The sequence below is a fragment of the Lithobates pipiens genome, unplaced genomic scaffold, assembly GCF_037356315.1.
Source record: "Lithobates pipiens isolate NorthernLeopardFrog02 unplaced genomic scaffold, aLitPip1_a1.2 Scaffold_16, whole genome shotgun sequence".
In the NCBI taxonomy this organism is placed as follows: Eukaryota; Metazoa; Chordata; class Amphibia; order Anura; family Ranidae; genus Lithobates; species Lithobates pipiens.
Genome location: NW_027507748.1, coordinates 223058562 through 223202740, shown reverse-complemented (window position 1 = coordinate 223202740; position 144179 = coordinate 223058562). Strand labels below are relative to the sequence as shown.

The 144179-nt window shown below is 42.4% G+C and overlaps 3 protein-coding genes and 1 long non-coding RNA gene across 4 annotated transcripts; 1 reads left to right on the top strand and 3 right to left on the bottom strand.

Annotated features, from left to right (window-relative positions):
* Window positions 1-3371: 3371 nt before the first annotated feature.
* Window positions 3372-55970, bottom strand: PLCXD2 (phosphatidylinositol specific phospholipase C X domain containing 2). Its single transcript, XM_077481118.1, has 4 exons — window positions 55661-55970; window positions 26528-26985; window positions 10158-10399; window positions 3372-8317 (listed from the first exon to the last, which is right to left on the bottom strand). The coding sequence occupies exons 1-4, from the start codon at window positions 55743-55745 to the stop codon at window positions 8161-8163; spliced, it is 942 nt and encodes a 313-aa protein (XP_077337244.1). The 5' UTR covers window positions 55746-55970; the 3' UTR covers window positions 3372-8160.
* A 14753-nt stretch (window positions 55971-70723) lies between these two features.
* On the bottom strand, window positions 70724-85417 carry ABHD10 (abhydrolase domain containing 10, depalmitoylase). The gene is made up of 5 exons (XM_077481117.1): window positions 85263-85417; window positions 79259-79442; window positions 75788-75899; window positions 74580-74717; window positions 70724-71398 (listed from the first exon to the last, which is right to left on the bottom strand). Exons 1-5 carry the CDS (start codon window positions 85360-85362, stop codon window positions 71057-71059), a joined length of 876 nt encoding a protein of 291 aa, XP_077337243.1. The 5' UTR covers window positions 85363-85417; the 3' UTR covers window positions 70724-71056.
* Window positions 85418-101754: 16337 nt separating this feature from the next.
* Window positions 101755-102520, top strand: LOC143984306 (uncharacterized). The gene is made up of 3 exons (XR_013274785.1): window positions 101755-101945; window positions 102261-102336; window positions 102442-102520. It is a non-coding gene; the product is annotated as an uncharacterized LOC143984306 (long non-coding RNA).
* Window positions 102521-109591: 7071 nt separating this feature from the next.
* On the bottom strand, window positions 109592-127909 carry AUNIP (aurora kinase A and ninein interacting protein). Its single transcript, XM_077481115.1, has 4 exons — window positions 127741-127909; window positions 125043-125190; window positions 113788-113883; window positions 109592-111961 (listed from the first exon to the last, which is right to left on the bottom strand). Exons 1-4 carry the CDS (start codon window positions 127831-127833, stop codon window positions 111429-111431), a joined length of 870 nt encoding a protein of 289 aa, XP_077337241.1. The 5' UTR covers window positions 127834-127909; the 3' UTR covers window positions 109592-111428.
* Between the last annotated feature and the right edge of the window lie 16270 nt (window positions 127910-144179).

Here is a 144179-nt window from a genome sequence, read left to right as displayed (position 1 = left end):
ACACATTTTTGATAGGATGTGGGGATGAGGCCCTTGTCTCTGCCTTCAAAAAGAGATGTGGGGATCTGTGAGGGGACAGGCTTATTTGAATCAGAAATCCCTCTTTAGAAAAAGGACTCCAGATATGCCACCCCCCCCCCCCCGTTACCCATTTAAAAAACAAATATAAATCAATTATTTAAAACACCCACCCAAAAATGCTTTTTTTTATAAATAAATATGTCCCCAACTTAAATCCTAATTTACATTGTCCTTCGATGTAGAACCCCATCATTTACAATGATCTGCTGCGTGATTACCCACCATGCATGACAATGTTGCCCTGCCTCTAAGAGATTACTGGGCAGCTGCTGAATGTAAGAAACCACCAAGCTAAGAATGATGGGTGCCATTATTGACCAAATATAATCATGACCATATTTGGTCAATGGCTTCACCCCAGATTCCCAACCTGTTTATGCAACTAGACTAGTGGCAGGTAAACATCATTGGGCAAGACTTGTCGGCAGGTCAACATATTTACTTATTGGAGATTCCTTAATTCTCTAATATGCTGTTAAACTACATCCCCACTAATGCTATTGCGTTTTTCAGATAATGGACTATTCCCCTGTAGATTGGCTTAATTTTATCCAAACTTCACTCACAAAACTTCTTCATATGATAAAATTGAGATGCACCTGGGATGAATATTAAATAATTTCGACCCGGAATGAAATTTGGCTACATGCTGCCAAATGTACTTCAAACACCATGACTCTCGAGAAGTCCTTCAAGGTCCTCGTGAACTCAACTCCTTGCGAGAATTGCAAAATATGTTACAGCCTTTCCCAAGAAAGACTTGACCTGCTTGGCTGTGCAGAAGCTCTGGATCTTCCACAAAACCCACGGGAGGACCTTTTAAGTAAAAGAAGCATAGGGGTTGATTTACTAAAACTGGAGAGTACAAAACTTGGTGCAGCTCTGCACAGAAACCAATCAGCTTCCAGGTTTTCTTGTCAAAGCTTAAATGAACAAGCTGAAGTTAGAAGCTGATTGGCTTTTATGCAGATCTACACCAGATTTTGCAGGTTCCAGTTTTGGTAAATAAACACCATAGTCTAGTTTAGCTTTACACTTCAACATAGTCACCTTTATATTCCTAGCTACAAGGCAAACAATAGCTCATTAGAAAAAATCCACCCCTAAATTACAATAGGTCAAAAAGAGCAAAGAATTATTGAAAAAATCACAACTATTCTAAATGATTTCTACACAAAATATTTTCTGGTTTGGTCACTTTGAATTGGCTACTTACATTCCTTGGGTCTAAATCAAAACCTTTTAGGTGTCTAGAACATGGGAACTTCCCTTTCCCGCCTTCCTCCTCCCCTACTTTTAGATGTCGCAGTCCCCATTCTCTCATGATACATCACCATCCCCAAATTACTGTTTTCCATAACTAAAATGTTGATGTCTCCAATTAACCACAATGACCATTGTAATCTCTGTTGTACCATTTCTCCACTTGTTAATTGCTGCTTGTTGCTAAATGACAGATTTGTAAACAACCACTAGTAGGAGGATCACATGAGCAAACTGACCGGATATGACCAAATTGCAAACAGGTTGGGATGATTAGAGCAACCCATACCCGAACCTCATTAGGTCGACACTGTCTATGGCTGTAATGACACATGGAATGGTTACCCACAGTTAGGGACGGATGTGCATCCATGGACACTAGCCTAACCGCAGGTAATTGCTCCCTGCGATTAAAGGCAATAGCTGCAGACAGTGTCAGCCTATCATTGATTTGTACAAGCTGCCTGTCCATGGTTGATGGGAAACACCTGGCCTTAACAGTTGCAGAAATTTGCTGATCTGGGCAGTGTATAGCCCTATTCGCATGTGTGCATGAGTCCTATAACACAGATGTTCTCTCAGTTATGTTGAACAAGATATATGAGACGCCTATTATACTGCAGGGCCTTACACATTTTTATTGTTAAGAAATATTTTACTAAATTGCAAAATATAAAACATTTTAAAGGTTTTTAGTGTAGGTTGCTTTTATTTGTGGTTGTGTGCACCTGTAAGTATCACAAAAGCACACAATATTAAATGTATGCTTGTTTTTGGGGGTTTCTTCAAATTGCCAAATCAAATAAAACTTCACCTACAGATTTAGAAATGTGTTTTTTTTTTCACATTCCTAAATTCTATGAGACGTTTCTGCAGTGCAAGAAGAGAAAGTAATAAGTCTGGCTTGAAACCTAGATAGGAAAATGTGAAGCCCCATACACACCATGAGTTTTTCTGCTGAGTTTTTCCTTCAGGTTTAAAAAAACCATGTAGTGCAAGGGCCTGCCTGATTGCATACAAATTGAAACTCCTAAGGTTTGACCTCATATTATATGGTTTTGGTAAATCTGAAGAAAAAACTCAGCAGAAAATCTGATAGTGTGTATGGGGCTTAAGAGTTAGGGAAATACAATTAGCGCATTTGGACACATTGGGCTTCATGTTGTGATCAAGAAGAAACCAATCACCATCACATGAGGAAGCTCCTCTTCACCACCCTCCAGGAATAAAATTGAGCCATCAGGCACTGCAGGAGTATAGAATTGCATACAGACATTTTGAAATAATCAAAACCTGAGGACTTAGAAGGCAGCCTTGTGGCATCACACATAAATGTATGAGATACTGTATCTTCTGACCGGTTAAAGTTCACTAACCAATTAACCACTCATACTGTAGTCAGTGATTGTAGTCAATAAAGATATAAATTCTGATAACTGGCGTTAGCTAATGAGATTTCTGGTTGCTGTAGGTTGCTGTTGTTTGTAAGTTGTTATTGCTTTGTGCTGCCATATTTTATGCCAATTGGAATTATCTGGTTTGTGGGATAACGTTGCATTATAGAGGCTAGAGAGGTTTGTTTTTGCAAATTGCAATTAAACATGCAGCTCACTAAATCTGTCTCGCTGTACTATAGTTTGTTCCCAAAGACCTAATCGACAGAAGGCATTGTTGCTCTATCTTACAATGACAACAACATTTATCCCCAAGAACAGAACTCTTTGACACAGAAATTAAAAAACATAAGATACTGAAAATGCTGATTTCAACTGTTATTTGGCAATCACAGCATTACTGTAAAAACACAACTGATTTTGATTTTGTTTCTTAGTTTTCTACATACAGAATTATAGTCTAGTGTCATAGGTGACAGACTAATGTAAACCTTACCTTCACCTATCAGATTTTACATATTTAAAATGGTCAATGACAGAAAACAAAAACAATAACATGAACCAGGCATCAAGCAGTACAGAAAATCACATACACATATATATATCACATATACAAAAATCACACACCAAGTCTTTAGTAAATAAAATATGTTTTTTTTTATTGTATTTAGAGTTATTTTTTTATTATAAACTTTAAATAGCAAGGCATGTACAACTATACTAGTTTATTTACATACACAAAATATCCAAGATATATAAGCAGAAAGACCCATTCTTATGAATATCACAATTAACAAATGTTCTTCTATTTTGCTACAAGTTCACAGAGGCATCCCCAGTATAGGCTCCTAGCATTACCATTGAACAGCCTTTTATAGGATTAATTATCTGAAATTATACAACCCACCTAGCAAATGGGAAGTTAAAGGGAAGCAAAGGGTCTTTACTGACTGAAACAACCAGATACGTAGCCTTCATTTTCTAACTTCACTGGGAAACTGATAGTAGACAATTTGATGGCTGTTCTAAAAACTTCCCTGAAGCTTTTGTTTTAACAAATTCAACCCCATGGTTCAGGTCAGCTTATTTGCAAAATTTCAAAATAAAGTAACACTCTGACTTTGTAATTTACTCAACTAGAAGCCGAAGTCAAGCAAAAGAAGGCAAAGCATACAGAGAATCTTTAGTCATTTGAGTTAATACAAATTGCCTTTTTACCAAACACTTCAAGGCATAAATCCTAGCAGTGTGTAATTTGACAGTGCCAAATACTCATGTATGTTGTTAAATTAATAGATTAAAAATAAAAAGCAATGTAAACACTAACTCTTTAGGAGAAGTGTCAGCAGCATAGAGTAGCAGAGTATACTTTTTATTTTATCAACCTCCTTCCAAAGTACCAACCTCTCCACCTTGGTGCCTAGGAGCAGGACTGAACATTGACATATTGGCATGCTTCTGCTCCAGCTTTCAAAAAGTTAACATAGGCACTTTAGGGCAGGGGTAGGCAACCTCGGCCCTCCATCTGTGGTGAAGCTACAAATCCCATCATGCCTCTGCCTCTGGGAGTCATGCCTATGATTGTCAGGGTCTTGCAATGTCTCATGGGACTTGTGGTTTCAAAACAGCTGGAGGGCCAAGTTTGGCTACCCCTGCTTTAGGGGATCCGAAGAGCTGGAATATGCACGGGCACTCTATGCTTCCTTCTCACTTCTGAAAAAATAAACTTAATATTTTGTTATATTTTGCTACAGATTCACTCTAATATACTTTGTGGTGGTGGTTGTAATAAACATACATTTGTGCATATGTACATATGCAAAAACATATGGACAGCATGACAATCATAAGCTTTAACAATTCATAAGAGAACTTTCCATGGAAAGTAGCTCAAAGTGGTCTTATTGTGGCCTTGTATCTTACCTTGTGGTTCAGCAAGGCAATTGTGGTGGAATTGTTTGGCTGATATAGCTAATTTCTCTGCTAGCTCTAATATAAAAGAACTAAACAAACTACCCTCAGGCCTCCAAAGACTGGTCGAGAATTGTTTCTTGGATTTTGTCTGACATGTAGATTCCACAGTGTCCAGAACGATCTGTCCTGAGAATGAAGAAACTGTCCATCTTGAAGCACGTTCCCTACCACCATAGCCCCTGTATGGTTTAAATGCCTCCCAAATATCAAAATCAAGGAAGTTTGGATGCTGACACCAGAATTCTAGAATTTCCCTGCAACCACGGGCGGGGAATCCCTCCCGCAAAGCTATTATGTTCTCCCATGTGGGGTGGATAGGGGAGCCGCTCCGGCCGGGATTATTTACAGTGATTATTGCTAGCGGCTATATATAGTCACTGCCAATAATTGCATGAAAAATCCAACAGGCTGGTTGTGCCCAAGTTGATTGATCAATAGACTTGGGTACAATCAGCCTGCCCACATCTTGGCCAGTCACTGCTAAACTGGCAGAGATTCCAATTGTCTATGGCCGGCTTAAGAATTAATAGACACTAAAATTTACAACCAACTTTCTAGTGTCCAAAATATTTCTCAATAATCTTTGTGGTTGACTTCTGTTTACAGCAATTGAAGATGATGTAGTTTTACATTCCAATTCCAGCCTGATCATTGGAACCAACAGTGTGTTACTATAGGAAAACCCTACAAAACTGGTTGCATGGAAGCACCAATCATACAACCGTACGCTACTTCAGGCTAAATCTTTTAAGTGCAGAGTTTATTTGGAATGATTCTCTTCACTGATTTAAATAACCCATCATGCTTATTATTGTCTTGCTGTGCATCTGTTCAGCAAACTGCGTTATTCTTGGCCTTTTATGATGGGACAGAACTGTAAACTATGACATTATAAGAGAAAATAGAAAACACTTGTCCCCATGCATTTATCTTAGGTCAGAGTTTGGCACCAGCTGTGACATTTAAAAGTCTAACACTTTGTGGGGGACTTTTGTCATGCCAAATCTCAGCATATGTGTGACATGCCCTTCGATATTTAATATGTGAAAAGACTTTTAGGAAACTGAAATACATTGTTTACTTGACACTTCACACAAATTTGACTTTCCTTAAAAAATACTAAATTACATTTTACTGTATGGCATGGTTTTGGATCAGCATGTGAATATTAGGCATTTAAAAAAAATCCACATGCATTCATTATTCTTTACTGTTTCATAAAGAATTGTTTAATTAAAGTGTAAAGTCAAAATATTTTTGTTTTAGTTTGGGATAGAAAAGTGAATGGTTAATATCTATCCCTTTGTTTTCTGTGTCCCTTTAAAGAGATTTTCCTCCACTCCCAGTGTTGTGGATAGGGCTGCCACCTGTCTGGGATTCACCCGGACAGTCCGGGTTTTGAATCATGTGTGCGGGCTAAAGTCCACCTGAAACCCGGACACATTGGTCAGACAGGAACGTGGCTTGGAACAGGGCTTAACAGGAGGGTGAGGGAGTACTATGTGTGCCACATTACTATTCTCTTTGGAGTGCCCAAAGGTGTCTCAAGTGTGTTACAATCCTATAGTGTATACTAAAACAACAAAAAAAATTCTGTGCGCTGTTAAAGTATGGCTTGAAGAAAAAGTGGCAACTCTAGTCATAGACACAGCAAAAACGAAAGGAGATCTCTCCAAAGCAAGGGGAAGCAGAACAGATTATCTATTGGAATTTTCTTCCCTAATTCCTGTTCCATTGGCAACTCAAAAACATCTGCCCGGCTGTGGCACTAAACACTCCCCCTGCCTCTCTGTTTGTGGTGTCTCTATTGTCCATCTGGCTGGAAATGAGTCATTCATGCATGCGTGCTCGCACTGTGCATCAACTGAAACACACAGCACCTGGCAAGCCATGCCTTTCTCCATCCTGCCAGCTTCTGAGAGACAGCTGCATGAGCCAGTTGGTTTTACTATCCTAACCTCCCCTCTACAACCTGGAAGTTTAGCTGAACAATGCCAATCGTAGAGGTCCTAAAGATGACAACATAACAATGAAAGATGTTAAACATGTTGAACAATCAACATTTTTTTATGTTGTGCAGACATTTTGAGGTGCAGTAACCATACTGGCCCTGCTTAGGCAGCCCAGGCTTAAAAGGATTCAAGAAGTCTGACACCTGAACAGGTGGTCTGGTTGTATGTAGATTTGGGGTGGGGCGGGGCATGATCAAAGCCATTTTCAGTGACTGTAGGCATAGCAGATGTACACATTATATGGCTGTAATTTCCACTTGGTGTCATTTTCGCTCCATAAAAGGAGAATATATTTATTATATATATTTTGTCTAATATTTATTTTCTACTAACAGAGTATCACGTCCTATACTTAATTTATGTAGCAGCAGCTGATTCCCTATGGCGAACCTTGGCATCCCAGATGTTTTGGAACTACATGTCCCATGATGCTTATGCACTCTGCAGTGTGGTTGCGCATCATGGGATATGTTGTTCCAAAACATCTGGGGTGCCAAGGATCCTCATCACTATCCTATGATGATCATCCTATGGTTACTTCTCCGATATTGCACACAAATGTGTCATTTGGCATCTCCACTATCTCTTGAATGTGCTCTATATCCGAAAGGTTGAACTGATAAAAGAGTCAGTTGTTATTTTACTAGATAAAAATGACAGAGGTATGGAATGACAGAGGTATGGATAATTCAAATAGTTATAGCTGTTGCAGAAAATGATAACAGCATGTGAGCATGGCTGGGTTGGTTTAGGAAACATAAAATCAGGTAGGATATTCTTGACATCACAGTGGGAGTGGAGAGGCATGGCTTCTTTCTCAGTGCTTAGTTGCCAGCCCCTACACATTGTGATTGAGAAGGGAGCATATGGAAGTCTTTATCTCTACTGAAATCTTGGAATAATTCTTTCATATGTCAATGGAGTATAAATTCTTGGTAGCTTCCTGGAAAATTTGTTGCACTATTGTTTTTTGGCTGATAGTGTCCTCACCTTTTAACATTTTCCCCACATTTGGGTGATTCAGTAGCAAGCATTCTGGTGAAAAAAAACATGTAAATATCTTATATTTTTATATCAATCATACAGCACAATTGGACTTATTTATAAGACATTGTGAAGGTCAGCAGTATCACCCATAGCATTTAATCCAATTTCATCTTTTACCACTCTGTAGTGTTTAGCCTATTGAAAGCTGACATCTAATTAACTGGCATGTATGTTACTCTATTAACTCATAAATGAGAAAAGGAGCTTCTAGTAATCAATATCTGAAGATGATCTTTATATAACAAACATGGAAAATTAAAATGCAAGAAAGAGGTAGATGTATTTCAAATACCAGGAACAGCAATAGTAAGAATATTATCTTGACTCCTGTTATATTCCATTTTCCTTCCTCTCCACACACACGGTAAATACAGAGCTGATGTTTTTTGCTAACTGTCGTCTTTTTTGTTTCTTAGTAGAAGATAGTTTAGTCCAATTACTGTCTCTGCAAAGTCAACCAGTTCTACAAAATCTGATGTAATTATATTAACACCCATGGCACCTGGCCTCTGCATCTTCACCCAGTTCAATATCATTGGAAGATTCCTAGGGGAAAAAAAAGACATAGTGACACAACGTAATACATACAAATTGTGTAACTGTCATATTCTGTATGTTCAAAAGGCATGGCTTTGTGCATGCTATGTTGTGATATGGGTTATGGGTCCTGTTATGGTTATGGGGACCTACAAGAGTCCTGAATTGATTACCTTTACTCTAGTCAATACTATATGGTACCTAGATTACAAAAGCGGTTCAACCGAATTACAACTTCTTTGGCAAGTAAGAAATTCCCTATATTTAAATATTTTTCATATGTTTGTCTGGCATTTAACTTTAAAGTCTAAGTCCACCAGAACCAACTAATTATGTATTGGGTGAACAAAGTACAGTACAGGATGGATTTTTTATTTACGTCTGCATCCCCCTAGTGCCTTTACAATGGGGTATCCTCTCTTATGGATTATGAAGACCAGACACACCAGAAACAATCTGAAAGGATTGGGGGGATACAATATATAGCTTGCTTAGGTAAGCAGTCATTGCTCAGAATCACCACTAAATGTAAAGATCTTGTTTTACTTTAATGTTCCTGTTGAAATAATGCTGTTGTAAAGCAATACAAGCACTAATGATGTGCAGTTAATCGCAACACAATTTTTGGTCAAGGTAGATTTTACCATTAATAATGAAGAACTTGCAGGGATTTTACAGCACAATAAAAATATTTTTTTGGTGCCCTGATGTATATAAGCATATATAGTACTCAATGCCTTTGGATATATGTTCCACCATTATGTGCTGCTTGTTAGAGAGGTGCCAGTTGTGTACTGTTAGAAGAGTCATCCAGCTTAATCCAGTGTTTTTCATGATGTGGCGCTCAAAGAAAGCTGGTTGTCATTTCCCTGGACTGAACATGTGCCAAACAGTAGGACATCACTGGGGAGTATTCTCTGTTTATGATTACCACTTTGTCCAGTCACTACAGTGCTACAACCAGTAATAATCAGGGCCTTGCATTGACTTTGCATAGTGGAAACCTTAAAGCACTGCACCAACAACAAAGCACTGGATATGTGTGGTAAATAAAGGCCAAACAGGTCTCCAAAGGCAGAGACTTGAAAAAAAGTTGTTACCTCTGTGACCCGTGTTCCTACATTGCTGTGATTTACAAAGTTTCCCCAAGAAGCTTGAGGATCCCAAATCTCAAGAGTATACACTCATCTGCAGTGCAGGGTTGCATTCTTGTGAGATTTGAGTGCCTGGGGGTTACTAGATGGCTGCAAGAGAAAAGAGCAACATCACTAGCACCCAGTACCGGGATGTCATCCAGCGCCTAGGGCAAAGATGCCAAACTGCGCCCCCTCCCCATTCACGATGTACAAGCTTAGAAGATCCTACACCCAGCAGTCATCCACTAGTTAAAATCACTGCCTCTGCTCACTTCATTGGTCAGCCTTGCAATAGAAGGAAGGTGCCTTCATCCCTACAGTAAACCATCGTGCCCATGGCAACCGCTCCTCCTGCCCACCTCTTGTCACTGTCCTGCTAGCACCTAGGCGAATGAGCCAGAAGGTGGGATCTGAGGGAAGTTTTCATCTTTCACTGCAATATTTCTTAAAAATATGTTTTAGGCTAGTAACTTTATATGGAGGAGGGCTAATTAATAGAGATTACATAAATATTAGTGAAATGTCGGTCTAATTGATAATGCTTAGTGAATTTGAAATAACCAGCTTTTGAAATGCATGTTTTGCTTTTGGATACATAAAATTCCTCATAAAATTGTATTAAACAATTTGTTTCATATTTATATTATTTAATAAATAAGCAAATATAAATGATATTGGTTTACCCAGTGCAATTGTTTGTATTTAACATTTACCTGTGGACAAGAGTATTTTTTAATCCAGCTTTCAGTCCTCTTACAATGGTTTTAACTTGCGGGGTTAGAATAGCTTGCGATACATGGAAAGTCCCTCGCTTAGACCGTTCTCCAAGAGTTGTTTCTAGAAACTGAAGCAGCTTGTGAACGTTGGTTGTGTTTGCCCAGGGTGCTGGCATTTTATTTCCTGCCCATAAATAGGAGTACTCGTTCCATAAATTGTAGTGGTAGAAAACCAAAACCTTGAAAAAACAAAATGAAAACATTTGAAAAAACATCCACATTTATGCATATTTAACAGAAAATGTACAGTATACAGTGCCTTGCAAAAGTATTTTAACTTGCCATTTTTCATGTTTTGTTGCCTCACAACCTGGAATTAACATGAATTGTTTGAGGATTTGCATCATTTAATTTACAGAATATGTCCACAACTTTGAAGATGTTTTTTATTATTTGTGAAGCAAACAACAAATAGGACAAAATAACACAGAAAAAAATCAATGTACATAACTATCCACCCTCCTAAAGTCAATTCTTTGTAGAGCCACCTTTTCAGCTATCACAGCTCCAAGTTGCTTTGGATAAGTCTCTATAAGCTTGCCACATCATACCACTTGGATTTTTTCCCATTCCTCCTTGCAAAATGGTTTCAGCTCCTTTAAGTTGGATAGTTTGCACTTGTGAACTGCAATCTTTAAGTCTGACCACAGATTTTCTATTGGATTGAGGTCTGGGCTTTGACTAGGCCATTCCAACACATTTACATGTAATCCCTTAAGTGTTGCTTTAGCAGTGTGTTTGGGGTCATTGTCCTGCTGGAAGGTGAACCTCTTTCCTAGCCTCAAATCACAAACAGAGTGGTACAGGTTTTTCTCAAGAATATCCCTGTAATTTGCACCATCCATCTTTCCCTCAACGCCGACCAGTTTCCCAGTCCCGACTGCTGAAAAACACCCCCACAGCATGATGCTGCCAATACCATGTTTCACTGTGGGGGTGGTAATCTTTGGGTCATGTGATGTGTTGGATTTGTGCCAGACATAGCGTTTTCTTTGATGGCCATTTGATGGTCTAATCAATGGCTTTCTTCAGGCCACTCTGCCATAAAGCCCAATTCTATGGAGTGTATGGCTTATTGTCATCCTATGTACAGATACTCCAATCTCTGCTGTGGAACTTTGTAGCTCCTTCAGGGTTACCTCTGTGCTGCCTCTCTGATTAATGCCCTCCTTACCCGGTCCATGAGTTTTGGTGTGCGGCCGTCTCTTGGTAGGTTTGCTGTTGTGCCATGTTCTTTCCATTTGGTTATGATAGACTTGATGGTGCTCCTAGAGATCATCAAAGATTTGGATATTTTTTTATAACCCAACCCTGACTTGTACTTCTCAACAACATTGTCCCTTATTGTTTGGAGAGTTCCATGGTCTTTGTGGCAATGTTAGGTCGGTGGTGCCTCTTGCTTAAGTGTTGCAGCCTCTGGGGCCTTTCAAAAAGGTGTGTATACAGTGGTGTGAAAAAGTGTTTGCCCCCTTCCTCATTTCCTGTTCCTTTGCATGTTTGTCACACTTAAGTGTTTCGGAACATCAAACCAATTTAAACAATAGTCAAGGACAACACAAGTAAACACAAAATGCAATTTGTAAATGAAGGTGTTTATTATTAAAGGTGAAAAAAAATCCAAACCATCATGGCCCTGTGTGAAAAAGTGATTGCCCCCTAAACCTAATAACTGGTTGGGCCACCCTTAGCAGCAACAACTGCAACCAAGCGTTTGCGATAACGTGCAATGAGGCTTTTACAGCGTCCTGGAGGAATTTTGGCCCACTCATCTTTGCAGAATTGTCCTAATTCAGTTACATTAGAGGGTTTTCGAGCATGAACGGCCTTTTTAAGGTCATACCACAACATCTCAATAGGATTCAGGTCAGGACTTTGGCTAGGCCACTCCAAAGTCTTCATTTTGTTTTTCTTCAGCCATTCGGTGGTGGACTTGCTGGTGTGTTTAGGATCATTGTCCTGCTGCAGAACCCAAGTTCGTTTCAGCTTGAGTACACGAACAGATGGTCAGACATTCTCCTTCAGGATCTCTTGGTAGACAGCAGAATTCATAGTTCCTTTTATCACGGCAAGTCTTCCAGGTCCTGAAGCAGCAAAACAGCCCCCGACCATCACACTACCACCACCATATTTTACTGTTGGTATAATGTTCTTTTCCTGAAATGCAGTGTTCCTTCTACGCCAGATATACTTGGACACACACCTTCTAAAGAGTTCCACTTTTGTCTCATCGGTCCACAGAATGTTGTCCCAAAAGTCTTGGGGATCATCAAGATGTGTTGTGGAGAAATTGAGACGAGCTTTGATGTTCTTTTTGCTCAGCAGTGGTTTTCTCCTTGGAACTCTGCCATGCAGGCCATTTTTGCCCAGTCTTTTCCTGATGGTGGAGGCATGAACGCTGACCTTAACTGAGGCAAGTGAGGCCTGCAGTTCCTTGGACGTTGTTGTGGGGTCTTTTGTGACCTCTTGGATGAGTCGTCGCTGCGCTCTTGGGGTAATTTTGGGCGGCCGGCCACTCCTGGGAAGGTTCACCACTGTTCCATGTCTTCGCCATTTGTGGATAATGGCTCTCACTGTGGTTCGCTGGATTCCCAAAGCTTTGGAAATGGCTTTATAACCCTTTCCAGACTGATAGATCTCAATTACTTTCTTTCTCAATTGTTCCTGAATTTCTTTGGGTCTCGGCATGATGTATAGCTTTTAAGGATCTTCTGGTGGACCTTACTGTGTCAAGCAGCTTCTATTTAAGTGATGCCTTGATTGTGAACAGGTGTGGCAATAATCAGGCCTGGGTGTGGCTAGAGAAATTGAACTCAGGTGTGGACAACCACAGTTATAGTATGTTTTAACAAGGGGGGCAATCACTTTTTCACACATTGCCATGATGGTTTGGATTTTTTTTCACCTTTAATAATAAACACCTTCATTTACAAATTGCATTTTGTGTTTACTTGTGTTGTCCTTGACTATTGTTTAAATTGGTTTGATGTTCCGAAACACTTAAGTGTGACAAACATGCAAAGGAACAGGAAATGAGGAAGGGGGCAAACACTTTTTCACACCACTGTATGTAGGCAGATCATGTGACACTTAGATTGCACACAGGTGTAATTTGACTTCACCAACTATTGTTGACTATTGTGTTCTGATCCATCACATATAATTCAGATAAAAAAAAAAACATTGAACTTAAGGCTGTAATGTAACAAAATAGGTAAAAAGCCAAGGGGGGGGGGGCGGTTAATACTTTTGCAAGGCACTGTATATTATTAGGTGAGAAAGCAAAGGATGAAAAGCTAAGAGGTATAGGGTGAAAGTGTTTCCTAGTGTAGTGCTTTCCTAAGCGTACCCCTAAGTGGGCCAGAGTAGTAAGATGATGCTGTGTCAGAGGAGAAAGATGGTAGTAGCATGGCTAAGCAACTCCATCATCTTTTATTGGCTATTAAGAAGACACGTACTGGAGGGAGAAGAAGAAGAAGATGCTGACTAGGAACAAATGTATCAAGTGTGGTCAGGAGAGTCTTCTCATGGTTTGCCACAATTGCCAGGCCATAGCCTTGTCCATTTGCCCATGTGTTATCACAAAAGCTGGTGTATTGTTATAGTTGCTTGTGAATTGCTTCAACTACCTATGTATATGTACTGCCACAGTTAATTACTATTGCACCATGGCAACTGGTACGCCACATTTTCATTTTGTGGCTAACACCATATGCTAATCACACATGCCACCTAGCAGTTAAACATGTTTGAATACCACGTTATGTGCTACCATTCATCTCTGCCCCACACAAAACTGTTTAAAGATGCCCGGGTATGCACATAGGCTCCCCGCGTTTAATTAAAATCAAAACTACAGGGTCTACACAATTCTATTTTATTATCTTATTGTCCCATACCATCATTGAGTACAGGTGTAGATTTCTGCAAGCTGAACAATACAGATTTTAAGCTACAGGCTAAACAGAAAAAAAAACAGATATCTCCTTCCATGCTTATAGAGTGGATGGATGAGGCCTATGGGCTATTGTATCCTGACAGCTGGCACCACCACCAGTCAGAAACTAAAAAGTGACTTTAGCTGAATAGATACAGGCACTGTTAGGCCATTCATTTTCCACCAATTCCTTCAACAAAAGTCAACTGCAAAAACAACTTTTATCAATAACAGCATTGCCAACATCCCACTGAGTGAATGTCAGCCAATTCATGCGTGTATGGCTAACTTAAGAGAGAAAGACTTCTTAGCTGTTTCTTAACATACAATGACTTGATGTGAAAAATAATGTGCTGGCACTCAAAAGGGGGTTTATTATGCAAGTTAGACCCCTTTCACGCTGAGGCGTTTTGCAGGTGCTATAGCGTTAAAAATAGCGCCTGCAAAGCGCCCTGAAACAGCTGCTCCATTCACTCCAATGTGAAAGCCCAAGGACTTTCACACTGGAGTGGTGCACTAGCAGGGCATTAGAAAAAGTCCTGCCAGCAGCTTCTTTGGAGCGCATTAGGAACAGTGAACTCCTAAAGCGCCCCTGCCCATTGAAATCAATGGGCAGCGCCGCCGAGCCTCCGGCAAAGCGCCACTGTAGCAGCACTTTGCGGGCGGTTTTAACCCCTTTAGCAGCTGAATAGCACCGCAAAAATGACTGTAAAGCGCCGCTAAAAATAGCAGCGTATTACCGCCGATGCCCGGGGCGGTTCAGTGTGAAAGGGCTCTAACTAACAGAATAAGGCCCAATAATTGGTCAGCCTGTCATTTAGAAAATGATTTGTAATCAATTCTGTGTGTCTTTGCAGCCTTTGCACTTGTAGTCAAAGACAGATGGAATTAATAATCTTGCTAACATATTTGACAGATTTAGCATTGCAATAGATTTGCATGTAAAGCATGTAAAGAGCAAAGAATTCTCTTGTGGTATGTTGACAATTGGCACAGTGGTAGCAGAACACTGAGGAATGTATGCATCAAGCCATGTCTTATTGTTCTGGATTTGTAATGTCTCCACTGCAGAATTTCTCTCAAAGAGAAAAATGTACCCTGGTCATGCAGGCAAATGTGTTTGTGGAACAAGGAACCTATGCACATAACCTTTTTGTTCAAAATACCTTATTGTAGTTTCTATTGGGGAGTGGGGATTTGACTGGAATGGAATCAGCACCATAACAGTAAGTACGCAAATGTATTTTCCCCTAAATTGTGCTCAAAGTGTATGTATGGCCAAAACTTTTTGTAGCTTTGGGTATAGGAGGAAAGAGTTAAAATCCTTATCAGATTTATATAACAGTCTCTGTCCCTGCTGGGTAGATACACCCTCTTATTTGGTCCTGGTAACCATTGTCACCAAAACAAAAAATGAGGGAAAATTAAAATCTTTAGAGTTGTCACTGGAACAAGTGGTCATAAAGCTTCCGATGGGGGCAATAAGTGAAAGAAAATCTCCCTGAGTGTGGAGGAGAAGTGTAGAATGTAGTGTGTAGTGCTTATTTTTCTGAACATGCAAAGTTTCTTATGCACTTTCTGAGCACCTAGTTTGGAGCAAGCATGCAGATCAGGACTTAATTCAGACTTTCCCGTTCTAGTAACTTCAGTCATGGCTAGACAGCTAACACTTGAGAGAGGTCACAAATGGCAGTATCCTTTAAGCCTGACCTTCTCTATTATTAGCCCAAGTCTTGGCCCTTTATATATATCATTCTGTTACGGAGAGATTGTCTTGTCAATGTAGCTAAGATTGCCTGCATATTCAGGAGACACTCTGCAGCACTTGCTACAGTGAGACTGTACCCTAGTGCTCAGTCTGGACTTCATGTCATCACATCCTGAAAACAGAGTTTCCAGGACATAAAAGTGAAGCAAAGCATCTTTTTAAATGTAGTCGAAAGAGCCAGGGTTTTGCACTAAAGTCGGGTTGTGTTGGACTACAAGTACCAGAAGGCTGTAGAAGAGAGAACAGGATGCTGGGGGAGGTGAAATAAAGCCTGTGTGGGGATAGGATCACATCCACGGCAGATCCAGCTGGATGGTGGCATGGAGCGACGTGGGGTCAAGTGCTGGCCCCTGAGCTAGACTCTGCAGAGGCCTGCTGTGGGGCCCTCACACCACTTTTCAACCTAGTCGGTCGCTGGGATTGGTGAGCGGGGACTTGCCCATTCATTCTATACCAAAGGACACTGCATGCAGACTCTGTTGCCTTATTCACTCTGCCAAGCTTGCAAGGGGTCCTTGTCACACTTTAATCCACACTGAGAGAATCTAGTCTGCCAAGATTACAAGATTGTACACATCTTAAAGAGCTAGCTGAAGACAAAAGCCTTCCTCTACAAAAGGACTACAGAATATCCTCCCGCCCCCAGAAAGCATAAGAACATCTGGTGTCTACCTAGGCCCTTACAGTAACCAATGACTTTATTTGTTAGAGACTAGGTATAAAAACTTTAAAGTATTTTGTTTAGTGTGAATTGAGAGTTTACACATTACTGGGACTGTGGTGTCAGGGGATTACAAGGGAGGGGTTTGACGGAAGCATAGTCACTCCTCTAACCTTTTTGGGCCTGTAACCATAGACTCTATACAGGGTTAAGTCTGGCTGGTTATATGTTCTTGGAGCATTCTAATTGCTTATTTCCTAAATGGGTTTGCCATCAGCTCATTGATTGTGACTCACCTATCGTATGTTACAAACTATTTGTTGTTTAATTCATTGGCATAATTCTATCAATAAATACAACTGGTATACTTTACATGTGTCTGTGCCTTTATATTCTTGTGCCTTTAAATTCTTTTCTATTTACCAAAAATGTTAGAACCCAGAGTGTCAGAGGTGTCAGAGGATTTGCAAGGTCAAGGCAAACAATGGGGTAAACAATCTTTGAGCAGCCCCCGCCGGGTGGCTCATGCGGTATACTCCTCATAGGTTGTTTGAGCAAGTTGTGTGAAGAGCCAAGAGATGAAGAATGGCCACCACCTGAGGCAGAGAGTAGGGTGGCCAAATGGAGTTTTACACCCTGGCATTGGGTGGGCTGAAAAAAAGGTCCGCCAGTTAGTGGGGAAGGCTGTACTGGTGCATAAGGACCACCCTGTGGATATGAGAGCCGAGCCTGATGTTGACTGCACCTATGCCCTGTTGGAGTGGCAGGTGAGTATACCGGTCAGGTTTCAGAACGATGTTGTGAGTTTGGCCACAGAGTTGTATGTCCAATAGCATTACTGTCAGCAGGAGATCCCGAGGAAGAGTGCTCTCAGTTCAGGTCAGTAGGCCCAGCTTCTAAAGACGCTGATGTCCCAGCTATTGGCATGCCACCTGCCTCTTTCTACTCTGACATTGGCAAACTAGTCAAAAGCCTGGTAAAGAACAGTACCATTTCAGCCCATCAAGGGTACAGAAAGCTACAGTTCTTCTCAGGGCTTATTCCAAATGCTGGAGGAGAAGAAAGGTTTGAGAGTTGAATTGATCAAGCCTTACAAGCAGTAGAAGAGTGGAGTGTGCGAGAAGTGGTGAAGAGACAAATGATAGGTAAGAGTCTCAGGAGCCTTGCGGCAGATGTCATACAGAGTCTGCAGAGGAAAAAGCTGGATTGTGTGGACATGGTTTACATTGAGGCCCTTTTTGCCGTTTTGATGTATAAGTTTGCCTGATCTGATGTACAAGTTTGAGCACACCCACCAATACAGGGGAGAAAGACTGATTATTTTGTCATCGTGGACCGGATTCTACATCAGGTCATTCTGAAGAAGGGGATCGACCATTGGGATGCTGACAAAGTCATGCTTGAAAGAATTTTGCAGGGTGCCAGGCTCAACCACCCAATTGTATTATGATTTCTACTCAAAGGAACGCAGGTGGTCCTCACCTATCCTGAAATCATGAAACTGGTCAGAGAGAAAGAAGGGAAGGTAGAGACATTGACACCCTGGCAGTAGTATGCCCTAGGCCCCTGGGAGCTGAACAGGATTCTATGCTAATTGGAACTAACACTGAATTGGTAAGAAGATAGTCCCACTGATAGGAGAAGATGGCTCAGTACCCAACAGGATACATTCTAAACTGCACCGGGCCTTAAAATGGGTAGCCCAAGAACAGAGTGCCATGTAGAGGAGGTCGGAAGACTGGAGATTGGCAGCCAAGGGAAAGGTGTTACAACCTGGGGTGGTTGTTTGCATGAAGGCAACTGTCAAGCTAATTTGGAGTCAACCGGGCCCCTTTGTCATGCTGGAAACAGATACACAAGCAGGAGTTGTTGAAGAGGAGGGGTCCTTGAGCTTGTATCCACCAAGGCTTTATCCTGGAATGGAAGGAAGGTACCGATCAGCAATGTTACAGACTATCCTATCATGATAGGGGCTCACATGTTGGTGGGACGAGTGAGTGTGACTACTCCTTTGACACCAGCTGAAATGGCAGAAAGGAAAGACTATCAGAAACTAAGAAGTGAGATTTTGTCCTGCTCAGAAACACTACCTCCTTAATGGCAGAGAAGGGTAAAACTGTCCAAATAGGAGAAGAGCTTTTCCCGGGATGACTTTGATGTGGGGTGCACTAAGAGCGTCCAGCACCGGATTAAGTTGCAGGAAGACAAGCTATTCTGAGAAAGGGCCCCCTATTGTGGTGGTGCGAAAGAAGAATGGGATGTTGCGGATGTGTATTGACTATCGGACCCTGAATAGGAGGACCATCCCCGATCAATACACTAACCCCGCTTTGGGGACGCCCTACAGTGTCTTTCTGGGACAAAATGTTCAGTGTGCCAGACTTGAAGAGTGAGTACTAGCAGATACCAATGAACCCCCCTGGATGAGGCAAGATTGAAAAAGTCTTTGGAAGACTTCACAAAGAGGGGTTGAAGTTGTCTCTGGAGAAGTGTCAATTCTACAGGACTTTGGTCACCTACCTGGGTCATGTTGTCTCAGCAGAAGGTATATCCACTGATCTCAAGAAGATTGAGACTGTCACTATGTAGCCTAGACCCAGGATGGTGACTGTGATCTTTCCTGGGATTCTGTTTCTATTATCGAAGATTCATGGTGAACTTTGGTGAGCAAAGATTGCTTGGCCTCTTAATGAGTTGTTGCAATCGGAAGAGGGCAAGCCAAACATCCAGAGACATGGAGCTCCATGAATCCATACAAGATCAATGGACCTTTCACTGCAAGGAGGCTTTCCAGTGCCTTCAGGCGCCTCAAGAGAAGCCTTACTGAAGCACCTGTGCTGGCATATGCTGACCCCGCTAATCCCTATGGACTCCATGTAGACACCAGCCAAGAGGGGCTGGGGGGAGGGGGTTTCTATACAAGAAACAAGATGGCGGGCCTATAGCCTACATGAGTCACAGTTTGACCCCATCTGAAAAAAAATTATCCAGTCCATGAATTGGAATTCCTGACCCTGAAGTGGGCAGTTGTGGACAAGCTGAAGGACTATCTGTACTCATTTGTGGCGAAGACTGACAATAATCACTTACTGTATCTACTGTCCTCAGCCAATATGGATGCCACAGGACATAAGTGGCTGGCCGTCTTGTCAGTTTTCCAGTTCAATCTAAAGTATTGGCCGGGGCTGGAAATCGAGATGCAGGTGCCCTTTCTCACAGACCGTATCGACTTGCTGAAGATACAGGAGACTGACATACATGACTGCTAAAGGCTTGCAGGGTTAAGTCCTGCTGGTTATATTATCTTGGAGGGTTCTAATTGCTTATTTCCTAATTGAATTTGCTATCAACGCATTGATTGTAACTCACCTATCGTATGTTACAGTACAAACTCTGTTGTTGAATTCATTGCCATAAGTCTATCAGTAAACAAATCCAAATGGTCCACTTTACGTGTGTCTTGCTATTAACCAAAAATGTCAGAACCTAGAGTGTCAGAGGTGTTGGAGGGCTTGCAAGGTCAAGGCAATGAGTGGGGGACAGAATCTTTGAGCGCCCCCCACAGTTGTAGTGTACATAAACATTGCTAGGATCTCAGTGACTTCCTGAACACACAATCATTCTATTATCATAGACAACAATGGATTTTAGTTATGGTCCACAATCCAATGGCATCAAGTTTATCATTGTATACCTTGGCAGGACGTTTGATGTGTATCAGTAGCAACAGAGCTCTCAATGTCCCTCTGCCCCTCTTTCTTTCTCAGTTGTCCCTCTTTTTTATTTGATAGGCCCCTATAAAATGTATTATTTAAATATCAAAATGCTTTAGTAAACCTTTTATCCAACTGCAGGAATATTGAATTTGTTATTTTGAAAATTCGGTATTAAGGAAAAGTAGTTGTGAAGGTATGAGCGATGAAGTTGTGAAGGTATGGTAACAAGGTGAATGTTTAATCAGTTTTACATTCTGGGAACTTGTGGTAAAGCTTGAAGGTAACAGCTATTGGATTTAATTATTTCAATCAACCCATCTATTCGGTTAAAGACAAAAAACTACTTAAGATTATGTTGCACCCTATTCTGCTAGATTCCTACCTTTTCATTTAAACAAATACTGATTTTATATTGGGTGTGTACTAAATTCATCAACTTGAATGTTAACTAGACCTTTTTCTCCACTTCTCCAGATGCTCCAGAATCCTGGAGATGCCAGTTCATCTCTCTAATTAGTGACAAAAAGGAGTTCTACGGTTTCACAGACTGATAGGATTGACTCTGTGTACCTTGCTATGGATTTAGGCTGCACAAGCTGTTCGATTTAAGAGTTAATTAGTAGCAGTCCTCGTGACAGATCAAGGAACGTGTTGCTAGAGGTGAGGAAAGCTGACAAACTGTATAAATGCAAACTAGTAATACATATGATATGAAAGTGTCACTGTGAGCAAATGACTGATGCTAATCCAGCAATAATTGCTGCAGGGATCATGTGTGAAAATATATTTGTCTAGAACACTGAAGCAGTTTAGTGATGGTGACTTAAACATATGCAATCCAAAGTAACACAAAATGAGCTGAAACGAACAGAAAAGTATCATCATACTGCATATATTTTTCGAGCACGAAGATGAGCTATCATACAATCTGAATACAATCCCAATGATAGTACATGCTAATTAGCACTTAACCTATTGTAACAGCCTCTTCACATCCCATTAATTGCAAGCAATGTGTTCAGCTGAGCATCCCTTATAATGAATAATTAGAACCTCTGCAAAGGTGTCTGATGCTTAAAAGTACTTGCTATTTATACATAGATCTTTTTCAACATGCTGAAACGTGTGTGTAAGTGAGGACTGACTGTGTGCCCTTCTGTGAATATGTCTTTTGCAATATGGAGAGCGAAGAAGTCCAGGTGAATCCTGGCCATTGCCCCTAGAGTCTACTTACAAAAGCTGAGCTATAGATTCTTACAATGCATGCACCACCTCACTATCCGCTGTCCTCCTTAATTGTTTTCATCCCCCCCAGTTGTCACAAATTCTTTGGACTATGACACTCAGTCACTGTTGCCCAACCTGCTGACTAAGCTAGAACCCCCATGTCTGTAGCATCGGGTTGTGTCCTTCATTACTGTAGCTTTGCCACTCCTCCACTGTATCCCAGTCAGTTCAGCAAGTTTTCCACTGTGTGCCAATCTTCACTCACAGTACAGTATTTTTCCACATAGCCCATATTTATGCGGCTCAGATAAATAGTTCTCCATTGTACACAGACACCAAAAATCAGCCACTACTCAAACAATTCCTATGGCTCATAGATTCATCCTTTGCACCTAGATCCTGAATACCCTGGCACTTTTTCACTGGGCGGTAATAAAAATTAGGCAGAGCTAAACTGTGCCGGAATCCCCTTTGCTTAGCCACTATTCCACTGCACCCAATCTTCACATCCTAGCCAGACCACCAAAGTGCCAAGATTCCTGCAGCTCTGCCACTTTTCTACCATGTCCCTATCCTGGCAGCTTCGCCATTTTCCACTGTGTTCTGATTTATGAAACTTATGCACTCTTCTATTGAACCCCAATTTGGCCAGTTCAGCCACACCCCCAGAGAACCCCAAGCTCCGCAGCTTAGCCACTTCTCCAGTGTGCTCCAATCCCTACAGCTCAGTTTTTCAATATACTTACAAGCTCAGCCAGTTCTCCAACATGCCCTTTCACAATTTGTTTCCCACACTGCTAATATTCTTTATCATTTACCTGCTTGTCTGTTAAGGCCTTTGTAGCCCACTCTATTCATGTTATTGTTGGATTCAGTTATCTACTTTTTTGGGTATATTATATTCTTTACAATAGCTCCTATTTTTACTCACACCAATCCTTGCTTTATTCTTAATGGACCCCTTCTTTTTGAAAAGGAGGACGTTTGGCAATCTGTAATTTTAATTTTGTTTGGGCCCCCTGCCTTTATATCCCTTTGTACAGTCAGTTGTCATTTTCCTCCATTATCTATCTATACCCCCATCCACAATCAGCTTCTTCACTCTCTTCCTCTCATAGTGCTCAGTCCTCTTCCATTTGCCTCTTCTCCCAGTGGTCTATGATCATCTGCTAGATCACTCTTACTCCACCTCTTCTACCCCATTCACCCTTACTACAATTAGCTTCCACTCTGTCTCCCCACCATGATCAGTTTAGATGGCACATCTGACCTAAAATATATACAATATATTACTAATATGTCTCAACTAAAGTATTGTCTGAAAGGGCAGTTAAGAATACCAGTTTATAAATCACTTGGAGGTCAAATCTCATATTATACATATTATACAATCTTCTGGTACAATTTGTCTTTAGATTTACCAAAACCATATAATATGAGGTCAGACCTAAACAATTTCAAAATGCATGCAATCAGGCAGGCACTACATAGTTGAAGGTTATTCTAAAGAAAATTGAACAATAACAAGTGTATAATGTGCAGCCAGCTTTAGAGTGGGTTGATAGTGGGTAAATACTTCCTAATTACCTTAGTAGACATAACACTAAAGGTCTTTTCGCATGGATGGTCAGGGGGGTGGTAAAACAGGCCCGGTTTGACTGCCTACCTGCCATTGCCTTGGCTGCAGCAATTTTAACTTGGCTTTCAGATTTTGACAGGTGACACCACCTGTCAAACACAATCATCAATGTCAATGGGAACATATCGATACTGTTAGGCCGCGTACACACGGGCGGATTGTCTGCCCAACTAAGTTCGTCAGACAATCCGACAGACGGTCCGTCCAAATTTTGAATGAACGGACTTGACCACACACGATGAACAGACAGTCCGCTGAAAACTTGCGCGATGACGTGTACAGCACGTACGACGGGACTAGAAAAACGACGTCCAATACACTGCAATGCAACCTTCGGCCGTGTAAATCCTTTCTGAGCATGCGCCATACTTAGTCCGTCCAACTTGCCTACACACGAGCGGACTGTCCGCTGAAACCAAGTTTGGACGGACAAAACCAAGTTTGGACGGACAAAATTACGGAAATTCCGAAAGACAAAGTCCGTCAGACTGTCCGCTGAAAAAGTCCGCTGAAGCCCACACACGAGCGGATTGTCCGCTGAAACACGGTTCAGCGGACTAAGTTGGGCAGACAATCCGCCCGTGTGTACGCGGCCTTAGCCAAACAATTGGTTTGAGGCAATCAAGTGCCTTTTATATACTTCTCTACTCCTTTCTGCCTTTAAAGTCCAAGGCGGCGGCTCCCATGGCACTAGTTGCATATTCTCTCTGTCTTATTTTAAAATGTGCTTTTTCCATATCTTTTAGTTTTTGTTTAACTAGTGTCAAAAATGTCATTTTCTGGAGGTGTGGCAATCCTATCGGTAATCCCTGGCTCATTGACAGTTCTTTGGCCACTGCTATTTACAGTTCTTCCTACACAGCCTGGTGCTACTCATCAAGCCAGCGACAAGGTTATCTGTACGGGAGTGCGCATAGTAACAGGTTGAACATGTACAGATCTCTCGCTTTTTCTTCTCCGACAGCAGCTGTGCAGAATCCATTAACAAGATCTGCTGGGTGCTGCTGACATGGCAAACAAAATGCTAAATGTACATACCATTTACACCATAAAAAAAAGGGAAAAAATATATCAATTGTACAGTAATATCCTTCAACAATTACTTAATTAGTCAATTAGTCGGGGGGGGGGGGGGTTATTTACTAAAGGAAAATCCACTTTGCACTGCAAGTGTACTTGGAAGTAAAGTCGCTGTAGATCCGAGGGGGACATGCAAGGAAAATAAAAAACAGCATTTTAGCTTGCACATGATTGGATGATAAAATCAGCAGAGCTTCCACTCATTTCAGATCTACCCCTTAGATTTAGAGCGACTGCACTTCCAAGAGCACTTTCAGTGCACTTGCAGTGAAAAGTGGATTTGCCTTTCGTAAATAACCCCCAGGTTCTCTTTAAAGTAAAGTGTCTGACATAGATCTAAAAGTATCTATTCGCCCTTTACCTTCAATAAAGATTTGGAACTGTATACCACTTCCAAAGGGTACAGTCAATTTTAATGTTCAGCACAAGCACAATAATTCCACCCAGAACCTCCATCTAATGTGTTTTGCCCCCTACTGAGGCTTAATCATAGAACAAGGGGGAGGAAAAGAGGCCTTTACACTTGCGGTTGGGGCATGGTAAAAACACACAGCTGAGCTGCATTGCTAAGGCACTGAACAGGGGGTGTACACATGAAAATTACCCCCCCTGTTACACTCAGCAGGTAGTACCGCCCACGGAAAACAATGCATTTGTCTGAATGGGGCTGTGCCACGACTGCCCCACAACTGGCAAAGTAGTGCGGATTTTCAGGAGTCAAATTAGGCAGTGAGCAGGCAACATAATGCCTTCTCACCTTATGTTAAACACTCTCTGAAGAGTGATCCACCGCGGAACGCTCTTAAGAGGGCACGCAAGTGTAAACGAGTCCATATATACACTCTCAATGTTGAGTATCACTTAGTGCTTAAAGTTATATTAACCTGTCATTGATACCAATAAAACTATACGTTGTATTCCAATTATTACCAAACATTCCATTATAACCATGTCAAAATTAACATATTTATTACAAAAACACAAAAATGAAAAAAAAAAGCAGTCTATTTACATTGCAAAATTAATACCGTATATACTCGAGTATAGGCCGACCCGAATATAAGCCGAGGCCCCCAATTTACCCCCAAAAAAACTGGCAAACTTATTGACTCGTGTATAAGCCGAGGGTAAGACATGCCTGTCCATCCCTGTGTGTGTGTCCGTCCATCCCTGTGTGTCCGTCCATCCCTGTGTGTCCGTCCATCCCTGTGTGTCCGTCCATCCATCCCTGTGTGTGTGTGTGTCCATCCATCCATCCATCCCTGTGTGTGTGTGTCTCCATCCATCCATCCATCCATCCCTGTGTGTGTGTGTATCCATCCGTGTGTGTGTGTGTGTGTGTGTGTGTGTGTGTGTGTGTGTGTGTGTGTGTGTGTGTGTGTGTCCAGCCTACCTGTGTCCCGAGCCTTTGTCCCGAGCCTCCGTCCCGTGCCTTGCCTCCTTGCCTCCGTGCCTCGCCGCCGTGCCTTGCCTCCGTCCCGTCCCGTCCCGTCCCGTGCCGTGCCTTGCCTTGCCTCCGTCCCGTGCCCTCTTCGTCGGCGCCTCGGCGGCCATTGTAAAATTCAAAAGCTGCGCCGCCGCCTTCGCCTGTGATAGGCGGAACACTGAATTTCCCAGCAGCCTGTGTTCCGCCTATCACGTACATCGTATCATCCTCGTCCGTAGTACGAGGATGATACGATGTCCGTGATAGGCGGAACACAGGCTGCTGGGAAATTCAGTGTTCCGCCTATCACAGGCGAAGGCGGAGCCGGAGGCGCGGCTTTTGAATCCTAGAATGGCCGCTGTCTGTCTGCTCGACACGCTGATCGAGCGGGCAGACAGCGATGACTCGAGTATAAGCCGAGGGGGGCACTTTCAGCCTCAAAAAAGAGGCTGAAAATCTCGGCTTATACTCGAGTATATACGGTAGTATGCAGGACATTTCAAATGTTTCACAAATTCTCATATTTCTTTACCTTTTTTAAAAATGCTTTTCCATATAAAATATATTCAATATTTTACTATAATCTTTTTATCAGGATTCAAAATGTTAGAAGGAGGAACTTGGGTGGACTTTGCTTGTGTTAAACAATAAAGTTGATTTTTTACCTTGGAAAGTGGGTGTGTGGTTCCAGAACATTGCTGAATTTAGTGTTGGTGGAAAGGACCCCGGAAGGGAGAGCACCTAAGAGCTGGAGCGCAGAAGTCCTAGGAGTGGCTTCATCTTTAGTGAGTGCCCTCACCCTTACTGTTAATCAACAAGTGCATAGTAATTTAGTAAAATGATTCTGATGAAATACCTGGTAATTTTTTTCCCAGAGGTACTGCAATGTTATATTTTCAACGCATTCAGCTGTACAGAGTTTACTTCCAAACACTTCTTGCAGCATATTGACAAGATACAAATGGTGCTCGTGTTCCATGGCATAGAAGTGATTGAAGTCCAGCAATACAATCTCTTTGCTGTGATTGTTCAGAAAAGTGTTTATTTCCGTCAGTCCATCCCATACCCGTATTCCATATAGGCCATGTATAAAGTAGATCTCTCTTCCCTCTTCTGGCTTAGAAGACACACGTAGATCAAAATAGCGAATACCTGACTCTAGCTGTTCTTTAAAAGTCAAATTCTGTGTAACAGACCATTTCTTCATCAGCTTTTTCACCAGCGAGATTTTTGCTAAGCGCTTGATTGACGCTGCCTGATCTGGTCCAACTGGAGATTTCTCATCGACCCAAAAGCTGAACGAATCATGTGATCCTAAAATATAAAACATGTCAAACTGTATATAAATATCTTTGTGCAATAATCAGATTAATCATGCGGTTGAGCTGTTAAGTGTAAGATATCAAGACGACACAGTAACTAAATAGAGCATCTCACTTTTTCTAATGCTGATTTGCAGGCCCTTCACTTTACCTGATCGCTGGCAAAAAACCTTTACTCAACTAAATTGTGACATCCAGGACTGAGTCTACTATCTTGTTCTGTTTACAGGTGGAGTCCTTTTTTAGGTGCCTGCATTAAATGGACATTTTCTATTGGCTTTCCAGTGCTGGGCTCCTTTCAGGATCAAGACAAAAGCATGCAGGTCATACAAGGGGACCACTGAAAAATGTCCCGACTTTGGCATTACTGATGTCCCGGCAACCAGAAATGGCAGTGGTGAGGGACCTATACGGCAAATTTAGGTGGTCGCTTTACAAGGTCATTTAAAAAACTGCCTGCACAAGTTAGATTTTGCCAGAGATTGCTCCTAATTCAGACAGATAAAAATGTGTCACAATACGACCTGAACGACAACAACATACAGGGATATACAAGCTAATACTGACATATAATCACATAAATAGGTTGGACTTGACGGACATGTCTTTTTTCAAGCTCATCTACTCTACTATGTAACTATATAACACAATATTAGTTTAACCATTTCACCTCCGGATGATTTATCCCCCCTTCCTGACCAGGCCATTTTTTGCGATATGGCACTGCGTTACTTTAACTGATAATTGCCTGGTCATGCGTCACTGTACCCCAAAAAATCGGCGTTCCTTTTCCCCCACAAATAGAGCTTTCTTTTATTGGTATTTGATCACCTCTGCGGTCAATATTTTTGCTTTCTGCTAAAAAACATATCAAATAATTTAAAAAAAATCTAATTTCATCATCAATTTAGACCAATATTCTGCTATATATTTTTGGTATAAAAAAAAAGCGTATAGTGAATAGTTTGGGCAAAAATTATAGTGTCTAAAAACTATGGGATATATTTATGGATTTTTAAAACATTTTTTTTACTAGTAATCGTCAGCAATCAGCAACTTTTAGCGGGACTGCAATATTGCGGCGGACAAATCAGTTACCTAACTGACACTTTTGACCCTTTTTTGGGGACCAGTGACATTATTACAGTGATCAGTGCTAAAAATATTCACTATCACTAATGACACTGGCAGGGAAGTGGTTAACATCAGGGGCAATCAAACGGTTAAATGTGTACCAAGCTGGTAATCCAGTGTAGTGGGGGAGGTGCTTTTGCAAGTGGAAGGCATCGATCAATGTTCCTGCTTTACAAGAACACAGGATCCATGTCTTATTTCCTGACAGAACAGCAATCTACCTAGTTTACATAGGCAGACTGCCATTGTGCCTGTGTACTTAACAATCAGCGGGTGCCCTTACCCATATGTAAAATATGCTGGACGGCTAAATCTACAGACAAATATTGCAACGAAAATTCCTCTGAAGGAATGAGGGAATTTAAACTAATGCTGGCCATACATTACTATACGAAAATCGTCCGAAATTCGGCCATTAGTTAATGGGCACAAAATCGATAATCGATTGGACGTTTTTGAGACGAAAAAACGAAGGACAAGTTTGAAAATTTTCTGCCGAACGAACGATAAATTGAAAGGTTAATGTGTTTCCCGTCCGACCTGTCTGCACTAGGTATATGTAAAAAAACTAACATAAAATGTATTTATTTATGTCCACTGAACGATTTATCGGTCATTACATGATGGCAGCATCATTTGCGCTCGCGGCTGAATTTTCGTTTTTCGAAATTGAGTTTGCCTGATTTTTCGTATAGTGTATGGCCAGCATAAGTATGGGTGATGAATGAGGAGCCGACAGATTATAGATTAAACTAAATTTATTAGAAAAATGTACCTCTGACCACACCAATGGGGCTAACCCTCCACATGCTAAATGGTGAAGACACAAAAGGCCCGATGACAAACCCCTTGGCTAACTCATCCTACAATAAATCATCTACTAACCGGGCATTGGTGGCAGCAGATAATGAACTGGCACATTCAACCGACTGTAAAGGTAGGGTGATAAGGCCTCAGAAAAGCCTTCAACCAGAAACTGCCTTAGAGCAGGGATGGGTGGTGTAATCAACCAGAAATCTAACCTGGGGATATTACCTTGGCTTAGTCATGAGGAACTGGACGCCTTGATGGGACAGGCGGACTTGGGGTGTGCCCTGAAACAATTGGCACAAATATGGAGGAGTCTGCACTGGTTGTAATTGCAGACCGTGTAGTTAAAATTGTTACACAGCTGAGCCTTGCCTAATAAATGAATGGGTCTGCCCAGTTTATCAAACTGTCCAGAAGGTCCTGTGGAAGAGACTTTTGACTAGCAAAATGTCTACAAAACAGCTCGGTGTCAATGCTGCTCCAAACTGAATCTGTGCCCAAGTGGCAACAACTTAACCCGAAAAAGAAAAATGATAATCGTAGAAACTAAAATGGTGAGTGGTGCTAAAAGAAAATAAAAAAACAGCGTGTGAGTCACACTAATGATCATGACCCCCTATGTTAGCGGCACTGGCAATTAAAAACAAACACTCAGGGCTTGATACCTACAGATCGTGGTAGGCAGGAATAGGAATGTACATAACATGCAACGTATAACGTATGATGTACAGGTGAGAAGATTGCAAATGTTACAATCGTTAAAAACGAAACCTCAACCTGCATGGATCTGTAGACGTGACAGATCCTGGTATGTATTGCCCCTAGCTATGACCCCTGGACGAAAAGACACACAGAACACACCTTGCCGTTCCTGAATGAAAATGTAGAATCCACCAGAAACAACACCATGACGAATGTACTGAATCAAATGATGGAAAATACAAGCTGAAAAAAGCAACGACATACTGACCATATGAAAACCACCTGACCAGAGTGAACGTGAGCTCTGTGGTGGGAGAATGAAAGGTGCTCTTGAGGTAAAAAGTCGTGAACAATCGTTTAAAAAATATATATATATTATAAGGGGTAGGATGAACCAAGCTGTGTGTCCCCTGATCCGTCTGTGAAATGTGACATGGTGCCAAATGTACAGGACCGTGGCAGCCCAAGAGGGCTAACATGGCCACCAAGCTGTGGAACTGACAGACTCAGCAACCTGGGAGATGGCTAACCAAGTCGTGCGTACCTTGCCCTGGCCATGACATGTGACATGGTGCTGAAACGTGCTTAAAATTACAGCCAAAAGAGTGTTAAAAAACCGTGGCCACCAGGCTGTGGAACTATAATGCCGCGTACTCACCACTGGACTTTTCGAGGGATTAGGTCCGGCGGTCATTCCGACGGACTTTCCGAATGAATGGACTTGGCCACACACAATCACACCAAAGTCCGACGGATTCGAACATGATGATGTACGACTGAACTAGAATAAGGAAGTTCATAGCCAGTAGCCAATAGCTGCCCTAGCGTCGTTTTTTGTCCGTCGGACTAGCATACACATGAAGGGATTTCTCGGTCCGGCGGAAAAATTTAAAACATGTTCTATTTCTAAAGTCCGCCGGATTTTTGGCAAGCAAAGGTCAGATGGAGCCCACACAAGATCGAATTGTCCGATGAACTCGTTCCGTTGGACCTTTGCTGTCAAAAAGTCTGGTCGTGCGTACGCATTAGTTTCAGTCACCCGCCATGGTAAGCTAGTGAGATTCCTGACCTGCGGCCCCTGATGCAGGCAAGACTGGCAACTTAACCCAGTACAACCCCATGTTCTGGCTCAGTGGAACACCCTGCCCGTGGGTTACAGGTAGCAAAGAAACCCTAAGACCGTGTTGCAGCAGACATGACACAGAGCCCGTGATCCTCTGAACGGTGATCATCTGCATGCCTCCTCGCCCTCCTCCTGACACCCGGTCCCGAACCTACCTTTAACCAGACCGCTGCAATTTTACACACCCACGTAATGACACTTGATCACCGCACTGCTGAAGAGAGAGCAGGAGATGAGAGGAGCATCCTCCTTGAAGTAAAGCCCACCGGCCAGTACACAGGAAAGCCGTCACCTGTGATCCTGAATTAAAGCCGAGAGTGAGACCGGAGCTAAGCACGCTGACCCGGCCTCCAGGAAACACATACAAGCCCCCAGACACATCGGAGCAGCTCGTCCACGCTGATCAGCCAAAGACGCCGTTACCCAAAACCAGGAATGATGCATTGACTGCTCTCCTGAACCCAGAAATGCTAGCCGACGAGTATGTAGGGGAGGAGGGGGGATTATAAGGCCCCGACTCCTCCTACAAATACAGGCTAGCCAATTGCCAGCCTTCTAACATACATAATTCTGTGCAGAGCGGCCATCCTGTAGCAGTAAATGTGTTATGGGGCGGTCGGAAAGTGGTTAAACGATAATATATAGAACTGCCTGAAACCAATCTGCAGATAAAACAAAGCTGGTTGGATGGCAAGAAATCTCCTGCACACTTTTTCTTTCTTCAACTCCAGAAAGGACACACAGACCTGACACTTTTAGAGGAGAATCATTACAAAAATGCTTTATACATAAAAGAGAACACTCATCTAATGGATATTTTGAGTCCTTATGATCATAAAAGTATTGCTTCCACTTCCATTTCTACCACTGACACCAATGGTCCCCACTTTTTAGCTACCTGTAAGGGGGAATTCTTGGCAAAGGCCACCAGTGTAATCAGGTCCCTCTACCAATGAACACCAATGTAAGTTGGTAATTCTCCCACTGATGGGTTGGACCCAAAAAGCAAACATTTATGATATTCCAATTTACCAATTCTTAGCTCCTGTACACATGGTCGGAGATTTCGACAACCAAATCCGTCGGATTTTCTCCGTCGGATCTTGTCCGAAACTGTTGCATACACACGGTCGGACTAATCCGATCTTTCAGAATGTGATGACGTAATTTCATTACGATGGGACTACATTCAGGCTAGTAGCCAATAGCTTTGATGTAGGAATTTGATCTGAGCATGCGTGGCAAAATTCGCTACACATGATCGGAGTATGAAGATGAGTATTCCGACGGATTCTCCGACCGTGTGTACAAGGGCTTAGAAGTGGGGGCTGCATTTGTTTTCTTTTTTAGGCTTTCCTCTATTTTCATCTGGTGATCCTGCCAGTAAAGTCTGTTATTTTCCTACAGAACAAGCTGTCCTGCAAATGAAGCTGTCCATATATTATTATATATAACAGCAAGGAAAATAAAGGGTAGAACAGAGGGAGCTACTGTTCATCAAGGAATGAGACTTTAGTATTTTTTCACAGAAACAATGATTTTGCCTCTGGTTTGATCCGTTGGTCAGAACAATCAAAAAGGGCGTAGCAGTCTTTTTATTTACAGCTCAGTTATTTGTATAAAAAAAAAAAGGAACATATCCATTAAGATGCACTAGGTTAACACCCTGTAATTATCTGAACGGTATTAGATTACCTAAAGTCAAAATGTTATCAGCTAGTGAACTGTTTGTACACTGTCCATATGCTGAAAACAAAATCTCAATTCAATCAGCATCAAGTGGCGATTAGGAGAACATTGTAGGCTAATCCTCTAGATGGAGCGCAGCAGAATAAGGAGCTATCAAATACCAGGCTTTTACAATCATATTGGAAACAACCAGAGCAGCTTTAAAGGAAACTGAGGATGCACAGGGCTTGCCATTTCTGACCTGCTACTGAACAAAGAAGATCCTTGGCTGTCCTATGATATTCATTTGATGGCTTCAGTATTTGAATCATAAAGCTAGAACAAATTTTGCAGAACAGGAACTCTGATGCCCGGTACACACGACCGGTTTTCCCGTCGGAATAAACTCTGAAGGTTTTTCCGACGGAGTTCTGACGGAATTCTGCTCAAGCTGTCTTGCATACACACGGTCACACCAAAGTCCGACCGTCAAGAATGTGGTGACGTACAACACATACAACGGGACTAGAAAATGGAAGTTCAATAGCCAGTAGCTTCTGTCTCGTACTTGCTTCAGAGCATGTGTCATTTTTGGTACGTCGGAACAGCATAGAATTTGTTCCATCGGAAAAATATACATGTTCTCTTCCTAGGTCCAGCAGAATTTTCAACCTAAAAAGTCAGATGGGGCATACACACGGTCAAAATATACGATGAAAAGCTCCCGTCTGACTTTTTTTGTCTGAAATTATGACCATGTATACGGGGCATGACTTGCATACCACAGCCTGTCAGTGTGCCTCAAGAGGTTGCAACGAAGAGATGCCAGAGCACGAAACGCATTAACCTTGCCCTGTTATGTTCTACCCCACTATATGATGATTTTAATGTGAAGTGTACAATAAAGTCTGAGAAGAGAGCAGCTAATCAGTACCCTTGATCTTAGAAGCTCTGACTTTCCTAATGTGACTGCCTCTTCCAGGTCAATGACTCAGAAAGTGCTGCAGCCATATGTAAAGCCCAACTTTCAGTTCTCCTGAAGCATATCCGAGTCTCCTACAACTCTATCTCATTCTGTACTTGAATTTCAGAGACAAGCTATCGGAAAGGTTTGGCATTTTGGACTCATGTGTTATTCATATTATACCTTATTTCTAATTCTAAGACTTCAAAGAAAAGAAACACAGTTTATGGTTCATGTTGGATTATTACCCTGGTGCAAGCTTATTCTTGTACCCTATTGGGAGGGTAGTATAGCTAAATCTTTTATCATATTTACCTCTTGTTACTCTTTAACCACTTGCCGACCAGCTGGCGCCGATATACATTGGCAAAGTGGCATGGTTGTGCAAAACGACATACCCGTACGTCACTCCGACATCGGCGGGTAGCAGGCTCGCACCCACCGCAGGAGCGTGCCCGCAAGTCCCACAGACTCGATGTCCACTGGTGGCCCGCGATCATGGCATGGACAGGCAGAACGGGGAGATGTAAACAAGGCATTTCCCTGTTCTGCCTAGCAACATGACAGGAATCTACTGCTCCCAGTGATCTCTGTTATGTTCCAGTGAGCCCATCCCCCCAGTTAGAACACACTGAGGGAACACACTTAACCCCTTGATCGCCCCCTAGCTTTTAACCCCTTCCCTGCCAGTGACATTTACACAGTTTTTCATAGCACTGATCGCTGTATAAATGACAATGGTCCCAAAATAGTGTCAAAAGTGTCCGATCTGTCCACCGCAATGTCGCAGTCACGATAAAAATTGTAGATCGTCACCATTACTAATGAAAAAAAAATTATAATAAAAATGCCATAAATCTATCCCCTATTTTGTAGACGTGCATACCAATCTATCTATGCTTATTTACGATTTTATTTTTGCAAAAATATGTAGAAGAATACATATTGGCCTAAACTGAGGAAGACATTTTTTTTTTTTATATTTTTTTGGAAAATTTATTATAGCAAAAAGTAAAAAATATTGCTTTTTTTTTCAAAATTGTTGCTCTTTTTTTGTTTATAGCGCAAAAAGTAAAAACCACAGAGGTAATCAAATAAAACCAAAAGAAAGCTCAATTTGTGTAAAAAAAAAAATTAACTTAAATTTTGTTTGGGTACAACGTCCCACAACTGTGTAATTGTCAAAGCGATGCAGTGCCGTATCGCAAACAAGTCAGGAAGGGGGTAAATCCTTCCAGGGCCATAGTGGTTAATGCCCTGAACAATGCTTTCCTCACTATAAAATATAACATTTGAATACCTTTTATATAACTTATTTAACCACTTGGGATCCGTGCTATTGCCAAATGACGGCATTAGCGCGGACCTACTTTTCCGGGACTACGTCTATTGACGTCGTCCCGTGCACGAGCGGCCTGCGCGCCCCCTGAGGGGCGCGCGCGGCGCGCTCTGTGATCGGCGAGTCCATGAGACCCGCCTGATCACCGATCCGTGGAAGGGGTCGATCCCGACCCCTTATCACGTGATCAGCTGTCAGCCAATGACAGCTGATCATGTGATAGAATGGAGACGGTAATCGGCTATTATTCCTCCTCGCACTGACAGCGCGAGGAGAAAAAAAAAAAGCCGATCACCGGCGGCCGTGATCGGGACATCAGTCCCGATCACGGCCAGCAATACAAGCCACCACCTGCCCCCTGCCAGTGCCCACCTGCCCGCTGAAGTGCCATCCTGAATAAAAGTAAGTGCCCCCCGTCAGTGCCACGCAGCAGTGCCCATAGTGCCCACAGTGCCACCCACAGTGCCCACAATCTGCCTCAAAGGTGCTGCACCCCAGTGCCGCCCATCAGTGCCCAACAGTGCCACCTATCAGAGCCACCTATCAGTGTCACCTATCAGTGCCCATCAGTCCCATCTATCAGTGGTACCTATCAGTGCCCATCCGTGCCACCCATCCGTGCCACCCATCCGTGCCATCTTATCTGTGCCCATCTGTGCCCATCAGTGCCGCCTTATCTGTGCCTATTAGTGCCGTCTTAACTATGCCTATCAGTGCCCACCAGTGCAGCCTATCAGTGCCCACCAATGCAGCCTATCAGTGCCCACCAATGCAGCCCATCAGTGCCCACCAATGCAGCCCATCAGTGCCCACCAATGCAGCCCATCAGTGCCCACCAATGCAGCCCATCAGTGCCCACCAATGCAGCCCATCAATGCCCACCAATGCAGCCTATCAGTGCCGCCTAATCAGCGCAATTCAATGAAGGAGAAAAATGACCCGTTTGCAAAATTTTATAACAAACTATTAAAACATGATTTTTTTTTGCATCTTTTTTTGTTTGTTTAGCAAAAAATAAAACTCCGAGCTGTAACTAAATACCACCAAAAGAAAGCTCTATTTGTGGGAAGAAAATGATAAAAATTTCATTTGGGTACAGTGTTGTATGCCCGCGCAATTGTCATTCAAAGTGCATCAGCGCTGAAAGCTGAAAATTGGTCTGGGACTGAGGGGGGTTTAAGTGCCCAGTAAGCAAGTGGTTAAAGAGGAAGTAAACCCTGATGAGTTTACTTCTTCTTTGTCTCCCTGCAAAGGTAAAGCATAATGGGCTACTATGCATCGCATAGTAGCCCATTATGTGTCACTTACCTGACACAGGAGCCAGCGATGTCACTGCTGTCCTCTGTAGCACGGAGCGTCCATCTTCTTCTGGGTATCGCTGCTCCGGCCACTCACAGCGCACGGGAGCCGCCACTAACGGCATATCGCCATTAGCAGTGGCACGCTGCTAACGCCGATAATGCACCTGCGTCGCTGTCTACGGAGCCTGTGCCGTAGATAGCAGTGCCTGTCTTTTAGTAAATATCTCCTAAACCATAGAGGTTTAAGAGATATTTCTTGGACCTACAGGTAAGCCTTAATCTAGGCTTACCTGTAGGTCAAAGTGGTTTGTAAGGGTTTACAACCACTTTAAGTGGTTGTCAAGCTTAATTTTTTTTTTTTTATTAAAAATAACAAACATGCCTATACTTACCTGCTCTGCGCAATCTTTTTGTACAGAGCAACCACGATCCTCTTCTTCTGGCGTCCCCCCGGCCATGTTCCAGGCTCCTCCTCTTCATCAGGTGTCACGTGGGCTCACTCCCGTGTCACCCTGCTGCATCCATTGACAGAGACAGCAGGACTCTACCCCACCCTCCACTCCTGTGTCACAGCTTTTGATTGACAGCAGCGGGAGCCAATGGCTCCTGTCGCTATTAATCTGTCCAATGAAGAGAGTAAAAGTGGCTGGAACTGCGCTCGTGCACATCGCTGGATCAGATCAGGTTCAGGTAAGAAAAAGAGGGGGTCTGGGGGGATCTGCAGCACAGATGGTTTTACACCTTAATGCATAGAATTTATTAAGGTGAAAAACCTTAAAGCCCCATACACACTATCAGATTTTCTGACGATTTTTTCCTTCAGATTTACCAAAACCATATAATATGAGGTCAAATCTTAGGAATTTCAACGTGTATGCAATCAGGCAGGCCCTTCTACTACATGGTTTTGGTAAATCTGATACACATACACACAGAGTGTATCACACTTTCGAGGTGGATGAGGGAATCTTCCCCACTGCGCTATTGTATTCTGACAGCGGGACTCCTCTGCTGTCATAATACACTGATCAGCACTGCAACTGATCGAACACAAATTTTCCAACAGTCCGGTTCGAGAGTTGATCACTAGGTCAAATCTTCCTAAACAGGAAAGGCCATAGATGAACTTAAATTCAGCCCATCCTCGCTGAACCAGTCAAATTTCGATCCATCTGTGGCCCGATTAAGGCCGAACTCGGAGTTAAGTAAAAAAAATTACCCTTCCAGTGTCCCCCCCTCCCCCTCCCCACACTGCAAGGATTGAATGCTTGTTTTGTCTAGATTAGAGGAATAAGCAGTTATACTTACCTTATTGCTCATGCCCATAGGCCTCCTCTGCACCATATGACCAGTCCCCAAATGCCATTTCTCTTCCCTGCGCTGTTGGTAGCATGTTTCCTGAAGCCATCATTTACAGTTAAGGGACCAGCAGTCCTGCATTGTACACGAAGATGGTGAGGACCTGCTCACAACTAAAGAAAGTTCTGGCTGCTGTGGAATGTGAGGAATAGAGTAAGTATAGATGCGTTTTCCTCTTGGAGTGTAAAGAAGACCTGCAGTTTGCTCACATAATTTGTAATAAAAACATCTTTGCTATTCTTAAGCTTCCCTCCAACCACTTTGCATATTATTTTCTATATATACTGTGATTATGTACTTGCCAAATATGCTGCAGAAATCTCCCTCCACTGAGTATGGCTGCAGCCATTTTAACTGTGGGCAGCTGAAGCTGCTGCCTGTTCACTTCCTGGATTTACACAGACACACTTCCAGCTTTGCAGCTCTGATTGGCCCTCTTATGACTCTTCCCCCCTCCCTTCCTGGCAAACTCTCACGAGAGTGAGAGCGAAGGCTGTGCATGATGTCTGCATGTCTTATGTCTGTATAAGGTATTTACTGGCAGAACAAAAATATTTTATTATACAAAGTTAAAACAACAAGGGCAGAAGATTTAAATAGATAGAAAGATGAAAAAATGACTGAAGTTCCGCTTTAAAGATCCCTGCAGGAGTAAAAGATTATGTCTTGTCCCTTTTTCCTACAGAGGGTGAGCTTCCTGCTTTTGCTCACAGTGGTTAGGCTAAGTTACTAAGCTAAAGGGAACCTCATTATGAAAAATCAAAGTCCAATTTGAAGACAACGAAGTTATAAGGTAAAATAAAGCAATCCAAAATTGAAAAAAAAAGAAAGTTTTGCCTTGACATATACTTTAATATATATATATATATATATATATATATATATATATATATATATATATATATATATATATATATACACATATTTATGTAGGCAGATGGAAAACGGCACTGGTGAACAGCTTTTTTTGAAAAATAAACACATTATTGTTTCAAAGACTCCCATTTAATTTTGAGACATCAAATCTTTTTAACATTTTTTACCTTTACAAATGGCAGCTGATAAGACAATTTTCGAATAAAAAACACTAATCTGATATACATCATTGAAACATTAGCAGCAACCAAGAAATCATAGAAGCAAAGCAAGTACGCTAGGAAAAGGTCCTTGGATTCAGGTCACTAACAATCTACAGTTAATCTTCTAATTAATGGATTATCTTTTTAGACAAACCTCTTTAACTAATCCAGCCATGAAAGCATGATGTTCCAACACACAAATGGTAAGTAACATTTCAGTAAATATTTTTTTATTGAATTTGTTTACTGGAAAGGGAAACGAGTAACTAGAATTTATGGGCTAAATCAATATGGTTAGTCAAGAAAACCGGTATTTGTTCCGATTCTTCAATCATCTCAGTAGAAATCAAGTGTAAGAATCAATTGGTTATGTTTTGCGCCAGTTTTACTGGCCTAATTTCTGTGGGTCCCTTACCACTGTATGTAATACAATTTACGCTGTGGCTTACAAGCTTTCAGATCTCAATGTGACAAAATACGGCACACCACAACAAGATTTTGGTTTGCCATTTGTACTGCTCTGAGCTGACTTATCTTCAAAATATATTTTTAGGCCCCTTTCACACTGTCCGACCGTTCAGGTCCGCCTGAACGGGTGCTCCATGCTGGTCTATAGAGCACCGGATGTCAGCGGTGACATGTCCGCTGTAATCCGATCCGCCAAAAGCAGACGGATGGCCCTACGTCTGAATCCGTCGCTGCCAGATCGGATCGGGTGAGATCTGATGAAAACGAACATGCTGTCCATTTTCATCCGATCACTCCGTAGAAACCAGCAGCGCTCAACAAGCCCCTCCCCGCTCAGTGAGCAGAGCGGGACCTGTCATCCGCTGGCTCAGCGGAGATCAATGGAGAGATCTACCGCGGAGCCAGCTGACAGAGGCGGACTCCGTGGAAGCGGATCCGCCTCATGGGAATGAGGCCGTAGGATTACATCTGCCCCGATTATGAAATCAGGAAGATCAGGAGGTAGTACAAAACTCAGATTTAGGCAGGCCATATACACAAGACCATGCAGAGGCAGGCTGAATATACTAAGTTAATGGATCAATCAACTTGGGTACAACTAACATGTTGGGTTTTACCTGAGATTATTGCTAGTGGCTGCTATAAATGCTAGCAATAATCACTTTCTTCTGGAGATAGCTTCACCCACTCTCCCCGCTGGGAGAAGACAATGGCACAGCAGGAGGGGTTCCCGCATCAACACTGTCTGTGTTCATGGGGGAATCAAGGAAATTTCTTTCCTGCAACCTGTGGTTGAAAGCTTATGTCCATGGGGGGGGGGGGGGGGGGGGGCATCCTTACCCACACAAGTATTCTGAGGTGTTTTGAAAATCTCTGTGCAAGCACTCCCATATGACATTCATGCAGGTGCATGACGCTAAACGCACATTGTCTACTTTCAGGGCTGTGCACCTGCACCTGCACTAATGTCACATTGGGAGCAGTGTCTGTGTCCATGCAGCTTCTGCAGCCCAACTGACATCAATAGGACTGCTTGCACGAAAAAGAAGGTAAAACTTTTTCATCCCTGTGCGAGTAAACATGGCTCTCCACCGGCATACACTTTAGTACACCCCTTGTGAATTGTGACCCAAGACTTATAAATTGTCATTCAATTTTGAATGTACACACTCAGCTATGTCAGTGTCAACGTCTATGCTCTTAGCAAAAAAAAACAGCCCAAGTATTTTCTTATGGAAGTTGTCCAGAAGCCTTGGTTAGAGCTGTCTGCTAAACACTGAAGGTACTTTATAGACATTCCAAGGATCACCAAATTCTACCAATATCAACACTATTAGATGGTGATTTTACAATGTCTATGAAGCCCATTTTTGGAAATATGAAACTGCAAAGACAGCAACTGATATATGCTAACTTTTTACTCATATGAATTAGGCCCAGCTAGGCTCTACTCAGTAATATAAAGTTGGACACATACATTTGAATATACATAAAATCTTCTTTATGCCAGAGACACACTGGGATCAAGTTTGGATCCACAAATCTATTATTGAAGTGGATCTTCACCCTCCCCCCTTTTTCCCCCACTTACTGGGTGGTCAGTTGTGCACAGTTCAGATACTCACCTATCCAGATGATGCAGTGTTGTCCCACTGAGATCCTCTTGTCTTCTGCCACCACTAGGTTCAACGTTGCCATTTTTCTTTTGACATCATCCCCTCCCGATGATGGGATGCAATACACGCCCCCCTCCTTCTTTATGAATAAAAGGCTATGCCTCCTGGGATATATGAGACATGCATACCCCAGGAGGCACAGCTCACATTATGCACGTCATTTGCCTAGGCGAGTGACGTGACCATTCATGTAGCATGTATGATATACATTTAGGGATGTCCTAACACTACACACTCATTGCTACACCATGGTTTATCTGCATTGTTCCTTTTCATTGTACAAGTCTTTTGGATGAAAACAACACACTAAATGTAAAACCTATCTTTAAGGCGGGGAAATTGCTATCATTTTCTTCTTTACAAACTGAAACTATATATCATATACCGCAGTCTATGCACTTCTACTATACACAACTGCACCATGCAGTTGCGACCCAAAACAAATCGGTAGACTTTTCTCTTTCTCCAACCCCCAGTTTTGGTATGTTGCAATATAGTAATGTACATAAAGGTGTTATAGCTAGCTGTTACACATCATTACTCTCCATCTATTTGGAAGTGTATCCCTGCAAGGCAATGGAACAGTGGCTGATCTGGGGGAATCGAACAGCGCGCAATGGGAGATGGCATTGGAGGCGGTGCATGATAAGTTCCCTAAATATCTTTGTGCCTTTTCTAACTGTACATCTTGTTGAGAGTACATTCTACTCCTCTTAAATTGTTCAAGATGGAACTTCTCCCTGACCCTGCCTGCCCTAAATGTAGCAGTGACCATGGAGATCTTATTCATGAGCTATGGCGCTGTCTAAACTTACATACTGTAGATACTGGGAATCCATACTTTCTACCATTAATGAAGCATTTCGGTGTACTTAACCCACGGACACCAAGTGCTCTTTATTAGGAATGCTAGATGATGTAATCTCAGATGCATTTGTTAAGGAAGCAGTCTCCAGGGCCCTGTTTCAGGAACGCAGAGTCATTTTGCTCCACTGGAAAGGTGATTCCCTTTCTACCCATAGAGAATGGGTAACTCATATGGGCACCACTGATCCCCATGCGTCTGTTTTTAGCGGATAGGATCGTATTTGATGTCATCTGGTTTGCCTGGAAAACTGACCTAGACGGTCCGCCCGTGTGAAGGTGCCCAAAGACAGAGAGGTTAATTTACTAAAACTGGAGAGTGCAGAATCTGGTGCAGCTCTGCAAAGTAACCAAGGATCTTCCTTTTTTTTTTTTTTTTTGTGAACGCTTAATTGAACAAGCTGAAGTTAGAAGCTGATTGGCTACCATGTACAGCTGAACCAAATTTTGCACATTCCAGTTTTAGCAATCAACCCCACATTTTAATGCACAAAGTACATGACATTCATTTGGCTGAAAGTATACTAATTGTTCATAGCTGAAGGCTGGACTGCATTACCATATGACTTGTTTTTTAAGCCTTGGAAGCTGATTTCTGGTTGGCTGTAGCCTGCTATTGCATGTAAGTGTACATATTAAATGGCATTATATGGATTTGCACGCTTTACAGGTTAAACTCTTTGGTCTTCTAATTAACATACCAAGACTAATGTTCAAAGGATTGTATTAACTGCTTTAATCTATTGTAGTTCAATGAGCAAAGGGTGTAAATCCTCAAGGCATAAATGTGGATTTTGCTTACATTTATGCAATGCATTTTTTTTATACTAAGTCACAAAGTCGCAATCTGCTTACCAAAAGCATATGTAAACCCAGTCACTAATATCTTATATAGGCTTAAAGTGTATTTCCACCTTTGCAGTCAAGTTTGAGATACCCCCCAGTGCATGTTTGTTACATATTCCCATTTACACAATGTACTCAAAAATAATTTGTACTTCATGGGCAACCTTTAGAACAGATGGCAATGTAAAGATAAGGAACAACGGGGAGTTACTGAGTGCGAATTCTCACTCTATGTCAGGGATATGCAATTAGCGGACCTCCAGCTGTTGCAGAACTACAAGTCCCATGAGGCATAGCAAGACTGACAGCCACAAGCATGACACCCAGAGGCAGAGGCATGATGGGACCTGTAGTTTTGCAACAGCTGGAGGTCCGCTAATTGCCTATCCCTGCTTTATGTGAAACCACTGCACTAATAGGTAAATAGTATACTTCCTTGTTAGAACAGATTCTCAAAATGAAGTATAACATTTCCTTATTAGGGAACACACTCATAAAACCATACAGGCTGTAACTGGTGGTCACTGGTAGGTGAAAGGAGGGATCCTGGGGTTTCTGTTGGGGGGAAGAGGGAGTTTTTTTTTGGTGCACGTGTCTTCGCTGGGGAGATTCACACCACTATTTATCCTTGTGACCACTGTAACCAAGACAAAACATTAGGGAAAATCCCACATATTACAATTTTTATTAAAGCAAGAGAGGGTAATTCTTTCAATGGGAGAACCTATTCCAGTGACAACAGTCTAAACGGGCTCCGATTAGGGGTATGCCCTTGAAATGCGTAAGCTATTATGCACAATTGAGGCAGTGCCTACGTTTACTATAATGCCCCATACACACGAGCGAAATTTACGACAGAAAAAGTCAGACGGGAGCTTTTAATCGTATATTCCGACCCTGTATATGCCCCATCGGGCTTTTTACGTCAAAAATTCTGACGGACCTAGAAAGAGAACATGTTCTATATTTTTCAGACAGAACCAATTCCTATCGGGAAAAACGCTCGTCTGTATGCTGTTCCGATGGACCAAAAAACGTCACATGCTCTGAAGCAAGTACGAGACGGAAGCTATTGGCTACTGGCTATTGAACTTTCTTTTTCTAGTCCCGTTTTACGTGTTATATGTCATCGCGTTCTTGAAGGTCGGAATTTGCTGTGATTGTGTGTACGTAAGACAGCTTGAGCGGAATTCCGTCAGAAAAATCTTCAGAGTTTATTCCAATGGGAAAACCGGTCATGTGTACGGGGCATAAGGGTTCAACATCTGTGCATATCAGCTTGAGAGATTTTTAGCTTTATGGATTTTATGTAGCACAGATGTGCTCTCTATCTTGGTCTACTGTTTAAGGATTTCCCAGTCTGGAAGATCCTCACTGGGAACCGCATTTGCCTTTTCAGTGGATACAGTAGCCCATTTAAATGAATAGGCTGCTGTGCACAAGCAATGTGGCCCCAGGGCAACTGCACAAGTGTAAATCTAGCCTCAGAGACCATTTGACAGGCAATCAGGATGCGTTGTATCGCTTTACCGCCTGCTTTAACCCCTCGAACTCCACATTAGCACACCGCAACTGTGTGCATTGCACGTGGTTCTGGGAAACTTGTAGAGGGGGACAGTAGAGCCACAACTCAACTATGAAGTTTTACTGCCCCTCAAACACTAATATGAGCAAGCCCTAAGACACTCCTGACCTCAACATTTTGTATCCTTTTTACACTTGAGCATTGACGGTTGATTTTAGATTTTATTTGCAGGGATTGAACCCTAACTGTCATTGCAGCAGATTTTCTGATATTGAATAATTGCTACTTGTCTCAACCCATATACATTATATTGTGAAAAGTATTGGGACGCCTGCCTTTACATCAACATGAACTTTAATGGCATCCCAGTCTTAGTCCGTAGGATTCAATATTGAGTTGGCCCACCCTTTGCAGCTATAACAGCTTCAACTCTTCTGGGAATGCTGTCCACAAGGTTTAGGAGTGTGTCTCTGGGAATGTTTGACCATTCTTTAAGAAGCGCATTTGTAAAGTCAGGCACTGATGTTGGATAAGAAGGCCTGGCTTGCAAGGCCCATAAAGACAGGGATGAGCGAGTTTGGGATGGAAGAACTTGACTGGCCTGCATAGAGTCCTGACCTCAACCCCACAGATCAACTTTGGGGTGAATTCGAGTGGAGGCTGCAAGCCAGGCCTTCTCACCCACATCAGTGCCTGACCTCACAAATGCGCTTCTGGAAGAATGGTCAAACATTCCCATAGACACACTCCTAAACCTTGTAGACAGCCTTCCCAGAAGAGTTGAAGCCATTATAGCTGCAAAGGGTGGGCCAACTTAATACAGAAGCCTACGAACTAAAGTGAAAACAGTGCAGCTCTAGAAATGAAATGACGAGTATTGCCATATGACCATACCATGGTATACAAAATAAATTGTGATTAGCATACACAAAAAAACAGTAGTTGTATAGTCCCCTTGGTGATTAACCTCCCTGGCGGTATGATTATGTCAGAAATTTGCGTTTCAAAGTGGTACAAATATTTGGCATGGAAATTTGGCGTTTTATATTGTAGGTCTGTAATTCTTAGGAATAACATAATTAAATCTGTCCAAACCAGAGTCTAATAAACATCCCGGGTATGATAAAGTTTGAAACACAAAATCATAAATTATAATATAATAAATAACTATAAATAATTCTAACAAATAATAATAATAACATTTATTCAATAAAGTAATCAAATCAAAATCACAGAAATTTGCTCAGTTGCAGAATTGTTGCTGTCGTTACTTTCAGTGTTTGATGACAAATCTCCCACAAATCACTATCGCTCAATTATGCAAGTGATTCTAATTCACTATTGGCTGTTTTCTATCTGGTCTAAAACTGCTTTTGACGCAACCGAGAAGGGACACTTTTTGGTTGCTATGGACAATCTCAAGTTTCCAGGCAGAAAGAACAGTATGTATATATATATATATATATATATATATATATATATATATATATATATATATATATATATATATATATATAAAATATAAAACTGCATGCAGGGCACTGGACAAAGCACTAGTGACAAAAGGAAGGTGAAATGATTTAATACAGTAATGGAATCTGTAAGATTACAATGTATTGTATGTGTCTTGTTTTTTGCACTTTTTAAATTTGCCGCCGGGCTCTGTCCCCGTGCATCGCGGCGCTCGCAGGGAACGGAGCCCAGCACACAGTACTTCGGGCGGCGTACACACCCTGTGGACACAGCGGGAGGACATTGTAAGATCCTGGGGACAAAGTAAGCAACTTTCCCAGGATACTGAGATGCAATCCCGAGTTTGGCTCGGGGTTACTGCTTTTGGTAATGCAAATTCAGCCCGAGCCACACATGGGATTCCTGCCAGTTAGGTTAAAATGTTAATCCATTTATATAAGTTGATGGGAAAGAATCCAGGAGTGTAGGACTAAAGGAGTGACCACCGTGTGTGCATCCTCCACCCAGGGGAGAAGATTAAATACGCTTACCAGAAAATAGCATCAATCAGGCATATGATATCAACACTCTGGATCAGGATGGTAATGTCCAAGATGTTAAAAGCCATCTTTTACTATCTTGGACCATCCTGATCCATAATACCAGCTTCCGGGTCAAGGGTTGCCTGAATTGGCTCAGCTGAGGAAGAAGAATTGCACCACTCGCTATCCAGAGCATTGATATCATATGCTTGATTGATGCTACCTTCTGGTAAACATATTTAATCTTCTCCCCTGGGTGCACACACGGCAGTGACTCCTTTAGGGGACTACACAACTAATATTGATTTACTATTCGCACAGTGCACTTCATTTAGCGATACTATCAATTAACCCCCCTGACGATATTCCCGAGTCTGACTCGGGGTGGATTTTTTATACCAAGAGCGGTATCCCCGAGTCAGACTCGGGACTGCATCGCTGGATCCAGGAGGAGGTTTACTTACCTTCTCCCTCGGATCCAGCGTTGTCTCCCCGCTGTACGAGCGAGCCGTGTCTCGCTCGATGCATCACATCGCCGATCTCCGTGCCCTGCGAGCGTTGCGACGCACGGGCACGGAGATCGGCGCCAAATTCAAAAAGTGAAACAAACAGTAAACATACAGTATAATGTAATCTTACAGATTACATTGCTGTATGTAAATATTTCACATCCCCGTTGTCCCTAGTGGTCTGCCCAGTGTCCTGCATGCAGTTTTATATAATAAAAACTGTTCTTTCTGCCTGGAAACTGGAGATTGCCCATAGCAACCAAAACTGTCACTGTACATCAAAAATGATTTTAGACCAGCTAGAAAACAGCGATAATAAATTAGAATCACTCGCAGAATTGAGCGATAGCGATTTGTGGGGAGATCCGTCATCAAATACTGAAAAGTAATGACAGTGACAATTCTGCAACTGAGCAAATTTCTGTGTTTTTGATTTGATTACATTATTGAATAATTTTTATTATTGTTATATTATTATTTGGTACAATTATTTATAATTATTTATTATATTATAATTTATGATTTAATTTTTCAAACTTTATCATACCCGGGATGTCTGCTAGACTCTGGTTTGGACAGATTTAAGAGAGTTATTCCTAAGAATTGCAGGACTACAATATAAAACGCCAAATTTTCATGCAAAATAATGGTACCGCTTTTAGCACCTAAAATCCGAAATAATCGTACCGCCAGGGAGGTTAAAGGATGGTGTTAGAGTTTTTTGTATATGCTAGTCAAAATGTATTTTGTATACCATGGTATGTTGATATGTCAATACTCAACATTTGATTTCTAACGCTGCATTGTTTTCACTTAATTCATGCACGCAATCTTTAAGATTGTAGCTCTGGCTGTTATTGTTTATTTATGTGTATATCGCAGTATTTTATATTAACTCCTTGAACCCTACGGACTAATGCTCCGTACACACGGTCGGACCTTCCAACTGAAAATGTGCGATGGGATCGTGTTGTCGGAAAATCCGATCGTGTGTGGGCTCCCTCGGATTTTTTCTTTCAGAATTTCTGACACACAAAGTTTGAGAGCAGGATATATAATTTTCCGACAACAAAATCCGATCATTTAAATTCCGATCGTGTGTAGACAATTCAGACGAACATGCTCAGAATAAGACGACAGCTATTGGCTACTGGCCGGTTTATAGTCTCATCATACGTGTTCTACGTCACCGTGTTCAGAGCAATTGGATTATCCGACAACTTTGTGTGTATTCTAGACAATTTTGGCCCAAAATCCGTCGGACAATGGATTTTGTCGTCGCAAAGTCCGACCGTATGTACAGGGCATTAGACTGGGATGCCATTAAAGTGTATGTGAATCTGAGAAAATCCAAGAAAATCAATTCTGTGGTGATTCAGCTGCATGTTATTGTACTAATAAATGGTATAAGTGTACTACAGGCATACCCCACTTTTAAGTACACAATGGGGTTTATTTACTAAAGCTGGAAAGTGCAAAATCAGGCTCACTTCTGCATAGAAACCAATGAGCTTCCAGGTTTTATTACCAAAGCTGAGGTTAGAAGCTCATTGGTTTCTATACAGAAGTGAGCCTGATTTTGCGCTTTCCAGATTTAGTAAATAAAACCCATTGTGTACTTAAAAGTGGGGTATGACTGTACTTGCCCCATTATTCCCTGCACACCCAGTGCTTAACAAAAATGGGATGACTCTTGAATCCCACTCACCTACTGACTGGAGTTAGCAAGGGATGGATGGAGAGAATGGAGCATTGTTCTGATCCAGGTTAAATCCTCACGTGACTTAATCTGCTTGTCTTTAGTCTCCATAAGTGCACATCATATTTCCAGGTATGTGTATAAGTGCCATAAATGCATTTCTATATTATAGTCTAAACTGTACAAGACTTTGTATAATTGCCCATTTAAAGATTTTCTTTGAAGCACAGTTTTGAAGCTCTTTAAATATACTAGAATTAGTAACAATGGAATCTGGCAGGGCAGGGTACGTAAGCATATTTTCGATGTAAGGATGCAATTTTATGAATGCAGCTGTTCTACAGAGAATTTACACACCTTTTTACATTTAATTGCTGTAAGACCCGTTTCACACCGAGGCAGTTTTCAGGCATTTTAAGTGCTAGGAATAGCACATGTAAAGTGCCTGAAAACTACCCGCCATGCCGCCTGAGTGCTTACACACTGGCGCAGTGCGCTTTCGGGACATTAGAAAAAGTCCTGCGAGCAACATCTTTGGGACGGTTTGGGAGTGCTGTATATAGCTCTCACAACACCCCTGCCCATTGGAATGAATTGGCAGTGCAACCTGAAAAACGGTTTGGAAGCTCTGCAAAACAGGGACGCTTTTAACCCCTTATTTGGGGTTAAAAGCGGCCCACTAGTGGCCAAAACAGCGCTAAAGCATTGCTAAAATGAGCGGTGCTTTAGCGCTCGCGTGGCTGTGGCCCCAGTGTGAAAGGGGTCTAAATGGGAAAACATATCCAAATCATGACCAGGTAATGCTTTACCAAGCTTTTGAAAGGTAACTAGCAATAGGCCTAATTCACTAAGCTATAATAATTACTATTGGCCAAATTCTATTCTAAGCAGTAAGAGTCAATAAAAGAGCTCAAAATAACAATCATTGTCCTGAAATTAATGATTTGTATGGCAATATAGTATACAGTCATACCCCACTTTTAAGTACACAATGGGGTTTTATTTACTAAAGCTGGAAAGTGCAAAATCAGGCTCACTTCTGTATAGAAACCAATCAGCTTCCAGGTATCTTGTCTTGCATACACACGGTTAGACAAATGTTGGTCAACAATTACGAACGGCAAAAAGTCCGACATCAAATGTTCGATACACACGGTCGGACTTTCAGCCAACAAGCTCACATGCAACATTTGTTATCGGAAAATCCGATCGTGTGTATGGGGCATAACAGTGAATAGGGGTTTTGTTTGGGGAAGTCCATTCACTCCAAAATCAAATGTTAATGCAAATGTTTTTTGACATACATTCGAACAATATTCGTCAAGTCACCAAATGTTCTGAGAATATTTGTACGAAAATTTGTTCAAAAATCGAATGGTGTATGGCCAACTTGCATGCCTACCTTTTTTTTTTATTGCATGAGAATACATTTTGGATTGCACAGATAATTTTACATTACGAATATTGCTTGTGCATGGCGTCACTACTTGCAGAGGAATCATATTCTCTAGTTTACACATTCATTAACCACTTCAACCCCGGAAGAATTTACCCCCTTCCTGACCAGAGCACTTTTTGTGATTCGGCACTGCGTCGCTTTAACTGACAATTGCGTGGCCGTGCGACGTGGTTCCCAAACAAAATTGATGTCCTTTTTTTCCCCACAAATAGAGTTTTCTTCTGGTGGTATTTGATCACCCCTATGTTTTTTATTTTTTTGAGCTACAAACCAAAAAAGCGACAATTTTGAAAAAAACAAATTTTTTACTTTTTGCTATAATAAATATCCCCCAAAAATATTTTAAAAAAAACATTTTTTTTCTCGGTTTAGGCCGATACGTATTCTTCTACATATTTTTGGTAAAAAAAATCGCAATAAGCGATTTTTGATTGGTTTGAGCAAAAGTTATAGCGTTTACAAAATAGGGGATAGTTTTATGGCATTTTTATTAATAATTTTTTTTTTTTAAATGGCAGCGATCAGCGATTTTTATCGTGACTGCAACATTATGGTGGACACATCGGACACATTTTTGGGACCATTGTCATTTATACAGCAATCACTGCTATACAAATGCACTGATTCCTGTGTAAATGACACTGGCAGTGAAGGGGTTAACCAGGAGGTGGCAGTGAAGGGGTTAAGTGTGTCCTAGGGGCGTGTTGCTGACTGTGGGGGGGTGTGGCTGTGCACATCACTGATCTCAGCTCCAATCACAGGGAGCAGAGATCAGTGTCACTTGTTTCTAGGCAGAACGGGGAGATGCATGTTTACTATAGCATCTCCCTGTTCTTCCTCTCCGTGAGGCAATCGCGGGTATCCCTGTGGCGATCGAGACCGCGGGACCCGTGCCCGATTCATGGAGCTTCCTGCGAGCATGCCCCCGCTGCCTCTTAAAGGGCAACGTACAGGTACGTGATTCTGCCTGTACGTGCCCTTCTGCCGACGTATATTGGTGTGAGGCGGACAGGAAGCTGTTCATTTTCACAGGAGAGAGATCTGAGATTAATTATGCTGAGACAGAATGGCTGTTAAGGTAGATACTGCCATGGATACATTTTTACTTCGCTAAATTCAATGTGGCATAGGATCACCCAACAACCAGTCCATTTCATTCAAGCTAAGGGTCATGTCACATTAGTGATCCTGTCACTGCTGACAACTCAGGATTGCATAACTTCCAACATTTTGAGATGGGAATGAGGGACACCTACTAGCAAACATATGTAGGCATAGGACACGCCCCCTGACACACACCCTTATTAATTAATTAACCAAAAAAAGTTTATGAAATCTACAAGGGCTTTTTTTTACCACTAATATTCCTTTATATTGGCTTTTAACATTTACAAATGCAGCAATTTAGAAATTGGATGACAGGTTTAGCGCTGGGAAACAGTTTTTGAAAGATAAAAAGTGCATTTTATATACAACTATATGGATCAGACCACAATGAGGGACAAATGAGAAGGAAAGAGGGACATTGCTCCAAATCAAGGACAGTCCCTCGAAATCAGGGACAGTTGGGAGCTATGGGATTGCCAAGAGAGTGGAATGAACACTCACTTGTTCCTATTGCATTGCTCCCTGGCTTTTGTTCTGTTGCCTTTCTCTTGTTGGCAAGCGACATTCTCCAATGTTTCAGCCATACCATGCAGGTAAGTGCTCTATTTATTGATCTCATTGTTAGTAATTGTTGCCAGAAACATACCTTGTCCTACGTTATAACAAATATAGGCGCACTAATCCAAGAGTCAATTTTTTACCCAATGCAATTAAATTATGTTCTATATTGGAAAAAAGTCCATATAATAAAACTTTAAAAACGTCTATGTAAGATTTCAAATGGAAAAGGGACTCAATCCAGGGGATGCACGCAGGGCTGCCATCAATGTAGAATAGAAACCATATTCTGAGGGTGCAGAAAAAAAACAAGAGGAGAGGCGCCTCTGGGTGTATTCGTTTTAAACTACTACTGCACCCAGAGGCGCCTCTCCTCTTGTTTTTTTCTTGTCCTACGGAAGGTCTGATTTTTGGCCATGCACACATCAATTAACAAGCAATATGGACGATGTTCCACTATTTTTATTGCAAAATATATCAAACCAACTGTCCACCAACAGTTTTTTTTTTTTGATCTTTTGAAACTGTGAAAAAAAATGCAGAATGTTGTTGCTAGGTTGTCTTTGTCTATTGTTAGGCTTATAATCCTTAGCTTCTTGTGGAAGTTAATGAGCTGAGGCCTGTAAATCACCTAACAGCCTCTCTCTCTCTGTAAGTGTGGAGGAAGACCTTAATGCTTTCCTAGAGAACCTCTATAATCCGTAAATGTACTGTATTATTATTATTGTATTCCAATGTTCCTTATCAATAGTAATGTAATATTAATCAGGTTAAAGCAGAACTGTAGCAAAATAAAAAATACATATTTTATACAGTCGGTAAGCTTGCTCCCACATGCGGCAGCCCTTGCTGCCCCTCTGAAACGTGATCCACAGTGAATAGGACGTTTGAAGAGGCGATATGTGACCTTTTTTAACGCCTGTTTTAACCCTTAAAAAAATGCTGAACCATTGCAGCGCAACCACTTTCGTTGCTGGGCTATGTCACATTAGTGATCCTGCTGGCATCTCATCTATAACAGGTTTCGATGCCGCACTATACACTTAAATGGGTTGCTGTGGTACCGTACACTAAATGTGATGTGTAAGCAAGCCCTAACCTGCCAGCTTTTTTTTTTCTGAGTCCCCCCCTTGTTGATCCTGCCATTAGATCTGTTAATCTTCCACGTCCTGTAACATATCATGCTGTCTAACAAAAGTGTCAGTTACAGGGTTGGAACATATTAAACTGGTGGGGTGCTTAAAATGGTCAACTTTTATTCCTATGTCTGAAAGGGATACTAAAGTCTCCTTTTTTTTCTTTAAAAATAATAAAACATGTTATACTCACCTCCTCTGTGCAGTTGGTTTTGCACAGGGCAGCCCAGATCCTCCTCTTCTGTGATCCTGGCCCCTCCCTCCTGTTGATTGTCCCCACAACAAGCAGCTCTGTGTGTCCATTCTGACATGCGCAATTTGGCACCGCCCCCTCTCTCCTTATTGGCTAGCTGACTTTAATTGACAGCAGCTGGAGCCAACAGGGCTGCTGCTATGTTTCAGCCAGAAGGGAGATTCCTGGATGGCTGAGGCACTCGTGCACATCGCTGGATCAGGATGGGGCTCAGTTAAGGGGGGCTGCTGCACACAGAGGGGTTTTTATCTTAATGCCTAGAATGCATTATGATAAAAAAAAATTCTGCCTTTAAAATGACTTGAAACCTTACTAGTCCATGGAATCCAGCATTGTGTTCCATGCAGGTGCAATTTCCCTTGCTCCATTCTGCTCCCCTGAAAAAAGTCCTTGAATCGGCAGGCATCCCAGAAGGCAGTTTGCGAGAACACGGGCATGAGCAGAATAGTTCTCTGGCCACTGCATGTCTTCACATGTGACAGACCCCCCTGCACATATGCAGACCACTGTCATTTATTATCAGGTTGATCTGTCTCACTAACTGCCTCCTAAGATGCCTGTTGTCGACACGCCAGGATGTAGTGGGTGGCTGAACACATAATCCTCACCTAGATGCAGGGCTTTCTTCAGGGGGAACTTGGTGGAACTCAGTTCCACCACCTCTGGCTAAGACCCTTTGGTGCCTTCTCTCCACAATCACTTGTAAACACAGAAGTGTGGTTTCTGTGTTTACAAGTGACAGCTCTACACTCTGTGTGTAATCCCCCCCCCCCCCCCCAACTCTGCACTCCGTATGTAATGCAATCCTAATATTTAATGCCCCTTTAAGACCCTTCTAGTTTGTGAAATATGACCACACCCACTATTTGATGTGATTTGGAGGGTGTGTGTAGGGGGAGGGGTTTTGGGGGGTTGTGGTTGAGACAAAAAGCCCTGCCTAGATGACATCTTAAAAGTGAAGGTGTAAAAAAAAAAAATGAAGTATCTGTGTAAACTACATGTTTATCTAAGACCACCTTTCCATAGGGCCAACTCTACTTGCACAATTTCAGCACAGAAAGTCACCCTGGTAAAGAAGTGGAAAAATAATAGATCTACTGGCGGGACCAACGAGGAATGAAACTATGTTGAACAACCGGTTCAGTTTAACCACATGCCGACCAGTGCACAATATATGTCAGCACAATGGCACGGCTGGGCAAATGGGCGAACAGGTTAATTTGCGGCATTGTGGGCGTGTCCGCCGCAAAATTCTGTGACTATGCCTGCAGGTCCCGCGGACCCTTTGTCTGCTGGGGGCCCGCGATCGTGCCATGGAGTGGCAGAACGGGAAGATGCCTTTTGTAAACAAGGCATTTCCCTGTTCTGCCTAGTGACAAGACAGGGATCTACTGCTCCCTGTCATCGGGAGCAGTGATCGCTGTCATGTCAGTGGTAGCCCATTCCCCCCACAGTTAGAATCACTCCCTAGGACACACTTAACCTCTTGATCGCTCTCTAGTGTTTAACCCCTTCCCTGCCAGTCTCATTTACAGAGTAATCAGTGCATTTTATAGCATTGATTGCTGTATAAATGACAATGGTCCCAAAATAGTGTCAAAAGTGTCTGATGTGTCCGCCATAATGTTGAAGTCATGACAAAAATCACAGATCGCTGCCATTACTAATAAAAAAAAAAATAATAAAAATGCCATAAATCTATCCCCTATTTTGTAGACGTGATAACTTTTGCGCAAACCAATCAATATATGCTTATTGTGATTTTATTTCTTTTTTTACCAAAAATATGTAGAAGAATACATATTGGCCTAAACTGAGAAAGAAATTTGTTTTTTTTATATATTTTTGGGGGATATTTATTATAGCAAAAAGTATAAATTATTGTGGTTTTTTTTCAAAAAAAAAAAAAAACGCAGAGGAGTTCAAATGTCGCCAAAAGAAAGCTCTATTTGTGGGGAAAAAAAAGAATGTCAATTTTGTTTGGGAAAAAAAAAAATTGGAAAGCCCTAGGGCAAACGCTGTGCTATAACCGAAAAATGAAATGAATAATCAAATTAATAATAAATAACTAAGCAACTGACACCAAAAAAGTCCAGTACTGAAAACTTCTAAATAAACATACAATAACAAAACAGATGCAGCGCTGCATCTGTTTTGTTATTGTCATTTTGTTTGGGTGCAACATCGCACGACCGCGCAATTGTCAGTTAAAGCGACGCAGCGCCGTATCGCAAAAAGTGCTCTGATCTGGGAGGGGGGAAATCCTTCCGGGGCTGAAGTGGTTAAAAAAAAGAAAGGCAAAACATTTGTGTTGAATTCCCCCCCCCCCTTTTTTTTTAAATAAGTTATCACATACCCTCTGTTCTCAGGTGCATAGAGAGCTCAGAGAGCTGGGGGAGGAGAAACAACAACACACTGGTCTTCCCAGTAATTGGCTGTGTGGGGGGATATGCATGCAAGTCTGAGCATTAGAGGAAAAAAAGATTCTAAGCACAGCCAGAAAACAAACCACATCATGCTCTCATGCTAAGTGTGGTCAGTTTTTAATAGCAAAGCAGACGGACTGGCAGGAACATCAGGGATTTTACACCTAGGAAGCACTACAAAGAGAACAGGATAGCTTTTCATACAAGTACATCGTACAGAAGGCACAGATCACGAATATGAAATGTTGCTGTAACGTATTCTTTAACCGCATCATATATGTCACTTTTAACATTGTTACATAAACAGTACGAAATAACCAAATTTCTTTAAAGAAAAAAAATAAAATAACGGACTTCTGATGCTAAAAATCACAATTTGTTATTTTGTTTGTGTGTTTGAGCTATGCTAACATCGCAGCGTTTGAGTACAAAGCTCCACGCCGTCACCTAGTATTGAAGTGAATCATTCGCTGAAACGATGACAGCTCGTGACACACCTCACATTCTTCTGGCGCCAATCCTATGATTGTAACAATGTTAATTGCACCTCTAATTGCTACGTATTCAGGACTGCATACCATTCATACAAGAAGCATAAGCTATTGGCAATACAGAAATAAAATATAATTAAATTTTTTTTATTAAATGTAAAAAAATAAAAGACATACCTGGTATGGCTAAGGTAGCTAGAGGCAATGTACTCAGACAGACTGGCAGTGTGCCCATCCAATCTTCATAACTTTTCACTGCCATGGTTTACTCCTCTTGTCTTTCAGCAATGTTCAGTCCAAGGTCAATGTATATATCTGTTGCTATCCCAGCATCTCTGGTTGAGGGGGAGGCTGATCTATATAGTGCTGTCTGATTGCACTTCCTGGAACACTGGGGGGAAGCAGCCTTCCGTATTGTCAGCACCACAGACAGCTCTGAGCATGACTGCACAGCTAAGCGACTTATGTCTGTTTGCTGAGTAAGCTGGGCTGTACCTCTCATCCAGCCTGTCACTAAGACGTGCCATCATGAGCCATGACTGCTGGCACGCCACCTGGAGGTGAAATGAGGTTAATCCCCGTCCAGGCAGCTGTACGGTTTATTTTACAATGAGCTCTCAGTAACCCGTTTCATTCTAAATATCCTTTGTCACAGAAGCATTATAAATCCATTCATTTTTAATAGAAGATCCTGAATCAGCTTTGAGGTTTTTAAAAAATAAAATACAATTTTCGTTAAGTTTAAGTTTTAGTAAAATTTACAGTTTTTTCATAGAAATTCTAGGTGGTGCCATAAATTGGGTGCCAATGTGCATCTATAACATACCCTCCAATATTAAAAAAAATATATATTATATATATATATATATATATATATATATATATATATATATATATATATATATATATTAGGGCAGTTACTGATTACATTTTTTGTGTTCGATGAATCGATTTTTTTTAATTAATCAACTAATTTCGAATAATTCTAACGCACATACGGATCCAACTACTTTTAGCTGATCTCCTTGCATTGCAACTCTGCATTAGTCAGTGGTAAACACTATATACAATCACCCGACACTAGTTCGTTTCCGCAATCCATGACTTAACTTCACAGTTCACACAAATACGTTTTAAATTCAAACTGTAGCACCAGCTACGACTAAGGCTATTCCCGTAATGCGTCAGGCAATTACCATTATGTACCAATAAACGACACTTCAAGGATTACAGTGTTGCCGGCTCTTCTTACTACTGCTGCATTGGAATGTGTTGGGACACATTGAGCCTCGGCACCTGTGAGTGGACCTGGTGTATGGATTGAGTTGTCCCTGCAGAAAGCACTGTTACCTTTCTTCTTTTCCAAACTGTAGCACTGACGTAAGTAATTTTTTTTTCCCCACAGTAGAGTGACAATCCCTCCACCTCCGGTCTAACTAATCCCTCTCCCCTTATGGCATGGACCCCTGTGCAAACAGGTGGTCATGCAAGCGGGTATCAAAAGGGTTAACACGGACCATAAACTTCTCTCATGTATCCTTAGATCTCAGCAAGGACGCCAGGTCATGGGTAGAAAGAAAAGATCTAAGTGCTCACCGCTTAAGTATAAGATTTCATTTTTGTGTTCAAACACAAACTACTCACATAAAGATGATAAAAACACAGCATGTAAAGCCGACAATCGTGTTAGTTCCGTAGGGCAGCAGCGGGTGACATCATGCGTAGCTCCTCCCTGTACGCGTTACGTTCAATCAGAACTTCGACGTCACCGGACTCCTCCCCCTTCCCTTCGTTAGCAGACGGAGGCACTTGGGGAAGGGGGAGGAGTCCGGGGACATCGATGTCACCGGATCTCTGACAGAACTCCCTGAAGACCAGGAAGCCAGCAGAGAGGGCAGAGAGTACTGATCAAAAGAATTTTGATCGATCAAAAAAATTAATAGATTAATGGAGGAATTCATCTTTCATTTCCACAGCCCTAATAAATATATATATATATATATATATATATATAAAATAGTATCTCATAAAAGTTAGCACCCCTCACATTTTTGTAACTATTTTATTATATCTTTTCACGGGACAACACTGAAGAAATGACACTTTCCTACAATGTAAAGTAGTGAGTGTACAGCTTGTATAACAGTGTAATTTTGCTGTCTCCTCAAAATAACGCAACACACAGCTATTAACCTCCTTAGCGGTATTCCCAAGTGTGGCTCGGGGCGAATTTTCAGTACCAAAAGCGGTAACTCCCGAGCCACACTCGGGATCGCATCGCAGGATCCAGGCAAAGTTACTTACCTTGTCTCCAGGATCCTGCGATTTCCCCCCGCTGTGTGTGTGAGCCGTGTCCTCTGCCAGATCTATCATGGAGCCAAGCTCTGTTCCCTGCGAGGGTTGCGACGCACGGGAACGGAGCACGGCGCCAAATTCAGAAAGTTAAAAACACACAATACATATACAGTACACTGTAATCTTACAGATCACATTACTGTATCACATTATTTTGCATCTCTTTTGTCCCTAGTGGTTTGTCCAGTGCCCTGCATGCAGTTTTAAATTATAAATACTGTTTTTTCTGCCTGGAAACTGGAGATAGTCCATAGCAACCAAAAAGCATCCCTTTACATCAAAAGCGGTTTTAGACCAGCTAGAAAACAGCGATAATAAATTAGAATAATTTGCAGAATTGAGCGATAGCGATCTGTGGGGAATTCCGTCATCAAACACTGAAAGTAATGACAGCGACAATTCTGCAACTGAGCAAATTTCAGGGTTTTTGATTTGATTACATTATTGAATAATTTGTATTATTATTATTTGTTATAATTATTTATAGTTATTTATAATATAATTTATGATTTTGTGTTCCAAATTTTATCATACCCGGGATGTCTACTAGACTCTTGTTTGGACAGATTTAATTGTGTTATTCCTAAGCCCTTATACACATGGTCGGAGATTCTGTCGGAATCTTTCCTATCGGACCGTTTTGTCGGATATTCTGTGTGTGGTCTGCATCGGACTGTTTCCGTCGGAATATCCAACGGACCAACTTTTCCAACTTGCCTGTAAAATTTTCCGACAAAATGCTCCGATCGGACATACTCCGATCATGTGTAGCCTACTCCGACGGACAAAGTGCCACGCATGCTCAGATCAAATTCCTAGACCAAAGCTATTGGCTACTAGCCTGAACGTAGTCCCGTCGTAACGAAATAACGTCATCACGCTATGTACAATCGGATTTTCTGACAACATGGTCCGACCGTGTGTATGCAACATCACTTCCGGACCCCTTCCGGAATTAATCCGTCGGAATAACTGATGAACGGATTTGGTTGTCGGAATCTCAGACCGTGTGTACAAAGGCTTAGAATTACAGGCCTACAATATAAAATGCCAAATTTCCATGCAAAACATTTTACCGCTTTGAGCATCAAAAAGCTGAAATAATCATACCGGCAGGGAGGTTAATGTCTAAACCGCTGACAACAAAAGTAAGTACACCCCTAAGTGAAAATCTCCAAATTGGTCCCAAAGCGTCAATATTTTTTGTGACCACCATTATTTTCCTGCACTGCCTTAGCTCTCTTGGGCATGGAGTTCACCAGAGCTTCACAGGTTGCCACTGGAATCCCCTTCCACTCCTCCACGATGACATCACAGAGTGGATGTTAGAGACTTTACACTCCTCCAACTTCTGTTTCAGGATGCCCCACAGATGTTCAATAGGGTTTAGGTCTGGAGACATGCTTGGCCAGTCCATCACCTTTACCCACAGCTTCTTTAGCAAGGCAATGGTTGTCTTGGAGGTGTGTCTGGGGTCATTATCATGTTGGAATACTGCCCTGCGGCCCAGTCTCCATAGAGAAGGGATCATGCTCTGCTTCAGTATGTCACAGTACATGTTGGCATTCATGGTTCCGTAAATGAACTGTAGATCCCCAGTGCCAGCAGAACTCATGCAACCCCAGACTATGACACTCCCATCACCATGCTTGACTGTAGGCAATACATACTTGTCTACGCCTCACCTGGTTGCTGCCACACACACTTGATACCATCTGAAGCAAATATGTTTATATTGTTCTCATCAGACCACAGGACATGGTTCCAGTAATCCATGTCCTTAGTCGGCTTGTCTTCCACACACTGTTTGCAGCTTTCTTGTGCATCACCTTCAGAAGAGGCTTCCTTTGGGGGCAACAGCCTTGCAGACCAATTTGATGCAGTGTGTGACGTATGGTCCGAGCACTGACAGGCTAACCCCCCCCCCCCCCCCGCCCCCTCAACCTCTGCAGCAATGCTGGCAGCACTTATACATCTATTTCCCAAAGCCAACCTCTGGATATGACATTGAGCATGTGCACTCAACTTCTTTGGTCGACCATGGCGAGGCCTGTTCTGAGTGGAACCGGTCCTGTTAAACTGCTGTATGGTCTTGGCCACTGTGCTGCAGCTCAGTCTCAGGGTTTTGGTAATCTTCTTATAGCCTAGGCTATCTTTATGTAGAGAAACAATTCTTTTTACCATGGGGTGCCATGTTAAACTTCCATTGACCAGTATGAGAGGGTAAGCCCTTGTACACACGGTCGGAGATTCCGACAACCAAATCCGTCGGATTTTGTCCGACGGATTTTGTCCGAAACTGTTGCATACACACGGTCGGACAAAGCTGTCGGAAAATCCGACGTGATGGCGTTATTTCGTTAGGACGGGACTACGTTCATGCTAGTAGCCAATAGCTTTGGTGTAGGAATTTGATCTGAGCATGCGTGGCACTTTGTCCGATCGGAATTCTCTACACATGATCGGAGTATGTCCGATCGGAGCATTTTGTCTGGAAATTTTACCAACAAGTTGGAAAACTTGGTCCGTCGGATACTCCGACTGAAACAGTCCGATGTAGACCACACACAGTCGGAATATCCGACAAAACGGTACGATCGGACACATTCCGTCGGAATCTCCGACCGTGTGTACAAGGGCTAAGTGTGATAACACCAAATTTAACACACCTGTTCCCCAATCACACCTAACGAGTCACACCACACAGGGGAGGGAAAATGGCTAATTGGGCCCAATTTGGACATTTTCTCTAAGGCCCCTTTCACATGGACGATCCGTTCCGGACCTGAACCTGAACGGATGCTCCATAGAGCTCTACGGAGCCTCGGATGTCAGCGGTGACATGTCCGCTGACATCCGACCCGCTCCGATCCGAAAAAGTGTGACGGAGGAAAAAGCTATTTTTCCATCCGTCATCGGATCAGATCGGGTGATGACGGACACTGCGGTCCGTCGTCACCCGATTTCCCATAGAGGAGAACGCCACTGTGACAGGTCCATCCCTGCGCAGTGTGCAGAGACAGACCCGTCATCTTCCTGCTCAACGGAGATCGCACCGGCGATCCCCGCTGAGCAAGCGGATATCCAAGGGACAGGTCAGCACTGATCCGCCCCGTGTGAAAGGACCCTTAGGGGTGTACTCACTTTTGTTGCCAGCGGTTTAGACAATAATGGCTGTGTGTCGTTATTTTGAGGGGACAGCAAATTTACAGTTATACAAGCTGTACACTCACTACTTTACATTGTAGCAAAGTGAAATTTCTTCAATGTTGTCACATGAAAAGATATAATAAAATATTTACAAAAATGTAAGGGGTGTACTCACTTTTGTGAGGTACTGTAGTGCGTATATATATATATATATATATATATATATATATATTGCCTTGAAAAAGTATTCATACCCCATACCCTTTGAAATTTTCCACATTTTGTCATGTTACAACCAAAAAAGTAAATGCATTTTATTAAATTTTTTGTGATAGACCAACACATAGTAGAACATAATTGTAAAGTGAAAAGAAAATGGTTTTCCACATTTTTTACGAATAAATATCTGAAAAGTGTGGCATGCATTTGTTTTCAGCCCCCCGGAGTCAATACTTTGTAGAATGACCTTTTGCTGCAATTACAGCTGCAAGTCTTTTTGGGGATGTCTCTACCAGTTTTTCAAAACTAGAAAGTAACATTTTTGCCCATTTCTACTTGCAAAATAGCTCAAGCTCTATCAGATTGGATGGAGTGTGTCTGTGAATAGCAATTTTTAAGTCTTGCCACAGGATCTCAATTGGATTTAAGTCTGGACTTTGGGTCATTCTAACACATGAATATGTTTTGATTTAAACCATTTCATTGTAGCTCTGGCTGTATTTTTAGGGTTGTTGTCCTTCAGTAAGGTGAACCTCCACCCCAGTCTCAAGTCTTTTGCAGACCCTAACAGGTTTTCTTCTGAGTATGCCCTCTATTTGGCTCCATCCATTTTCCCATGAACTCTGAACAGCTGCCCTGTCCTTGCTGAGGAAAAGCAACCCCACAACACGATGCCACCACCATGTTTCACGGTGGGGGTGGTGGGTTCAGGGTGATGTGCAGTGTTAGTTTTCTGCCACACACAGCTTTTTGCTTTTAGGCCAAAAAGTTAAATTTTGGTCTCACCTGACCACAGCACTTTCTGACACGTTTGCCATGTCCCCCACATGCCTTCTCGCAAACTGCAATTGAGACTTTTTATGCCTTTTTTCAACAATGGCTTTCTCCTTGCCACTCTTCCATAAAGGCCAGCATTTTTTTACACCTGTCTAAAACTTTTGCATAGTACTATATATACAGTGCTTTGAAAAAGTATTTATAACCCTTTAAATTTTCCACATTTTGTCATGTTACAACCAAAAATGTAAATGTGTTTTATTGGGACTTTATGTGATAGACTAAGTGGCACATAATTGAGTGGAAGGAAAATGATAAAAAGGTTTTCAACATTTTTGACAAATAAATATCTAAAAAGTGTGGCATACATTTTTTTCAGCTCCCTTTACTCTAATAACCCTAACTAAAATATAATTAAACCAATTGCCTTCAGAAGTCACCTAATTAGCAAATAGAGTCCACTTGTGTATAATTATATCTCAGCATAAATACAGCAGTTCTGTGAAGCCCTCAGAGGATTGTTAGAGAACCTTGGTGAACAAACAGCATCATGAAGGCCAAGGAGCACACCAGACAGGTCAGGGATGAAGTTGTGGAGAAGTTTAAAGCAGGGTTAGGTTAAAAAAAAAAAAATCCCAAGCTTTGAACATCTCAAGAAGCACTGTTCAATCCATCATCTGAAAATGAAAACAGTATGGCACAACTGCAAACCTACCAAGACATTACTGTCCACCTAAACTGACAGGCCGGGCAAGGAGAGCAGCCAAGAGGCCCATGGTAACTCTGGAGGAGCTGCAGAGATCCACAGCTCAGGTGGGAGAATCTGTCTGACAATTATTAGTCGTGTACTCCACAAATCAGGCCTTCATGGAAGAGTGGCAAGAAAGCCAGTGTTGAAAAAGCCATAAAGAAGTCCCTTTTGCAGTTTGCGAGAAGCCATGTGGGGGACACAGCAAACATGTGGAAGAAGGTGCTCTGGTCAGATGAGACCAAAATTTTAAATTTTTGCCTAAAAGCAAAATACGATGGGGGTCATTTACTATAGCGCCGCAGCGCTAATTACTGAAAATTAGCACTAGAGAGTAAAAGCTCATACTAATTAACTCTAATCACGCTAATTAGCACTAAAACTGTATTCACTATAGCGCTGGTAAAAAAAAAATACTCCCACAATTGAACTTAATATATATAGTTCCCTGAAAGCAAATAGTGCCCAAAACCTTACTCTGCTAAAACCTGGAGTAGTGCACATGGAAATAATGTTTAGAGCATAATAAAATTGCCTAAATGGTACTGAAATATGCGGTATACTGTTTAATAATGATTTAATTTGATAATCTGGTTTTAAACTGTGTGGAAAAATGATTTCTACACTGAAATATTGAGTCTGAGAAGAGATAAATTCCCAGACTCTGTACAACTAGGTACCAGCACAACTGAGCATGCTCAGATCTGCAAACTATTATTTTAGCTCCCATGGCTTTTTTACAGGGCACTATAGTAAATACCAAAATGAGCGCTGGGTTAAACAGCATTTTTTCTCTGTCACTTTCACTTGTTAAATGGGGTACACACTATAAGAAAAATCGGGCGAACGTTCGTCCAATTTTTCTTGATGTTTCACAGCAAATTGGAACCGATGAAAGAAAATTCTTAATCTCATATGACAAAGGCTTTTTTTTTTTGTTGTTTGTTGTTGTTGCCTCTTTTGTTGTTTATTGTTGTCTCTTTTCTGATTTTTCTTGGACAAAAATCGTATGAAAATAGTTCACATGAAAATCGTTAATTTCGTTCCCGTACGAGAACATTTTGAGTTTGTCGTGTGAAAATTCGGAACCAGCTGTCGAAAGTTGTGTACACACTATATGAAAATCGTACGAAAATTCTATGGACAAAAACGTTTCCCCAATTTTCTTAGTGTGTCTGAGCCTTTACTCTCCATCTCACAAACATCTTTACCCAAACTCACAGGTGTCTTTACAAACCACAAACAATACCATTGCTTATGCAAATTTAAAATGAGTCACAATTATGTTTTTTATTTCCAAATCATCATAATTTGAGCCCAAAAAATGTGATATGTGTACCAACATCAGAAATCACAATGTAATTCCCAAAAATTAGAGAGTAACATCACTATTCTATACTCACCCACCAAGAACTACCAAATATCACAGAATAAATCAAGAATAACTCTTGAGTAATGTAATTCCACCACCTATATGTCCAAAGAAATGCGGTATATGTATATTGATGTGTAGGAGGTTTTCACGTGTGGCAGCTTTGTGGCTTAGAGGTTAGAACTTCTGCTTAACATCCCTGAGGGTCCGAGTTTGAATCCCAAACATGCCGCTTCATATAGAGAAGTTATCTCTTCTCCCTATGTTGTTAAACAGAACTCCTGACTCAGGTCCTAAATGCAGTATTTCTATGTAGGAGGGTTCCACCACCATTGTAAATCTTGTCTGATACACTATCTAGCCAAAAGTATTGGGACACCTGCCTTTACACACACATGCATTTTAATGACAGCCCAGTCTTAGACTGTAGGGTTAAAAGTGGATTTGGCCCACCCTTTGCAGCTATAACAGCTTCTAAGAAGGCTGTCCACAAGGTTTAGTCTGTCTATGGGAATCTGAAATATAAATTAAGCTTTGGCGCTAAAACCTTTTTGTGCACTGTGAATACTAAAATCATATATGAGTGTGAGATGATCTATTATCTCTGCTGGTGCTCTGGAGAATTTAAAACAAATTATGGTGGAAACCTCCCAAAAACCACTATATACGTGATGTTAAAATGCGTGAAAAAAGAAAAGAGGATGTGTGTCTGTTGACTTACACCTCAACAATGTACATATGTATTGGAAAAATGGTGAATCAATCACATAAAAATAAACAATTAAAAATTAAAAATATTACTGTGCTCAAATAGAAAAACATACGTAAACCAATATCTGGAAAATCATATGCAAACCAATATGTTCAAAGTGACAATCAAAAAGCGTTTTGTGAAAGTACCCAGAAAAAATAATAATAATAACAAAAAATCTTATAATGTCCAACAAAATTTTTTTTTCAAAGTCGCATCATCTGGTTGCTGGAAAAACGCATGGAACTTTCATCAAATGAGGAAGGTAGAGTAAAGTGACTAGTGCAGAAGGGTTAAATACATTCCTCTCCGGTGCGCCACTCTGTGTTAGGAAAAAGGTATATATATGTGCTCACCAGACAAAAAACCCTCAATGGGTTAACCGAGCAGCCACAGTATGAGCCACTGTGCAGCTTTCTTTGGGCTCTGCTTCTGCTATGCTGGGGAAATGCTTTACACTTTTCCTTCCACAGATAGTCCGTTTAGCAATTGTACATGAAGGGAAACAGAAGTACAAACATAGTGCAATACTGTTGTTTGAACGTTTTTTGTTTATTAAGAAGTCAGGTTACTCACAATATCCAAAGAGACAAAATCGCTTTAAAATTAGCCGCGCCGGCGTTGCTGCTTGTATACCAGTGTAAGGTGCACGTTCTAGGCCACGCCCTACGCGTTTCGTCAGAGCGACGTCATCTGGAGCGGCCATGTTGGTGCACCCTCACGTTTATGTAGGGTGCAGTGCTCTTCTGCGCTTGCGCGAGTGTATTAGCGCCATCTTTACTATGGGAATGCCCTATACGAGCCGCTATGTGTCTATTACATACTGTGTGCTCCTATTTTTAGGGACAGGTCTCAAGCACAGGCAGCTTTAACCCCTTGAGTTCATTTTTTTCAATTTATCTTTATTTCACTTTATTTTTTTCCCTCGCCTGTGTGGCGAACGGGTGGAATTTGTCCATAGCGCAATCTTATCTATTTTTACTGTCTATGGGAATGTTTGACAAATTCTTCTAGAAGCGCATTTGTGAGGCCAGGCACTGATGTTGAATGAGAAGGCCTGGTTCGCAGTCTCTGCTCTATCGGGTTGAGGCCAGGACTCTGTGCAGGCCAGTCAAGTTCCTCCACCCCAAACTCCCTCATCCATGTCTTTATGGACTTTGGTTTGTGCACTGGTGTGCAGTCATGTTGGAACATTAAGGGGAGCATGATGCCTTAAGAGTTCCCTTTAATGTGTTCCTGTTCATCAGGTGCAATCGCTGGGGTGTCCAAACTACGGCCCTCCAGTTGTTCAGGAACTACAATCCCCATCATGCCTAGTCATGTCTTTGAATGTCAGAGTTTTACAATGCCTCATGGGATGTGTAGTTCTGCAACAGCTGGAGGGCCGTAGTTTGGACACCCCTGCTTTAGACATACATAAAGCGGCAGATTAAAAGATAATGGTGGGTGTGTGTCAGTGTGCTAACAATACAATCTATCTTATATAAAAGGGCTGCAGTAGGGGGGTTTGTTTGGCCTGTGAAGAGGCCTGGTTTGTTTGCTGTGATTTATGGGGGGTAGGAAGGAATAATATTGTGCATAATGACAAATGCCCAACTAGGGCAGTTTGCTGAAATTCTTGTGCAATTTTTCCCATCAAAACGGGTTTATGTGGTCATGCTTTCAAAGTTGTGTGTGTATTGTTCCTGTCTGACCATGCAGTCATGGTTTGGGAGCATGTGCCGACCTACTTTTTGATCTGATTGCTTAACCACTTGCTTACTGGGTACTTAAACCCTCTTCCTGCAAAGACCAATTTTCAGCTTTTAGCGCCGTCACTCTTTGACCGACAATTGCACGGTCATACAGCACTGTACCCAAATTAAGTTTTTTTCCCCCACAAATAGTTTTCTTTTGGTAGTATATAATCACCTCTGGGTTTTTTATTTTTTGTTGAAAAAAATTAAATAAGACCAAAAATGTAAAAAAATAAAAATAAATACAAAAAACTGTTTTATATTTTGTTATTGAATTTTGCAAACAGGTAATTTTTCTCCTTCATTGATGAGGCTGCATTGATGGGCACTGATAGGAAGCACTGCTAGGTGTCACTGATGAGGAATTAATAGGCGGCACCGAGTGCACGCACTGTTCTGCACTGGTGGGCACTGATTCATGGCACTGTTGGCACTGGCAGGAGGCACAGATGAGATGGCTGTGCATCTTCCTCTTCAGGACCGATGTCCCTTGCACAGATGCTGGTGATCAACTTTTTTTTCCCCCTTTATTAAAAGGTCTTCCAATTCCTCCCCCCTGCTTCTTCCTCCAGTCTTCTCCACTGCTGCTCTCACCACGGACCCGATGAACGTGAAAATAACGACCCTCCCTGACACTGCAGCCCACCGATCTGTCCGCTTTTATAGTGCACATTCCATAAATAACTATGAGGCGTGGCCACCAGATGATGTCAGCCAGAGAACCCAACCCCTTGTAACATCACTAACCCATTATATCCCAGGGGGTCTCGGCGTGACATAGAATAGAAAAAAACAAAACAGAAAATAAAAAGATTAGAATATAATAGAGTAAATACAGAACAAGATAGGATATAAAATAGAATAGAAAGAAATAGAATTAAATAGAAAGATAATAACCGCCTTTTTTTATATAAAAGAATAGAAATTGAATTTTGGAAAATAGTTATAATAGAATGAATATAAAAATCTTCCTTTTCTATTTAAATTGATTCTATTTGAATTTCGGAAGATGGTTATATTCTATTTTGTTGTTTTTTTTCTATACTATTCTGCTATTTTCTATTCAAATTGATTCTATCTGAATTTTGGGAAATGGTTATATTATTTCTATGCTAATTTTTGTTATTCTTTTTTTATTCTATTATAGTCTAGTCTATTCTTTTCTTATGTATTCAAATTTATTCTATTTGAATTTCAGAAGATCGTTGTATTCTATAGGTTTCTATTATTTTCTAGCCTATTCTATTCCTCTATTTTCTATTCTATTTTGTTCTCTTTGGAAATGTTAAAACTATTAAAATTCAAAATTTCGTTTATTTATTTTTTTCCTTCGTTATTTCGGATTCGTTCTAAATGCATACTATTTTAGTTCTGTATTTCAGATACAATTTTTAGTTTTTTGGAAATTTGGATGTAACAAAAACAGACCGCACATGTCTACCCTGAACACACAATCCCCACGTGAAACATGGTGGTGGCAGCATCATCATTTTGTGGGGATAGGACGCTGGTCAGAGTTAATGGGAGGATGGATGGAGCCAAATACAGGGCAATCTTAGAAGAAAACCTGTTAGAGTCTGCAAGACTTGAGACTGGGGCAGAGGTTCACCTTGCAGCAGGACAATGACCTTTAACATACAGCCAGAGCTACAATGGAATGGTTTAGATCAAAGCATATTCATGTGTTGGTCCAGTCAAAATGCAGACCTAAATTCAACTGAGAATCTGTTGCAAGACTTGAAAGTTGCTGTTTACAGACGTGCTCCATCCAGACAGAGCTTGAGCTATTTTGCAAAGAAGAATGGGCAAAAATGTCACTTTATAGATGTGCAAAGCTGGTAGAGAGCCAAAAAGGCTTGCAGCTGCAATTGCAGCAAAAGGTGGTTCTACAAATCACCGCCAATTGCCCATTACAGTGATACCCACCTCCTTGTTTTCTCTCTGTGAATAGAGGGGAAAGATCCATTGCATCTCTCGGTTTACTTGCAGAGATTTAAATGCCTCTAGGAGCCAGCATCTGTGGTGGACGTGCCCGTGCGTCCACATGCATACTGCTGAGGGCGTCCTGTGTGCATTGCTGCACATTTAGTTAATCTTTCACGCCTGAAAACATGTTCACATTTATGCACATGGGGTTACTGCTGGCACAGCCTTTGACATTATGTTCCCGCACAGCTGTTAGGCAGACATCTCCAAAAACATGTAATGTTTACCTGATTTTTCTCCTACTCCGGAAGTTATACAGTCCTATTCAAAACACAATAGGTTTTTTCTCCCGTCCATAGCTAATTAGGTTTACTACGAAGGAAAAAAAAAAAAAAAAATAATAAAAACCTGTATATTTGTAACTGTAGAATCTTAAAATTGCTTGCTTTTTTTTTTTTTTTATAACAGTGGTATTAAATATCATGGAATGCATAAGTGTCTAGGTGCCATGAAGGCAAGTCAAATAAAGCTTATATTTCATGATTTCATGCTGATGGACGTATTTGAAAGGCTTTTCTGTGGGTTTGTAAATGGTCTAATTTGAAGGCATAGCCCCCGACAGAGCAATCCACTGTATTTGAACCAAGCAAGAACCTAGAACAGGGGTGCTCAACCTTTTGAAGAGAGAGGGTCACTTAAGTGACAATAAGCCACAATAAGCAGAGCAGGCAGATGATAGGTCCATGTCCACACTGCATATGCAGAGCAGAAACTAGCACAGCCCACTCTACTCTATGGGCCCTCCGATCTGATCCAGCCAGACGGAAGGGGCACAGGTCCCCTTCTGTTTTTTTTTTAGCAGATCAGATTGGAGGTAGGCGAGTGTAAATCTGTCACATCTGCTGCTCCATAGGAGGTGAATGGAGGGTCCAATTGAGCCAGACCGGTCGTGTGAAAGGGACCTAAGGCTGCTTTCACACGGATGCGCAGTGCACCTGTAGCTTTCATATTATATTCTGCAGGTGTGGTACACTTTCAGAAAGCTCACTAAACCCGCAGGTGATAACAGAAGTCTATGGTTCAGTGCAGGCTTAGATTTTAGAAAAAATAAAAAAATAAAAATTTCCTTCAGGTATTCACTGGCTGTTGCAGTCCCAGGTAGAGTTGCATTTGGTATCACTCAGCCTGTGAAAGGAGCCAGCACTATACAGGAAGCATCGGCTTATGCACCTCAGCCATCTGCTTCCTCTACCCCTGGCTTCACTGATGCTCTTGGGTGGCAACCCATGATCTGTGCTTGCCAACCTGTCATCCCAGAACAGGAGGTCACTGGCCATATCAGAGGGCTCCACGAGACCCATTTGGCCCCCAGGGCAGTGGTTGGGCACCCTAGATCTTGGAGGTTAACATACAAACATTTGTTAAAAGTTCCAATTTTCTTTTGTATAAAATGCTCTGCTCTACTGTATTTATACTTTAATAAAAAAAAAAAAAAAAACTGTAGATTGTTAGTAAAAAAGGTGAAGCTGTAAATGAGTTTGATTAAATCCTTACAAGGTATGTGGATTACCTAAAACAGGATTTTTCCAGTAAAACTGAAGCTTCACCCTAGAGAATAGATTCACTTTCAAAAGAAAGCATCCCATAAAGGATGAGGCTTCAGAGACAATAGATATGAGTAAACATGCACAGATGACTAATGCCCAGTAGACACGGTCGGACTTTCCGATGACAAAATCCGGATTTTGGCCCAAACTTGTCTTGCATAAACACGGTCGCACAAAGTTGTCGGAAAATACGATTGTTCTCAACGCAATGATGTAAAACACATACGACAGGACTATAAACAGGCCAGTAGCCAATAGCTTTCGTCTCGTAATTTATTCTGAGGATGCATGGCACTTTGTCCTTCCGAATTCTCTACACACGATCGGAAATTTAAACAATCAGATTTTGTCGGAAAATTTTAGATCCAGCTCTCAAATTGCGTGTCGGAAATTCCGACGGAAAAAGCCCGATGGAGCCCACACACGGTCGAATTTTACGACAGCAGGATCCGATCGCACATTTTCCGTTGGAAAGTCCGACTGCATGTACAGGGCATAACTCTCTGCTGTTCTCCATTATCCTCCCATTGATTTTTGAAAATCTTGTATTAAAATGAACACATTTTAGAAAATATCTTTCATTAACAAACAAAACTTGCTTTTCAAACTGTGGCTATATATTTTATTATTATTTTTGCCTATAAACAAAATAAACAGTGGTGCTGAAAGTGGCTGCAAGCAAGTCTGTACAAGAAAAAAAAATAAAAATTCACATTTACTAAAGGGCAAGTAGAAAATGAGGAGATTTGGGGTAGTATAAAAAGACACTGTAAATACTGAAGTGAAATAGTAAACAAACAGTCTTTCCATTCCCACATAACATTTTGTGGCCCTGACCTGTGCAAACATCTATATAATATGGGATGCTTGGCGGGAAGAACACTTAGGTGTAGCCTATTGCCTATGGTACAGTGTATTTTATTATTTTCACTTTATCCCAATGTTATAAGTTTATCAATTAAATCATCAATTGTATAAACTAGAAGTTTGATGTCATCTTTCTCACTCAGCCGATGTTGACCATGTTTACGAAGAATGACATCTATGTCTGTACTGATAACTCTGTCAGCGATCTGCAAGGACACATGCCATGGCACATCCTCATCTTTCATGCCATGGATAAGTCGAACAGGAGACATTAGAGGTATAGGACCATTTAGTATGCAATGGTTTTCAGCTTCTTTAACAAATGAATAAGGTATGCTGTAAAATCCAGATTCACAATACTTTGAAGGTAATTTCCATTCCCCCGTTTCTTCAATAACCTTCTTTTCCTAAATAAAATAAAAAAAAGAAAAAATAGGTTTACCAGCTAAAAAGTGTTGATGGTACAAGAAAAAAAAAAGGGGAGCAGTAAGATTATACATTCCAGTGCACTTTCTACACATTGAGAATTTACAACTCCCTTAGCATGAAGAAGTCTGAACATTTTGAACAGTACATCATGAAAATAACAGAAAAATATATAATTATATATATTTTTTTTTTTTTTTCACTAAAACGACAGCATAATAAAAAACGACCAACCAAAAATCCAGAAAAAAACATGATAAAAATGTTATAAACTGAGTTGCAGTTCAGTGAGTAAAATAAATATTTGATCCCGAAACAAAACATGATCTAGTACTTGGTGTAGAATGCACAGAGGTAAGACGTTTTATAGTTGGTTACCAGTTTTGTTCATATCTTAGGAGGGATTTTGGTCCTCTTTTTTTTTTTTTATAGACCTTCGCTAAAGCCTTAAGGTTTCTTGGCTGTCACTTGGCAACTCGAAGTTTGTGCTCCCTCCATTAAGGTGTGGAGCTATGCTAGGCCATCACCATGATTTTAATGTGCTTCTTCTTGAGCCACCCCTTTGTTGCCTTGGTGGTATCTTTCGGGTCATTGTCATGCTGGAAGACCCATCCATGACACATCTTCAGTGTTCTGGCTGAGGGAAGAAGGTTCTCATCCAATTTTACAATATATGGCCCTCTCCATTCGGCATAGACGGCTTGTACCTTTAGCTGCCCCAAAGCATAAGGTTTCCACCTCCATGCTTGACTGTATGGATGGTGTTCTTAAAGGTCATAGTCAGCATTTTTCTTACACCAAACACGGCAAGTCGAGTTAATGACAGAGCTCAATTTTAATCTCAATTGACCACAGCACTTTCTCCCCAATCCTTCTCTGAATAATTTAGATGTTCATTGGCAAACTTTAGACAGGTCTGTAAATGTGCCTTCTTGAGGAGGGCGACCTTGTGGTTGCTGAAGGATTTCAATCCATGGTAACATATTGTGTTGCCAATGGTTTGTTTGGAGACTGTGGTTCCAACTGCCTTGAGATCATTCACAAGCTCCTCCTGTGTTATTCTGGGATGATCCCTCACTTTTCTCATGATCATCCTTACCACATGAGGCAAAACCTTGCTTGGATGGCCAGACCGAGAATGATTGATGGTTATTTTGTATTCTATTTGCAATCAATCACTCCAATAGTTGTCTCCTTGTCACCAAGCTTCTTGCTGATGGCCTTGTATACCATTCTAGCCTTGTGCAGGTCTACAATCTTGTCCCTGACGTCCTTTGACAGCGCTTTGGTCTTGCCATGATAGCAACGGAATAAAGATTCTGTGAATAGGTGTCTTTTATACACAGTTATTAGGAGCACGTTCTTAAAAATGACAGGACTAATCTGGCTACAGTATGTGCTAAAGTGGTACACAGTCTGTGGGAGCCAGAATAATTGTTGGTTGGTAGGGGATCAAAAACTTTATTTTACTCACTGAACTGCAACTCAATTTATAACATTTGCATCATGTGTTTTTTCTGAATTTTTGGTTGATATTCTGTCTCTAACATTTAAAATACCTATGATAAAAATTATAGACCATTCATTTCTTTGTAAGTGGGCAAGTATACAAAATCTGTAGGGGATCAAAGAATTATTTTCCCCACTGTACATGAAGTGGCCCCAGGAAAGACCCTGAACCAATAAGAAAGACAGCATCAATAATAGGACAACATAAGGTGCAAGGGCGATAATTTAAAACATACAAATTCAATGCTGTATAAGGGCCATGGCACATTAGAGATACTATTCAGAATGGTGATGGAGAGCAGCAAAAATACCTACTTTCATGTGTTGCTCAGTTGCTGTACGGATGAGCAAGCCTCATTGCTCCATCACTTCCAGAGCTTGCGAAATGTTACTCGCCAGCAATGGCTCACTCATCTGCTTAGCAAGGCTGCAACACATGGAAGTAGATGAGGGAGAGTCACTCGCTCTAACAGTTATGATCACCAATGTCACCGGCAATGAAAGCTAGGGTAAATCCAAAATTTAGAGTTGTCACCAAAAGCGGAATAGGAGGGGTAATATTCAAATGATAACCATGTAGGGCTGGGTTCACACTGTGCGGAGCAGCTCGGGGTTCAGTGCGTCCCCGTTCAGTTTCAGGTCTTTGAATTAAGTGCGAATTTTTGGCTGATTTTGGATCTGAAACGGAGCCAAAGACGACTCTGCTGCTGTGCGCTCCACGGCCCCCAGAGATGTGTGAAGCGGCTCTATTGAGATTTGGAATGTGAATTGGAATCCACATTCAATTATTAATAGTGTAAATGCAGCCTAAAGCCACGATCAGATTTTCGACAGACAAAGCGTCAGAATTTTTTTCAAAAGGCTTGTGCCAGGAACTTGTCTTGCATACTAACGGCACACAATTGTGGGCCAACAAACATGAACGTAGTAGTGACGTATTACGTGGAATTTCATCTCTAGAGCGCCACCCTTTGGGCACCTTCTGCTAATGTCATCTTTGGTGAGCATTGATTTCAAGTTGTACTCGAGTGTTGTACTTTGGACTTTTGTGCGATGGACTTGTGTACACGCGATACTAAAATCTGAGACTGTTGTCCGCCGAAAATTAACTAGCCTGCCACCCAACATTTGTTGGCGGAAAGTTGGACAACAATTGTCTGAAGGATTTTAGGCAGTCTGTCATCGCACAATTGCCTGCTGAAAATCCTATTGTGTGTACGAGGCTTTAGAGTAGATTTTCCTAACATTGGAAAGATATTCTCGCAATTCCCCTTGAGTCCATGAGACAGATGGTAAAAATAATTAAAAATCCACAACATTGGTTTTAATATTCTCTCTCTCTCGCTCTCTCTCAAAAAAAATAAAAAATAGGCTTTATGTATACTTTAACCACTTAAAGCGGTTGTATACCCCGCTTCCACATACCTACAGGTAAGCCTATAAAAAGTGATCTTGCAGCAAATCCGCCACAGAGACCAGTTTTACCTCAAAAAGGAGTGTCCGCCATTTCTGAAAATACAGGAGTTAAGGCAGCTAGCTGCTGCCATAACAACGGAATTTAGGGTCAAAATAACGACGTACAGCTACGGTGTTTGCGGCAAGTGGTTAAACATGAAAAATACTTTATTGCTACATTATAACGGATACACTTACCTCTGATGGAAGTTGATTAAATGCAGTTACAAAATGATCCGCAGCAGGGGCGACACCAACAAGGGCTGCAATCTTTTCTGGACGAGCCAGCGCAGCAAGCAACATTAGCCATCCTCCCATGCTTGACCCAACTAATATCTTAAATAAATAAAAATTATTAGTGTAATAAAAATACAGTACATACAAAACAGAAGCTAAAACAGAATTGAACTCTGGCTGAAAATAAAAATAAAATGATGACAACATCATTCAACCCAATTCCTGTGTCCAGATTGTCATGGACATGTTCTCCTTGAAAAGTATTACCATATCAGCCCGAGTTCACAGCCCCCCACCTTCCCGCTTTGTGTACAGATTTCTGCAGGCTGGGGATTGTGTGGCAGTGGACAGAAATGACAGCTTCTTTCAAGGTTTGGTCTGAACCCAAGTTCACATCAAACCTGAGCTCATGCTGACTTGTGATCAACAAGAAAAAGTGTAAATATCCCTAACTTTTTTTAAAACCACATGCAGGGGGTCATTGTACACCAGCTTTTACAATAATTTCTTGTGTACCAAAAGTGCTGCCTGTTTACAGGAGGAACCTTTGTATAAAAATTTCAACATATACAGGGTGCAAACTCCTTATAATCATACAACAAAAAAACATGGCTGCTCCATCATTTCGTAAAATACAAACTGAAGCAATTTCATTAGTTACTTGGTCCAGTCTATTTCATAACTGGATTATTTCAAATGGCTGCATGCTTTTCTTAAAAAAAAAAATTTTATATATATATATATATATATATATATATATATATTAATTAATATATATATATATATATATATATATATATATATATATATATATATATATTTGTTTTTAAACAATAAGATTTTATTGAACATTTTCCATGCGATACACTGGGAGCACACATACATAGATTAAACATCAAGCACTAGAGTTGTAAATTATTATTTGAAAAATAAAGATTTTAGAGAAGAGATTCAAACATAAAAAAAAATCAGTTTAAGGTGTAAAAAGCAAAACATTTAAATAAATTGATCATAAATCTTTGCTGAACTTCGGTACACCGGTGAGGAAACTGCCCATCTCTTTGTTTAGGCTGATGTAGTAGAATGAACAAATCGATCTATCCATTAGCCAGCAAAGACAGAAAACATACAGACTGGAAAATACCTAGACCCCCAACATGACGTTTTACCTGGGGTCCTTCGGCCACGTCGTCCAAAATAGAAAGTACATCTTTCTTCCATTTTCCGATTGTGCACTCCTTTATGCTTCCTTCTGAATCGCCACATCCTGTGTAGTCAAACCTGAAAATGAAAACAAGCAGGTCCTGTAAATTCCAAAAACATAAAAAAAATTTAATAAAAAAATAAAATAAAAAAAAAAGCCAAGACCCCCCCCCCCCCCCCCCAAAGTCTATTTGGCAACGTCTTCCTATAAAGCTCACAAATGGTTCGTTTAGCTGGCTACCTTGAGCAGGAACCGGCCAAGATTCGAACCATGTATGGGCAGGCTGAATGTACCCAAGTTGATCAAGAACACAATGGCTTTGGGGGAGAGATTCCCTGTCAACACTGTCTGTGTTCATGGTGGAAATCAAGCAATTTTCTTTTATGGCCAGACATCCTATCCAATAGGAAAAAAAATAAAAAATCAAAATCAAAAGTAGTCTTATTTTTTAAACAACTGCTGCATCTTGGTTCTCCTTACTACTATAAACTAAATAAGCCCACAAAAATCCATTGTGCAACCTGAACAGAAAATAAATGGAATGGATAAGTAAAGGTTTCCGCTGCATGTCAAAACTTGCCTGTCATAATCAAAGTGATTAATTTCTACAAGTCTTCTAATTGAATAAGCAATGCATAACTCCAGGGATGAAATGCTGTTATCACACTCCAGGAAACACTGCAATAGTGCCATGTCAGCAAGAAACTTGGTTTAACATAATTTGACTATCCCTTGCACCTAGCCCAAGTAGGACACTCAGACTGCCTCTGGGGAGGGAGGTGGTCTCTTTCCAATCTTTTTTGTGCAATTTTATTCCCTCAAAACAAGACCTTATTTCACACATATTTCTCGCAGTGGGTGGGATGTAGAGCAGAGGTGATAATTCTGTCTGATTAGAAGTAAGATTAATTAAAATGTAATAGTCCCAGGGTATGCGAAACTACACAATCTGCAGAAAAACCTCACGTGGGGACAGCAACAGATTTCCCATGTTTGCTGGACCATAGAATTGGGAGTTAGTTCAAGACAACCAGGCTGGCCTTGCACAATTAGGCAAAAACCAGGAAAAAGACATTGATTTATTTCTCTCCAATCTTCGCATCAACCCCTAAGGAATTGCCAAAGCATGCCTTAAAATTAGAAGCAGAGTTGGGGCATTTTGAAAACATCTGATGCATTGCATTTCTTGAGGCTTTAAATTACCCCAAAAATTGCATATGGTATACAGTGCAGGGTTCAGTAATGCACAGAACAGTTTGCAGATTTCATTTGTAAGCAGTTAGTACCCCTTTATGATAGTGGCAAGTGTTCCTTCAAATGTTAGTGATCAGGGGTGAGTGCCTCATACCACTGGTGGTAAGTGGCATTTTTTCCCCTTAACACTGGTAATAAGTCCATATCCCCCCTGTGTGTCACCTTGCTGCTCAGTGATCAATAATGTCCTCCCCTTCCTTGACGATTAGTGTTTCCCTCTTTGGTCTGTGGTAAATGGGAGCATTTTTTTTTTTTTTTTTTTTTTTTTTTTTTTACACAGGATCAGGCAGGAGATCACAAGCAGTAGAAAAATGAAGATGACTGGCAGCTGCGGAAGGGGCAGACTCTCACGAGCTGCGTTTACATTTGTGAATAATGTGATCGGCCATCACAAGGCACAGATACACTCAGGTCAGCTCTGTACGTTTTGTCTGTGATTAGAATGGTCTAAAGACAGATTCATTACAGACTTTTTACAAGTGCACTGGCCACCCACGCCTAGTTTCTGCAGTGCCATTTATAAATGGCACGCCAAAAAAACAGGCATCTCCCCAGCAATTTTTTTTACAATGCGGCCATAGGAGGTGGTAAAGAACTAACCAAAAAAAATAAATAAATAAAATAAAAAAAACATGGAGTGCATCAACAACAAGTATTGCCTGATAACAGAAAACGTAACAGCCAAAAAGTCTTATCACAGGTGAAACTGCTTTCTACAATGCAAAAGCAGTGCATCTCAAACCATGGTACTGATTGGCAATACTAAATAATACCTTACACAGAGTGCAAGAAATCTAGACACCCTTAGTTGAGCATTATCTTCCAGATATTTTTGACCTTGGTTCTTTGACTCTAGTCTGGCAAACTGCAAATCCTACTTCTTTGGATTTTTCTTCCCCATAGAAAGACGCCAGCCCTTAGCCCCCTGCCCCTCTTTCGCCTGATCCTTCCCCCTACCACGCTCTTCTATTTTAAACCACCTCCTTAAACTGCAACACCTTTGGCCTAAGCCCTGATGACATGCCCAGTCTCGGGCGCCACCCTTTTGTAAACTGCACTCGTTAGACATGTTATATAGCAGAGGTTACCAATCCCTGGGCTATCGACCGTTACCGGTTTGTGGCCTGCTGAGGCCTGGGCAGCAGGACTATCATAGACCTCGGTTGCCACTCACCGTCTGCTGTGCGACTGTCACTGCGCCCATGTATCTTGTCCCGGGTTTCTCGCCCCACCGCCAATGTCATCCTATCAGCAGGAGCAGTAGCTGGAGATCTGCTCTGAAGAGCAGGAGTCGTTCATTTTAACAAACGGTTAAGATGTTAGTTTTGCCAGCTACCGCCCACCATCCAGATCTGTAGCTCCCAGGAGAAGAAAACTGCCTCTACTCTGCCCCAGGTAGGACTGTGCAGGGGAGGCAGAGATGGAATTGGGGCACTGTGATGGGGAAGAGATGAAAGGGGGAGGGGAACATGACTGCAGGAGGCACTGACCAGGGAGGGGGGCTGTGATTGCAAGGGACAACGCGATATAAAGGGGACTGCAATGTAAAGGGACACTGGAATCATTACAGTGCAGCCCCCCATTACAGTGCAGCCCCCGTTACATCCCACTGCCCATTTACAGTGCAGCCTCCCCATTATACATCCCAGTCCTGTTCACATTCATGTGAAGGGTACTGAACTGTAATGTGAAAGGGAATGCAGGACACTGTGGGACTGCTTTGAAGGGGGAACTGTGGACACCATTAAGGGGGGGGTTGGGATGGTGTGAAGTGGGGATAAGAATAGACTCAATATCCAGTCCACCTCCCTGATAAAAATTTTTGGCCGTTACAAAACTAGTCCCTGATACCAAAAAGGTTAGGGACTGTTATATAGGATTCGCTAGATTGCTAAAAGGCAATATATGCATGTAATGCTTGACCCCTGAACTAAATCTGTACTGCCAAGCTTCTATCTTGAACCAGTCAGAGTGGCGTTAGCAATTGACTTTTATAGCGTTACTAATTTTTGATTGGCAAATGTCTGTACTCTTTTTAAAAATAAAACACTGTACCAGACAGCCTAGGAAAAAACACCTTGATGTGTGTTGAATACGCCATCAAAATGACAGAACATCAGGAATAACTAGTACATGGACAAATGCTTTAAAGTCCTAAAATGTGAGCATTAATGTTAGTTACCGGATGAACGAGTGACCCAGGGATTTGCAGAAATCTTCGAGTGCCATTGCTTTATGACCATTCATGTCTGATAAATAGCCAGGCAAAAAAATGACTCCAGGACTTTTGCCTTTCTGCTTGTGGTAAGCCAATTTCGGTAACTCTTGTCGCACTAGAAGCTGAGCTGATGACTTTAACCTGCAAGCTTTAGTGGAATAAAAACTGTTAGGTAAAAATCATAATCCAAAATGACAGCTACTTCAACAAAATCATTTTTTTCCGGTAATGAAAATCCTATTTAATGCAATCAAAACAATCAGTGAACACAGATAGAGAACTGGATTTACATACAAATATCTTTTTGGCCTTTGTACCTCAATTCTCAACAATGACACTTCAAAGTGATGGATGGCCTCAATGATCAACCATTCATGAAAAATACAGATTTATGTTTATATAACGTTAGTTAACAAGGTTTCCAGGTCTGCCGACTGTGTCCACATGCAGCTTTCTTCTTCCGCTTCTACATTTATATGTTCAGAATGAATAGCCAAGGATTATGGCAGATTTACTTAAAAGTAAACCTGTTATGAGAGAATAAGGTAAAATATTACAGTAGGCCTAACAAGCGTTGGAACCATTGCTGTCTGGGGAGGAAGTGGCACTGCAAGGGTATTTTTGTTTCAGTGCCGGATCGCACTTGTGCGATGTGGGAACCCTGCGAATCCACTGCGTGTTCCCACATTGCGCCCGACTCGCAAGGCAGTTCACACTGCCACTGTGAACAATACAATGTTAATGGCACCCCCATTTCAGCTTGCATATCGCACTGCAAACTGACAGTTCGGACATGAGTCGGATTGCATGGGAGTGAACACCCATGTGATCCGATTCTGGTGCGGACCAAAAAAAAACAAAAAAAAAAAAAAAAAAAAAGGGTCCTGTGCGAGTTTGAACCGAATGCAATGCAAATTCAGCCATACTATCTGTATGGCTGAAATCGCATTCCACGGACACCGCATTTGATTTGCACTGCGAATCACATGCGATCACACACTGGTGTGAACTGGCACTTAATCTCAATGTTTAGCTTTAAAGCAGTTATATGAATCAGTTACTTTAACTTGAATGTTACACGGATTTTCTCATTCTGGATTTTTATTTCTACATCCTTGAAATCGAGGACCTCTGACTTTCAATATAGATGCTAAACTGATGTCTCCGACACTTCAAAATGTTTTGTCAAGCCTCTCCAAGCTCGGCTATTGTGTCATTGTGGGAATGTTTGGATTAATACGCCTGTGTTTGTATTCTTCATGCAAATAGGAAAGAAAAAAAAAACTGCTACAAATATCAGCTGAGAAAATCTGGAGCACAATTCTGCCAGGGGCAGCAGAACTCAATTTAGTTTCAAAGATGGATAAAATGTCGAGGTTCCAATTTTCTAACGCAAATGTAATTCTGCTTAACATACTATCCCTTATTGTATTTCACTGGACATTTTATAGCATGGCACTGTCAAAGTGCACAATTACCATTTTCCCATACCATTAACCCTTTCTCTGCCTTGTCCCATGCTCCATTTTTCATTTAATCTGCTTTCCCTTACAGCTTTGATATTTGTAAAAGACCCCAAACCATACATTTTTTTCAAAATATAGGACCAATATAATAAAAAAAAAAAAAAAAAAAAAAAAAAAAAAAAGGTGGTGCTACGGATTTTCTAGGTCCTGTGATAATTGTGCAAATGTTTATCGAAACAATATTTTCAATAAAAAAATACCCTATCCTTATTAGCACACAAACAGAATATAATTTACAATTCCTAACAATTCTAAAAAGATAAAACTGTGTTACGTTAAAGCGGGAGTTCCGCGTTTTTTTTTTAAGTCAGCAGCTACAAATTCTGCAGCTGCTGACTTTTAAAATATGGACACTCACCTGTCCAGCATGCCCGCGATGTTGGTACCCGAAGCCGATCTGTCGCTCGGCCCTCGGGTGAGGCTGCCGCCATCTTCGCTATGGGAAGGCTTCACTTTCCGGTTCCCTACTGCGCATACGCGAGTCGCACTGCGCAATACAGACAGTCCCTGCTGTCCCTGGGATCCGTGTGCTTCCCAGCAGACAGCTGGAAAGGAAGTGGCGTAAATACCCACAGATTCTGCGGCTATCTATGCCCGGAAGTGGGTGCAAATACCTGTATTATATAGGTATCTGCACCCACCTCCCCCCTGAAAGATGCCAATTGTGGGGGAAGGTTACCGATGAGTGGAAGTTCGGCTTTAGGGTGGAGCGCCGCTTTAAAAAAATTTCTGTAAATCTTAAATTGTGCTTTTTTTGCAGAATGGTGAAAATCAAAAGGCACATAAACTTATGTAAAAAATCTGAACACTGGCTTTACACCTATCCATTGGGGAAATGGCTGCACCACAGTGCTGAGTGTCTGCATTGGATTGGTATGCATCATGACGAAATAGCGCAGCCCATTAAATTTGAATTGGCTGCCCAACACACAGAAATCGCAAACAAAAAAAGTGCATGTACCCTTTTTTAAAAACGCAGCACACCATACCGCATGGCAGAAAGTTGCCTTGCGTTATTGTGCACTGCATCACACATGCATTGGGGTGTCATGAACAAACGAATTGCAATAAAGCACACCAACAAGAAAAGGCTTTTTTGTGCCATGCAGAAAACATAACAGCTGGGGGGGGATTTTAGGGAAATATCAAAAGGTTGCACAGCAGACTCATAACATTAGACTTTTAAGATATAAAAAAAGATTGAAGACAGTCCTCAATCTCCTTCTCCTCTGTAGCACTTACTACTGCACAGAAAGAGCTTTGTACAGAGCACTTCCTGAGTTGCACGATTCTGGCTAAAATAGGAATCACATTTTTTTTGCTTGGAATAAAGATTCTCAAGGCTGTAACATCATCTTTCACATTTTACAAAAAGCTGGCTAACTTTACCGTTTAGGGTTTTTTTTTCTATTTTTTCTTATTCATTAAAGTGCATTTTTACCCCAAAAAATGCGTTTAAAAGAGCGCTGTGCAAATACAGTGTGACGTCAGATATATTTCTATTCTCTATGGTCTCTGCTAATTAATATATATATATATATATATATATATATATATATATATATATATATATATATATATATATATATATATATATATATATATATATATATATATATATATATATATATATATATATATATATATATATATATATATATATTACACATACATTTTGGAGGTTCCAAGTCATTTTCTATCAAAAAATATCAATTTCAACTTGTAAGCAACAAGTGTCAGAAAAAGATTGTCTTTAAAGAGGTCCTCCAAAAAATTTTTTTATAAAAATAACTTGCAAGACAAAGGCATAATAAGCTAGTATGCATCGCATACTAGCTCATTATGAAATACTTATGTGGCCCGCGGAGTCCTCTGATGTGGCCCGTGACCTCCTTCTGTGGGATGGCAGATTGGCAAGCCCAGATAATGGGTTGCAGACCCGCCATCCCAGAGCATCTGTGTTAATGAAGCTGGAAAAGCAAGCAGTTGTGGCGCAGAGCTGTATAAGCCGATGCTTCCTGTATAGCACCATCTCCTGCCACAGGCAGAGTGATGCCAAATGCACTCTGCCGGGGACAGCAACAGCAGGCGATACCTGAATGGAAGACTTATTAAAGGTTAGTTTATTACTAAAATTGCAGTGTATATATGGGTATATCTGCGCAGTGGTTACTGGGCTGCTTTCAAACTGATCCGCAGATGCAGTGCACCTTCAGGTTACCTGCATTGAGGCATAGACTTCTGTTGTTACCTGCAAGTTTGGCCAGCTTTCAGAAAGTGCACCAAACCTGCAGGATATAATAGAAGAAGTCTATGGAAAAGCGTAGCTAACCCGCAGGAAAGACACAGGTGCACTGCGCTGCATTAGTGTGAAAGGCTCCTTTCACACAATTTGTCTGGCTCAATCGGATCCTCCATTCACCTCTATGAAGCGGAAGATGTAAACAGATTTGTGTCCTTTTACACCCACCTACCTCCAATCTGAAAAAAAAAAAAAAACAGAAGGGGGATCAATCCCCTTCCGTCAGGGCGGATTGGATTGGAGGACCCATAGAGTAGAGTGGGCTGTGTCCGCTCTGCACAAACCTGTCATCTGCCTGCTCTGCTCATTGTGGCCCGCGACCGGTTACCAAGTCCATAACAAAAAAGCTGCTATTACTTCATTAGGCAAGAAAAGTAGGTTTGGGGGAAAAAAAAAAAAAAAAAAAGATAAAAAATTTAATTTGGGTACAGTGTTGTATGACCGCGCAATTGTCATTCAAAGTGCAACAGCGCTGAAAGCTGGTCTGGATAGGAGGGGAGTTTAAGTGCCCAGTAAGCAAGTGGTTAAGTGGCCTCACTCTTCACCCCTGCCTTAGAACGATGCCCTGAAACGGCAGCAGCACACCAATGACAGGGCCGACTTCTTTCCTGGAGTTATTTCCGGGGTCCAGAGCTGCGATTGGCCGGAGCTGCGATGACACTACTCCTGCGCATGCTCGCAGGAGCTGCCAGCCATGGCACAGGCCCTGGGTAAACGGCACGAGCGGGCCATTCCTTCAGTGCGCATGCGTCGATTACGTCGGCAGCAGCGCATATAGTAGTGCAAGTTTAGGAGATATTTACAGTACCTACAGGTAAGCCTGTATTCCCTCTTTAAGTTGTTAAACTGACCTCATATACAGACCGAAGTTCATTTATTTGATCTAAAAGAACTAAATTATACTTTCTAGTTATCTCCCAGCGCTGACAATGTTGGGATAAACTTGGCAGGCTGTCTGTTTTTTTTTTTTTTTTTTTTGGGGGGGGGGGGGGGGGTTCACAGCTGTGAGCAGAGAAATCTCTAAATGCTGTGTTAAGATCATGAGGGTGGTTGAATACTAGCTCATTATGCCTTTGCCTTGCAGGTTTTTTTTGTTTAGGGTTTACTATCGCTTTAAGCATAAAAGAGTACCTGTCACAAGGGATGTTTACATTCCTTGTGACAGCAATAAGTGATTTTATTTTCATTTGTTAAAAAGGAACAATGTAAAATATATATATATATATATATATATATATATATATATATATATATATATATATATATATATATATATATATATATATATATATATATATTTTAGAATTTTTTTTATTTTTATTTTTTTTTAAAGCGCCCCCGTCCAGCAAAGAAACCCAATATATAAGTCATATCTGCAAATGTAAATGGTGTTCGAATCACACATGAGGTATCGCTGCGATCGTCAGAGTGAGAGCAATAATTCTACCAAAAAAAATCTCCTCTGTAGCTCTAACTTGGTAACCGTAAAGCATTCCCTATAGAGATTTTTAGGTACCGTAGTTTGCCACCATTCCACATACATGAGAAGTGACATGCTAGGAATCTATTTACTCTGTGTAATATCTTTCACATTATACAAAAAAAGTTGGGCTAATTTTACTGTTCATTCTTTTTTTTTTTTAATTCATGAAAAAGTTCCCCCCCCCCCCCAAAAAAAAAAAGTGACGGCTTGCGGGATCGTGCCGACCTGCCACAGTATAATGACAGCAGCTCGTCAGCAAGTGGTTAAAGTGCATTTTATTCTCTAGGATCTCTGCTCAAATATGTTTGGGGTTCAAGTAATTTTCTAGCAAAAATAAAATGATTTGAACTTGCACCCCACTCTCTACAAGCGTCTGGGGCAAAAAAATGGAAATCACCCCAACATACTACATAACAAAAAAAAAAAAACACTATTACTTCATTAGGCAAGAAAAGTAGGTTGGGAAAAAGTCACAGTTTTTACTAATATAGTACACAGGCAAGAATGTGAGACGAGCTGGCAGTGCCCCAGCACCTCACTCCCCCCACACCTCCATCCTGTGCCATCACAGCCCATACGCTGTTTCTGTTTCTACCACGTGACAGCTTCCAGCGGACTGCCAGTACCACAGACAGACAGGAAAGGGGGCGCTCTCACCTTGCGGGTGTCTGGTGATGTTTGGCGGCAGCAGTAGCCCTCCCCGCGTGTACATTGCTAGCGCCCAGGTGCGAGATAAACGCAGCGATCTCACCGCCATGTTTACTGGTGGCAACTCCACCTATCTCTCTCAGCCCCGCCCCGTGACGTATCCGGAAGATCACGCCCTCTACAGAATTGAACTGTGACAGAGGAGGGCGTTATCAGCTGAACCACTTGATACGAGCCCTCACTGTACTGCTCGGAAATTCAACTGCGTATTGTGTGTCCCGTTATTTCATAGTACCGAAGGTTATGACTGGGGCCTATGCTAGGAACGGAATACAGCTTTAGCTACATTCCTGTCATATGGGGTCGCTAAAGCACTAAGCTAGCTAAGCCCCTCCTACCCAGAACTCCATACTGGAGTGAAGGTGAGTTCAACTACCAACTTGTAGGAGGGGCTTAACCGGCATGCTCTAAAAAGGGGAGGGGCCAACACAGCTACACAGCTGTTGGCTTAAAGTGGTTGTAAACCCTTACAGACCACTTTGACCTACAGGTAAGCCTAGAGTAAGGCCTCTTTCACACCGACGTGCCGTTCAGGCCCGCCTGTCAGTTTTTCAGGCGGACCTGAACGGGTGCTCCATAGAGCTCTATGGAGCGTCGGATGTCAGCGGTGACATGTCCGCTGACATCCGACCCGCTCCGATCCGAAAAAGTGTGACGGAGGAAAAAGCTATTTTTCCATCCGTCTGCGGATCGGATCGGGTGACGACGGGCACTGCGGTCCGTCGTCATCCGATCTCCCATAGGGGAGAGCGGCGCTGTGACAGGTCCGTCCCTGCGCAGTGTGCAGAGACAGACCTGTCATCTCCCTGCTCAGCGGGGATCGGCGGAGTGATCCCTGCTGAGCAAACGGACATCCACGGGGCGGATCAGAACTGATCCGCCCCGTGTGAAAGGACCCTAAGGCTTTTACCTGAAGGTCAATTAACCACTTCAGGACCGCCGTATTGCCATTGTACGTCAACACAATGGCACAGGCAGGCACAATCACGTAGATTTACGTGATTGCCTTCCAGCGGGTGGGGGGTCCGATCGGACCCCCTCCCGCTGTTTACGGCAGTCCGGTTCGGTCCAGGAGCGCTCCGTGATGAGGGGATGGCCGTTGGTTTTCGGCCACCCCCTCTGGATCGCTCCTGGCCAATGAGAAGCTTCCTCCCCTGTGTATTGTTTACACAGGAAGGAGGAAGTGATGTCATTCTCCTCGGGGCGTTCTTTTTGACCGGACTACGAGGAGAAGACTAATAGTAAGTGTGCACCAACACTACACTGACATGTAGGTACACACAGGCACACAAACCCCCCCCCGATCGCCCCCCTCCCCCCCCAGTCACAGTGTCACTGATTGCATTGATCATTTCTTTACTGATCAATGCATTCAGTGTCAGTTGTGACAGTAAAAACTGTCAGGACAGTTAGTGTTAGGTCCAGGGTAGCCCCCTATCACCCCCCCAATAAAGATTTAACCCCCTGATTGCCCCTAGAGTTAACCCTTTCACCCCCTTTTGCCAGTGTCACTAAGCGATCATTTTTCTGATCGCTGCATGTGTCGCTAGGTAGCTAGTTATTTTTTTAGGTTCACCGCCAGGTTTTTATATCGCTAGGTACCCCGATATACTACCCAATAATGGTTTTAACCCCCTGATTGCCGCTAGTTAACCCTTTCACCCCCTTTTGCCAGTGTCACTAAGCGATCGTTTTTCTGAACGCTGCATCAGTGTCGCTAGTGTCGCTAGGTAGCTAGTTATTTTTTTAGGTTCACCGCCAGGTTTTTATAGCGCTAGGTACCCCGATATACTACCCAATAATGGTTTTAACCCCCTGATTGCTGCTAGTTAACCCTTTCACCCCCTTTCACCAGCGATCACAGTATAAGTGTCACTGGTGACGCTGGTTAGCCAGTTAGTTATTTAGGTTCCCCGTCAGGTTTTTATATAGCGCCAGGGACCCCCATATACTACCTAATAAAAATTTGAACCCCCTGATTGCCCCTAGTTAACCCTTTCACCACTGATCACCGTATAAGTGTTACGGGTGACTCTGGTTAGTTTGTTTTTTATAGCATCAGGGCACCCACCATTTATTACCCAATAAAGGTTTAACCCCCTGATCACCCGGCGGGTGATATCAATTAGGTTTTAGGGTCAGGGTCTGCGTCGCCCCAGGCAGCGCTAGGTTAGTGCCAGTACCGCTAACACCCACACGCAAAGCATACACCTCCCGTAGTGGTATAGAATCTGAAAAGATCAATATCTGATCTGATCAGATCTATACTAGCGTCCCCAGCAGTTTAGGGTTCCAAAAAAACGCATTGTTAGCGGGATCAGCCCAGATACCTGCTGGCACCTGCGTTTTGCCCCTCTGCCCAGCCCACCCAAGTGCAGTATCGATCGATCACTGTCACTTACAAAACACTAAACACATAACTGCAGCGATCGCAGAGTCAGGCCTGATCCCTGCCATCGCTAACAGGTTTTTTGGTAGCATTTTATATTCAAATCCGGAAGGCAGTGCTTGGTTTTCGGGGTCCCGTACGTGGCTAGGCTCCCAAAAAGTCCCCCACATGTGGTATCCCCGTACTCGGGAGAAGCAGCAGAATTTATTTTGGGGTGTAATTTGACTTCTGCCCATAGCATGTGTGAGCAATATATCATTTAGGGACAACTTTGTGCAAAAAAAAAAAAAGTTTGTAATATTCCCGCAACTTTTGGCTAAATATAAAATATTCCATGGACTCAACATGCCTCTCAGTAAATAGCTTGGGGTGTCTACTTTCCAAAATGGGGTCATTTGGGGGGGTTTTGTGCTATTTTGGCATTTTATGGCCTTCGAAACTGTGATAGGTAGTGAGGAGTTAAATCAAAAATTTGCACCCTTAGAAATCCTGAAGGTGGTGATTGGTTTTCGGGGTGCCGTGCGCGACTAGACTCCCAAAAAGTCCCACACATGTGGTATCCCCGTACTCAGGAGAAGCAGCAGAATGTATTTTGGGGTGTCATTTCACATATGCCCATAGCATGTGTGAGCAATATATCATTTAGTGACAACTTGGTGCAAAAAAAAAAAGTTTGTAATATTCCCGCAACTTGTGGCAAAATATAAAATATTCCATGGACTCAACATGCCTCTCAGTAAATAGCTTGGGGTGTCTACTTTCCAAAATGGGGTCATTTTGGTTTTTTTTTTGCTATTTTGGCATTTTATGGCCTTCGAAACTGTGATAGGTAGTGAGGAGTTAAATCAAAAATTTGCACCCTTAGAAATCCTGAAGGTGGTGATTGGTTTTCGGGGTGCCGTGCGCGACTAGACTCCCAAAAAGTCCCACACATGTGGTATCCCCATACTCGGGAGAAGTAGCGGAATATATTTTGGGGTGCAATTCCACATATAACCATGGCATGTGTGAGCAATATATCATTTAGTGACAACTTTTTGTAAAAATTTTTTATTTTTTTTGTCATTATTCAATCCCTTAGGACAAAAAAAATAAATATTCAATGGGCTCAACATACCCATCAGCAATTTCCTTGGGGTGTCTACTTTCCAAAATGGGGTCATTTGGGGGGGATTTGTACTGCCCTGCCATTTTAGCACCTCAAGAAATGAGATAGGCAGTCATAAATTAAAAGCTGTGTAAATTCCAGAAAATGTACTCTAGTTTGTAGACGCTATAACTTTTGCGCAAACCAAAAAATATACGCTTATTGACATTTTTTTTACTAAAGACATGTGGCTGAATAAATTTTGCCCTCAATGTATGACTAAAATTTAGTTTATTCGATTTTTCTTATAACAAAAAGAAGAAAATATCTTTTTTTTTCAAAATTTTCGCTCTTTTTCCATTTATATCGCAAAAAAAAAAAATCGCAGAGGCAATCAAATACCATCAAAAGAAAGCTCTATTTGTGGGAAGAAAAGGACGCAAATTTCGTTTGGGTGCAATATTGCATGACCGCGCAATTACCAGTTAAAGCAGCGCAGTGCGAAATTGCAAAAAGACCTCTGGTCCTTAAGGTATTTATTGGTCCGGAGCTGAAGTGGTTAAATATCTCAGGCACCGTAGACAGCGGCGTGCAGGTGCACTGAGCATGCTGCTGCTAACGGCAATATGCCGTTAGTGGCGGCTCCCGTGCGCATACGTGTGAGTGATGTCATCGCTGCTCAGGCGCTGTGAGTGGCCAGAGCAGCGATACCCAGAAGAAGATGGATGCTCGGTGCTACAGGGGACAGAGGTGACATCGCTGGCTCCCATGTCAGGTAAGTGACACATAATGGGCTACTATGCAATGCATAGTAGCCCATTATGCTTAACCTTTGCAGGGAGACACAGGAAGTACCTCCTCTTTAACCACTTGCTTACTGGGCACTTAAACCCCCCTCAGTCACAGACCAATTTTCAGCTTTCAGCGCTGATGCACTTTGAATGACAATTGTGCGGGCATACAACACTGTACCCAAATGAAATTTTTATAATTTTTTTCCCACAAATAGAGCTTTCTTTTGGTGGTATTTAGTTACAGCTGGGAGTTTTATTTTTTGCTAAACAAACAAAAAAAGATGCAAAAAAAAAAATCATGTTTTAATAGTTTGTTATAAAATTTTGCAAACGGGTCATTTTTCTCCTTCATTGAAGTGCGCTGATTAGGCGGCACTGATAGGCTGCATTGGTGGGCACTGATGGGCTGCATTGGTGGGCACTGATAGGCTGCATTGGTGGGCACTGATAGGCTGCACTGGTGGGCACTGATAGGCATAGTTAAGGCGGCACTAATAGGCACAGATAAGGCGGCACCGATGGGCACAGATAAGGTGGCACTGATGGGCAAATATGGGCACAGATAAGATGGCACGGATGGGTGGCACGGATGGGCACTGATAGGTACCACTTATAGATGGGACTGATGGGCACTGATAGGTGGCACTGATAGGTGGCAGTGCTGGGCACTGATGGGCGGCACTGATGGGCGGCACTGGGGTGCAGCACCTTTGAGGCAGATTGTGGGTGGCACTGCTGGGTGGCACTGTGGGCACTGCTGGGTGGCACTATGGGCACTGCTGGGTGGCACTGACGGGGGGCACTTACTTTTTATTAGGGTGGCACTGCAGGGGGCAGGTGGGTGCTTGCATTGCTGGCTGTGATCGGGACTGATGTCCCGATCACGGCTGCCGGTGATCGGCATTTTTTTTTCTCCTCGCGCTGTCAGCGCGAGGAGGAATACTAGCCGATTACCGGCTCCGTTATGTCACCTGATCAGCTGTCATTGGCTGACAGCTGATCACGTGATAAGGGGTCGGGATGGACCCCTTGCACGGATCGGTGATCAGGCGAGTCTCATGGACTCGCCGATCACAGAGCGTGCCGCGCGCGCCCCTCAGGGCGCGCGCAGGCCGCGCGCAGGCCGCTCGTACACGGGACGACGTCAATAGACGTAGTCCCGGAAAAGGAGATCCGCGCTGTAGCCGTCAATTGACTATAGCGCGGATCTCAAGTGGTTAAAGGATATGTAAAGGTTTGTTTAAAAAAGTCATAAGTCCCTCCTCTGTGCAGTTGGTTTTGTACAGAATGGCCCCAATCCTCTTCTGGGGTCCCTCAGCAGCGCTCCTCCTCTTCACGAATGCCCCCATTGGAGAGTCGCTCTCCCTCGGGGTACTCATGCGGGCACGCTCCCGAACACTGCTGCTGCATCTATTGACACAGACCGCAGAACTCGGCCCCGCCCCCCCCAGCTCCCACCTCATTGGGTTTAATTGGCAGTAGCGGGAGCCAATGGCTGCACTGCTATCTATCCAATCAGGACCCGAGACACGCCGGCTGGCACTAGTGTGCTCGTCCCCGTCGCTGGAAAGACCGGGTTCAGGTAAATAAAGGGGGGGGGGGGGGGCAGCTGCCTCTCAGGAGGATTTTCAACTTAATGCATATGCATTAAGGTGAACAACCTTGAGTGTTTACAACCCCTTTAAAGTGTTACTAAACCCACAACAGTAAATTCAGTAAAGCATGCTTGTTATACTCAATGTGGAACCTAAGGGGTTAATCCCTTGCATTGTGTATGAAGGCTGTCTTCTCTGATCCTCCTCTTCTTCCACTGTCTCCAAAAAAAATAACCTAATATTTACAGAGCCAGGGAACGGGCTGCACATGCTAAGTTTGGTGTGTATTACTAGAGTTTTTTTTTTTTTCTTGAGAGAGAGGGTGCATGTGATCAGCACAGTACCTATCAGCACTGTCCAGGTCAGCGGGGGGGGGGGGGGGGGGGGCCTGGGGGGACCAGTGTAAGTTCACCTTACAGATTTTTCTGTAAAGGTGAACTTACGCTTTAAATATTATTTGTGCAGTCTGTAATTGCACCATGTCCTTGAGTTTCAGGAGTTTTAACTGTAAGATTAATGAGTTTGTGTGATCCCTATATCCTGCCCCATAAATAATCCATATTTCTTTCTTTTGCATTATGATCAATGGATATATTCTAGTTATATAATTATTGCCCCAAGCCTCTGCTCAATAATTAAATGTATGGAAGGACTATTGAACAATATAAAATACGGAGTGATTTATAATCCAGAATATGTTCTTTTTTCTTTTTTTCTAAAACAGCTATACTTTGGGTTGTACATGCTTAACCACTTAAGCCCCAGACCATTTGGCTGGCCAAAGACCAGAGTGTTTTTTGCGATTCAGCACTGCGTAGCTTTACCTGACAATTGCGCGATTGTGCAACGTGGCTCCCAAACAAAATTGACGTCCTTTTTTTCCCCCCACAAATAGAGCTCTTTTTTTGGTGGTATTTGATCACCTTTGCAGTGTTTATTTTTTGCGCTGTAAACAAATAAATAGTGGCAATTTTGAAAAAAAAAAAAACGCATTATTTTTTGCTATAATAAATATCCCCAAAAAATATATAATTTTTTTTTCTCAGTTTAGGTCGATACCTATTCTTCTACATATTTCTGGTAAAAAAAAAAAGCAATAAGTGGTTATTGATTGGGTTGCGCAAAAGTTATAGCGTTTAGAAAATAGGGGATAGTTTTATGGCATTTTTATTAATATTTTTCTTTATTAGTATTGGCGGTGATCAGCGATTTTTATCATGACTGCGACATTATGGCGGACAGATCGGACGCTTGGTGCGATTTTGGGACCATTCACATTTATACAGCGATCAGTGAAATTAAAAATGCATTGATTACTGTGTAAATGTGACTGGCAGTGAATGGATTAACCAATAGGTGGCACTGTAGGGGTTAAGTGTGTCCTAGGGAGTGATTCTAACTGTGTGGGGGAGGGGCTGATCACCACTCCCGATTACAGGGAGCAGTGACAGTGTCACTAGGCAGAATGGGGAAATGCTTGTTGCATTAGCATTTCCCCGTTCTTCCTCTCTATGAGACGATCGCAGGTATCCCCGCAGGCACAGCGAGTCCGCGGGACCAGCGATCTCACTCACGAAGCTCCCGGCGGGCATGCACCCACAACCCATCTCTTAAAGGGCAACATATAGGTATGTGATTTTGCCTGTGCGTGCTGTTTTGTCACAGTATATCTGCGTGAGACCCCTCATGGCACAGACAAGCTTAAGGACCTGGGACCCTAAACAAGTAAGCTCACCAAGCCCCAGGGCAAAGATGCTACCAAGGACATGATATATTATGCCCAAAAGATGTCAGGAACCCTGGGGATAGAGTAGCCATCCCACTCTGAGGGGACACAGCAGCCAGACATGCAGGCAGCCACTCTCCCTGATCAATGAGGGGAGGAAGAGATGGAGCAGGCTGATCCCATGACAGGGGAACTGCATAGCCCAGACTCACAGGGCACAGCTCAACCCACCTTGGCAGATATCGTCAGGGCAGTGAACAGCTGCACAGCATCAGTTAATACACTAAATGAGCAGTTTGAAGGTTTGAGGGAGGATGTCATCTGAGACAAGATATACAAAAAATTTGGGAATGCACAACGACTGTGGAGAGCAGGGTCAGTGATGTGACAGACCAGATACCACCCATAGTTCAGGACGCTAAAGCTGCATTCCAGTTAGCTAGAGAAGCAAATGATCGTGCAGAAGATATGGAAAATAGACAAAACAATGTATGCATTGTGGGCCTACCAGAGCGGAGGGCAGGGACCCCACTACATTTGTGGAGAACTGGCTAATTTAAATTTTTGGCAAGAATGTTTTTTCACCTTTCTTTGTGGTGGAGCATTTTAATAGAGTTCCATCTCGCCCACCTCAGCCCCGATCCATCCTAGCGAGATTGCTCCACTACCGTGACAGAAAGCAGTGATGCGTCAAGCACGAGAACGAGCAAATATTCAACACAATGGCACCAGGGTGTCATTTTACCTTGACTTCTCGGGGGAAGTTCAGAGACACCAGGTTAAATTTACTGATGACAAACGCCAACGGCAGCTCCTTCAGCTACCTTATGCCGCGCTATACCCTGCAAAGCTCCGGATAGCCGTGAGGGGCCAAGCTCAGTTTTTTTTAATCTGCCAAGGAGGCCTCAACCTGGCTGAAATGAGATGAGCAGGCCTTAAAGCTGCAGGCACATGAGGAAGAGGACTGACACCTGAATGATAAGTGGGCTGGCTGGCTCATATAGTACAACTTCATCTTTACTGCTTGCTACCCTTGATAAGGGGGATCCCCTTCTGTAAGTTAGGTTCTCTGGCTGGGGAACAAAATATCGATACAGATTGCAAGGAGAGCAACTTGACTCGATTGTTGGATTTACAAATGTTGAACTTGGACAGAATCGGGCGATGGAATGTCACCGAAAGTGCTAATGTTGCCCTGTTGGCAGTGTGCAAAGTTTGCAGGTTCGGTTGGTATAGTTTTGGTTGCCTCAACTTTCTACGTGCCCTGTTCCCCATGTGGTGCTCAACTGGACAGGAAGTAGCACTTTAATTGTTGCCCTTTGTGGGCCAGGATGCGGGCGGGAGGACCAGAGCCCACAGCTACAAGGGAAATGCCATGTTTCGGAATCCATATTCATCCTGACACTTGATTTCTATTACCTTTCTCCATGACAAAGGTTCCCATAGTCTCTTATGCCCCGTACACACGAGCGGACTTAAATCCGAAGGAGTTTCCGCCGGAGTTCCGCCGGAGTTCCGACGCAACGGACTTGCCTACACACGATCCCACTAAAGTCCGCCCGTCTGGTCCGCGGTGACGTACACCAGGTCCGACGAGACTATAAAACGGAAGTTCAATACCAAGTGCGCCACCCTTTGGGCTCCTTCTGCTAATTTCGTGTTTATCTCGTGTTAGTAGAAGTTTGGTGAGAGACGATTCGCGGTTTTCAGACTCGTATTTTTCAGACCGTTTTTCACTGCTTTTCAGTTTGTGCTTGTGAGGTTTGTATCTGTTTTTTAGTGCGTGTAGTCAGTTCGTGTCTGTATTTTGCAGTGCGATCTAACTGCGCTCGCTGACTTTCAGCTCGCTCTTCACAGGCCTTGCTGTTCTTCAGTGACGTCTGTTAAGTTCGCTCTGACAATCCGACCGTTTTGAAGCCATGTTGCGTGTACGTACTCGTCGTCGAGTTCGTGCTTTGCTTGCGCTTGGTGTTGTAGTTCATTCTGCAACCCAAGAACAGTCCGTGGACGGGGTGTTGAGGAGTTCATGGACGAAGAATTGGTTGCTCCAGCGTGACCAGTTCTCGCACATGCCTTTGCTTCGTGAGATTCGGGAGAATAATCCTGATGATTTCAGGAATTATCTCCGGATGACGGACCCCGTTTTTCACCGTCTGCTGGCTTTGCTGACCCCTTATATCAGCAGGCAGGATACCTGCATGCGGCAAGCCATCACTCTGGAGCAGAGGCTCGTCGCCACGTTGCGCTACTTGGCGACAGGGAGAAGCCTTCAGGACCTGAAGTTCTCGACAGGCATCTCCCCCCAGGCTCTGGGGATCATTATCCCAGAGACCTGTTCTGCCATTATACAGGTCCTGCAGGAGGACTATATTAAGGTAAGATTTAGCATTTAACATCACATTTTATTGTCTTTAATGTTTGCTAATGCCTTGTATTTCTTTCCTCAATCTCTAATTACCATGATTGCAATATGCTGTGAATGTCCCCTTTGTCCTCATGCATGCTGCAATCTTTTAATGCTCCTTTTTTGTTTTTCATGCATATTTGCCTTCATTAAACCTCACCAACATGCTATGGTAGGCCCATATCCACCTAGTCTAGTCACTTAAAATGTCTTTTGTCAGCTCCATTCTATTGCTTTATCCTAAAACCAAACATTTTAAAGATTATTCCAAATGGTCTGTGTCCCCTTAACTGAATCCCCCCCCCCTTAATAGTATCCCAAATGGTCTGTGTGTCCTTTAACTGGATCCCCCCCCCCCCCCCCCCCACACACACTTAATATAATTCCAACGAGTCTGTGTGTCCTTAAAATAATGTTGAATTATATATTGTATTTTTAACACACTTCAACCCTGGAATGATTTTCCCCCCTTCCTGACCTTCATCACTTTTTTGGGTGATTTGGCAGTGCGTTGTTTGAATTGACAATTGTGCGTCCTTGTAACATGGCTCCTCCTAGTAAATTATCTTCATTTTATTAGCACAAAGAGATTTTGTATTTGGTTGTCTTTGATCACCTCTGCTTTTTTAGTTTTGGTGATTAACCACCAACAAACCCAAAATGCATTTTTCTAAATATGCATTTTTTTCTCTCTTTTCGCTCTAAAGAAAGATAGGCACAAAAATATATCACCATGATTTTTTTGGACATCATTTGATGCTGATACGTAGTCTTTTAGTAAACAAAAATGTGTTAAAATGAATCACAATTTAAGCGTTTCTTGATTGTTTTGGTTAAAAGTTCAATCGTTTCGTAAATATGGTCTATTTTGCTGGCATTTGTAAAATCTTGCCATTTTTGAAAATAGTAATGGCGTTGCTAACCGTTTTTTTTTTTTTTGGTTTTTCTGGTGACTGCCACATTATGGCGGACACATTGGCCAATTTCCATACATTTTTGTGACCATTGTCATTAATACAGTGATCAATGCTGTCAAATTGTCTTGATTACTGTAAAAATGTCACATGCAGTGAAGGTGTTTTATTAAGCACAAGGGGGCCAAGGAATGGTTTAAAGTGTGTTCTGGGTGAGTGTTTTTCTTAACTGTCTGGGGGATGGGCTAGCAGTGACATGACCCTGATCACTGCTCCCAATGACAGGGAGCAGACGATCGGTGTCATGTGACTAGGCAGAAGCGTGAAATAAAGTTTGTGTTGTAATGTACAATGTTTAATGTGCAAAAGTACTTATTTTGTTTTTTTTCTGCTTTTTGCCTCCCCAGTTTCCTTCATCGCCACAGGAATGGCAGACTGTGGCATCCCATTTTGCCACCCGTTGGGACTTTCCTAACTGCGGTGGTGCGATAGATGGGAAGCACGTCCACATTGTGCCACCACCCCATTCGGGGTCATACTTTTTTAATTACAAGGGGTTTCACAGTATTGTGTTAATGGCGGTGGTGTCGGCACAGTATGAATTTCTATATGTGGACGTGGGGAAGAATGGCCGGATGTCGGATGGAGGAGTCTTCGCCCAGACGGAGTTCTACCGCCGTCTACAGACAGGTGGCCTGGGCTTGCCACCTGATTCGGAGAATGTGGAGGAACTACCCTTCGTATTCATTGCTGATGAGGCTTTTGCTCTTGAGGACCACATCATGAGGCCATTCCCCCAAAGAGCCCTCACCCCGGAGAGGAGGGTTTTTAACTACCGGCTGGCCAGAGCGAGAAGAGTTGTTGAAAATGCATTTGGAATAATGGCCAGCCGGTTCCGTGTATTTCTGACTGCTCTAAACCTAGCGGAATACAAACTGAACTATGTCATACTTACGTGCTGCATTTTGCACAATTTTTTACACAAATACTCAAATACTTATTTATCCGGAATAATGCCGGAGGCTGGAGTTGGTCCAGAATCCATGACAGGCCTGGATACTGGCCGTACTGGCTTGGCCCCCCAAAGTGCACGTGAAGTTCGCGAAAGATATGTGACTTATTTTAACGGTAGGGGGGCCATTGCAATGCCACCCAATCTTTAATTTTAAAAAAGAGGAAAATAATAAAAGAACCTCAAATCTGAAATGTGTTTTCTTGCTTGCTTTTGGTTTGTGCTGTCTCCTATGTTATCCTAGTGCACTTGTAGTGCCAAGTGTATTTTCATTAAATTCAATAAGGCCCATTGTCACTGGATACACAAAATCCCTTTTCCCAAACTGGTATTAAGCATTGAAAGAATACGCCACACATTCTTGATTATTCAAAATTTTAATTTGGCCACATTCACATGTGCCATTGAATATTTAGTGATGTAAATTTTTTTTTGGGTTTATTTAACTTTCTTTGCCAAACATTTTTTTTGTTTCCTTTTTTTTTAAATTTTTAAAAACATTTTTTTTTTTTTTTTTGTGGTTTTTTTTTTTTCTATGAAAAATGTATAACAACAATCAGCCACAATCATAAAAATTGGTGAAGTAACAATCTTTGAACTAAAACAAGGGAAATGAAGAACATGATCGATATTATGGAGAAACGGATTATATTCTCCCCAAAATATCGATCATGTTCTTCATTTCCAGCTGCATATTGTCAATCTGAGTCTTCATGAGATCCAGGCTAATTCGCATGTCATCTAGTTCCCCATTCCAGTACATTATCTGGCCAATCAGCCTTTGTGCGCTGTCACTGGAAAATGGGGCCCTTTCCACAAACAGAACATCACCTACAATAGATGGGAAACATTTGGTCAAAAATTATGCAGTCATACATGGATTTCAACAAGCTGGGGTGTCAGACACTCACCTGGTGGGGTGCCCATCTCCCCTACTTCCTCCACCTCTCCTTCCTCAACCTCTCCTTCCTCGACATCCTCGGGGGGGGCACTGGTGCTTGGAAATGTGTCGCTTTCCACAACCACAACATCACCTAAAATAGATGTAAAAACATGTGTTTGGAAATATGCAGGTATACATCGATTACCTGAAGCTGTGGTGTCAGACACTCACCTGGTGGGGTGCCCATCTCCTCTCCTTCTTCCACCTCTCCTTCCTCCACATGCACATCCACGGGGGGGATGGGGCTAACCTCACATTCCTGCTGGCAAGGGTGGCGGTCCCTGGGATCCTGCTTTGTGAGGCTTTTCTCCCCTATGAGAAATTAACAAACAAAAAGGTATACTTTAGCACACAGATATTTAAGGCCAGAACTAGGAAGATGAAACCTTGATTAGAAGTGTTGTACAATTGTCGGTTTATGAAGAGATGCAAAATGTGAAGACATGATAAATCAATTCACTTTGCCCAAAAATCAAATAATTTGCTTTTTGTGCCAAGGTTCACACATGCCCAACCCCCCCTCCCCCCCCACCCAAGTATACCAGGGAACCCCGTGTGGCGTGTGGTTTACCCTAATAAATGTTCTCTGGTGTCCCACACCTTTGCTCATGAGTGCAGATGTGTTTTTACCCAGCTGCCAAGTGTCCTCTCCTTCAATTACACTGAATGTTCTTTTCTAGTCATTGTATTTTGAAACACATCTAAACCACAATGTCCTAATCATTTGTTGTGTCCTAAAAATTACACAGCCAAAAAATGCTGTTTAAAGCCTGTATCATAAACGAGGTTTGCCACGAACGATTTACGAGGGTTTGTTAAAACGATACGATTCTTTTACTGTATACAACATGAAAGCAGCAATTTTTTACATTGTACAAAGGTAAAGCATATGGATCTGTATGCAATAATCATAAAATAGGAACACACGACAAGTACTTACTTTTTTTCAGAACTTTCTTGATCCTTCTGTATTGATCCGGCTCCCTCAATTTCAGGTCGGACCACCGTTTCCTCAATTGGTCTTTTGACCGTCGTACCCCAAAACGATTATGCAGGGTCTTAACTACTTTGGCCATGATTCTGGCCTTGCGCAAGTTCGGATGGGTGTATGGTCCATACTTGCCATCATAATCCTTACTTCGCAAGATTGCCACCATCTCTTGAAATGCCATATTTGAGGCCTTAAATCTCCTCTTTCCGGATCGGGACGTTTGTGGCTCCGGGGATTCGTGACTACTGGAGTCGTTAATATCAAGCACCTGTTGTGTTTCCGCCATGTCTCTCCTACTGCGCACCGTAGAGAAAAGGGGGCGGGAAATATTCTTGTAAAAGAACGTCATGGGCGGGCAACGCAGGCGTAGTTCTACGCGTACGCACTGGATCTTACGCCAAAATGCACATGTGGTACGTACGTTAAGTGCGCAGAAAGGGGCGGGAAAACATGAACTTGACTAAAAGAACGTCAGGGGCGGGCAACGCAGGCGTAGTTCTACGCGTACGCACTGGATCTTACGACAAAATCACACGTCGTACGTACGGTAAGTGCGCAGAAAGGGCGGGAAAACAAGAACTTGACTAAAAGAACGTCAGGGGCGGGCAACGCAGGCGTAGTTCTACGCGTACGCACTGGATCTTACGACAAAATCACATGTCGTACGTACGGTAAGTGCGCAGAAAGGGGCGGGAAAACATGAACTTGACTAAAAGAACGTCAGGGGCGGGCAACGCAGGCGTAGTTCTACGCGTACGCACTGGATCTTACGACAAAATCACACGTCGTACGTACGGTAAGTGCGCAGAAAGGGGCGGGAAAACATGAACTTGACTAAAAGAACGTCAGGGGCGGGCAACGCAGGCGTAGTTCTACTTTTATTAAATTATTAAAGTGGAAGTAAACCCACTTTTTTAACTTTTACCTACAGGAAAGCCTATAATAAGGCTTACCTGTAGGTAAAAAAAATATCTCCTAAACCTGTACGGTTTAGGAGATATTCCCCTCGGTATGCGCCGCTGACTGCAGCGGCGCATGCGCACAAGGGGGTTCTCTCCGCGAAAATCCGGCAGCGCTCGTCCGGCCGGATTTAAATCTCCCGCGCGCATGCGCGGGAGTGACGATATCGCGGCTCCGGCCACTCACAGCGCCGGAGCCGCGATACCCGGAAGAGACGCCGAGGGAGCATGTCGGCTTCCTCGGCGTGGATCGGGCGAGATGTCGGGGCCTCGTTCTAAGGTAAGTATTTCATAATGAGCTAGTATGCGGTGCATACTAGCTCATTATGCCTTTTGCTTTGCAGGTTTTTAAAAAAAAAAAAAAAAAAAATGCGGGTTTACTACCGCTTTAAATTGTGGTGTATATGATTTTAGCAATATGAAAGTTTTGATGGATTTCATTTTTTTGTCCTTATTAAATTACTTGTAATTTTTTTTATATAACAAAGTCTTTTATGATTTATTTAGTACCGCAATAGTCCCCTCAACAAACATTTTTGGGTGTGGATATCAAGGGAGCAGCCTCAGCAACTGCCCCAATATCCTTAGAATTCCCAATTCTTGACAATTATCAATTGGGATGATGGTACTGTTATATGTATTACGTATATTTTGTATTCGAGGCTATACTCAGTCTATGGCTATATTCATGGGGTGGATAATACACCCAGGGTGGATAACACACCCGTTTTTTAGAGGCACCAACCTCTGAACAGCAACAGTGGTGGGTGTCTCTTTTGAGTGCCTCTATTTTTTGTATCTAGATATACATTACTTTACTTTATTTATTTTTTCACCACGATAGCTAGTGGGATTGTCATTCCTTATGCCGTTGGTGACACTGAAGTATGGTTGTTCCCATGCTTTGTTTATTACATTATTACCTTGATTATACGATGTTTGTAGTATTATTGTTTATATATTATTTTTGTATTTTGTGAATAGTGTTGCTGTAAAGGAGATCCGCTCCCCCCAGGGGGAAGCTTGGGTCTTTTCTTGGATCCTTTGTTGTGTTCTCCTGTCTGGCAGATGTGCGCTCGCCCTGGTGGGTCCCTTATTTTGGGTCCTTCTTGTGCTGGATGCGCCCGGACCTTTTGGTCCATGGGCCCCTCCGGCGCGCACATGCGCTGTGCGCACATCCATGCACAGTGCGTCCGCATCAGCGTGCGCGATGGTTGCATGGCCGTGCGAGTGCGCGGTGTGGGTGGGCGGACCCCCGTGACATCAGACGCCGCCGTTTAGCGGCGTACGCTGATGCCGGAAGGGTTGGGGGCTTAAATAGTGGTCTGTGTTAGACCACTGTTGAGCAGTTTTCAGGACTCCACATGCCGGGTTGCGCTGTTGGACATGTTTATACAGGTTAGAGTATTGCTGTTTTTGTACCCAATGACTAGGACCTCTAGTACCCTAGGTCTCCTGGTCTTATCTTACTTTATGCCTTTTTTCATATGTGCTTAAAGTGATTGCTCTGTGTGTACCCCCACAGATGGCGATCAATACCCAGGTTCATGTTTGTTTCCTGGCTAATGAATTACCATATTAATTATCATGATTACCTGGTGTGCTAACCTGCAATACACCTGTGGTGTCCATCTACAACAGCAACCTGTGCATACATGCTTACCAGTTCCTCCCTTTGGGGAGTGTATTATATATATAGTAGGTGATACCTGCCCTGCACACTATACATTTGTATTCCTTGGCTACTATGGTGTTGCCCTGTTCGATCTCTCTCTCTATGAACATGGGTGGTGTGCACTGGATAATATAGCACAAACGGTATGTTTGGCTTTTACTTTCACACTTGTTTCACTTATATCCTTTTTACCTTATTTTTTGTGGTGGTTTGCCCTTTTCCACATTTCTTTTTCCTTTTCTTCCCAATTTGGTCACATTTCTTTGGTAATTTTTTCTTGCGTAGGACACCTTAGGATGCACAATTAAACACTTCCTTTTTATAGGCTCTTTTTACAGCCCCTATACACAGTCTATTTTCCATCCCTTTTCACCTATATATCGCTCTTTAGGTGTGTATAGGTTAATGTCTCATCTCACTTTAACTCTCATATCATATATATCTGTTTAAATTTGAAGAGTCCTTTACAACCCCCCGCATCTGCCGTGGGAGGAAACCGATGGGTCCTGTGATCTACTGCTTCCTCCTTTATGGGTGAGCTGATCCCCTCGCTATTTAAATTACTGTAACTCTTCTGTTATGTCATTATATGATTCGCTGCTATTTGATTATTTGCAAATATTTTTATTTACTCTGTAGACTATCCTCCTGAAGAAGCGGTTCGCCGCGAAACCGGTAGAGGAAACGTTTCTGTACCCCTCTTCAATAGAAACCTTACAGGCTTACCCGTCGCTAGTTTATTAAATTGTGGTGTATATGATTTTAGCAATATGAAAGTTTTGATGGATTTCATTTTTTTGTCCTTATTAAATTACTTGTAATTTTTTTTATATAACAAAGTCTTTTATGATTTATTTAGTACCGCAATAGTCCCCTCAACAAACATTTTTGGGTGTGGATATCAAGGGAGCAGCCTCAGCAACTGCCCCAATATCCTTAGAATTCCCAATTCTTGACAATTTACAGTAGTGGCCACAAATGTTTGTCACCAGCAGAAACAAGAAATAGTGGTGTCATAATGATACTCTTTTATATGTATTAACAGAATTTTGAAGTCAGGAGCTGAAAAATGTTTAGGATTGATGAACAAAAAACTAAAACAATGTCCCTTTTTTATACACAGGAGGAGCTCAGCCAGGAGGAAGGTGGGGAAAGTGGCAGGCAGGAGGAGGCCGTGCCCTCTGTCAGCCAGGAGGTGGCCGGGCCTAGTAGAAGCATGACAACATCACAAGTGCCTCCCCTCCGTCTTCCATCAAAAAGGGCAAAAAAAAATACGCTGGCACAGGAGGAATCCCTGCGCCTAATTAGAGAGGCTACTAATGTCTTAAACAGCCCCCCTGACGCAGAAGAGGCCTATGGCTGCTACATCGCCAGCCGTCTCCACCAATTAGAGATGGCCCAACGTCTCCACTGTGAAAGGCTCATTTTCTTGGCGTTACAGAAGGGGCTGAGTGGAGAAATATCGGCCAACAGCAATATTGTGGAGCAAGTTCCTCCTCCTCCTCCTCCTCCTCCTCCTGCCACGAGTACACCACCGGAGACACAGCCTCCCAGGAAGGCTACAGGGAAGTCTGCAGGGAAGGGTGCAGTGAAGGGTGGAGCGAAGAGAAGAAGGTGATGACCTGGCTTCACTCTGGTCCGACCAAAAAGACACAGCCTGTTGTACCACAGCCTGGGGACATATATACCATCTGATGCTGCTCTTGATGTCTGGGATTCTGGGAACATATTGGATTTCGTAATATTTGAATTTTCTTTTACACAGAGTTTCACGTTTGCCCTGGGGCCAAAACGCTACACAAATGTCACAATTTTCTCCAGTGTTGCCTTCATTTTTTTGTTTGTTCAACCAGAATAAATGGATATTTTTTTTTTGAAAATATAATTGCCTATGTGTTTTTTGGTCAAATACCTTTCTATAAAAGACAATGTGAAATTAACAAGGGACACTAACCTCCTTGAGGTTATAAACAAAATAAAAATGTTATTGTGGTAACTTGTCACCAGAATAAAAATAAAAAGGTTATTGTGGTAATGAAAAAAAAATAAAAAAAGTTTTTGGTGTTAACTTGACGGAACAATTAAATATGGAGATCACAATAAAACAAAAATGGTAAAGAATTCTACCAAAAATATGTTTGAAAAAAATTAGTCAACACCATTTTTTATTTATTTTTTTTTTGGAGTAATTTTTTCATCAAGATTTTTTTTGGAATTCTTGAACATTTTTTTTCTTGTGATCTCCATATTTAATTATTCGGTCAAGTTACCATTTTTTTTTTTTTTTTTTTTTTTTTTTTACTTGACAGAATAATTAAATATGGAGATCACAATAAAAAAATGGTAAAGAATTCTACCAAAAATATGGAGGAAAAAAAGTAATCAAAAATAAAAACAAAAAAAAAAAAAATATATTGAGATGGGGCTTTAAAATAAAAACAAGATCATCCATGAGATGAGGAGAAATAAAACAGAAATGTGTTTGGTGAGAACTCTGTGAGTGAATATGAGCAGCAAAGCAACTTCGTTCTTCTAGCATTATAAATAAAGACTTCGTTCTTCTAGCATTATAAAGAAGATGCGCTATACATTTAAACGAGCACAGAATTTGCAGCATGACGAATGTGCTACTTCCAATACGAACTGGAGTTTTACAAGACCGAGCACTTCCGTCTCGTACTTGCTTCAGAGCATGCGTCGTTTTAGGACTGTCGGAACAGCATACAGACGAGCGGACTTCTACATCAGAACTGGGTCCGGCGGAGTTCCGTCGGGAAAATTTGAAGCATGCTTCATTTCTAAAGTCCGTCAGACTTTTGCGAAGCTAAAGTCCGTTGCAGCCCACACACGATCGGATAGTCTGACGGACTCGGTCCGTCGGAGTTTGGATGTCGAAAAGTCCGCTCGTGTGTACGGGGCATTAGAGCGTTAGAGGACTTACCATATGTATCGGCGTATAACACGCACCCCAAGTTTAGGAGGGAAGTTTAAGGAAAAAAACTTACATTTAAATGCCCATCAATGCAGCCTTATCAGTGTCATTTGCAGGCTTGTCTCCTTGACATTTTAATAACCGGCTTGCGGGTATTTTCGGCCGCACTAGGCCGGAAATAGCAGGGAACAGCCGAAAATACCTGAAAGCCACCGAGAGTGGCAGAGGTTAGGAAGGGCGGGGGAATCAGCGTATAACACGCACCCCCTATTTCCCCCTGATTTTAGGGGGGAAAAAAGTGCGTATTATACGCCACTAAATATGGTAATTCTCCTTTAAAGCACACTATGATCTTTATTTTCTTGAAAAAATGTATCCCTGGGGTACTTTGCTTCCAGGAAACTCATTTGACTGCAGAGAGAGCGAGTTCTCTAGGATACTCGTGGGTGGGGAGAGCCTACCGCTCCACACACACACCTCCTACTCCAGGGGGGGTCAGTGTTTTAAACCACGGAGCCCTGGACTACCAGGAATATGATAGTGTCATAGACACAGATGGTCACTATGTCTTTATTCACTGTCGACTTAATACATTGTCTTCTGTGATAGCATGTGTGTATATCCCTCTGCCTTTTACAGCGATGGTGCTCAGACTCCTGCTCGCATTCAGATGTACCGTTGCTCGTAATTGGAGAATTTAATTGCCATTTGAACCCAGTTGATAGACACCCGGCCCCTAGGCCCTCTCCAGGGGTACTGTCCTTGCAGGGTTGTTGCAAGAGGTGGGCTGGGTGGATATCTGGCAACACCGCAATCCAGGTGTCAAACAGTTTACTTGTTTCTCTAACTCATATGTCTGTTTATCTAGAATTGACCTGGGGGTGGGTAGCATGAGCATGCTCCCATTTGTTGTTGATTTGGTACATAGACCCCGTAGTGTATCAGACCATTCTCCATTAGTAGTACATCTCCTAGTAGAAATGTAATGCCTTCTGGCTGAAGCCATTCCACTACCATGAGGGGATAGCGGGTAGCAATGCGCAAGTTCTTCACATTCCAGGATCCTAATAACTCGTATCTTCAGCACTGGGATGCCTTCAAGGCGTACTTGAGGGGCCTATTGGTAACTGAAATGAACAAGGTTAAGCATGCTTCCTCTGCTCTTAAGTCAGATGTGGAATCTAGGGTTCAGGCAATGGAGCAACTATACATAACAAACCCCTCTGACTCAGCCAGGGAGGCCTGGCAGGCTGCCCAATCTGCCTATCAGCATTTACTCTCCTCCTCAGCTAACAAGAAGAGATTCTTTTCCAGGCAGGCATTCTTTGAGGAGGGTGAGCAATTCGGCCGCCTTTTGGCATGGATTGTGATCTCCTGCCAAAGGTCCCCTGCCATAGGAGCCATCCACTCTCGGACAGGACCCCTGGTACACCTGCCTGAGATGATCATGCAGGAACTTGCAAGTTTCTATGAAACTCTCTACAGTCCTGGCACTGCCTACACCCAAGAAGACCTTGATCTATGCTGGCAGAATGTTGCGTTCCCCAAACTGTGAGAACCAACAAAAGGAGTTAGAGGCCTCACTCATTATAGAAGAGCTACAGGTTGCAGTTGGTTCCTTCTCCAACTGCAAAGGTGCGGGGGATGATAGGATCCCCATAGAAGTATATAAACAATACTCTGAAAACTTTTAGCAAATGTGGTAATAGTTTGTCGATGAGTCCTGGGAAAGAGGGGTCCTCCCCCCCCCCCCCCCAGTGTCAAAAGCGAACATCATTCTTGCTCAAACCTGGTAAAGACCTGGTAGATCCAGGGGCATACCGCCCGATCTCGTTGCTGCAAAGCGACATTGAGATCCTTGCAAAGGTGACAATCCGGCTAAATGGCATAATAGCATCTATTGTGCATGATGTCCAAGCTGGCTTCATGCACAATAAATCTACGACCATTAACCTGAGACAGCTGTTCAGTATTCAGTCTCAGGTGGATAACATGGGTAGTAGGGCATTACAATCGTTAGATGCCACAGGCATTTGATAGTATAGATTGGAACTATCTGTGGGCGGTATTGAAGAGGTTGGGGTTTGGCCCTAATTATAATTCATGGGTACGGCTTCTCTATAGTCAACGACAGGTTGCTATCCAGGCATTCAGTACCTTGTCTCATGGCTTTGCATTAAGGAGAGGACCTAGGCAGGGATGCCCACCATCTCCCCTCCTTTTTGCTCTGGCTATTGAACCATTGGCAATCGAGATTAGGGCTATCAGCATATTACAGGTTCATTCTATGGCAATATGGAAGAAAAGGTAATGTGATACACGGACGAACCTTGCTTATGCTGGGAGACACTGACCTTTCCTTGCGTGAAGCCATGGCAACCATATACAAATTTGGTGGATTTTTCTCGTTTACATATACACTGGACAAAATCTGCTCTACCCTTACCAGACAGGGATGACACCTCATGTCCTATACCAGGGATATGCAATTAGTGGACCTCCAGCTGTTGCAGAACTACAAGTCCCATGAGGCATAGCAAGACTCTGACAGCCACAAGCATGACACCCAGAGGCATGATGGGACTTGTATTTTTGCAATGGCTGGAGGTCCGCTAATTGCATATCCCTGCCCTATACCCATTACCACCTCCTTTAAATACTTGGGGATTCAGGTTACATCTAGGCCGAGGGACTACATTCACCTAAATATCTCCCACCTCCTCCATCGGTTTAGGGAAAATGTTAAAAACATGGAACTCCCTCCTCTTAGCGGTTGTGGGCAAAGTTAATCTAATAAAGATTATAATCATGCCACAACTGCTGTACTTTCTTCATAACGCCCCATGGTTATCCCTTTAAAGATATTCAGAATAGTAAACACCATTTTTAGCAGCCTCATTTGGAAGGATAGACCCCCTAGGATCAAACTGGAACACTTGCAAAGACCACAGGGGCTTGGCACTGCCAAACCCTTGGTTGTATTACCTGGCAGCTCAGCTTCAACATCTCGTTGGCAGGTTGGGAACTGCCGGGGGAGGCAGAGACTGGGTCTCAAAGCTCCTCGCAGACATTGATGCACCACACTGTACGTAGAGGACCAATTTCCATGGCTGTGGAGGCTCTAGTCTTCGCTAAAGCACATAAAAAGTACCCAACCTTTAGAAGGTATGGAATAAATCCAAATATCTCCAGAAGGCGGATGGCTATATTGATTACAGCCCTATTTGGCACAACGATACTTACACTGAATTGGCCAAACTGCAATCTGGAGCTAGGTGGAAAGAATATAGGGGTTACTCATCTTAAGCAGATTTTACACAACCAACCTGAAGGAGACATATAACCTACTGTCCTCAATGCATTTTCACTACTTACAACTCACTCATGCAGTTGCGGCGTAAGGCCGGTCTTCGGAGTGGCACCTATCCCTGACACCAGTGTTTAGCCTTATTACAGATGCTGCTTTATCTAAAGGATTTATTTCCCAATGTTACCCCATACAGTTACAGTCTGTTTTGAAGCAGCACCCCTTGCAAGTAAGAGAGAAATGGGAGGCAGACATTGGATACTTAGATGGGGAACAATGGGAGGAGATTTTTCAGGTGGTGGGTACTTGCTCACTGAATGTATCCCAAAGATTTACCCAGTTATATATCCTGTTGCAGATTTACTTGCCATGGTTCTGGCAGAAGTGCACACCCCCACCAGACGTGACGTCACTACGTCTTCCAGTCCAGTTTCAAGCTCCCTCACTCATTGGTGGGGGAGGAACGATGCACCGCAGATGATGCCCCCTGGACAGAATGATAACGGGGCCCCCAAAGCTTCTTCCCCACCCTCAGGAGAATCTGGGGTGGCGGCTTAACAGTGGACCGAACGATACCTTCCCTAAAGCACAAGGTTCCGCCAACGGAAAAAAAAAAAATAATTAATAATAGAGATAGGGAGAGCTTCTCGCCACAGTAAAAACCGGCTTCAACCTCCCCAGTTGATCAGCCCTGGTTCCCAGCTATGTGTCCCTGTCAGAGGAAACACCAACAACGAGGGCCCAGTGGGGCAGGAAAGACTTAAATCTTGAAGCTAAGGCTGTGTTTCATGTGAAGGGAGGAGCCAAGGTCTCTTACAAAGTGGCTGTTCTGAAAGACGTTTGGGGGGGGGGGTGAAGTTAGATGGGTGCCCTTGCCACTAGTAGCATCCTTCAAGGACAGTGCTTCCGGTGCCATTACTTCCCAGAATCTGTGCTCCAGTGCATCGGCCTGGATTTTATGCAGCTGTGCTCCATGTTTTTGGAAGTGCATTGGCGTTTTGTTTTTTTTAATCCATAAGAAATGTAACTACACTATGGTAGGTTTCCCCCCCTTTATATTGCTTATGCCTGAGTACTGAGGTTTAACAACAGAATGGTACTGATCAACAACCTGTATGTGGAATAAACCCATGCCACTCCACCGGAGGGATAGTGGAGTACTGGGAAAGATCTGCGAGTGACGATAAAGGGATGTTTATTGACTCCTATGCTAACACAGAGTCACCTCTGGTGAGTGTGGGAGCCATGGGAAGTTGGGAACATATATTGGATTGTTGCACTATATTGGTGGACTTTTTAAGCACAGAGCACTTTATTATCATTTACCACAATTAATTGTTGAACTAGGAGTATTTACTTACACCATTTCATACAAATAGGATAGTTCTGCAATTGTCCATTGGTGTGTGTATACACACACACTTTTTTTTTTTTTTTTAAGCACACTGTGTGAATGGTAACTTACAAAAACATATTTGGAGTTTTTCAAATTTGACTGTAATGTAGAAATTGACTTCAACAGGGCTATGAATTTATGTAGGCTAGACACATTGTGATTTTGCACAATATGTGCATTAATAACCTTTTTTACTTTCACAATTAAAAATACAGACAACTTAACAATCATTTGAAAAACTTCCACCAAAAAAAGGACAGACATTTAGCAGCATATTTATAAACCAATTAAGTAAATACAAATTAAAAATCCAATTAGCAAAAGAAATTTGCAAGTTAGAAATATAGGAGCTGCCGTTTCAGAGTGTTAAGTTGCATGCTGTGCCACTTTTAGAACACACACAACAATTTTGCAAAATCTGTCTGAATTCCAGCAACTGTGTGCCAACCACTGCAAGCCATGGTTGTGAAGATTTGTACCTTGTACAATGGTGGGAGCTGCCACTAGTCACGTGAATAGAGCCTCTGACCGTCCCTGGACACCATGTCCAGGGTTGGTTTCTGTGAGAGTCTGGGCCACACAAACTGGGCAGAAGCAAATTGGCCAGTTTGTGTCCTGGGTCCAGAGGCAGCTTTAACCACCCCTGAGTGCAGCAAACTATATGCATTCCATCACCCATGTGAATCTAACCCTAAAGAATGTTACTCCAACATTTCAAATTCCTGATATATGCCTGCTGTACCATGTACTCGTATGAAGAAGTAACCTGTTCGCTTTGTATTTCTTCCTTTGTGTGAAATCCCTGGCGTTTCTCCCAGTCCCCTTGCTTTCCCCTTGCTTTCCTAAGTTTGCTCTGCGCTAATGATCAGACTTGTCCTGACACACCCGCCGCTGCCCATGCACAGCCATTCACGAGGCAGATCAGTGTGCTGCTCCCTCAGCTCTTAGACAGTGGACATTGGGAATGTGGGAAAGAAAAGAAGAAGAAAAAAAAAAAATAAAAAAAAAAAAAAGGACCAGTTGTCTGGCTATTATGGCAACTCACCATCCTAAAATTAAATTGAGCACACAGATCAGTTAAAATGGCACTTGCTGTATGCTTATTGTGAGTGAGGAATTCACAAAGCACTAGAGCAGTGTTGCGCAATTCCAGTCAAGGCACCCCAACAGGACATGTTTTCAGGCTCTCCATTATTTTGCACAGGTGATTTGAACAGTTTCATTGCCTTAGTAATTACCACAGCCATTTCATCGGAGGAAAAGCCTGAAAACATGACCTGTTGGGGCACCTTGAGGACTGGCATTGAGACTTCCACTAGAGCCAACTAAAATAGCATTTTCATGGAGTTTCATAGAGTACTAAACGGCAGCCTACACATTTCAAAGGTTTGTTTTAAATGGCCTAATGTATCCATGTGTGTCAGTTCTAAGAAGGCATTACTTCCCCACAGCCACCAATTATGTCCCAATGTTAAGGGAACATTTCATTTGAATTGGTGCCTGTAATAAAACAATGCCAGTTCTGAGTACCAGCACAGGGACACAAGACCAATTTATCTTAACTAAACATATGCTCTCTTATGGGCATATATAGAATGGTTATCCAATATATTCTCTTCATGAACCAACATAGGCGCAGGCTGGTTCACACCACAAAAAAAATAAAACTAAAGCACTCCAGATCCATTCCGGATGTGTGTTTTCAGATACATTTCAGATGCTTTTTTTCCCCACTGTACTGTGGTCTGATGCATTTTTGATGCGGGCCAGTGTAATTTTTGTTGTGTGTTACCGTGTTCCAGTTTAGTCCAGGAAAAATGCAGCATGTTCTACCTTTTTTCTGGAACCGATTACACTGGTGTGAACTATGCCATTGGAAACCATATAACCTACTTTCCATGCGTCTGATGCAGAAAAGATGCAGTGGAGTGCATGTGGTGTGAACTGGCCCTTTCAGAGTCGAATACAGATTTTTCTTTTAGAAACTTGATTCAGTGCTTTATAACCTTATTTCCTTCAGAGTCTTGTGTAAACATGTATGGCAGAGAGTCATCACAGAGATATTGGCCACTTCTTTTCATTGGGCTAGCAGTCTCCCAAGGAACATTAGTCCTGTCCTGAAGTGGACCTGATGGGTTGCGAGTCTTTTCAGCTCTATGAGCAATTACTCTGTTGCCCTGTGAATCCTGAGTGAATAGCAGACTGCCTGGCTGGAATTCTGTATGTAGGTCTTTATCATGCACTTCAGGGCAATAAGAATTTATTGAAGAGTCCAATAAAGAAACTAAAGTTTGCTTAGCGATGCCAGATGTACAGAAATCTGCAGGGCGGCCTTGCATATTCTCAGTTTTTACAGAATGACTTTGCAAACGATCTTTTGGATGGACAGGGCCATCTGTTCCACTACTACATTCATCATAGTTTTCTTTACACAACTGTGCAGATTGCTGAATATCACTGTGTGGATAGAATGAAGTAGTGTTCCGATAGGCAGAAAGTTCATCAACATAATCAGAAGAGGATCCTATAGGCAAGGCAAGGCAAAAAAACAAAACAAAAAAAACACTGCATTATAACAGATTTGAGAAAACCCTCGTATGCACACAAAAATAACATTCTGATGCATTTTATATAATTTAGATAAAGGCCTTTGATGTGGATGGATAAGTTTAAAGTAGCTCTAATGCCCCGTACACACGACCAGTCTTTTCAACATCAAAAGTCAGACGGAATGATTCCGGCAGACCATTTGATCCTGTGTGGGCTGCAGCAGACTTTTGATTTGCAAAAAAGTCTAACAGACTTTAGAAATAGAACATGTTTCAAATTTTTCCGCCAGAACTCTGCCGGACCCAGTTCCTACCGAGAAATCCGCTCGTGTGTATGCTAGTCCGATGGACAAAAACCGACGTGAGGGCAGCTAGTGGCTACTGGCTATGAACTTCCTTATTCTAGTCCAGTCGTACGTCATCACATTCAAATCCGTAGGACTTTGGTGTGATTGTGTGTGGCCAAGTCCGTTCATTTGGAAAGTCCGTCAGAACTCCCTCAAAAGTCTGTCGGACCTAGTCCCTCGAAAAGTCTGGTCGTGTGTACGAGGCGTAAAGCCTTGCATTAAGGTAAAAAAGGTAGGCCCACCCCCTCCTTATACTTACCTGAGCCCTTCATTCAACCCAGCACTGTGCACATTTGCAGCTTCTCTCCTCACATCTGTCACACAGACTTTGCTGGGGCTCCCAATCAAAGCCAGTGACGGGGTGAGGGTTGGCCCAGAGTCTCGCATTGTCTGTGGTAATGGATGCAGCAGCAAGGCTCAGGAGTTACTGGACATTTTACCTATTCTTTGGAATATGGTGACATATATAACTACCCTAATGGCCCGCTCAGGTGAAGCATGTTCTACTGTACAGGGCTGTGTTTACCCACACAGCTGTGCAGGTGGTGTTCTGTACATCCCTATGCAGGCAGTCCCACTGATGTTTATTAGGACGCAGAATTTGCAAACACAGCCGCTGTATCCCAATATGACATCCGCATGGATGCGAATCGCTGAACACAGACAGTGTGAAGTCATCGGAGTGTCAGATGTCATATTAGAATACATCAGCTGTGTCTGCAATGGGGACCCCCCCATGGGGATGCACAAACCAGTGCATCCCTGTTGCGGGTATACCTGGCTACGCACAGTATAACACTCCTCACGTGTACAATGTCTAATACCTCTTTTTTGGGGGAAGAACCAAAAAAAAAAAAAAAAAAAAAAAACAAACACACACACACACACCTTTGGGAATTAGTCTTCTTCATAAGCAAACTCACCTTCTAAGGGAACCCATATCAGCTTTCTTAGGTACGCCAGTCTGCATTTGTTGCACACTAGACTAAAATACCAGTTTTCAAAGGAAACGTCCTTGATTAAGTAAGCGGCTTTTAAAAAGGTCTCTTACCTGCCAAGCAATGGAGCAGGTCGATCTAGCTCAGTGATGGCGAACCTTGGCACTCCAGATGTTTTGAATCTACATTTCCCCCCCCATGATGCTCATGCACTCTGCAGTGTAGTTGAGCATCATGGGAAATGTAGGTCCAAAACATCTGGGATGCCAAGGTTCGCCATCCCTGATCTAGCTTATAGAAGCTACTGTACTGTATATGCATTTCACAGGGCAGAAAAGCATCACCTGTGACAGTACCATTGCGTTTCTCAACAAGAAGGAAAAAATAATAATTGTAGCCATTAGTAAAGTACAGAAGGCGATAGCTCGTTCATGGATTGCACCCTTTGGTTCAGCATTCTACATTGTATTGGTCTTCTGTAGTATTTTAATTTCAGTAACCACAGTACACACTTACCAACATTTAGAGGCTCGACATCATTTTCCAATGCTGGTCTTTTCACACACAGACCAGTTAGGTTTTCTTGATTTTTAGGCTTTGCTACTTTCTTGCCTATGAAAAAGCAAATGAAAATTTTTTTTTTGTGGTGAAAAAGGAAGAACTGAATGATTCATTAATTATGACAATTCTAGTAATATGTAAAATGGTCACCTTGCACATCCCCCCAGCCTTATTCCAAAATGGATTAGATTTTCCCCCAAAATTCTGCAAATACCTCATAATGACAATGTGGAAGAAGACGTTTGTTTTGTTTTTTAAAGAAAATTTGAAAAGATTTAAAAAAAATATATATATAATAATAATAAATCCCATCTATAGAAGTATTTACAGCCTTTGTTCAATACTTTGTTGAAGCACCTTTGGCACCAATTACAGCTTCAAGTCTATTTGAGTATGATGCTACAAGCTTGGCACACCTATTTTTGGGCAGTTTCTCCCATTCTTTGTAGGACCTCTCAAGCTTCATCAGGTTGGATGGGGAGCATCGGTGTACAGCCATTTTCAGATCTCTCCAGAAATGTTCAGTCGGGTTTAAGTCTGGGCCACTCAAGCACATTCAGAGTTGTACCGTAGCCACTCATTTGTTATCTTGGCTGTGTGCTTAGGGTCGTTGTCCTGTTTGAGAATAAACCTTTGCCCCAGTCTGAAGTCCAGAGCACTCTGGGGCAGGTTTTCCATCAAGATGTCGCTGTACATTGCTGCATTGAAATTTCCATCGATCCTTGCTGGTCTCCCAGTTCCTGCCGCTAGAAAACATCCCCACAGCATGATGCTGCCACCACCATGCTTCATGGTAAGGATTGGCCAGATGCCTGGTTTCTTCCAGGCATGATGTTTGCCATTCAGGCCAATGAGTTCAATCTTTGTTTCATCAGACCAGAGAATTTTGTTTCTCACGGTCAGATCCTTCAGGTGCCTTTTGGCAAACTCCAGGCGGGTGGTCATGTGCCCTTTACAGAGGAGTGTCTTCTGTCTGCCCACTACCATCCAACCATCTCTGCAGAACTCCAGAGAAATGCTGGAGCTCTGTCAGAGTGACCATCCAGTTCTTGACCAACTCCCTGACTAAGGCCCTTCTCCCCCAATCACTCAGTGTGGACAGGTACCTGCTCTAAGAACAGTCCTGGTGGTGCCAAACTTCCATTTAGGGATGATGGCATCCACTGTGCTTATTTGGACCTTCAATGCTACAGAAATTTTTCTGTATCCTCCCTCAGATCTGTGCCTCAATACAATCCTGTCGGAGATCTACAGACAATTGCTTGGACTTAATGGCTTGGTTTGTGTTTTGACATGCACTGTTAACTGTGGGACCTTGTATAGACAGGTGTGTGCCTTTCCAAAGGATGTCCAACCAACTGAATTTACCACAGGTGGACTCCAATCAAGTTGTAGAAACATCATGGAAAAAGATTGAGGGGCGTGACCGGATGGAGAAGGAGGAAGGTGTGCTTGAGTGAGTGAGCGCCTCGCCTCGCTCTCCCCTCCATGCTGATAGCGTACAGCAACGAGCGGCGTCTCTCCTCGCCGACCCGCCGACCCTCTCTGCCGCTGACAGGTCGGATGATGGATGAGGAGAGTAGCGCCTAGCTGATCGAGTGAATAGGCACCCCCCCCCCCGCTTACCCCTACGGCATACAGCAGTGAAGGCGCTCCACAGGAGTCTCGTTGGAGGTGGGCAGGATCCCTCTCTGATTGCCAAGGAAACGACAGAGCAAGTTCTGGTGAAAGAGTTCAAAGAGGGGAGGAGGAGACTACATTCTCGGCTATGTGCAGCAGAGGAATGACACAAAGGGAGACTCTATTCAAACACAACGAACTGGTGAGAGTAAACACTGCCATGTAAGATAGTGAGCCTGAACTGCTATGTGATCTCTGATTGAGATATTGTTTACAGGAAAAGGAAGGTGGATCATTTTCACTAATCACACTGTGCATAAATCTTCCTGCTTGTTGTCTTTTCACTGCTTTAACCCTGAAAGAACTTTTTGTTGGTGAGAAGATTGTGAACTGTAAAAAAAAAAAAAAAAAAAAAAAAAGAGACTCTTTATCGGCACTGAAGTGCCTGCTCACACAGTTAAATGTAGAGATTGGAATAGGAGATACTGAGGTTTTGGCATAGCTCAGAGTCTGCAGTAAATAATGTAAAACTGTGTAGTGTGTGCCTTTTCACCTGGTGGTTCTTTTTTTTCACACCCCTCGATGAGAGATCCTGCCATTAAGAAATTTTTTGTTGTTTTTTTTTCTTTTGGTGTAAAGCTCCTTTGTATGAAGATGTCTTTTATGCTTCAACACGCAATCTAAGTTCGTTTTGCTCATAAGAGTGTTTATAAGGGTATCGGGAAACAGAAACTCTCTCTTTAAAGGAACCTTAACCTGTTCTGATGTGGTAACCTATGCAGGTCATTTAGCTGGAGCTGTTTTTGACCCTTCTGGGAACTTTAGAAGTACAATTCGGTGCCGTGTGTGTTTCCCTATTCCTAGGATCCCCTCCTTTTTTTCCTCGCCTAGGGTGAGAGAGAAATCAGATATACATATAATCTCTGGGGATAATATTTTGGAATAAAATAAAGTCACTATGCCATCACACTGAGCGTCTAAATCCAGCCAAGCAGCTGCAGCCGCAAAATTAGAGAAGTACGCCCATAATCCGGGTCAGGGGCCTAGTCAGACTTCCCCAAAGGGCCCGCAACAAGGACAGCAACCCCAAGCTAATAGGTTATCAGGCATCAAAGGCATTAGGAAAAGCCAAGGGCCAAGCCAGTCCCAAACGGCTTTGGAGGAAAAGGAGGAAAGAGCTGACTCTGAGGGTCAAGCCAAGGATGCGAGCCTAGAGGGGGCAACTGGCTCATTGGAGGAGGGTCTGCAGGGAGGACCTGAACCAGAACCGGAGCCAACCCTAAGAGAGGTTCTGATGGCAGTCAACCTTTGTAGAGAATCCCTGGGAGGAATGAGCATTCAACTCATCTCTATTCAGGAGGAATTATCACATACTAGACAGGATATTCAAAGGATTCAGGTTAGGACTACGGCCCTTGAGGAGCGGTTGAGCCGGGTTGAAGATGATCTGGCCCCCATGATAAGAGAATTCAGGTTAATACAAGAACAGCTAACAAAACAGGATAATAAATTAGATGAAATGGAGAATAGGATGAGGAGGAAGAACATTCGGATTGTAGGTCTGCCAGAAAGCTGTGAAGGTTCAGATCTTATAGCCTTCCTGGGGAAATGGTTCAGGGATACGTTTGGTCAGGACTCTTTTTCTTCATTGTTCTCTATCGAAAGGGCACATAGAGTCCCTTCAAGACCTCCACAGACGGGTGCCCCTCCAAGACCTTTTCTGGCTAAGCTACTGTTTTTTAAGGATAAAGAGACTATTACCCGTAAAGCTAGGGAGAGGGGTAAGATCGTATATAATGGTTCGCGTGTGTCGATCTTCCCGGATTACTCCCCAGACCTTCAAAGAAGGAGAGCTAAATTTGGGGAAGTTAAAAGGAAGCTCCGCCAAATGGACATGGCCTATGCGCTATTATATCCAGCAAGATTACGGATAAATGCTCCTGAAGGGACTATAATTTTTGATAATCCTGGAGGTGTGGAGGAGTGGTTGGTGTCCCACCCCCGGAGATTTTAGTAGTGATGGACTTTTTTGGGCCCCCCCCTCTTTTTCTTTTTTTCTTTTTTTTTCTTCCACCTATGTTTTGGGGGAGGGGGAGGAGGAATGTGGACCCAACTGTAATCCCCTTTTTTTTTCTGTGTTGGTTGTTTTGTTTTGGGAAGGGGGAGGGAGAGCTGAGGGAGGGGGGGGTCACGCATGTTTCCCCTTTGGTTGAAGGGGACGGCGGGGTCCCCACCTCCTTTACCAGTTGTATGGGGTAATATTCTTGTTTGGCGATTTTCGGGAGGAGGGGAGGGGTGGGGTGGGGTGGGGGGTTGGGTAGGTAATAAGGTTTAAGTTAAAAATGTGGAGTGATTCACAAGCAAAGTGTGAATGGGAAGGTCACAGAAGAAGGCCCCAGGTGATGCCTAAAGAGGCAATGGGAGAAGAATGTGAGAAAGGTGAATGGTATGGGTGGAGAGAAAGAAGTTTATGGTGTGTAAAGCTTGACTGGCAGGTGGGAGTAGGGTGGAAGAGGATTGTTTTTGTGAGTAGAACACCACTTAGAGCACAATTATGTATGACAAAACAAAGGGCAAAAATGTATTACACAAGAGAGAATAATAAAGGAGGGTCACGAGGACACGCACCTATAAGAAAACAATGGTTGAAAGTTTATTATATTAAAGGGTATAACAAAGAGGAGTCATATACACGAGTTTTTAGGTATTTTCACTGTAATTTGTAATGAGTGAACGCACGGTATTAGAGGGGAGAGGTCTTACTTTATACTCTTGGAATGTTAGAGGGATGGGGGATCCGAAGAAGAGGATGGCAGTTAAGCTATCAGCCATGTCTCACGGAGCAATGCTTCTTTTTCTCCAGGAGACACATTTTACAAAAGCCGCCACTACACAGTTGGGGTGGGGGGGGGAATACCATATCCAATACCATTCATGTCATACCTCCTTTCCTAGGGGGGTTAGTATTTTTATAAAAAGGGGGGTTTCATTTAACTGCCTCCAGGTGAAGATAGATGAACAAGGAAGGTATATCTTCCTATATGGTATTTTAGAGGGAAAGACTTTGATTTTGGCCAATGTTTATATACCACCACCATCCACTATGGATATCTTATATGACATGGTTGAATTTGTGCTGGACAAACCGGAAATCCCACTGATATTAATGGGAGATTTTAATATGGTCATGGATAAAATATTGGATAGATTTCCTAGTGGGAGGGTTCAGCAAGGGGGTATAAATGAGAGTCGCTTGTCGCAGTTCCTGGGAGAAATGGGTCTGAAGGATCTCTGGAGACTCCAGAATCCAAAATCCCGAACCTTCTCGTGTCTCTCCACCACATATTCAACCCTGTCAAGGATAGATATGATTTTGGGGAATGATGAGGCGGGAGCATTAATAAGTAAAATAAGCTATATGCCAAGAAGTCTATCGGACCACTCAGCAATAAAGAGCTTCCTGGATATAGGAGAGAGAAGCCAGCGAAAAGGGTGGAGATTCAGCCCCACTTGGTTGGAGCTTATGAGGGAACCAAAGGTTGTATCGAGCTCTCTTAAAGAATTTATTAATTTGAACGCAGGTTCAGCTCCAACAGGGATGGTATGGGATGCACTGAAAGCCTACCTCCGAGGGCTTTTAATACAACAGATGTCTATAATCAAAAAACAGTTTAGGGAAAGGGAAGAGAATGCCTCAAGAAGTGTGGTAAGTTTAGAAATCCAGTATATTAAAAACCCAACATTAGATAACCAGGGAAAATGGATTAAAGCGCAGCAGGCATATCGTCATATAATGCTGGAGAAGGCCGAAAATAAATCTTTATTTCAGAAACAACTAGCATTTGGGGAAGGGGAAAGGGTAGGGCGGATGCTAGCATACCTGGCGAAAACAAATTCCGCTCCATCTACGGTACCAAGGATTAGTATGGTAGATGGCAGGATATCTACTAACAATTCAGATATTGTAGAGAGATTTAGAGCGTACTATGAGGACCTATATCAATCTAACCAGGCCGAGATGAGGGAGGAAATGGATATATTCTTCAACCCCCTGGCTATTCCACATCTTTCGAAAGAAGATGGGGATATGCTAGACGGTCCTATAACGATCGAAGAGATTCGGCGTATAGTACAAGAAATGGTAGGTCAGAAAGCCCCAGGCCCAGACGGCCTTCCGGTGGAGGTCTATCGTCACTTTGGTGAGGTACTAATTCCGGAGCTTCTGAAAGTCCTTAATTGGGCGCTAGAAGCAGGGGAACTTCCTCCCTCAATGAGAGAATCAAATATAATAGTGCTGCCAAAGGAAAATAAAGACCCTCTTGTCCCCTCATCATATAGACCCATCTCTCTGCTGAATCTGGATGTTAAGATCCTAGCTAAGGTCCTGGCAAATAGATTGAATGTAGTGATAGGGAAAATTATTCATCCCGATCAATCAGGATTTATTCCTGGGAGATCCACAAGTACAAATATAAGACGGGTATTTTTGAACCTCCAGATTCCAGTGGATGGAGATGGCCAGAGAGTGGTTTTATCCTTGGACGCTGCTAAAGCCTTTGATTCTCTAGAGTGGAGCTATCTGTGGAGAGTCCTGAGAGAATTCAAGGCGGGCCCGGTATTCATAAAATGGGTTAAAATGTTATATAGATGTCCGGAAGCAAGAATTAGAGTCAACAACGAAAGCTCGGGTGGGATCCGACTGAAGAGAGGTACGAGGCAGGGGTGTCCTCTGTCTCCCCTCTTGTTCGCTATGGCGATCGAGCCTTTGGCTATATCCTTGAGATCAAATATGAGAATAAAAGGTTTTAGGAGAGGGGAGGAAGAAGAAAAAGTAGTATTATTCGCAGATGATCTCCTTTTGCTTCTTGGAGATGTTCAGCATTCAATAGGGGAAGTGATGTATAGAATTACTAATTTTGGACATCTTGCGGGCTTAAAAATAAACTGGGACAAATCTTGTATATTGCCTATAGACCCTTTAGTTAGCCCCCTACCTTGTGAAGCTGCACATATTCAGATAGTGAGTAAGATGAAATATCTGGGTATCTGCATCTCTAAAGACCCTAAGCAATATGTGATAAATAACTTGGTTCCACTGGTATTCAAATTTAAACAAAAAATTAAGATATGGAAGAAATTACCACTTTCAGTAGCAGGTCGATGCAACCTTATTAAAATGATTCTTTTGCCACAACTTCTCTATGTACTACATAATTCCCCAGTATGGATATATAAGGACTGGTTCCATAAGATAGATACCATATTTAGAGAACTGATGTGGAAGGGGGGTCGAGCACGTATTGGGTTAAAGACTCTGCAACTTCCAAGTAATGGAGGGGGAGTTGCGCTCCCACACCCGTTTAATTACTTCATAGCAGCTCAGCTACAACACCTATCAGGAGAGGAAGTGGGGGGAGAGGGGTGGAAAAAGGGTTCTCCCCTCACACAATTCCTCGGAAGGTCACTAGTAGTAGCATTAGAGGCAGGGGCATTCATACGGGAGGTCCCTACCCTAGGATTAATGATTAAGGTGTGGGAGACAACTAAAAAAATATTGGGTTATGAGGGATTTACAGAATATTCCCCCTTATGGGCAAACAATAAGTTGGAAGAGGTTTTAAAAATAGGACCAGTAAGGGAATGGGAAAAAAGGGGTATACACTTTGTTCATCAGATCTATCGAGACGGTAGAATGAAACAATTCCAAGACTTAAGGAATCAGTTCCTAATTCCGAAAAAATCCTTTTTTAGATACTTGCAGATCAGGCATGCTTTGGATAAACAGTTCCAGGGTATAGTAATGGAATGGAGTCAGATACCAGTAATAGAGGACATAATACGAGCAAAATCAGGGAAAGGTTTAATATCCAAAGTGTATGTCGAGTTGTGTAAGAAATCTCAGGAAAAAAAAACATGCTCAAAAAAACAGGAAAAAATGGGAGTCTGATGTGGGTGACATCTCGGAGGCCCAATGGGAGAGGATCCTCGAGGTGGCGCCATGGGTGTCCATTTCCCCATCTCAAAAGTTCTCACATCTACTGTTATTGTATAGAGCATACTATACCCCCAAGAGGTTGGCCCAATTTGGTAGAAGGAGCGATGCAGTGTGTCCAAGATGTGGTAGGACAGAAGGAGATATGATCCACATGTTTTGGAGATGTCCTAAGCTACATCGGTATTGGAGGGAGGTTGTGATGATAGTTAGCAGGGTTTTTGAGATGGCAGTGGAAATGGAACCAATGGGATGTGTATTGGGATGGATCAAGGGGAGTAGTGACCCCAAGGATAGTAATTTAGCCAAAGTAAGGTGTCTCTTTCAGGCTAGAAAACTCATAGCCCAGAAATGGCAATCTGCCACACCCCCCACGAGTGGCGAGTGGGTGCAAAATATGAATAGGGTTATCCTTAAAGAGAGAGTAGCGTATATGAGACAAGGGGGTATTAAAAAGTTTGATAAGATATGGAAAGAATGGTGTGCAAAAATGATGAACGAAGGTACCTCTTAGTAAGAAGGAAGTATGATGAATGGGAGTGTATGAGTGGGGTAGGTGATGAATGTAGGAAGGGAAGGATGGGAGAGGGATATGTAAACAGGTATTGTGTTAATACTGTTTTTTTTATTGGAAGGTTGTATGAGTTGTATTTAATTGAAAAAGAAATTAATAAAGATATAAAGTAAAAAAAAAAAAAAAAGTTGTAGAAACATCAAGGATGATCAGTGGAAACGGGATGCATGTGAGTTAAATTTTGGAGTGTCATGGCAAAGTCTGAATACTCATGTACATGTGATTTTTTTTTTTCATTTTTAATAAAATTGGCAAAGATTTCAAGATTCTGTCATGCTGTCATTATGGAGTATCATTTGTGGAACTCCAGAAAATGTAATCCATTTTGAAATAAGGCTGTAACATTAAAATGTGGAAAAACAAGCACTGTGAATACTTTCCAGATGCACTGTAAAACTCACTCAAAAATTAACCACATGCCGACCGGGCCATAGCCGAAAGACGGCTACAGCGCGTCGCCTTATTATTGGAGGGCATACATGGATGTCCTCCCAGAATTCCACTCTTGCGCGCCCCTAGAAACATCCGATAGCAGCAGTTTACCACGTGATCGCTCTGTAAAATGACGGAGCGATCACAACATCACATCCAGTTCCTCCCTCCCCTCTCTGTACCAATCGTTCCAGGGAGAGATAGTTTGCAGCGGTGCTGTGGGCTGCATGTGTAGTGCCTACAGCGCTGTTCAGTGCCCATTCCAGCCACATTCTGACTCTGCCAATACCCTGCAATACATGCCACATCAGTGCGCATCCATGCTACGACAGTGCCTCAAAGTGTAATTAGATTAGTTAATCAAATTAGACTTGAAATTTATGGCCCTAGACTACCTGCTGGCGCTCCCTGCATGTTGGGCCTCTGTATGTGGCCACGCTGTGTAAAAAAGATTTTGCAAAGAATATCGGGGAAAAAAATTACAACTTCAAAAACCTCACCGTGCCACTTTCTAAATACCTTGGAATGTCTACTTTCCAAAAATGGGTCATTTGTACTTTCCTGGCATGTTAGGGTCTCAAGAAATTAGATAGGCTGTCCGTACTTCAGGTGCGATCAATTTTCAGAGATTGGCACCATAGTTTGTGGACTCAAATTTTGGCCAAAATTTCTGAAGAAAAATACTAATTTGCTAACATTTTAAACATTTTCACACAGAATTTATCATTTTTTTGATTTATAGGAAAAAAAAAAAAAAAAAAAGTATTATATAATATACATACATTTTAAATACCACCAAAAGAAAGCTCTATTTGTGAAAAATAAGGGACAAAAACTTCATACGGGTACAGTGTTGCATGACTGAGTAATTGTCATTCAAAGCGTGAGAGCACTGAAAGCTGAAAATTGGTCTGGTTAGGAAGGGGGATTAAGTGCCCAGTGGTCAAGTGGTTGTAAAGTCAGGGTAACTTTCACCCCCCCCCCCCCTATTTTTTTTATTTTTATTTTTTTTTTTAAATCAAGATTTAAAGTGCTGTGTGTCTGTTTTTTCCAATCCTAAATACATTCTCTCATAGCACTAATGTAAGGTCACATGACATTCTTCTGCTCTCCTTCCTTGATCTGAAAAATATGGAGGGAAGGGCTGAGATCCCCCTCTAACATCAGTTGGCCAGCAAAAGAAGGTCAAGTGACCTCACATCGGTGCTGAGACAGTCTTACGACAATCACATAACAAGTCACTGGCCATTAATTGCTCTGGCACCCGTTCCAATCTATGCAACTTAGTTGCTTCAGCTTTCAGAAGGTGCCTACACTACTGTGATCCAGAGTGCCCAAAGCCACACTCCAAACATGACTTTGGAGTCGCACTAGTGGAAACATAGCCTTACAGGTCATTAGTTTAGACTTAAAGTGGAAGTAAACTCCCCTATCGTTTTCAGCCAAGGAAGCTGCCGTCTTTGCCTCTGTTTAATCTTCAACTGCTATGGTGCTGCACATGTGGTTCGTTATGACACCAGCCATTGGATGGTTTGATAGTTTGCCTGAGAGCACAGCCAATGTGCAGTTAGCATTCCCGGCATGCTTTTTTTTTTTAACTGTTTAAAACAACGGGTTTACTTCCACTTTAACCATGAGCCATGTCCTTAGCATTATTGCTCCCCCTCGGTTTGTGACAACACTTCACATATGTAGCACAATTGATGTTACATACAGGATCTCACCCTATGCTTTGCTTTTTAATGGAGTTTGTGAAGGGGTGCTTTAAATTTTCATGCTATTTTTTTTTCTACTTAGTCATCACACTGGGGCATTTGCAGGTGATGGGCCCTCTTTACAGAGAGTCTGTTAGACCCTCATGTCATCCCTGCCCTCCAATGCAACTATTCAAGCACAGATTGAGCTGGAATAGTTGCATTCTTGGCTACACTAGCCGACGAGTGACAGTGGTGCCCCCGGAAGTGACCTTATACCTGTTGCTTCATTCTTCACAGGAGAGATCAGTTTCCTCCTGCTTTTAGCAGGGAAGCAGTTTACTGTGGTCTCAGGTGCCTCTCTGGAATGGGGAGCCCATGAACCACTGCTGGTATAGTCTGTGCAGCAGGGGGCGTCCCTTTGAGAACTCCGTAAAAATGATTGGGCAGGTCTACTGGAAACCCCTTCGCTGGCTCTTAAAGCTAGTACCAAGCTCACAGCTGTGGCTTTGATTTAACCACCTGTCTACTATGACTTTATATAAAAAAAAATAAAGGGACCTTGGTAGGCAAGTGATAAATTGTCATTTGTAAGACTACTTGCAATCTGGGAATTCGCCCCTGGTGAAATACTGCAAAAGAAATTTGACAGACTGTCAGCAGCAGGGCTAAATGGAGCACCCGTGCCCTCTGCGACCCACCCAAAATGCCAGAGCCCCATATACCAGTGTGCATAGGGCCCAAGAGTTGTCCACCTAGGACAGGAAACGTCTGGTTACACCTTGCTGGTAGTATTAGGTTTCCTGGTTTCAATTAAAATGATCACACTATTTGGCAATACAGAACATGTGAAACATATTTGCTTTAAGCCATTATGTTTAGAAGAAGTTGGCATTACCTTTATGTGTAAAAAAGGCATACATAGATGTCTGTTTGGTGCAAACCTGGGGTGTTTTTGTTTGAGTGAATTCAAAGTTAGTAGACTCAACAGGCTGTCTCCTTAAGAGTGGATTAAATCGGCTTGAATATGTGCAAGGGATGACTGTCTGCAACAGAAGACAAAAAAAAACAAACAAACACACGTGTTAGTATTTTACTGCCTTTAATACATTTAACATCAGAAATAGATTTGCATTAAAACAGCCTTTAAAGGCTATATGTACAAGGGTTATATATGATTAACGATGGCAAGAATTTTTTTTTTTTTTTTTGCAAAAATGGAGAAACCCACAGCAATTCATCTTTCACTGATCAATTCATAAACGGAATTGCTAAGGATTAATGCTCATCAACAATGTATATTACATGAGTCCCATCAGTAGGTCATCACATCTGAAAGGATTTCCAGTGCATGGAGATACTACAATCAAAAACATGAGAGTGTTAAAGTTGATTATAAGGGGTGAAGGGATATTCCGTCTTGTGTATGAACAATGATTCCTCTTCCCTTTTGTGGGCAGCACCAACAGTTCATACACTAACTCATCCAGCCTATTTATCAACTTAGTATCACAGAGGAACAATAGGTCATACAGAGTTTCCTGAATCCATTTGGAGAAGTCTATACCAGACCCTCTGTTAGAGCCTGGCAAAGCACACTATGTATGTCAAGAAAATAAATAAAAAGTATGTATCTATGTATGTATACAAAATGAGCAGTGCAAATAACGATTTTCAGCTGTCTTCTGGCTGGTCACATGACTCGCGGTCGCTTTCCAGCTCCAATGGATTTCTTTTGCAGGAGGAGCCATGATCTCCCTCTGACGTCATCTGGGGAGATCATGTGGCCCCCTAGGCTCCTCCCACAGAAGCTCTGTCTCATAACTGTAAAGTGGCCGCAAATTATGTCCTCGGCCTGAAGGAGGAAGAAGAGGAAGAGGAAGAGGAAGAATCTGTATTTAAAATGATTTACAGTGTGGTGTGCCAGCCTCTAACAGAGGGGCTGGCAGTGACAACATTTTTTTTTTTTTTTTTTTATTAATAGCAGAGGGGTTGAGCAGAGACAGACAGAGGAAGAGGACAGGGGGGAAGAGACGAGAGCTGAGGGCAGCACATGACAGAGGTTAGCACTCTGACCACAGTGGTAATGGCTGCTGAGCGATTTATTTTTGTGGTCAGTATAGAGAGGGCATACAGGAAATGGCAGGTTCAGGGAGGTTTAACAGTTTAGAAAGGGGCAGATTACACAGTACAAGAACTGTGCTGTTTAATCTGCTTTAAGGGACCAGGATATATTTTTTTGGGGGGTTAACACTTTAAAAAGATCCCTCTCCCTTCCACCACCACCACCACCACACACACAGTGCAAATAACGATATTCAGCTGTCTTCAGGCTGGTCACATGACTCGCAGTCGCTTTCCAACTCCAATGGATTGCTTTTGCAGGAGGAGCCATGATCTTCTCTGACATCATCTGGGACACCTGCCTTTACATGAACTTTAAATGGGCATTGAGATGAAAAATCCTCCTGTAACACTGCAGCCTTCCCAAGCCCCAGGTTTTCCTTACCTGTACCCTCTATCTCACGCCAGAGATAAGCACACCAGCAAAAGAAGGTGTCTCGGGTCTCAATTGGATGAATTCACAGCAGGGCGGCCATTGGCTCCTGCTGCTGTCAAATCCAATGATGCGGGGGCGGGGCCCTAGTCCTGCTTTCTGACTGACTAGAAGCAGGACACGAGAGCGTGCCTGCACGGGTGTCCACGAAGGAAAGCGCTTCTCCGATAGGGCATTCGAGAAGAGGAGGAGCCAGGAGTGCCGCTGAGGGATCGCAGAAGAGGAAGATCGGGGCCCACTCTATGCAAAACTAACTGCACAGCGGTGGCAAGTATGACATGTTCAGTGTTGTTAAAATAAATAAAATAACCCTTTACAACCCCGATAATGACATCCCAATCTTAGTCCCTATGGCTCAATATTGAGCTGGCCCACCTTTTACAGCTTCAACTCTTCTGGGAAGGTTTAGGAGTGTGTCTATGGGAATGTTGGACCATTCTTCCAGAAGCGCATTTGTGCGGTCAGGCACCGATATTGGACAAGGCCTGACTGTCTCCACTCCAATTCATCCCAAAGGTGTTTGATCGGGTTGAGGTCAGGACTCTGTGCAGGCCAGTCAAATTCCTCCATGTCTTTATGTAGAGATGTAAGTCAGTGGTCCGACAGAAGCTGGTGGCTCGCAGCAGTTGTTTAACCCCCTTCCCTGCCAGTGACATTTACAATTGCTACAATCCAGTGGAAATGCAATGATCTCTAGGTCACCCTTCAGTCACATATCGGCCCCAGCATTTCTATACATGAGACTCCATGGGTGAAGTGGAGGTGCAGCTTTTCCCATCAAGCCCAGGACAGGAGAATAGGAGTGGGGTGTGTAATACATTATACAACCATGGTCTGCCACAGAAGGGCTGTACAGAGGGGTCCCCAAGTCCTGGAGAAGACTTGTCACCTCCATAAGGCTGCCCAGACCTCCACACTATCTAGGTGTGCTTTGTTCTTCCATCCATCCGATCATTGCTGGTCTACATAGGACCACTGATGCACAGAGTCATCAAACCCCACAGACATGCGCACACACAAGCTGAGAATGTGACCAGACCTGATGTGACTTCTTCTTCAGCTCGGCGGTGTCCAGCCACACTCCGCACTCCTCAGGCTGCAGGCAGCGGCTACGCTGTTTCTTCACCTTCATATTTCTAATCACAGATAAACAAATCTCAGCTCCAAAATGCAATTCAACTTCCCGCCAGACGTCCTAATTATAGGCGCCCCTCCCACTGCCTGTTCACATTACTGTAGGCTGCCCTCATACTGCCCGCTCTACAGCGTCTAAGCGACACGTCGGCCATGTTTATGGTGGGTATAAGTAGCTCGCATTTCCCACCATAAACATGGCCGATGTATCACGGAGGTGAGACTGTTCTGAAAAATTAAAAAAGAAAATTGCTCTGATTTCTTACACACTTACTCTTTTAGGGACAAACACTGATTCTACAACAAAAGGTAAGTTGGAAAAAAGATATTGCAGTTTACCAGTCCTTAAAGGGGAGTTCCACCCAAAAAAAAAAAAAAATTAAAGCGGGATTTCACTGTAAAAAAAATTATTAAAAGCCAGCAGCTACAAATACTGCAGCTGCTGACTTTTAATAAATTGACACTCACCTGTCCCGGGGTCCAGCGATGTCCGCAGCTGAGGCCGATCGATCGCTCGGCTCTCGGCTGCTGCTCCCGCCGCCATTTTCGGTGAGGGAATCAGGAAGTGAAGCATTGCGGCTTCACTTCCCAGTTCCCTACTGCACATGCGTGAGTCGCGCAGCGCAATAGGAATGGTCTGCGCTGTCTCTGGGACCCGTGTGTGTCCCAGCAGACAGCGCGGTGGGACAGGAAACGGCATAGACAGGTATCTGCACCCCCCTCCCCCCTGAAAGGTGCCAACTGACACCGGAGGGGGGGAGGGTTCCGATGAGCGGAAGTTCCACTTTAGGGTGGAACCCCGCTTTAATGTGCATGAAAAAACATTTTTTGGAGACATTTTTTATTTTTTTACTCAACTCTTTAATGCCTTTTGCAAGGGGGGCCCTCCTAATCTGCCTCCTTCGGCACCTGGGCTCTTGACGTCACTTCCCTCTGCGCAGGAAGGGAGATCAGCTCTCTGTCCTCCCTCTAGGTGATCATCTGGGACACGTGACAGGACCCAGATGATTGCATGGCCAGTCACGGCGCTCGCACACGCAGTGGGTGCCCGGCTGTGAAGCCACAGCCGGATGCCCACAATTACAATGCTGGCGCCACCAAGCAGAGGTGGAGATGAGCGGGGCTTCGATCCCCCGCATCGCTGGACCCTGGGACAGGTAAGTGTCCAATTCTTAAAAGTCAGCAGCTGCAGTATTTGTAGCTGCTGACTCTTAATTTTTTTTTTTAAGCGGAACTCAGCTTTAACCACTTCAGCCCCAAAAGGATTTACCCCCTTCCTGACCAAGCTCTTTTTTGCGATACGGCACTGCGTCGTTTTAACTGACAATTTAATGTCAAATATTACAACTTACTACAAATAACTTACAATGTTGTACTCAAACAAAATTGACGTCCTTTTTTTTTCCTCCATAAATAGAGCTTTCTTTTGGTGGTATTTGATCACCTCTACGGTTTTTATTTTTTGCGTTATAAACAAAAAAAGAGCGCCAATTTTGGAAAAAAAAGCAATATTTTTTACTATAATAAATATCCCCCAAAAATATATATAAAAAGAATTTGTTCCTCAGTTTAATCCGATATGTATTAAACATATTTCTGGTAAAAAAAAATTGCAATACGCGAATATTGATTGCATAGCTCCCAACTGTCCCTGATTTGGAGAAACGTCCCTCTGTCCCTCATTCCTCCTCATTTGTCCCTCATTTTGGTCTGATTTATATAGTTGTATATAAAGTGCACTTTTTATCTATCAAAAAGTGTTTTCCAGCACTAAATCTTTCATCTGATTTCTAATTTTTTTTTTCGATAATTCTGACAGATACAAGAGTCCGTCAGAATTTTCGAAAAAAAAAGTACGATGAGGCCCACACACGATCGGAATATCCGATGAATAGATTCCGTCTGACTTTTTCTACCGGAAAGTCCGACCGCATGTGCACGGCATAAATGTCACTCTAGGACAAGTGTGCTATTGTCAATATCACCAGTGAAAAATGAAGAGGGAAACAAGCCTAAAAAGAGAAAAAGTGGCAGCCACCGCATACTACAAATGATCAGCTGCAATACAATTTTTCTAGGATTAGAATGATACAGTTTAACTACATACTGTAGATGCTAGCTAGTACCACCTGTTACAAAATCACTCCAGCAACAGGTATAACTTGAATAAAACATCTACAGCTATGACCATATTTTTTAGTGATTTCATTGCTAATGGAAAGATCAATAACCACAATTTTAAGTCAAATATTACTGCCTGCTCATGCCCTCTGCTCTCCTCTATGGCACACTGCTCACTGCCATACTCTCCATATTCATTTTCTGCATATACTGCAAGCTGTCATATATTTCAGTCTTCCGCACTATCATAACCTCTGTTTTTCTTTCCTGCACACACTGCCCTCTTCACCCTTCTCCACCACTTATTGCCCGCTACTATACACTTTCACGCTCCTCTCCTACTCACACTGCCTGCTGACATATTCTCTGCATTCCTCTTCTGCTAATACTGCCCACTGTTATACCTGCCATATCTCCCTCCTGCTCATACTGCCCACTCTCGTATCCTCCACATTCCTCTTCTGCACATACTGCCCACTCTCATGCCCTCCACATTACTATCCTTCTCACACTGTCCGCTATCATAACCTCTGCACCTGTTCATACTACTGTTCATCTTCTTCTGCACATACTGCCCACGTCATACCCACCACATTCCTCTTCTGCTCTTACTGCCCACTGTTATACCCTCCACCATGCTCTCGTGCTGACACTGTCCACTATCATACCCTCCGAACCCCTTTCCTGTTCATACTACTGTTCATCCACACCATACCTTATACCCTCCACATTACTATCTGTAGCAGAATCTCTGATCTCTTCCAGCCTAATGAGAACCTTCAAGGCCAAAGTTAGCTGACATCCTTCAATATGTAGTTGGTTGTGAGGCATAGTGGGTGCAAAGGTGGTAAAAGTCATTGGGCGCAATACACTTCTTAGATGTAAAAGAGGTTTTATTTCTTTGACAGTCCTTTTTTATATTTTGCAAGGAAAAGAGGGTTAGGGCCAGGACCCCCTTAAGTAGTTGCAATTTTAAATGGCAGCAAGGTGCCACTTCTGCAGGTGCAGGACTGCTGCCCCCTTTGGTAACAGTACTTAAAGCGGAGGTCCACCCTAAAGTGGACCTTCCGCTCATCGGAACACCTCCCCCCCTCCGGCGCCACAATTGGCACCTTTCAGGGGGGAGGGGGGTGCAGATACCTGTACAGTACAGGTATCTGCACCCACTTCCGAGATAGCTCTCTGCGGAAAGGGGTGTATATTACGCCCCTTTCCGCAAGTGCCCGCCCCTTTCCGCAAGTGCCCCGCTGCCTGCTGGGAAAACACACAGATCCCAGAGGCAGCGGGAACCGTCCTTATTGCGCAGCACGGCTCACGCATGCGCAGTAGGGAACCGGGAAATGAAGCCGAAAGGCTCCATTTCCTGATTCCCATACCCAAGATGGCGGCGGCAGCACCCGAGAAACGATCTACAGATCGGCTTCGGGTGCCGACATCGCGGGCGCGCTGGACAGGTAAGTGTCACTATTTTAAAAGTCAGCAGCTGCAGTATTTGTAGCTGCTGGCTTTTAAAAAAAAAAAAAAAACGCGGAGTCCCGGTGGACTCCCGCTTTAAACAGTTCCTAACTCAAAGTAACAGTTCTCTCAGCTGTACTACAACTTCTCCTTGTAGTTCTTCAGCCCCTTGAGCTCCTGGTCTCTCACTAGACCCTCTGATTCACTGACTCTGAATCCTGGGAGCTCCTCAAGGTGGTTTCTCCCTCAAGGATCACCCACGCTTCCCTGCTGGGTCCCTAGCTTGGCACTTCGGATACATTCAAGCTTCACCCTTGCTGACCGGCTCAGTCCCTGGCTTGACTTGCAAGGCTGCTCTGCAAGTGTCACCTCCGCTGGTTGAGTCTCTGACTTAATCACCACCTGAAGTTTCCCAATTCTCCACCGTGCCCGTTCGGTGAGAAAAATCCTGCTCCGGTACTTGCTTTAGTTCCGCATTGTGGTCCCTGGTAAAGGCAATTGGTCCCTTAGTGGCAACAGCTTCTCTTCTACCTCCGGCCAGCAGAACCATCACTTTTGGTTGGATTGCAAGCTCTTCTAGATAAGCCCTCACACAGTCTGGCAGTCTGATGCCCCCGGGATAGGCCCAATCTCCAGCCTAGCAGCCTGGGGCAGACGACACACGTCCACCCAGACGGCGCTCTGGGTAGCACACAAGAACCTGGATCACCTGTCATCACCTGAATATATAGGCTCTCCCAGCAGACCAAGGGAGCCAACACGCACAACCTGGCCCATCTCCAAGTGCCCGGCCACCTGCTGGTAGAAGAGGAAAGTACAACCAGGCCAAACTTGGGGAGAAGTCCATAGATCCCTAATAATTAACTATAGTAGCTACTCCTGACAAGGGATTTGGCAAAGGAGATCCCTGACTAAACCCCAGGGCACTACATATACTTCTCAAACTGTCTGCTATCATACCTTCCACACCCCTCTCTTGTTCATACTGCTGTTCATCTTCTTCTGCTCATATTGCCCATGTCATACCCTCCACATTCCTCTTCTGCTCATACCGCCCACTGTCATACCCTCCTATGCCCCCCTATCCATGCGCCCGGCCCCTTGCAGGACGCCGGATGCATGGATTCCAATGGGAGGGGGTGTTCCTTTGAAGCACCCGATTAGAGCCAGAGGCTCTAATAGGCTTCAAAATAGGGTGGGCTCAGGGTGCAGAGAATGCAAACCGAGACCACTTCAAGCGTTTGAGACCCATCACTTGATTGGCTAAAAGGACAGACAATCCTATTGGACACCTAGGAGGAGGGGAGGAGCTGCCGTGATTGAGGAGAGGACACAGGAGCCGCTGTCAACCACCCACCACCTAGATGGCATAAGTGCTGGACCGATCGGCAGACAGCAGGGGGGGGGAATTGCCACCGGCCAATGGGGGGTGGTTGTTTGCTGCTCCCCCAAAAATAAAAAAAACACCAGCTACCACTGCTGCCCACTGTCATATCCTCCACACTCCTCTCCTGCTCATACTGCTCGTAGCCATACCCTCCACAGGCCTCTCTCCTGCACATACTGCCCACTGCCATACCCTCTATTTTCCTCTCCTGCTCATACTGTCTGCTATCATACCCTTCACACTCCTCTCCTGTTCAAGTGGTTCACTATCATAGCCCTTGTACACACGGTCGGACATTCCGACAACAAAATCTATCTGATTTTTTTCAGACGGATTTTGTCCGAAACTGGTGTTACATACACACGGTCGGACAAAATCCGATCGTTCGTAACGTGATGACGTTATTTAGTTACGACGGGACTACGTTCAGGCTAGTAGTCAATAGCTTTGGTCTAGGAATTTGATCTGAGCATGCGTGGGACTTTGTCCGATCGAAATTCTCTACAAAAGATCGGGAAAAGTCCGATCAGATCATGTTGTTGGAAGATTTTATATCCAGCTCTCAAACTTTGTTGGTCGGACGTTCCGACGGAAAAAGTCAGATGAAGCCCACACACGGTCGGATTATCCAACAACACGGTCCGAATGGACATTTTTCGTCGGAATGTCCGACCATGTTTACAAAGGCTAACTCTGTGCAACCCTTTGGTGCACATACACTCTATTGTACCCTCCGACCTTCAGTCATTTTTTCAAATTTCCATCTATTAAATATTCTATCCTTGTTGTTTTAACTTTGGATAGTAAAACATTTTTTTTCTGCCAGTAAATACCTTATACAGGCCACTTCCTGTTTGTCTGGTCATTAGCCTAGGCTTATGAGATCATGCATAGCTCTCTCTCTCACTCTTTTGAGAGTTTGGGGGGGGGGGGGTGAGTCATAAGAGGGCCAATGAAAGCTGCAGAGTTGGAGGTGTGTCTCTGTAAATCCAGAAAGTGGTTGGAGGGAAGCTTCAGAATGGCAAAGATGTTTTTATTACAAATTATGTGAGCAGACTGCAGTTCTTCTTTAATATCCTCTACCTTGCACATTCTGAAACAATCGTATTTTCTCTAATATTGATAACAAGTGAAGAGAGAAACCAAGAACTTGAGGAGTAATGTATTTCAGCGTAAGGGAAACTGATAATAGTAACTGCTACAGCACCACCTTCTGTCCATTCAGAATAGTTCCTTTAGTAAAATCTGATGTTGTAAATGTAATCAGAGAATTGGTGCCCTGTTAGTGGGGGGTAAACAATTTAAGCTGCCCCTTTTAAGGTGAACAAATCACCAGTGGTAATGTGTATAAAATGAAAAGATAGGCGCTAGGTATGTTCATAGGTGAAACAGTGTGTAAAACAAAATGTAAACTATCATAAACATACAACACTTCAAGGAGAATCAAATATAAAAACTGGAAATTAAACATATCGCAAGCTGAGAGTCCATATGTGATAGTATTCCCGACACCAAAAAACAACTTGCTCTTGTGTGAAGCTTCTAGCTCTTCCACCACGAGTGCTTAATGGGAAGGGGGCAACTCACCAGAGGTGTTTGACCCCTTTTTAAGGAAGGTCAAAATGCGCATTTGGAATACTAAGTTGGTTCCTATGCCAACACCACTCAACTCCAATGGCCCCTTGGAATGATACTAGGATATAAAAAAATTACTCCACAGGAGACAAATGAAGGTCTCATAATGTAGTTTTTTAATGCTCATATAAAAGCAGTAACAAAGGAATGATGATTGCACTCACATGTTAGAGTGCCTTGCCTGGCCTGGCACTTGCTGTAAACAGTGTGTGCGGATGAGGCTAACCCTGTGGCGATGGCGTGCGTTCCACGTCTCGCTCTGGATGGTAAAGCCTGGTGAGAGGTATCAACAGGAGGCAAAAGTGACTGATCCTCCACTCCAATGTACATTACGCCATGCTTATTGTCTTCAGGAAGTGAAGTCACGCCACTTCAAGCATGCTGATATATGAATGAGATGGTTGCTATTGGTGGGACTCCTCCAAAATGGAGGAAAGGACAAATCTATGGCACAAATTTTACCTCTGAGGATGCTAATCCGCACACTCTGTCTGCATAATTCTAGATTAACCAACCATTTAAAAGTTACACAAATATTAAAAAAAAACTAAACCCAATAAATGATAAATAATAAAAACATCACATCTTGATGTGGATAAACTAATTTGGCTTACCACAAAGGGAAATTTCTCTGGTCAGTGCCATCTACTGGGCAATATCCATATGGCAATAAATGCAGTGGACATACCTGTATATAATATCCTGATGTGAATATGGGTGATATTAAAAAAAAAAAGTTATCATGAAAAAATATATATAAATGAATACATTAAATAAATATATAAAAAACAAATAATTTTGGTAAGAATACCACAAAAAAATTATAAAGAAAGTGAGGACAGGGTAGATGAGATAATAAAATGAGATATTCCCCATTAGTAGTGAAGCCATTACAAAAAAAAAAAAATATCTAAAACAACCAATACTCAATAGTCAGTTATGAAACATTTCAGCTCAATATCAATGTTTAATCCCATTGGTTGAAGTGATTAGAGTCTGTATATCCACTGTGTCTCCATTTGGGACATCTTTTTGGTCATATCTGTACCTCTCCAATGTGGGGTGAAACTTATCGATACCCCAGAACCTAAGAAGGGAGGGGTCCTTGTGCAACAACCTGCAATGGTTGGACACACCATGATATTCGAACCCTTTCTTTATGTTGTCTATGTGCTACCCCACCCTTTTAGCCATGGTTTTGCCGACATATTGAAAATTGCATGGGCACAGTAAAATAAAAGTGACATATCTGGTGCCACAGGTGATGAGCTGTCTAATGTCATATTTATCACCCTTCACAACCGAAGAGAAAAGGGAGGTTTTTCTGGTTTTGTTCTGAGTGGTTCTACATGCTTTGCATCTTTTGTATTTGTAGAAAACTATTCGGTCCAAAAAAGTGGGAGGTCTTTTGGGGGGACGGATAACATTTTTTGCTAACATATTGCATAGCCCTGATGCCCTCTTACATAAACTTGGGTTTACTGGGAAGAATCTTTTTAGGAGTATGATCTTTTTGTAAAATGGGCCAATGTGTTTGCGGTCAGTGTCTAAAATGGGTCTGAGTCCCCAAACCAAATCCTACCTTGTATATCTCTAAGTCCAGATATTGAATACATGATGGATGCCAAGTGCTGGTATATTTTGTATGATACTTATTGCAGTTCATATGTTGTAAAAACATTTCCAATTCCTCTTGTGATCCCTCCCATATGATAATTATTTAGTCTGTATCATTGGTACATTTTTAGTTGGGGCCACTGGTTGGTAAAAATACTTTCTCCCTCCCATTTATTTAGAAAAATATTTGCAATACTCGGTGCATACCTCGCCCCCATAGCCACCCATTTTACTTGATTGTAGACGTCGCCGGCATGCCAAAAATAGTTGTTGGTCATTGCCATGTCCAAAGCTTTGACAAGAAATTTTATTTGGGAGGTCTTAAGATTTGAATATTTTTGTAATGCCCATAGAGTAGCACCAAGGGCATCCTGTTGTCCAATATTGGTATCAAGAGATTCGACATCTACTGTGACCAGTAGTGTATGCTCTCCTATCACTATCAATTTGGTCATGTTGATAAGCTCCTTACTGTCTATAGGGTAGGGTTTACCCCTCGTTGATATAGGTTGTAAAAAAAATATATCAATGTATTCCCCAAGTATAGAGTATAAGGAATCAATATTGCTGACTATGGGTCTACTTGGAGGGGTATTTTTGTTGTTATGTATCTTCGGGATTTGGTAAATACCTCCAATTTTTGAAACGTATTCCTAATTTGGAACCTTTATTAATCAACTTAGAAAGGGAAGTTTTTAATCTAACAGTTGGATTGCCCAGAAGTCTTTTGAAGGTGGCTGGGTCCTGTAATATTCTTTGCATTTCTGCAATATAGTCCTCCTTTTTAAAGATTACCAGGCCTCCCCCCTTATCAGCCGGTCTGATCACTATGTTTTTATTTTGTTCTAATTTTTTAATGGCTTCTCTTGTTTGTTTAAGATTTATCTTTTTAGTAAAGGGAATAGCTTTTATATCTTCCTGTACCATATCTTTGAAGATTTCAATGAACCTATGGGAAGAGCCTTTGGGAAGGCTGACTTATTCCATAACCCTGTGTGGATATGAGACTGTAGAATGCCTTCTATCAGCGAGATATGAAAGACTATAAAGATAACAACATTTATAAATGCTAGGATTCCAATATACCTCCAAAATGGGAGGAGGTAGGAGCTCTCCCACGTCCATCTACTTCAGCTACTGGCACCCATCCAGTTAAACTTAAGGGCCAATAAGGCAATACAAAACCTAACAAAGTTCATCACCCCCAAACACCCTTTTATGGGGAAAGTGAAGCAGAACCCACATTTTGGGGTAATGCTTCACCACTTACTCCCCAATATAGAGTAGAACACCCTACTATGATGCTATGATGCATCTAGGTCTAGACCTCACAGAGGTAATCACAGGGGTAACTTTAAGGGGAGAGGTAGAGGGAGACCGCCCTATAGTACACATAACATCCAAGGGGGGGGGGAGTGCAAGGAGTGGTGAGAACCATTCAAAATTGTACGGTCAGGGTATCAACAGAGGGGAAAAAATGATCCCCATCCCTTTCCAAGAAATTGTGCAAAAGAGGAAGATTATATGGCCGAGACTGATATGAAGGGAATAGTAAACGAGAGCAGGGTTCTACAAGTGCAAAACCAGGAAAACCTCCAGTCTCATCGGTTGTGACGGGTAATGAATATGACATTAGACAGCTCATCACATGTGACACCAGATATGTCACTTGTCTTTTAAAGAGGAAGTAAACCCTGATGGGTTTACTTCCTCTTTGTCTCCCTGCAACGGTAAAGCATAATGGGCTACTATGCATTGCATAGTAGCCCATTATGTGTCGCTTACCTGACACAAGAGCCAGCGATGTCACCACTGTTGGTATAAGTAACCTGGGAGAGACTCACAGTGTATATCTGGCTACTATATTTCGGATCCTTTTACAATCCACATATGGAAGAGTCTAATTCAAACGTTTGATGTGTATGGAAGTTCAGAGATATAACATCCCCAGGTGTGATTACACCGTTAAGCCTTAATGACTCAGTGGACATAGGCCTTGTTGGGTCCATCGCTTCCGGTAAGCCTCATTCCATAAAGTGGTGGTTATCTTCAGACAAATCACTTGTTTTTCCAGTATCTACGGCACTCTTTGGACTCTTCATGGACTTATAGGATTTTTTTTTTTTGCACCATTGCTTCTATTATGGTGGATAGTTTGAGTGTCACCACCCACTTTTTGAGTTTTTATAACACCTATTTGGATTTTCTGTTTACAGATGGGACTTTATATTCTTTGCACAATATATATTATTATTGATTATTGTTTAATTACATTCATATTTTGATTATCACTGTTTGTTTATATTTACACAGATACTTTGTTTATTTGGATTATCACAGTAAATATTTATACAGATACTTTGTTATTGCATACAGTCTTTTATTGGTTGTAGCACTTTACCTATATTTCATTTAACAGCGCCACACTTGACCATTACTTTATATCGCTTTTACAACATAGATTTTCTGTTGTGTAGGCAGCTAATTGCGTTTGTGTTTTTTAGACAGTGCGGTTTTGTCTTTTTCTTTTTTTTTTTCTTACCTCTGGTGAGTTGCCACCTTCCCATTGAGCACTCGTGGTGGAAGAGCTAGAAGCTTGACATAAGACATGTCACTTTTATTTTAATGTGCCCATGCAATTTCCAATATGTCGGCAGAACCATGGCTAAAAGGGTGGGGTAGCACATAGACAACATAAGGAAAGGGTTCAAATATCATAGTGTGTCCAACCATTGCAGGTTGTTGCACAAGGACCCCTCCCTTCTTTCTTGGTTCTGGGGTATCGATACAGATATGACCAAAAAGATGTCCCAAATGGAGACACAGTGGATATACAGACTCTAATCACTTCAACCAATGGGATTAAACATTGATATTGATCTGAAATGTTTCATAACTGACTATTGAGTATTGGTTGTTTTAGATATTTTTATTTTTTTGTAATGGCTTCACTACTAATGGGGAATATCTCATTTTATTATCTCATCTACCCTGTCCTCCCTTTCTTTATAATTTTTAGTGGTATTCTTACCAAAATTATTTGTTTTTTATATATTTATTTAATGTATTCATTTATATATATTTTTTCATGATAACTTTTTTTTTTTAATATCACCCATATTCACATCAGGATATTATATACAGGTATGTCCACTGCATTTATTGCCATATGGATATTGCCCAGTAGATGGCACTGACCAGAGAAATTTCCCTTTGTGGTAAGCCAAATTAGTTTATCCACATCAAGATGTGATGTTTTTATTATTTATCATTTATTGGGTTTATTTTTTTTTTTTATATTTGTGTAACTTTTAAATGGTTGGTTATTCTAGAATGATGCAGACAGAGTGTGCGGATTAGCATCCTCAGAGGTAAAATTTGTGCCATAGATTTGTCCTCTCCTCCATTTTGGAGGAGTCCCACCAATAGCAACCATCTCATTCATATATCAGCATGCTTGAAGTGGCGTGACTTCACTTCCTGAAGACAATAAGCATGGCGTAATGTACATTGGAGTGGAGGATCAGTCACTTTTGCCTCCTGTTGATACCTCTCACCAGGCTTTACCATCCAGAGCGAGACGTGGAACGCACGCCATCGCCACAGGGTTAGCCTCATCCGCACACACTGTTTACAGCAAGTGCCAGGCCAGGCAAGGCACTCTAACATGTGAGTGCAATCATCATTCCTTTGTTACTGCTTTTATATGAGCATTAAAAAACTACATTATGAGACCTTCATTTGTCTCCTGTGGAGTCATTTTTTTATATCCTAGTATCATTCCAAGGGGCCATTGGAGTTGAGTGGTGTTGGCATAGGAACCAACTTAGTATTCCAAATGCGCATTTTGACCTTCCTTAAAAAGGGGTCAAACACCTCTGGTGAGTTGCCCCCTTCCCATTAAGCACTCGTGGTGGAAGAGCTAGAAGCTTCACACAAGAGCAAGTTGTTTTTTGGTGTCGGGAATACTATCACATATGGACTCTCAGCTTGCGATATGTTTAATTTCCAGTTTTTATATTTGATTCTCCTTGAAGTGTTGTATGTTTATGATAGTTTACATTTTGTTTTACACACTGTTTCACCTATGAACATACCTAGCGCCTATCTTTTCATTTTATACACATTACCACTGGTGATTTGTTCACCTTAAAAGGGGCAGCTTAAATTGTTTACCCCCCACTAACAGGGCACCAATTCTCTGATTACATTTACAACATCAGATTTTACTAAAGGAACTATTCTGAATGGACAGAAGGTGGTGCTGTAGCAGTTACTATTATCAGTTTCCCTTACTCTGAAATACATTACTCCTCAAGTTCTTGGTTTCTCTCTTCACTTGTTATCAATATTAGAGAAAATACGATTGTTTCAGAATGTGCAAGGTAGAGGATATTAAAGAAGAACTGCAGTCTGCTCACATAATTTGTAATAAAAACATCTTTGAGTGGTGTTGGCAGAGGAATAAACGTAGTATTCCAAATGCGCATTTTGACCTTCCTTAAAAAGGGGTCAAACACCTCTGGTGAGTTGCCCCCTTCCCATTAAGCACTTGTGGTGGAAGAGCTAGAAGCTTCACATAAGAGCAAGTTGTTTTTTGGTGTTGGGAATACTATCACATATGGACTTTCAGATTGCTATATGTTTCATTTCCAGTTTTTATATTTGATTCACCTTGCAGTGTTGTATGTTTATGATATTTTAAGTTTATTTTACACACTGTTTCACCTATGAACATACCTAGCACCTATCCTTTCATTGTATACACATTAGTAAAATCTGATACTCTGTTCCAATATGGATTTTCAGTCCAGCAGAGGCCTTACTTTCTTTGATCATTTGTAGTAGCTTTCTGCATGCAGAAAACTCATGTAGATATCGACTATTTTGTGCTTAGCTGTACAGTAGTGTAATATAATAAGTCTGTTTAACACTGGGACAGAATCTGATTGAATAGCCTAAATGTTATGGTTGTCACAATAGAGAGGGAAATTATTGCACTGCATTTTGGACTCTTGTATTTGCCATCATGCTAATTTATTCAAGTAAAGCGTTTGGAACTTTGCCTTTGCCTGGTCTGAAGTTACTCAAGGGATGGGATGCAAGTAGCCAGCGCTTAAAGTCTACAGCTCGGGCCACTGCACACATTGGGGTATGATGAAGATAAAGGTACAAACGTTCATACAGTGTGAAGATACAGTGGTTATCAAGGGTAAAGGAGGTCTCTCTACTGACCTGTTGTAAGCATGTACATGTGGCAGATGAGATAGCCTCTGCAAGCTTATTTTTATTTTTTTAACCTCTTCAGGCCAGTGCCTTCCGGCCCTTTAATAGGTTTATAATGCCAGGAGGTGGGGCTTAACCACTATGATTGTCTGTTGGGGGAAAGGGCATGTGAAAACTCCCGATCGCAAGCAGCGTGCCCTTGGCACAGCTGTATTGACAGCAATTCACGCAAATAGGAGGTCATTTAGCGCCGAAAGGTCGCATACTTGCGTGTGGCAGGCATCAAGGGGTTAAACTCTCTTCAGCTGCTTAATATTCCCAACACGAGTTTTAAAGTTATATTTTATTTTTTTATTGTATTGCAGCTTACCAGTTCTTAGATGTGTTGGCTGCTTTTAGTTTTCTTAGTTCAATCACAGCTCAGATCCCTGTGTTGAAAAACAACACAGTGCTCTGTACAGAGGGAACAATCTCTGTGTTTCCTCTCCTTGCAAAGCATTGATTTTTAGTAAAAAAACAGCACAGAATACATGCTTTAAATCTTGTTAGGCACATACTTAACTCCTCGACTACCCAGAGATGTTAACCTTTTCCCAGCCAGTGTCGTTAGTACAGAGGCAGTCTATAGTATAATCAATAACCACTGTATTAGCCTGGGTTCACTGTAATGTGGGTTTGAAGTTCAGCTGAACTCGCACGATTTCAAACCGGCATGTCAGTCTGACTTCGGAAGCGATTTTAGAGACGTGTGTGGGTTTCTGCACAGATGTCAATTAAAATCGCCCCCGTAGTCACCAAAAGTAGTGCAGGAACTGCGCCGCAAAGTCAGCGTCTCACCAATTCTGACGATGCCATTGCTGGCAATAGCAAGCGATTTGACATGTCAAATCGCATTTTAAAACGGCCTAATGTAAACGTGGGCTGGTGATGTCAGTGTCAGTTCCCACCCAGCATCAATTAGATTGCCTGACACACTTTCACAGTCCCACTATAAGTCCTTGATCACCGCCACTTCAAGTATAAAATAAATAAATAAAGTCTAAAAAAAAATATATATATATATATATATATATATATATATATAAAATTATATACCATAGTTTTTAGACACTATACCTTTCACATAAATCAATCAATATACACTAATTGGGATTTTTTTTACCAACTTGTAGCAGAATACATTTTGGTCTAAGTTTATGAAGAAATTTGATTTTATTGAATATGTTTTATAACAGAAAGTAAAGATTATTGTTTTGTTTTTTTGTTTTTCAAAATGCTTTGTCCTTTTTTAGTTATATAATAAAAAAAAAAACAGTTGTGGTCAAATATCACCAAACGAAATCTTTATTTGTGTGAAAAAAATGATATAAATTCCATTTGGGTACAGCGTTGACTGCTCAATTACCAATGAAAGTAGCGCAGTGCTAAATAGAAAAAAATGGCCTGATCATGAAGGGGACACAAGCTTCCATTTGCGATCACTCATTTTGTATGGGCTCAAATTGCACAGGTATAAGTATCAGGTATTGGAGCATTTTCACGGGTACAAGTCCTTGTGCCAATACTTAGCATTGGCACCGATACCAATACTGATACCGGTATCAGTATTGGTGCCACCATAGTTAGAGGGTTGACACACTTTTTACTACTGACAGGGTTGCTTACAATGGTCAGCTTTTAATTCATTTTTTGCACTCTATTTTTGTTTTTAGGGTTAAGAGGAATGATGTAACGTTAAAGGCTAAGATTGTATTCTCAAGCATGTTTCATATCACTTTAATGTTCAGTGTATGTAATGAAACATGGTCAGTGTGCACAGCACTGCTACTCTTACCAGAGCTACAGTGGGAGGAGCTAAGTGGCCAGCACAGCAGTCACGTGACCTCCCAGGTGATGTCAGCGGGAGATCTCGGCCCCTCCCGCTGTAGACCTGAATCGGAGTAGCAGAGTGGCCGGGTGTCACGTGGCTGGCCTGAAAATAACAGAAACAATATATTTAGAGGCACTGTTTTAAAAAAAACACTTATACAGTGTGTTACTGCTGTATACAAGAGAGGGGCTGCCAGTGAATATACCTCTTTGGGTTACAACCACTTTAACCACACAAAAACCACGGATATACTTGTGATCCGGCCAAACTGCACCACAGCAGTGTGAAAACAGCCAGAGGAATATTTTGCAGAATATAAAGCAATAGTGCAGTGCTAATATATTGCATAAACAAATAAATGTGCAATCCACACCATATAAAACCTTAAAACTATATAAATATGAAATTAGTTTGTGCAAAGTCCATAAGTGTAAAGAAAAAGTCTACAGTGTGTCTAAACCTCGTTCCAACATGTCTAGTAGTAATCCTGATCATCTTGTACAAACAATGCTCAAATAGCCAATTACCAATATCAAGTGAATTCAAAGCTTACCAGAATGATTGGCTACCACTACATTAGCATAAACGCCTGAGTTAAAAAGCAAACTAGATGGGGTGTAGCACTGCCCCCGTGGGGGTTGCTGAGTATAGTCTTTCCTGGGCCTAGCTCTGATTATCCTGCAGCCAGACACTTGGGTATTTTTACGCTATCACCCGCACACTCTTCCACTCGTTATCCAATGATCAGTCTAGGGCAGGGGTAGGCAACCTTTTGAGCGGAGTGTGCCGAAAGTTTGAGTGCCGGTTATATAAAAAAAGTCAACTTTAAATTCTAAATCAGGGGTGCCCAACCAGTGGCCCGCGGAGCCCCCTGATGTGGCCCACAACCTCCTGCTTGGGGATGGCAGGTGGACAAGCCCCCGATTGCGGGTTGCCAACCTACAATCTTAGAGCATCAGTGTTGTGAATGAAGCTGGCGGTAGAGGAAGCAAACGGCTGCAGAGCTACGCCAATGCTTCCTGTATAGCGTTGG

What these genes read in the sequence shown, in the direction of transcription:
- ABHD10 (XM_077481117.1), bottom strand. Translation starts at nt 85,362, where the DNA reads ATGGCGGTGAGATCGCTGCGTTTATCTCGCACCTGGGCGCTAGCAATG. An exon ending in CATCACCAGACACCCGCAAG is followed by an intron (nt 79,443 to 85,262) that starts GTGAGAGCGCCC and finishes ATTCCACTAAAG; the next exon opens with CTTGCAGGTTAAAGTCATCA. An exon ending in TTAATCAACTTCCATCAGAG is followed by an intron (nt 71,399 to 74,579) that starts GTAAGTGTATCC and finishes TATTTTATTTAG; the next exon opens with GAAAAGAAGGTTATTGAAGA.
- AUNIP (XM_077481115.1), bottom strand. Translation starts at nt 127,833, where the DNA reads ATGAAGGTGAAGAAACAGCGTAGCCGCTGCCTGCAGCCTGAGGAGTGC. An exon ending in TGAAGAAGAAGTCACATCAG is followed by an intron (nt 125,191 to 127,740) that starts GTCTGGTCACAT and finishes CTTCTGTTGCAG; the next exon opens with ACAGTCATCCCTTGCACATA. An exon ending in TGCCTTTTTTACACATAAAG is followed by an intron (nt 113,884 to 125,042) that starts GTAATGCCAACT and finishes GCTTTTTCATAG; the next exon opens with GCAAGAAAGTAGCAAAGCCT.
- PLCXD2 (XM_077481118.1), bottom strand. Translation starts at nt 55,745, where the DNA reads ATGGCAGTGAAAAGTTATGAAGATTGGATGGGCACACTGCCAGTCTGT. An exon ending in TCTGGGAAAAAAATTACCAG is followed by an intron (nt 10,400 to 26,527) that starts GTATTTCATCAG and finishes TGTTTTTTCAAG; the next exon opens with GTTTTGGTTTTCTACCACTA. An exon ending in AAAAATACTCTTGTCCACAG is followed by an intron (nt 8,318 to 10,157) that starts GTAAATGTTAAA and finishes TTTTTCCCCTAG; the next exon opens with GAATCTTCCAATGATATTGA.